Raw genomic sequence first — 144,179 nt, forward strand, 5'->3', positions numbered from 1 at the left:
GGACCTTTCTGCTTTCTTCTATTAGGGACTCTATCATGTTCCTGAGCTGCTGTCTGTGATCCTGGTATATGCCGCAATCTGCCAAAAGGGAAATCTCCAATTTATAGCTGGTTGGTCAGGACAGGTTGTGAGGACTTGTGACTGACATCTGAAGTGGGTGGGTGGGAGATGGAGGGGCTGTCTTATGGGACTGAATCCTTATTAACCTTTGGAGTCTGTGCTAACTCCAGGTAGTTATTAGGGTCAGAATTGCCTGGTATGGAAAACCCAGACGTTTGGTATCACAAGTGTTATGAGGAAAAAGGATTTTGTTTGTTTTTTAAATTAATTTATTTATTTTTGGCTGCGTTGGGTCTTCATTGTGCATGGGCTTTCTCTAGTTGCAGTGAGTGGGGGCTACTCTCTGTTGCGGTGTGCGGGCTTCTCATTGTGGTGGCTTCTCTTGTTGCAGAGCACGGGCGCTAGGCACACACGTTTCAGTAGTTGTGGCACACAGGCTCAGTAGTTGTGGCTCACGGGCTCTAGAGCACAGGCTCAGTAGTTGTGGCGCATGGGCTCAGCTGCTCCTCAGCATGTGGGATCTTCCCGGACCAGGCTCGAACCGGTGTCCCCTGCACTGGCAGGCAGATTCTTAACCACTGCGCCACCAGGGAAGTCCCATGTTTATTTTTTACAAATACCACACTAACATGCACACACATGTATACATACAAAGCCATACTTTTAGCACACCTTATACCTCCTGAAAGATACTCTTAGACACTCCCCAAATTACATATCGATTTTCTTGGCTAATACTACATAAATGGGAAACTTAGTTATGAGCCTGCCTGCAAGGACTTCCTATATCTCTACTTACGTTTTTCTTTTTCATTCTCAAAATGGTTTTTGGGCTTCCCTGGTGGCGCAGTGGTTGAGAGTCTGCCTGCCAATGCAGGGGACACGGGTTCGAGCCCTGGTCTGGGAAGATTCCACATGCCGCGGAGCAACTAGGCCCGTGAGCCACAACTACTGAGCCTGCGCATCTAGAGCCTGTGCTCCGCAACAAGAGAGGCCGCGATAGTGAGATGCCTGCGCAGAGCGATGAAGAGTGGCTCCCGCTTACCGCAACTGGAGAAAGCCCTCGCACAGAAACGAAGACCCAACACAGCCATAAATAAATAAATAAATAAATAAAATTAAAAAAAAAATTCTTCCAACAAACAAAAGTCCAGGACCACATGGCTTCACAGGTGAATTCCATCAAACATTTAGAGAAGAGCTAACACCCATCCTTCTCAAACTCTTCCAAAAAATTGCAGAGGAAGGACCACTCCCAAACTCATTCTATGAGGCCACCATCACCCTGATACCAAAACCAGACAAAGACACCACAATAAAAGAAAATTACAGACCAATATCACTGATGAACATAGATGCAAAAATCCTCAACAAAATACTAGCAAACAGAATCCGACAATACAGTAAAAGCATCATACACCATGATCAAGTGGGATTTATCCCAGGGATGCAAAGATTCTTCAACATATGCAAAACAATCAATGTGATACACCATGTTAACAAATTGAAGAATAAAAACTGTGTGATCATCTCAACAGATGCAGAAAAAGCTTCTGACAAAATTCAACACCCATTTATGATAAAAACTCTCCAGAAAGTGGGTATAGAGGGAATCTACCTCAATAAAATCCATATACAACAAACCCACAGCAAACATTATTCTCAACAGTGAAAAAGTGAAAGCGTTTCCCTCTAAGATCAGGAACAAGACAAGGATGTTCCACTCTTACCACTATTATTCAGTATAATTTTGGAAGTCCTAGCCATGGCAATCAGAGAAGAAAAAGAAATAAAACGAATACAAATTGGAAAAAAAGAAGTAAAACGTCACTGTCTGCAGATAACATGATACTATACATAGAGAATCCTAAAGATGCCACCAGAAAACTACTAGAGCTAATCAGTGAATTGGTAAAGTTGCAGGAATACAAAATTAATGCACAGACACTCTTGCATTCCTATACATAATGATGAAAAATCTGAAAGAGAAATTAAGGGTACACTCCCATTTACCACTGCAACAAAAAGAATAAAATACCTAGGAATAAACCTACCTAGGGAGACAAAAGACCTGTATGCAGAAAACTGTAAGACACTGATGAAGGAAATTAAAGATTATACAAACAGATGCAGAGATATACCATGTTCTTAGATTGGAAAAATCAATACTGTAAAAATGACTATACTACCCAAAGCAATCTACAGATTAAATGCAATCCCTGGGACTTCCCTGGCAGCGCAGTGGTTAAGAATCCGCCTGCCAATGCAGGGGACACAGGTTCAAGCCCTGGTCTGGGAAGATCCCACATGCCGCGGAGCAACTAGGCCCATGAGCCACAACTACTGAGCCTGTGCTCTACAGTCCACAAGCCACAGCTACTAAAGCCCACGTGCCTAGAGCCTGTGCTCTGCAACAAGAGAAGCCACCGCAGTCAGAAGCCTGTGCACAGCAATGAAGAGCAGCCTCCGCTCATCACAACTAGAGAAAACCCGTGCGCAGCAACGAAGAAGACCTGACGCAGTCATAAATAAATAAATTAATTTAAAAAAAAATTGCAATCCCTATCAAATTACCAATGGCATTTTTTACAGAACTAGAACAAAAAAATCTTAAAATTTGTACGGAGACACAAAAGACCCTGAATAGCCAAAGCAGTCTTGAGGGAAAAAAAACGGAGCTGGAGGAATCAGACTCCAGACTATACTGCACTTCAGACTATACTACAAAGCTACAGGAATCAAGACAATATGGTACTGGCACAAAAACAGAATAGATCAATGGAACAGGATAGAAAGCCCAGATATATACCCACCTATGGTCAACTAACCTATGACAAAGGAGGCAAGTATATACAATGGAGAAAAGACAGAGTCTTCAATAAATGGTGCTGGGAAAACTGGACAGCTACATGTAAAAGAATGAAATTAGAACACTCCCTAACACCACACACAAAAATAAACTCAAAATGGATTAGAGACCTAAATGTAAGACAGGACACTATAAAACTCTTAGAGGAAAACATACCGAAGAACACTCTTGACATAAATCACAGCAAGATCTTTTTTGATCCACCTTCTAGAGTAATGGAAATAAAAACAAAAATAAACAACTGGGACCTAACGAAACTTAAAAGCTTTTGCAAAGCAAAGGCAACTACAAACAAGACGAAAAGACAACCCTCAGAATGGGAAAAAATACTTGCAAACAAATCAATGGACAAAGGATTATCTCCAAAAATATATAAACGGTTCATGCAGTTCAATATTAAAAAACAAACAACACAATCAAAAAATGGGCAAAAGACCTAAACAGAACATTTCTCCAAAAGAAGACATACAGATGGCCAAGTAGCACATGAAAAGCTACTCAACTTCACTAATTATTACAGAAATGCAAATCAAAACTACAAGGAGGTATCACCTCACACCAGTTAGAATGCTCATCGTAAGAAAATCTTCAAAGGACAAGTGCTGGAGAGGGTGTGGAGAAAAGGGAACCCTCTTGCACTGTTTGGTGGGAATGTAAATTGATACAGCCACTATGGAGAAGAGTATGGAGGTTCCTTAAAAACTAAAAACAGAATTACTCTATGACCCAGCAATCCCACTACTGGGCATATACCCAGAGAAAACCATAATTCAGAAAGACACATGCACCCCAATGTTCACTGCAGCACTATTTACAATAGCCAGGTCATGGAAGCAACCTAAATGCCCATCAACAGACTAATGGGTAAAGAAAATGTGGTACATATTACAATGGAATATTACTCAGCCATAAAAAGGAACGAAATTGGATCATTTGTAGAGACATGGATGGATCTAGAGGACTGTCATACCGAATAAAGTAAGTCAGAAAGAGAAAAACAAATATCGTATATTACGCATATATGTGGAACCTAGAAAAATGGTACAGATGAACCGGTTTGCAGGGCAGAAATTGAGACACAGATGTAGAGAGCAAACGTATGGACACCAAGGGGGGAAAGCGGCGGGGTGGTGGTGGTGGTGGTGTGATGAATTGGGAGATTGGGATTGACATATACACACTAATATGTATAAAATGAATAACTAATAAGAACCTGCAGTATAAATAAATATATAGAATTAAATTTAAAAATTCAGAAAAAAAAGAAAGGAAAAAAAGAAAAACCAAAATGCCCAAGCACACCCACCAGGCACAGAGAACAGCAACTGCAGAGGCCCAAAGCAAGTATGTTAAGTATGTGCACAGGAAATAGCAAGATGCTGGCATGACCACAGCAGACTGAGTTCAGGGAAAGCGTGGGGACGTGAGTGAAGGGTCAGCAGGGCCAGATAGTGGACCTTTTTATTTTTTAAATTTTGTTATAAAATATCTAAATATGTCAAACGTTTCCTAATTTTGTGTAACACAGAACACAATCCCAATTCTCTAAAAACAGGCATGTCTTACCCTAAGCCCTGGATTTACAGCTCTCCTTTCCTTCAAACTGTGAGGTCGAAGGTGATTATCCTCAGGCTGCTGTTTCTCCACCTTGGCTCTCTTGCCCTTGTGGGCGGGATCATCCTGTGTTGAATGGGGCTGTCTTGTCCAGCCTCAGGCACTAAGCAGCATCTCTGGACTCTAGCCTGCTAGATGCCGGGACCACCCACACCCCAGGTGTGACAGTCACATGTGGCTGCAGACTTCCAAGTGTCTCCTGGGGACAAAACCGCCAAGTACTGAGAAGCACTACTCTCTCAGCTTCTCTCTCTTGGACTAGCAGAGGATCTTGGCCAGGACTCAGGGAACGAGAGACGATCATGAAGGCACAGGAGAACAGAAAAGCCCTATAACCGAGATCCTGTGGTTTACAACAATACCTGTTGGCACTGAAGGCAAAGACCTCCCGAGGCCCCACCTGCCTCACCCTCTTCCTGGAGACCCTCCCATCACTCACAGCCCTGTGGACTGGCTTGCAGGGGACACTTGAGCCAACCAGTCCCACCCAGTCAGCTCCCGGTCTGGAATGTGAAATAAGAACCTCAGACAGAGGCCAGTCTGTGCTGGGCACTGGGGTAGAGGCTCAGGCGGCCACTCCTGCCTCAGGGACAACCCCCTAGAGCCCAGCAGTAGAGAAAGAAAAAGAAACAATGTTAAGTATGCAAAGAAGTAAAAACAAGGCATCTGGGGGCTACAGAGAGCAAGGACTGGGGTGGCCACTCCTGCCACAAACTTGCTGAAACACAAAAGCCATTCTGAAAAGACAGACATGAACAAAGCCAGAGAGAGAAGTCAGGACAAGAGACCCAGAAGCCGGCATAATCCTGGTGGTTCCCATGTGGCCCAACTGGAAATTCTGCCTTTGGGTTCTGCAGAACATCCCCATTTCCTTCCACCACCTTCTGGGAGCAAAAGGGGAACTGTTTCTTGCTCCAAGAAACACAGACATAGCAGGCAGGAAAAGATGAATCTCAAAAATGACTTAAACTGTAGGGAAGAGAGAGGGTAAGCTTCTCGATCAGCCGGGCATGGAGCCAGAGCATGTCTGACGAGGAGATGGCAGGTCCTCTGCATGGCAGAGTGGCAAGGCCTTACCCAGAGACACCAAGAGCCTGCAGTTTTCCAGCATCACCTCCTGGTACAGGGTCCTCTGAGCCGGGTCCAGCTGCCTCCACTCCTCCCGGGTAAAAGTCACGGCCACATCATCGAAAGTCACAGACACCTGTCAAATAGAGATAGTAGTGTTGACCCTGGGGCTGGTGGATGGGATCGGAGCTTGTTTCTGGAAGGCTGTTAAAGGTGCAGAGAGATCAAGACCCTAACCACTTAGCACCTCCTGAGGGCGAAGCTCTAGGCTGGGCTGAAGTGGACAACGTTTTGGACATAATACAGTAGTGTAAGGAAGAAGTCTCCTGTGAGGAAGCCACTGGAAAGTCACACAAGACAATGGAAGTGATGTGTGGGCTGTCAGATGCAGACAGGAGGGGCTGTAGGACCTCAGAGGAATGAGTAAATAATGATAATAACAGTATCAATAACGGTCACAACAACAGTACCTGAGCCTCCCTGGTCCTGCGAGCTGCCTGCCCCATGCTGAGGGCTTCACATCCTGGTTAAAGTGACTAAAAGTCCCCAGGTCTTTCGTCACTCTCTTGTTTACATCCAAACTCTTGAAACCCAACACTTACCAGCTGTGTTACCTTGGAGACATCACTTCATCTCTCTGAGCCTTGGTTTCTGGATCAATACAACAATAGTTCCCACTTCACCAATAACGGTTGTGAGATTCAGACAGAAATTATTCAATGTTCGGTGTGCTTGGGGATTTTCATTAATTGTCCCACAGCCCCTGAGGTAAACATCTCCATGCCAGCCGATGACCCGAGACTAAGGGAGCTCCACCAATCCACCAAGAGTCTTGTGTCTCACAAACGAGGGGCAAGACTTTAACACAGCTTACCCTAATACAGGGTCTAATAAGGTAACCCGACATGCTTCCATCATCAAAGTGAATACCTAATGACGAGGCTGTGAAGCGTTTACACCAATTTCTGCTGTTAAGTCCCTTTCATCACACCTGAAAATATTCCTGTGAACATGCACAGAGAAGCAGAGCCTTCATCACTGACTCCCCTGGAGACACCCCTGAAGGGGTGGAACTACCTGGGTAATGGCAGGACCTGGACCAGCTCCCCACACCCTCCTGGGTCTCCCAGACTCCGGGGAGGTTCCACAATGAACCATTAGCCGCTTCCTTCCTGAACCCTGACAGCACTTAGCCCTACGCCAGGAATACTTCAGGACCAGAGAGCACAAATGGCTAAAGATAACACAGGCTTTGGCCATGAGGCTGGTCACAACGTCTGACCTGGCTGAAGGTGAGTGGAACATTCGGCAACAGACTACAGGACCTCGCCCTCCCAAGACACGTCTTAGCATCTAGGAGGCACCGTGGCAACCTCACAGGCCCTCATGGGCCTTGTGAAACAACCAATATACCTTGGCTTTGTCCATGCGCTTATCTCTCCCTCCATTTCCCAAGGCCACCGGTTGGAGAAAGGCGGGAGTGTGGGGGGGGGGCGGTGAGGGCAGGGTACATCCCTGCAGCACATGGCGGAGTTCGGGATTTACTATGACGGAAGCCCCTGAAGGATGCATCATTCATTTTTCCGCAACTTACTGAGCATGTGTCAGGGACCCAACAGCTTTTAGGACCGAGAATAAATTAAGCAGCAAAGCAGTTCCACACGCCAGAGAACACGACCACGAAGACAAACCCAGGGGATGCCTTCCTTCCGGAACCGTCTCCGCCCTCGGAGAGAAGCAGCTCCGCCACCAGCATCCACTCACCTGCGTCTGGTGGGTCGGCGCCGCCGCCATGATGGGGTCCTGCGTTCCAGCCACGCTGGGAGAGGCGAGCGCCGGGGGGCCTGCTGCTCCTCGCCTCCGCCCCGCCTTGGCCGGGCGACCTCGGCTGACCGCCGCTCTCCGAGAAAAAGGCACACCAGACCGGGCGCCGCCCTCGGGAACTGCGGGGACGAAGGGCGGGTGCTGAAGGCCCGGAGAGGCCATGGCCCGGCGGGCGACCAGTGCACACGCCCGTTTAGGGAGTCACGGCCCGTTCCAAGGCACGAAAGGGAGTCCCATCCCCCTTCCCCGCTCAGTCCCCACGAAAGGCCTAAGTAGCCGCGCAGCCGAGCTCTCGGCACCTAAAAGCCAGCCAGGAACGAAACGCTGAGGCAAATGGCGTCCGCTGAGAGAAACCGGAAGTCCCGCCCACGTACGTGCGCCGCAGGAAACGCCCCTACGACTGGCCGTCATTGGCCAGCGCCCTCCTCGGCCGCACAATGCACACCTCTGGGTAATGTAGTCTCCCCTAGATACGCAGACGTGAGGAGCGCCTTAACTGAGGGGAGGGGAGGGAGTGGGGCGGAGGGGGGAGGGGGAGGGTCTTCCTCCACCTAAGAGCCACAGGAGGAACTGAGCGCCGGTCCAGATCTGTTTCTTAACAGTGGGTTCAAGTGGGGAGGACCAGGCAGTGGGGGCGAGAGCGTCCATGCTGTGCCCCAGGGAAATTGAGGCTTGGAATGCTGGGACAGTCGCCCAGGGCGGTGCAAAGGGTGTAGGGCTGTGACGTAGGCTTGCAGCCCGCAGAGTGATTTCCCCCTTTCCCCCCCTTATGCCTTCCCAGATCCTCTTCTTTTTTTTAGGTCCCCAAACAGGGACCCAACCAGGATCCACAGAAGTGAAAGCACGGAGTCCTAACCACTGGACTGCCAGGGAATCCCCAAGAGCCTCTTCCTGAAACCTAGCAGGACCCTGTGGAGCCTCTTCCCACCCACCCCCAAGCCTCTCTGCGTCCCCCACTTCTTGTCTGTGGAAAAACCTTTAGCGGACTAGGCCTCCCTCAGTTCCAAAGAGTGGGCTCAAACAGTTAATCATTTAAGGGGCAGCAATGGGAACAAAGAAGAGGCATTCAAGGAGAAAAGGGTATAATAACTAAAGCAATAAGTCAACCTGTGGGATGGGGTCACAAGACCATAGTTCTCCTTAAGGAAAACAGTTAACAATGTCTGATGCATGTTCTTAAGTTGTTTTTACAGAACCCAGACTCCCACCAGGTGGAAACTGCTGACCTCAAACACATCAGAAGCCAGGCTGGTTGGAATCAGAAGACTGATGGTGAGAGTCCTGAATCACCACCCTGCTACCTCACCACCAACCGATCAGAAAATTGTCCATGAGCTGATCTTGCATCCTAAGACCCTCTCCCCTAACAGTCTTTAAAAACCCTTTCCTGAAGCCATTAGGGTGTTCAGGTCTTTTGAGCATGAACTGCCTGTTCTCCTTGCTTGGCACCCTGCAATAAATGCTATACTTTCCTTCACCACAACCCAGTGACAGTAGAATGGCTTTGCTGTTCATGGAGTGAATAAACCCGAGTTTGATTTGGTAGCATTCTAGGGGAACAGATTTTTAAAAAGTAGCTTAGGGACTTCCCTGGTGGTCCAGTGGGTAAGACTCCATGCTCCCAATGCAGGGGGCCGGGGTTCAGTCCCTGGTCAGGGAACTAGATCTTGCATGCATGCTGCAACTAAGAGTCTACATGCTGCAACTAAGACCTGGCGCAGCCAAAATAAAATAAAATAAATAAATAAATAAATATTTTTAAAAGTCTTAAAAAAAAAAAAGGTAGCTTAAAAATTCTCCTGGGCTTCCCTGGTGGCGCAGTGGTTGAGAATCTGCCTGCCAATGCAGGGGACACGGGTTCGAGCCCTGCTCTGGGAAGATCCCACATGCTGCGGAGCAACTGGGCCCTTGAGCCACAACTACTGAGCCTGCGTGTCTGGAGCCCTTGCTCCACAACAAGAGAGACCGCGACAGTGAGAGGCCCGTGCACCGCGATGAAGAGTGGCCCCCGCTCGCCGCAACTAGAGAAAGCCCTCGCACAGAAACGAAGACCCAACACAGCCCCCCCCCCAAAAAAATATAGAATCTGTAATTAAAAAAAAAAAATTCTCCTGAGGAGGAAACCAGAAGTCCCATCTTGATACACAGCACACTTGTCTACTGCACCCTCCTGAGTCTTCTTTGGCCCAGAGCCTCCTGCATATGTAGTTGGCCTAGATCACCTGAAGAATGGATTTTCCATCCCCTGGGATGGGGAAGCCACATGTGGAGGAGACTTGGAGGGAAACTCAAGACTCCAGTTTTAAGTATGGTCAATTTGAAATGTTTATGAGACCACAAAACAAAGTATGTGTCACTTAATCATTTCAACCTATGACTGAACATTAGGAGAGAGTTCAAGCCTGGATATATAAATTTGAGAGTTGTTAGTTTACACTGTTATTTCAAGTCATGACTAGATGAGACTGTCAAGGGAATGAGTGTAGACTGGAGAAGAAAATGATCAGAGCATGAACACTGGACCAGCCTGACTTCATTAAGTGGTTGATGACAGGAAACCAACAAACTCATGTTAGAGCTTCTAATGTCCACCCAGAGGTATATTAGGGAATCTTAGAAGTCACCATTGATGATTTTTTTTCATAACTGTGGAGCTGAAAGAGTAAAATGCACTTTTCATGATTTGAGTGTGCATACACATTTAGAAATGCAATCAGAGAGTGCAGGAAATGCCCTTAAGGGATTTAATTTTTTTTAAGATGAGAGAGAAGAATAGTGACAAGATGTTAATTAGGTCAAAGGAATGAAGAGTGATGTGAGTCAGTTCTGCAGAGAGCTAGTAGAATATACATATTTATAAATATTTATGTGTGTATATATATGTACATGCAATATATAAATAAAATACATTATGTATATATGAGATTTATTTCAAGGAATTGATTTATGCAATTGTGGGGACTGGCAAGTCCAAAATCCATAGGGTAGAGGACAGGCTGGAAACTCTGTAGCCAGAACTAATGCTGCTGTCTTGAGGCTGAACTTCTTCCTCAGGGAAACCTTACTTTTCCTCTTAAGGCCTTTCAACTGATTGGATAAGGCCCAACCACTTAATCAAAATAGAATCCTTTGCTTAAAGTCAACTGATTGTAGATGTTGAGCACATCTACAAAATACCTTCACAGCAACACCCTAGATTAATGTTTGATCCAATAACTGAATAGTATAGCCTAGTCCAGTTTACACATAAAACAAGCCATCACATTCCACTCCTTGTCAACTTGGCACCCATACATACTACCTAAAACCAGACTTAATCTCCAGATGAAGACATGCTTCTGCCTGATCAAATCAAATCCAGTATTGATCCATTGTTATGATGGATCCTATTACATATGGTGGATTACATATGATGAATGTAATGTGAATCATATGTATCTATTGATTTAATGCTAAATTCTCTGATATTGGAAATTTCTTCTGGTTGTGTAAGATAATGTCTTTCTTCTCAGAAAATACAAACAAATATTTAGGAAGAAAGAGACATTAAGTGTAAAGCTCTCAAAAGGTTCAGAAAAATATAAATTGATGGATAATGGGAGGGAGAAAGAGAATGAGAACGATAAAGCAAATGTGACAAGATGTTAGTTGATAAGTCTATTTTAAGGGCATACAGAGTTTCTTTGTGCTATTCTTAAAATTTTCCTGTAATTTTGAAATCATTTACAAACAAAAAGTATGGTGGGGTGTGGCAGAGCGAGATGAGGTGGGAGTTTTCTCCACCTTCTCACTCCACTACGGTCTGTTCTTGCAGTAACCTGAGTGAGCCTCTTAAAAATGTGTGGAAGATAGACTCTAGGATGACCAGTGTGGGCCTCATAATTTCTGCCTATTGGTGTTCTAGCCTTTGTATGACCTCTCTCCTTGATTGTGGGCCAGACCTGTAACTTGCTTCTAGACATATAGAATATACCAAAGGTGATAGGTTATGTGTGATTATGTGTACAGAGTAAGGCCCATCTTGCTGGACTCTCTCTATCCCTTGCAGTCTTGATGAAGCAAGCAACCATGTTGGCAGGCTCACATAATAAGGAACTGCAGGCAGTTTTTAGAAGCTGAGGGTGACCTTCATCGACAGACAACAAGAAACTAAAGCCTTCGGTCCTACAACCACAAGAAAATAAATTCTAGCAATAACCTGAATGAGTTTTGAAGCATCTTGTTCCTCAGTCGAGTCTCTGTTGAGACTTCAGTCCTGACTGACAACTGGAGCACAACTTTGTAAGATCTTGAGGCAGGCAACTCAGTTAAGCCATGACCAAACTCCTAATCCACTAAAAATGTGAAATACTTGGTGTGTGTTGTTTTAAGCCATACATTTATGATAGCGTCTACATAGCAATAGAAAAGTAATATGCAACATAAGTTTGGAGTATGTCTTCTTCTATACAAAATCCAACTGCAATGGCCTCATCGTCCCAGAGTCAAAGTCAAAGTCCTCACAGTCTTTTACACCTTTCTGCTTTACTCCACATTAGTTTCCTGCTCCATGCACTGGCTGGATACACGCTTGCTTTAAATCCTATGCCAGGACATTCCCTGCCCCCTCCCATCTCCGCAGGGCTCACACTTTCACCTTCTTATTGACTTTGGTCATGTATCACCTTCTCCATAAGCTCTTCCCTGATTATCCTAATAAAAATTGCAAACCGATACCCCCAACTCTGGCACCCACGTCCACCTTACTGTTCTCTTCCTTATCATTTTCTTTGTCATAGCACCAATTAACTTCTGATATATACTTTGCTTGTTTATTATAATTATTGTTTATTTTCTGTCTCCCTCTCTTGATGTTCATGAGGTCAATGCTCTTTGTTTTGTTCACTACTGTATACCAAAAATTTAAAACAATGTCTAGTACAAAGCAGACACACTATAGACGTTTCAATAAGGTATAGTGGAACCCTGGTTCACAATCTTGAAAAATTATATGTATAATTTTAAGCACTGCAATTGAGTTTTTGAACTGAAAAAAAATTTTTTGTGCTTATGGCACAAAACCAAAATGATGGGACTTCCGTGGTGGCGCAGTGGTTGAGAATCCACCTGCCAATGCAGGGGACATGGGTTCAAGCCCTGGTCCGGGAAGATCCCACATGCCGCGGAGCAACTAGGCTCGTGCGCCACAACTACTGAGCCTGCACTCTAGAGCCCGTGAGCCACAACTACTGAGCCCACGTGCCACAACTACTGAAGCCCACGCGCCTAGAGCCCGTGCTCCCAACAAGAGAAGCCACCTCAATGAGAAGCACACGCACCAAAATGAAGAGTAGCCCCTGCTCGCTGCAACTAGAGAAAGCCCGCGCACAGCAACGAAGACCCAACGCAGCCAAAAATAAATTTAAAAAACCACAAAAACCAAAATGATATGACTCATTTATTTTGTAACTGGAAGTTTATACCTCCTAACCTCCCTCACCTATTTCACTCATTTCCCCCACCCCATCCCTCTATGTTCTGGCAACCAAGTGTTTGTTCTCTGAATCTATGACTTTGTTTCTGTTTAGTTATGTTTGTTCACTTGGTTGGCTTTTTTAAAAAATAAATAAATTTATTTATTTATTTTTGGCTGCGTTGGGTCTTTGTTGCTGCGTGTGGGCTTTCTCTAGTTGCAGAGAGCAAGGACTACTCTCCGTTGCGGTGCGCGGGCTTCTCATTGCGGTGGCTTCTCTTGTTGCGGAGCACGGGCTGTAGGCGTGCGGGCTTCAGTAGTTGTGGCTCGCGGGCTCTAGAGCACAGGTTCAGTAGTTGTGGCTCACGGGCTTCCTTGCTCTGCGGCATGTGGGATCTTCCCGGACCAGGGCTCGAACCCGTGTCCCCTGCATTGGCAGGCAGATTCCCAACCACTGTGCCACCAGGGAAGTCCCTTGTTTTGTTTTTTAGATTCCACATATAGGGGATACGTACATTTGTTCAAGCAATGAAACCATATCTGGTACAGCAGGTGCAGTTAGAGTCACCACCTGGTGAAGCTTATGCTAATCCACTGACATTTTCCAAGATCCATCTGTCTTCTTCACAGGCTAAATAGGAGAGCTGAATAGGGATGTGGTGGGAATCAACACCCCTGTATCTTTCAAGTCCTTGATGGTGGCACTCTCTGAAATCTCTCCAGGAAAGTAGTACATCTTTTAATTATTTTCCTAGGTAGAGGTAGTCCTAATGGCTTCCACTTGGCCTTTCCCACCATAAAAGCCCTTACTCCACGGGTCAGGAATGTAGGAATTCTACCATCTGCTAAGTACGTCTGTTCTAATTATGCATTCTGGAACTGTGGGAATAACCACAGGATGTGTTTGAGGATCCGCTGGACCCCACTATAAGATGGATCTGAGATAATACTCCCTGGATCACCTGAACTCCATAACTAGTAGATTAGGGACATTTTGGGTCTCCTGGAATTAGTGTCAGTTCAGAGCCAGAGTCCAGTAGTCCCTAAAAGGTCTGGTTCTATCCTTTTCCATAATGGACATGTACCCTAGTAAAAGGTCGCTTTGGAGAAGACCAGGAGAAAGAGTAACAATATAAATTTTCTGTAGTGTACTGTGGTGCTTCCTCAAGGGGACCCTCCCTCCCCTTCATCCAAGATGTTCTGAGCTTACAAACTGGCTCAAGTCTTGGAATTGATTGAGGGGCACTTCTTGATTGGACTATTCCATAACCTCTAGGAAAATATATCTTCTCATAGCATAATTTCTTTCCTCAATGTGGTACAAGACATGTCTAATAAATTCAAACATCTTTAGTTTCCCTCATGTAAGGAGACAAAAATAGGTAAATTTACACCTGTTTAGCAATTAATGTTCCAGTATTTTATCTTATTTGAAATGACCTGGATATTCATTGAAATCCCATCATTTAACTTAACGTATCAAAACTCAAGCTACCAAAAATCTGGAGAAACTATTTTAGATAGACATACCCAAAGCATAATTATTCCTAAAAAGTTCACCTGAAAACTCTTATCTCACTTACCTTTATTTTATAACTTGTGAAAGTATCACCGTACCAAGTTAACTTTTTCTTGCTGACAAACTGCAACAGAAATAACATGAACTTATTGACCTTTAGTTAACCTAGGTACAGTAAAAGTAAGACATCTATATTGATTAAACCAACAAGCTTAAGTTAGATTTAATACCAGGTATTAATTTAATATTGAATATTTCCTAGATCACACGAACCTGAAATTTATTCTGGCCAGTTTCTTTTACATTTAGAAATATTGAATTTGTAAGCATTTACCATTAAGTCAATTAAATAGAGATTTTTAAAAATTTTAATTTTGGTAACATTATCCAGAGGTAGAGACATATCAAATGTATGATGTGTACACAGACATACAAACAGGCAAAATTAGAGTTCTCATAGCTTCACTTTAACACTTAGCTATGAATCAGGTATTACAATGTAAACTTACTAGTTTATAAATAACAGTTGGAATAAGTTAAATTTGCTTGCTCAGATGACTAAGGACTTATTATTTGTGGAAAAGACTTTTAAGATTTGTATTTTTCCTTGATAAACCCTTAAAGAGATGATGAATTAGATTTTAGGTTAGGGAGACTTTCCAGCAAATTCTTCCCAGCCTTTCAACTTAAGATAACCTACTCAGTGTCTAAACTGAACAAAATCATCCCAGCCTTTCAACTTAGGATAACCCACTCAATGTCTACACTGAGCAAAAATCTTCCCAGTCTTGCAACTTAGGATAACCCAGGTACCTCCTTTTGAAACTAAGCTTCAAGGATAATCTATGCCTCCAGAGAGGAGTTTAACACAACCCAACAAAACTTAGCTTCATCAGTCAAGAAGGGGAGACCTGAGAACCAGGAAAGATGTCTGCTCTGGGTCACTTCATTGGTAGTCAAAACTGTCGACTGAAAAAAAAAGTACAACTTAAAAGTTGGGAATTGCAAAAAGACACATGCACCCCAATGTTCATTGCAGCACTATTTACAATAGCCAGGTCATGAAAGCAACCTAAATGCTCATCGACAGATGAATGGATAAAGAAGATGTGGTATATATATACAATGGAATATTACTCAGCCATAAAAAGGAACGAAATTGGGTCATTTGTAGAGACGTGGATGGATCTAGAGACTGTCATACCAAATGAAGTAAGTCAGAAAGAGAAAAACAAATATCGTATATTAACGCATATATGTGGAACCTAGAAAAATGGTACAGATGAACCGGTTTGCAGGGCAGAAATTGAGACACAGATGTAGAGAACAAACGTATGGACACCAAAGGGGGAAAGTGGCAGGGGGTGGGGTGGTGGTGTGATGAATTGGGCGATTGGGATTGACATGTATACACTGATGTGTATAAAATGGATGACTAATAAGAACCTGCTGTATAAAAAAATAAATAAAATAAAATTCAAAAATTAAAAAAAAATGTTGGGAATTGTATTTTATTCTGAGAATTTACTGAGGACTTATGTCAGGGATACAGCCTCTCAGCGCTGAGGTACTGTTCTGAGAGGTAACAGAGGAGACAGGATATGTAGAATTTTTTGCGAAAAACAAAACAAAACAAAAATCCAGGTAGTTGAAGCTCAAAAGATTACTGCTAATTAAAGAATACCAGCGGGGGGCTTCCCTGGTGGCGCAGTGGTTAAGAATCCGCCTGCCAGTGCAGGGGACACAGGTTCGAGCCCTGGTTCGGGAAGATCCCACATGCCGCAGAGCACCGAAGCCTGCACGCTCTGGAGCCCTCACCACAACTAGAGAAGAGCCTGAGCGCTGCAACTAACACCCGATGCAGCCAAATAAATAAATAAGTAAATAATTAAAAAAAAATACCAGACATCTCAAGTTAATGAACTTAGTGCATTTCTACGTATGGGAAGACACAGGAGTCTGGGCTTATTGAAATTATTCCTTTGATATACACCTTAACTATCTAGGGCCAGTATCCTGTTCTCTTCTATCCTGAATCCCCTCAGAGATAGTTTGTGTATCTCTATAAACAACCCACACCATGTATTTACTATCTGTGCTCTCTTTACTACTAGAAAGAGAGCCATCATCATCTTTAAATCTAATGTGATTAGAGAGCCAATTCTAGAAACCCAAGAACCAATTCAGAAAACTCATCCTTAAATTCTCTTCCTGTAGAACCACTCTTGGTTCCCAAATCTGTGTTAATCAGGGGTCTTCAGAGAAACAGAACAAACAGGAAAGATATATAGATAGAAAGAGATTTATTATGAGGGATTGGCTTACATTCTTATGGAGGCATCTCGAGGAGGGGTTTGTGCCTGAGTGGGTTCTCAATGTTGCACACTTGTAAACGACAGTTAGTTAAGAGGAAATTTATGAGAAAAATTTCATGGCAGAGGCTCATGCCTAGAAGCAGTTATTAGCTTACACCTCTCAAGGAGATTGCTTTAGCTCTCTAAGTGGTTTTCTCTACTTACTAGATGTCTTAGGTGGCTCTATAAGGGACTCAGTTTTTGGTTTTTTTTCCCTTGGCCACACCGCTGAGCTTGCTGAGGATCTTAATTCCCTGACCAGGAATCAAACCCAGGTCCTGGCAGTGAAAGCGCAGAGTCCTAACCACTGGACCGCCAGGGAATTCTCATCAGCTTCTTTACATTAGTTTCCATGGTCATGTTTTCATCTCTTAAGTGCATCATCGCCCTTGTGGAACAAAGGTGCTGCTTAAAGTATTGGGCCTCCTTGGTAGTGTCACCTGACACTTTGACGTCTCCTGAATCACACAAACTTATATGGCAATAAATTAAAATTTCTCTTTTATCCTGCAGTGCTGTGGAAGACAGCTATAAACAATTGAACAATCTTGTCAACTTCCCTCAGGACTGATCAATGACCTTGAGAAGATTGCAAAGGAAAGCAATTGCACGTATGCCCTCACATGCATAATTCCTGCCAGTGCAGGATGGGATCCTGTTTTTATTTATAATTTTTATATTTTGTAAACATGGGCTTTTTGCAATTAATTTTTTTAAGTATTGCATTCAAATATTATTTATCTTTTTTTGCTTTTTCCTTTTCCTGTTTTTCTTTTCATACAATTGATTTTATTTTTTTGTACTTAGTTTTTTTAATTGAAGTAGAGTTGACTTACAAGGTTGTGCCAATCTCTGCTGAACAACAAAGTGACTCAGTTTTACACATAAATCCATTCTTTTCTTTATATTCTTTTCCATGATGGTTTAACACAGGCTATTCAATATAGTTCCCTGTGCTACACATTAGGACCTTGTTGTTTACCCATTCTAAATGTAACAGTTTGCATCTACCAACCCCAAACTCTCAGTCCATCCCTCCCCCACCCCCCTCCCCCTTGGCAACCACAAGTCTGTTCTCTATGCCTGTGAGTCTGTTTCTGTTTTGTAGATAGGTTCATTAGTGCCACAAGTATTATCTACCTTGATCACAGAATTTTTAGCACCTCCCTTAAACATTGCTCCCTGGAAATGAGAGCCTCACTTGCCTCATCCTAATCCTGGTACCAGTTATTAATTTAATAAGAAAAGGCTACCACTTCAAAAGATAGGTGAAGACCATGAAAAAGCAATTTCAAAAAGAATATGTATGTATATAATAAACATTGGAAAAAAAGACGTGTAAATGCAATAGTACTCAAAAGTGTGCTTGTTCAGGTGTAGAGGTTGGTATAAATGATTAAATCTCTATCAAGGGAAGAAAAGAAAATCCTATCTAGTACTTCCTAGATTAAGTGGGTGTATGCTTAAGTAAGTGGGAGGGGCCAGCCCAGCTGATCATATAAAGCCAGCCTCGCCAGGGCTGTTTATCTCTGTTTTGGTGGAACCAGGCTTCGGAGCTCCCTTCCAAGATGGCCGAAAACAATTCTCCATACAGTAAGTTCCTCACACATCAGACTGCAGTTGTGGTTTCCTTGGTTTGGGGGGGGTGGGTGGGTTGGGCTGAAAACATAATGGGCTTGTTAGAAGTTGTGGGAGTCCCATTTTTCAAACTTTTAAATAACTGTGCTAGGGTAAGGGAAAATCAGTTTCTCTCATGTAATAAGAAAATATGCTGTTTTCTGTGCATCTAAGCATTGGGAATTTCAGAAAGATGCAGGCATGTAAGAACTAAACAATACAAATTATTGTTTAGGGGAGGGAGATGGGAGGAAAAAATAGATGGGAAGAAGAAAAAGGAGAGAGACGCACTAAAAGAAACTAAGGGAGGCATCAAAAAGTCCTGAGACCAGAATGTCTTTGGAATCCAAGTAGCTTCCTGATTTCTCTCTCCAGACTGAACTTTTCTCCTGAACTTCCAGCTTTGTCTACCTAACTGCTTACTCGTCTGTAACAGGCATCTCAAACTCAACATGTCCCAAACTGAACTCCCGATGTTCAGATCCAAACTCTTCCTCCTATTGTTTTCTTTGCACAAGAAACGTCAATTGTTCATGCCAAAAACCTAGGAAACATCCTTGACCTTGTCTTTCTCTCATAACCTATATCTAATCAGGCTGAAAATTCTATTGGCTTTAACGAAATATTTTAGGGATCTTCTGACCATTTCTTGGACTGTTTCCACCATCGTCACTGGATTTTTTTTTTATAAATCTATTTATTTTATTTACCTTTTTATTTTCTTTTTTTAATTTTCGGCTGCGTTGGGTCTTTGTTGCTGCACGCGGGCTTTCTCTAGTTGCGGTGAGTGGGGGCTACTCTTAGGTGCGGTGCACAGGCTTCTCATTGCGGTGGCTTCTCTTGTTGCAGAGCACAGGCTCTAGGCGCGTGGGCTTCAGTAGTTGTGGCACGTGGGCTCAGTAGTTGTGGCTTGTGGGCTCTAGAGCTCAGGCTCAGTAGTTGTGGTGCAGGGGCTTAGTTGCTCCGCGGCATGTGGGATCTTCCCAGACCAGGGCTCGAACCCGTGTCCCCTGCATTGGCAGGCGGATTCTTAACCACTGCGCCACCAGGGAAGCCCTCGTCACTGGATTATTGCAAGAATTGATCTCTCTGCTTCCATTCTGACCCTGATTTAATCTGTTCTCAACCCTGTAGCCCGTGTGATCTTATCAGACTGTCAGATCAAGTCTTTTATCTACTCCAAACCCCTCGGTGACTTCCCACCATACTAAGAGTCAAAGGCACATGGTCGGAAGAGGTCCTATATAATCTGCCCTGCCTGGGAGGTCTAGGACCTCATCTGTTTCTGCTTTGTTTCCTCTTCTCCAGACTTATAGCCTTCTTGCTCTTCCTATCTATCTTATTTCTCTGTCATTTTTTCCTCATTACTTTGGTCTTATGCATAAAATTCTATCACGGGAATATACCATATTTTACTTATCCATTCTCCTAGCAATGGGCATTCAGTTGCTTCAGCTGTTACTACAAACAGCGTTCTGAAAAATGTCATGTAGATGTAGGCAAGAAATGGATTGCAGGGTTACAATTACTTACTATACATAATTTAAACAATCATACCCTGATTGCCCTACAGATAATCTTAAATAAATTACATTCCACCCAGCTCTCAAGAAGGGTTCTGATCTCCCCACCTTACCCCCATCATTGCAAGCTGCTGACTTTTATCTGGTTTTCTACCTTTTTGAACTGAAGGTTTCAATTACGATATCTTTAGTTCCAGCAATTTTTCCCATTATGCATTTTGGTATCTTATTTAGTACATAACTTTTTCTATCTCAATATAACATAGGTTTTCTTGTACATTATCTTTCTATTTTTAGCTTTCATATGTATTTAATTTTTTGGCATTTATTTTTATATACTGTATATTGTGTGACCCAACTTAATTTTTCTTCATATAGTAAGTCATTTTCTGTATCCAACACTACCCTTTCACATTGATTTTGGAGGCTATAGCTATCCCAATTCTAAGTGTGGACTTTAGTTACTAATAATGTATCAATATTGATTCATTAGTTGTGACAAATGTACAGTACTGATATAAGATGTTAATAATAGGGGAAACTGGGTGTGCAATATATGGGAACTCCCCATACTATGTTTTATTTTTTAAATGATATTTATTTATTTATTTATTTATTTAAATTAATTAATTCATGTATTATTTTATTTTTGGCTGCGTTGGGTCTTCGTTGCTGTGCGCGGGCTTTCTCTAGTTGCGGCGAGCGGGGGCTACTCTTCGTTGCGGTGTGCAGGCTTCTCATTGCAGTGGCTTCTCTTGTTGTGGAGCACGGGCTCTAGGCATGCAGGCTTCAGTAGTTGTGGCACGCGGGCTTCAGTAGTTGTGGCTCGTGGGCTCTAGAGCACAGGCTCAGTAGTTGTGGCACACGGGCTTAGTTGCTCCGTGGCATGTGGGATCTTCCCGGACCAGGGCTCAAACCTGTGTCCCCTGCATTGGCAGGTGGGTTCCTAACCACAGAGCCACCAGGGAAGCCCTTCGTCTGCATTTTCTTGACTCATATTGTTCTTGATCCATATGAACAGAACACATCAATTTTTCATGTTGTTTGAAAACAGAAGACCTTGACTCCCTAGTCATGGCATTCAGATCAGCTGAAGAAGTTCAAGAATCACCCTTGTGTGCTTAAGGGCTTTATAATTGAGAGTTCTTTCCTCCTGGGTTCTCGTGGATTCAAAATGAAAAGAGGAAATGAGAGACAAGCTCGAACCTGAAGTTTGAATACATAAAATGGCCTATTTAATGCCTCTCTCCTAATCTTTCCACAGAGGCCGTGGCCACAAAGTGTAGACGCAGCCGCACCAAATTCACAGAAGAGCAATTGAAAATCCTCATCGATGCATTCAACAAAAAACCTTACCCGGGTTATGCCGCCAAACAAAGACTTGCTTTGGAAGTCAACACTGAAGAGTCTAGGATCCAGGTAAGTTACAAGTTCTGTATCTCCAAGATGAGAAATAGAATGGGAGGGGGGAACCATTCAGTGAGCACATATCATGTGCCAGTGTGACAAGGGCTTTTTTAAAAAAAAAAAATTATTATTTATTAATTTGGTTGCACCGGGTCTTAGTTGTGGCACATGGGCTCCTTAGTTGCAGCAGGCGGGTTCCTTAATTGTGGCTCGCGGGCTCCTTAGTTGTGGCGTGTGAACACTTAGTTGCAGCATGCGTGTGGGATCTAGTTCCCTGACCAGGGATTGAACCTGGGCCCCTTGCATTGGGAGTGCAGAGTCCTAACCACTGTGCCACCAGGGAAGTCCCGTGAAAAGGGCTTTGAGTGGCATGTCCTACTTGACACTCAGAATGAACTCCCAAGGATGTTGCTCTTAATCTCACTTCACGAATGTGGATACTGAGGGTGAAGGAGCTCCCAGGAGTGGGCAAGAAATATGTAGGTACACCTCCAGAAAAGAGGAGGTATGTGGTGTGGTGGCACACTTATTCCAGGGTGTAAATCCAAGTAAGTCATTATAAGCAATGTGGTCACAGATAGGCAAGTGTCTGACGACATGGTAAGATTCCAGAGGAATTGTGGGTGATGTGAGGGTTAACCTTCCCCTTTCAATGAAATACAATAGACCAGGGAGTAGTGGACTGGTGTGCCATTGCAGATTTAGGCTGGAGGGGGTTCTTAAATACATAATAATTGCAGCATCTATTTATTAACTTAAAAAGATTATTATAGCAAGTCATGTTGGGACCAGGTCATGAAGATGCTAAATGCCAAGCCTTGATCTAAGACTTAGTCAAATGTGACAGGGATCTGTAATAATAATCTTGAGCTTAGAGCTCATAAGAATCACTCACACCCCCCCCCCCTTTTTTTTTTTGGCCACGTCGAGGCATATGGGATCTTAGTTCCCCAACCAGGGATTGAACCCATGCCCCCTGCAGTGGAAGCACAGAGTTCTAACCACTGGACTGCCAGGGAATTCCCAGAATCACTCCCTTTGGAGAAAGGCAGCAATGGGGCTGAGATGACATAAACATGCTTAATTCTCTCATTTTCTTTTCCTCTTGTAGATCTGGTTTCAGAATCGAAGAGCTAGGCACAGGTTCCTGAAAAGACCTGAGAAGAACTTAGACTTAAGACAAGACCGAGTTTACCCTGAAGAGAATATTCAAGGTAAATAGCCTGCTCCAGTCCTGCTACCCAGCAGAGCCTCTTGGGTACCCAAGTGCCTTTTTATAGTGAAGCCAACTACTGCTCTGAGTGGGAAAAGAATGTTTTCTCCTACAGGGCCTCCTGTTCAGGGTCTTTGGTAGCAAAGGGCTCAACATGGCCCCTGGAAATTCTTCCCCACAAGTTCCAGGGACCTTCTGAGGCTTACCTGATTTGCACTGGAGTCCAGCAACTCAGCCAAATATTGCCTCTCCTCTAGAACCTTCCTTCTTGAATAGGCTGGGACAAGGCCCTCCCAAGGAGAGGCAACATGTTCCAAGTTAGATGGTGGGATGTGTTTGGGTTCCTTGTTTTAATATGTAAACTGATCTCAAATGTTCCTCTGCCTTCAATCTTTCACCTCCTCCAGGTATGAGAGACAGACGATGTCGTACCAGCTACACTTCTTCCCAATTACAAACTCTCATGAATGCGTTCATGGAAAACCCTTATCCTGGGATTGATTCCAGAGAGCAACTTGCTGAAGATATTGGGGTTCCAGAGTCTAGAGTCCAGGCAAGTGATAAGGAATTTGATATTGGTAGGAACATATATAATGAGACATCTCGGAATGACTTCTCCAACAGGGATTAATTCTCATAGATATCATAAGCAGGACAGATGGGAAAATGGGATTTCTGGTTTGGATACAGGGCTACATAGGTGCAGCTCTTCCAAAACAATCAATCATTCATCTGTAGAGTGGTATCAATATATGCCTTCAGGAAGGAAGTCAAAGTTCAGTGCCATTAGGTGACTTTTCTAAAGTCTGGTTTTGGGGCTCCTACAATAGACCTGTGTTTATTCTACTTGGAACCTCTGAAAACCAAAAGTAGTAGCTGTGAAACTACTACAGCAATTAATTACGTCTTATGGAAAGAAAAATGTCTTCCTTGGGACATCCCTGGCGGTTCAGTGGTTAAGTGTCTGTGCTTCCACTGCAGGGGGCACAGGTTCGATCCCTGGTCGGGGAACTAAGATCCTGCATGCCACGTGGTGCAGACAAAAAAAAAAAAGAGAAAAAAGAAAAATGTCTTCCTAGAAGATATTACTCTATCCTGCATCATGGAATAAAAATAGGTGTTTTAGAGAGGAAGAAAAGAAGTGGAAAGAGAATTCCAGGCAGAGGAAAGAGTTGCAATATAGGCATGGCACTTTAGGGAAAGACTAATACTTGTAATGAGGGGATCGTGGGGACTTTCAGGATATGAAACCCATCACTAGATCATAAAGGGACAAGATTCAGAATCTTGAGCTTTATCTTGAGACATGATAGACTTTCCCAGACATCGTATGGAATGTCAATGATTTGGGAATTAGGCCTAAAGGAAGCCACCTCTTCCTCCCCTTTGCCTTATGAGAAGAGCAATGGTGAGGCTTGCATGACATCAATTGTTTTCATTAAATCTCTTTGTTTTACCCACTTAGATTTGGTTTCAAAACCGAAGATCTAGACTCCATATCCAGAAAAAAAGAGAACCTGAAGAAGCTTCAGCCCAAAGACAAAACCAGGGACAAGATCTCTGAGATGGGAGCATTCAAGGTAGCAGCCTGTTGTTCCCAATTTGGCTCACAAGTGGAGTCTCCTGAGTGCTCAGTCCTTCCACATGGTGTAGTCAACTCCAGCTTCCACTGTAGCAAATTAATCAGACCCAAGGAGAGGGGTTCGTGGGAAACTCTGATTTATAGCCTGGTGGTCAGAAGTACAGCTAACAACCTGAACTTGAGATTGGCCTCTGAAGTCGGAGGAGTTGTAACGGAGCAGGACCTTATGGTGATTTCCCAGGACAGATTCCCCCCACCCCCATATCCTCTGCCTGCTTTTTATCTGTAGAAAAACTTTAGCTGAATAATAAATTTAAATCAGAGAAATGAGAAAAATGCAGAAATGAAGGAAAACAGTCAAACAAGATGAAATAATACTTCAGCTATTAAACGAAGTCAAGGATCTTTAGTTCCTTCTCAAGGCTATAGATCATATTCTGAGCCATATCCTTTAAGCTGTTTTGTAGATACTGAAACCCCACCAGAAGGAAGAAGTTAACTACATGATGACCAGACTGTAGCCACAACATAAGCTTCTCCATCTTACACAATTCTGAGAACTCACCTCAAGGAAGTGGAAACAAACTGACCCTGGAATTGAAGATTAACTGTACTTAAAACAATCAAGATGATGTTGATCAGACCACCACGTGAACAATTTCAAGATGATTGTCAGAGATGACTGTGCTACTCTTCACGCAGCCACCCCCGCAGACCTGTGCATTCCTGAAATTCCCCTTTAAAATCTCTTGCCCTTGATCAGCAGTGGGGATTTGTTTTTTTGGAACATGAGTCTAGCTTCTCCCCAGGATGGTCGGCTTCCTCAATAAAGCTATCTTTGTTTTTACTCAACGCTAGTCTCTCTGTATTGGATTCCTGAGTGACAAGCAGCAGAACCTGAGTTCAGTAACAGAGTCTTAGGACTGAGCCCCTAACCTGTGGAATATGATACTATCTCCAAGTAGATAAGAGTCAGAATTGGGTTGAATTGTAGGATACCCAGCTGGTGTCCCCAGCATTGCTTGGTAGTGTCAGGGGAACACCCCCCCCCACCTCCACACATTGGAATTGGGTCCAGAAGCCAAATAGGATGCCCAATATAGTAGCCACACAAAAAAATCAAAAACAATATAGTAGCCACAAGCCACAATGGACTTCTGGGCACTAGAAATGTGCTAATGTGACAGGAACTGAATTTTTAATTCAATTAATTTTTAATTAAAATTTATATAGCTACATGTGGCTAGTGGCTATCCTATTGATCAGTGCAGATCTGGAAAGCGTTTTAGTAACCATTTCATTCAAGAATACATGAACAGAGGGCTTCCCTGGTGGCACAGTGGTTAAGAATCCGCCTGCCAATGCAGGGGACATGGGTTCGAGCCCTGCTCTGGGAAGATCCCACATGCCGCGGAGCAACTAAGCCCGTGCACCACAGCTACTGAAGCACACATGCCTAGAGCCCATGCTCCACAACAAGAGAAGCCACCCCAATGAGAAGCCCATGCACCACAACGAAGAATAGCCCCTGCGCGCAGCAACGAAGACCCAGCGCAGCCAAAAATAAGTAAATTAAAAAAAAAAAAAACATGAACAGAGTCTTTCTGATTTAATAAATGTGCTCCTCAAAACACTGGTATCTATTTATTTGATGGCATTAATAAGTTAGAACGTATAATGTAAACCTATATCTTTATCACAACAGAACCAAACTATAAGGATAAATTTCAAGAGAATATACATGGCCCAAATGAAGAAACTTAAAATATTACACTAAGGCACCTAAAAGAAAACATGGATATTGGTAAGAGTCCTCAGGTAGGAAAGAAAGAAAATATCCAAGGACCAGAAGAAAGACTGTCTGATATGACGCTGGTGAGGAGGTTAAAGCTAAGCAAGGTGGGGGTGGGTGGGGTGGCAGGAGAGGTAGCCCTTTGTGGGAATTTGAGATTTAACAGAAAGGGAAAACGATGGGCCATTGAACGGTTTATAATCTGCTTAAGCTTAAAAGGGCATCCATTTGGAGAATAAGCAGGGCAAGTAAGAGAGGAGGCTCACGGAAGAGAAGTTGGGGTTGCGAGTTAGAGGAAAACATCAGTTTTAGATACTTCAGGGTTAAGATGCATGTGAAATGTCCCCTCCACCTCATCTGCTGGGAAACCCCTGAATCTGCCTGTGGGATGGCAACTCTCAAGGTAAAGATAATAATGAACATATCCAATCACTTTGTGCTGGGCACCCTTCTTTTTTTTTTTTTAATTAATTAATTAATTTATTTATTTTTGGCTGTGTTGGGTCTTCATTTCTGTGCGAGGGCTTTCTCTAGTTGCGGCAAGCGGGGGCCACTCTTCATCGCGGTGCGCGGGCCTCTCACTATCGTGGCCTCTCTTGTTGCAGAGCACAGGCTCCAGACGCGCAGGCTCAGTAGCTGTGGCTCACGGGCCTAGTTGCTCCGCGGCATGTGGGATCTTCCCAGACCAGGGCTCGAACCCGTGTCCCCTGCATTAGCAGGCAGATTCTCAACCACTGCACCACCAGGGAAGCCCCTGCAGCTTTTATTGGCGTTCATGAGATCTTATGGAAATTGTAGTTGAAGAGGTCTGATAAGATTAGAATAGGTGGGGCTTGCTGCTTCTGATGGGATATGAGTGCTGTCTTTGTTTTCTGACTGGATTAAGATGTTGGCATGAGGTAGGTGGGGCTGATTAAATTTATTATGATGGTTCATTTACACCATCAAAAGTACTCAAGTCTTTTCATTTCCAGTACACCCAAGGAGAAGAAGAGGTCACAGGCACTGGGAATCAGCCTAGGCAGTTTATATCAGATTCCACTGGAGGTAGGCTGTTCTTTTTGCTGCCTTAGAAGTCAAACGTTTTATATTTGTATGTTGGAGTTTTGAATTTTCATGTTAGAAAGTGCTGCACCCAGGACGCCCCCAATACTTTCAATGGCCTCGAATCCTCGGCATCATGGGACCATGGTTACATTCTGACCTTATCATTTTCCGTTCTCAGCTTTCTTCTCTGTGCTCTAGCTGAGCCCATCTTTGCCTCATGGTCTTGGTACAGACTCATTTCAAAGGTGCAGTCGAACTTCTGCTTCTTTTTTTCTCAGTTTATCTCTATGGTATATACCAACATCTTATCTGTACCCATGTATTAGGTTCCTCTTACCCTCTTCAATATTTATTCTATCAACTTTGTGTGCCTTCCTGGAGACATTCCCCCTGGAGGCCTCCATGACCCGGTGGACCCCTTGCTATCACGGCTTGCTCACAGCCTCACGCTGGGGTGTCGTCTCCCCTTGTTGAGTATCCTTGTTTCTGGTATCCTCTCTCTTGGTTTACTGCCTCATTTTGTGTGTTCGCTCCTCCAGTAGTTTCCAGACAAACAGTACGTAAAAAGCTTTAAAAAATACTATGTGCACTTTGCTTTACAATTATTTGTCATTTAAGTCATTGATTGTCTTTTTGACCCAAGATTGTTTTTGATAATTCTGTTTTTAAATTTCTGGGGCGTAGGAGGGTCTTCTGTTTTTTTAAGATAATTTCTTTTTCTTTTCTTTTTAGCAGAGAGGGCTGTGGGATCTTAGTTCCCCCACCAGAGATTGAACTCTGGCTCCCTGCAATGGAAGCACAGAGTCCTAACCACTGGACCACCAGGGAATTCCCAAAGGTTTTATTTTTTTAGAGCAGTTTTAGTTTTACAATAAAACTGAGAGGAAAGTACTGAAATTTCCCACATGCTCCCTGTCCCACCCATGTATAGCCCCCCGCCCCCATCAACATACATTAACCAATCATTATCAACCAAAGTCCATAGTTTTCCTAAGGTTTCACTCTTGGTGTTGTACATTCTTTGGGTTTGGACGAATGTATAATGACATATATCCATCAATAGAGTATCATAGAGTATTTTCACTGCCCTAAAGATCCCTTGTGCTCTGCCTATTTATCTCTCCCTCCCCCAACCCCCTGGCAACTAATCTTTTTATTGTCCCCATAATTTTGCTTTTTTTCCAGAGTGTCATATAGTTGGAATCATGCAGTAGGTAGCCTTTTCAGATTGGCTTCTTTCACTTAGTCATATGCCTTTAATTTTCCTCCATGCCTTTTTATGACTTGATAGCTCATTTCTTTTTAGTGCTGAATAATATGCCAGTGTCTGGATATATCACAGTTTATTTATCCACTTACCTGCTGAAGGACATCTTGGTTGCTTCCAAGTTTTCCAGTTATGAATAAAACTGCTATAAACATCTGATCCAAATGCCGATAGTGCTGAGGTTGAGAAATCCTTTTTTATATGAATAGATAACATGTACTCTCTGTATCCTAAAATTATGAATTTGTCTTCTCTTTTGTTCTGTTTAAAAAAAATGCATAAGAATGTAGAGTTTTAGTTCTTTATACATTTTGAAATAACATTCACAGCTACTTTAGCAAAAAAGTCAGTCTTTTAGCAAAAAAAATTTTTAAATATCTTGCAAGACTTTTGCCCACTATGAAAGAATTTTTAAAAACACATGCATTAGGGAATTCCCTGGTGGTCCAGTGGTTAGGTCTCCGTGCTTTCACTGCCGAGGGGATTCCTGGAGGGATCTGTAGGTAGTTGACCTTGTGATCCTCCTTGTACACATTGTGAGCTTGCACCATAATTTCCTTAAGAAACCTTTCATTATTGTACCTGTAAGTTGCTTCCAGTCGTTTGATGAGAAAATAAGCCAATAGTGAGATGTCTTGTACTTCTTGAATCTTTTTGTTTGCACTTTCATAATTATTTACTTGAAGGCAAATGATTACAAGTAGAATTGCAGGATCCAAGGGATGCATAAATAGTGAGGAGTCAAGGGAATTCAATATGTATATGCCACCCAGTGGGGTCAACACCTGTTCAGACAGGGACCACCCAGGGGCAGGCGAGGGCTTTTCTGAAGGGTCCTAGTAGGGCTCTCTGTATTGGATGACCAGGCAGCTCCAAAGACATTCTGCTTTGTCATGACTCCTTTCTGTTTTCCTTCAGATCTTCCTTCCCAAGACTGTCATGGCTCGAAAAGAACAGGACATGAACAATTTTCAGGTGAGTTTTTAAAAAAATCCAAATCATCACCCCAAACAAACAAAACATGTCACCTATATTCCCATTGCTCAGAATGAACCTCTGCTAACATTTTGGCATATTTTCCTTCTCCCTTTCTTCCTTCCTCCTTCCCTTCCTTCCTTCCTTCTTTCCATACCTTTATTAAAAGGTAACACACTCTGATTTTTCCTTTCCTATCAAAACTAAAACATTTCAAGTAAAGTGAAAGCATCTTTTGACAACTACCCTCACACACCTGATCCACTGCTAAGCCCTAGATACAACAGTGTTATGTATGTACCACCCCAATCTATTTAAAAGAATTTTTATTCGTGTTTTAAAAATTTGTTCCCCTGGGTATTCCCTGGTGGTCCAGTGGTTAAGACTCCAAGCTTCCACCGCTGGGATCCTGGGTTCAATCCCTGGTCGGAGAACTAAGATCCTGTAAGCCGGCCGGCGTGGCCCCCCAAAATTTCTTTTTCTTTGTTCCTCACTTTGTTCTGTGTGCATTGGAAAGAGGTTTCATGAATCTGCACAATAAGCTGAAGAATTATGATCTGATAATAATCAGAATCAAGGCAAATTACAGATACAGGTTGTATGCAGCTATGCAGATAGTAGTTTATTCACAATTTTGAAAGTTAAGCTTGATGTTGGAATCTGATCAGAACAGCAGGCTGGAACACAAATGCCACTACACATTTTTTCTGTCCAAGAGGACACATGCCAGCTCTTAGAGGCAAAGAGATTTTCAGTTGCCAGCAAAAAAAAAAAAAAGCTGGTTCTACAAGTGTGATTTCCAGCACTTTGACAGGGATAAAATGATGATTTAAGCCCAATGTGGCTGGAGCAAAGAGATTGAGGGGAGCATGGAGTGACTCAGGCTTTGAGTGGAAATCTGTCAGATGATGCCGGACACCACGATCCATGTGTCCACTAAAAAAATATTCACAACCTAAAAGTTGAGAGCTGTGTTTTTTGTTTTAATAAATTTATTTATTATTTATTTATTTTTGGCTGCGTTGGGTCTCTGTTGCTGTGGCCGGGCTTTCTCTAGTTGCAGCGAGTAGGGCTACTCTTCGTTGCTGTGCGCGGGCTTCTCATTGCGGTGGCTTCTCTTGTTGCGGAGCATGGGCTCTAGGCATGCGGGCTCAGTAGTTGTGGCTCGCGGGCTATAGAGCGCAGGCTCAGTACTTCTGGCACATGGGCTTAGTTGCTCCACGGCATGTGGGATCTTCCTGGACCAGGGCTCGAACCCGTGTCCTCTGCATTGGCAGGTGGATTCTCAACCTCTGTGCCACCAGGGAAGCCCCCCTAGATCATATTTCTAACATGTTAGGTTATAATTACTTTTCAAATTATTTTTTATTTAAGAAAGATGCTCTTGTCACTGGATTCCATTTCTGAGTTTTGAGACAGTACCTACAATTTGAAACCTCATGGTCATTTTTTTTTTTTTTTTATCTTGGCCATGCCGTGGCTTGTGGGATCTCAGTTTCCCAACCAGGGGTTCTAACCACTAGCCCACCAGGGAACTCCCTAGGGAGTAGATTGGAGTTAGCAAAAGATTCAAGTGAATTTCCACACAGTAAACCAGCATGTGATGATTCTACAGTGCTGGGGGCAAACCCAATGCTATCACCTTTTTTACCATTTACACGACTCTGAAATTCTTGTTCTTACTATGTGGAGATAAGAGTGATGATATCAGGTTAGATCATGAAACAGTAAACTCCAGATTGTAATATCCCTACAGGCTCTACCACCATTTATTTTTCAAACTGAGAAGCTGGGAACTGGGACCCGGGACCCTGTACTGGAGTGCTTGCACCTGGACGAATGCCTCCTGGGGCAAAGGATACAAAGAAACTAACACGCACGCAGCAGGGGCAATTATGAACAGTAAGATACAAAAAGACCACAAACTGACTGCCAATTCTGAGGCCCCAGGAGCAAAAGCAGGGAGCTGTGCATGATTCCTGCACATGGCACCACCAAGGGGTGGGCAGAGCACCTAAGCCTCCCCTCTGTCAGACCTACAGACCCGCCCCTACCCTCACCCCACTTAAGGAACGAGCCCACCCCACCTCGGGGACGGAACCAGGGCACCTGTTACTTGCTTTTGCTTATAAAGCCTTACCCGAATTTCTCATCTGGCCTCTTATCAGTTTCTATTGATTAACAAATCCAAGGATCTGGGTCGGTAACAAAACAATCTTAAGAAACCCTCTCCACCAACACTAAATCTGCACCCTAACACTTTTGAAGGATAATAAAGCAACTTTCTCATAGATATTTTGGCCTTTGCCACCGTTGGGGGAAAAGAAAGAATGATGTAAAACGTTTCTTTCTAACCCGCCCCCGCCCCCGCCCCAGGGGCTGACTGGTAGCATCGGGTCATTTTTTTCAAAAAGACTTTTTTTTTTTTTTTTTAGTGAAAGGTTGTAGGTTCACAGCAAAATTGAGAGGAAGGTTCCGGATCCCCATATGCCCCCTGCCCCCACACATGCACACCCTTCCCCCATTATTAACATTCCTCCAGTAGAGAAGTACATTTGTTACAATTGCACGAAAAATCCTTTGTGTTTTGCCTCTTCATCCCTCCCCTTTCCAGTCAAGTCATTTAAAAACTATCCATCTTCAGATATGTTTGGGGAGACCAAGTCTCTTGCAGGCTACCTCATGAAGTCTGGCGTAATCTTTCAGAACTCATGCGGACACTCCATTTCGGAAAGTCGCTATGTCTAGGCAGGAGGTATGTAACAAGTATTTAAATTCAAGACCCTGACAATGGTGGGACCTACCTGGCATGTTGGTCTCATTTTGAGTATCAGGACCGCTGAAAAGCCATTGCTATTGGAGCACACACACCCCTAAGGGCAGAGGGCACGTCTTCCTCTCTGAGCCAGATTTCATAGCAGTGTTGTAAACTGATTAAAGCAATTCAAGTAAGCCATTTTCAGTTTGCTAGTTGTTTGCAACCAGAAGCATTTTATGAAGGTAAAAAGGCATTTTTAATTTTTATTTTTACATCAAAGATTTTGATAGTTTAATCCAAAAATATTTCAACTTTCTGACTTTTTTTTAAACATTGGAAACCAGTGTGGGGACTTCCCTGGCGGTCCAGTGGTTAAGACTCCATGCTTCCACTGCAGGGGGCATGGGTTTGATCTCTGGTTGGGGAACTAAGGTCCCACATGCAGTGCAGCCAAAACAAAACAAAACAAAACAAAACAAACGAACAAACAAAAACAAAAAAAAAAAACAATATTGAGGAGGTCAAAGAATAAATTTCTTATAAGTAAAATTTTCTTGTTTTAATTTATTTCACTGGGCTTTCAGTCATTTGGATAAAGATTGCCTTTTTTAAAAAATAAATTTATTTATTTTATTTATTTTTATTTTTGGCTGCATTGGGTCTTCGTTGCTGCGCGCGGGCTGTCTCTAGTTGTGGCGAGCGGGGGCTACTCTTGGTTAACTGGCGAGGGCTTCTTATTGCAGTGGCTGCTCTTGTTGAGGAGCACAGGCTCTAAGCGTGTGGGCTTCAGTAGTTGTGGCACGCAGGCTCTTGAGCACAGTCTCAGTAGTTGTGGCCCACGGGCTTAGTTGCTCCACGGCATGTGGGATCTTCCCAGACCAGGGCTTGAACCCGTGTCCCCTGCATTGGCAGGTGGATTCTTTTTTTTTTGTTTTTAACATCTTTATTGGAGAATAATTGCTTTACAATGGTGTGTTAGTTTCTGCTTTATAACAAAGTGAATGAGCTATACGTATACATATATCCCCATATCCCCTCCCTCTTGTGTCTCCCTCCCACCCCCCCATCCCACCCCTCTAGCTGGTCACAAAGCACCGAGCTGATCTCCCTGTGCTATGCGGCTGCTTCCCACTAGCTATCTATTTTACAGTTAGTAGTGTATATATGTCCATGCCACTCTCTCACATTGTCCCAGCTTACCCTACCCCTCCCTGTGTCCTCAAGTCCATTCTCTATGTCTGCGTCTCTATTCTTGTCCTACCCCTAGGTTCTTCAGAACCTTTTTTTTTTTTTTTTAGATTCCATATATATGTGCTAGCATGCGGTACTTGTTTTTCTCTTTCTGACCCACTGCACTCTGCATGACAGACCCCAGGTCCATCCACCTCACCACAAATAACTCAATTTCATTTCTTTTTATGGCTGAGCAACATTCCATTGTATATATGTGCCACATCTTCTCCATCCATTCATCTGTCGATGGACACCTAGGTTGCTTCCAAGTCCTGGCCATTGCAAACAGTGCTGCAGTGAACATTGTGGCACATGACTCCTTCTGAACTATGGTTTTCTCAGGGTACATGCCCAGCAGTGGGACCGCTGGGCCACATGGCAGTTCCATTTTTAGTCTTCTAAGGAACCTCCATACTCTTCTCCACAGTGGCCGCATCAATCTACATTCCCACCAACAGTGCAAGAGGCTCCCCCCTCTCCACACCGTCTCCAGTATTCATTGTGTGTAGACTTTTTTTTTTTTAATTTACATTTATTTATTTATATTTATTTTTGGCTGTGTTGGGTCTTTGTTTCTGTGCGAGGGCTTTCTCTAGTTGCGGCGAGCGGGGGCCACTCTTCATTGCGGTGCGCGGGCTTTTCACTGTCACGGCCTCTCTTGTTACGGAGCACAGATTCCAGACACGCAGGCTCAGTAGTTGTGGCTCACAGGCCTAGTTGCTCCGCGACATGTGGGATCTTCCCAGACCAGGGCTCGAGCCCGTGTCCCCTACATTGGCAGGCAGATTCTCAACCACTGCGCCACCAGGGAAGCCCCCATTGTTTGTAGACTTTTTGATGATGGCCATTCTGACCGGTGTGAGGTGATACCTCATTGTGGTTGGATTTGCACTTCTCTAATAATAAATGATGTTGAGCATCTTTTCATGCATTTGTTGGCCATCTGTATGTTTTCTTTGGAGGAATGTCTATTGAGGTCTTCCACCCATTTTTGGATTGGGTTGTTTGTTTTTGTGATATTGAGCTGCATGAACTTCTTGTATATTTTGGAGATTAATCCTTTGTCAGTTGCTTCGTTTGCAAATATTTTCTCCCATTCTGAGGGTTGTCTTTTCGTTTTGTTTATGGTATCCCTTGCTGTGCAAAAGCTTTTAAGTTTCATTATGTCCCATTTGTTTATTTTTGTTTTTATTTCCCTTACTCTAGGAGGTGGCTCCAAAAGGATCTTGCTGTGATTTATGTCATAGAGTGTTCTGCCTATGTTTTCCTCTAAGAGTTTTATAGTGTCTGGCCTTACATTTAGGTCTTTAATCCATTTTGAGTTTATTTTTGTGTACGGTGTTAGGGTATGTTCTAATTTCATTCTTTTACATGTAGCTGTCCAGTTTTCCCAGCACCACTTATTGAAGAGGCTGTCTTTTCTCCATTGTATATTGTTGCGTCCTTTATCAAAGATAAGGTGACCATATGTGCGTGGGTTTATCTCTGGCCTTTCTATCTTGTTCCATTGATCTATATTTCTGTTTTTGTGCCAGTACCATACTGTCTTGATTACTGTAGCTTTGTAGTATAGTCTGAAGTCAGGGAGCCTGATTCCTCCAGCTCCATTTTTCTTTCTCAAGATTGCTTTGGCTATTCGGGGTCTTTTGTGTTTCCATACAAATTGTAAAATTTCTTGTTCTAGTTCTGTGAAAAATGCCATTGGTAATTTGATAGGGATTGCATTGAACCTGTAGATTGCTTTGGGTAGTATAGTCATTTTCACAATATTGATTCTTCCAATGCAGGAACATGGTATATCTCTCCATCTGTTTATGTTATCTTTGATTTCTTTCATCAGTGTTTTATAGTTTTCTGAGTACAGGTCTTTTGCCTCCTTAGATCGGTTTATTCCTAGGTATTTTATTCTTTTTGTTGTGATGGTAAATGGGATTGTCTCCTTAATTTCTCTTTCTGATCTTTCGTTGTTAGTATATAGGAATGCAAGGCATTTCTGTGCACTAATTTTGTATCCTGCAACCTTACCAAATTCATTGATTAGTTCTAGTAGTTTTCTGGTGGCATCTTTAGGATTTTCTGTGTATAGTATCATGTCATCGGCAAACAGTGACAGTTTTACTTCTTTTCCAATTTGTATTCCTTTTATTTATTTTTCTTCTCTGATGGCTGTGGCTAGGACTTCCAATACTATGTTGAATAATAGTGATGACAGTGGACATCCTTGTCTTGTTCCTGATCTTAGAGGAAATCCTTTCAGTTTTTCACCATTGAGAATGATGTTTGCTGTGGGTTTGTCATAGATGGCTTTTATTATGTCGAGGTAGGTTCCCTCTATGCCCATTTTTTGGAGAGTTTTTATCATAACTCGGTGTTGAATTTTGTCAAAAGCTTTTTCTGCATCTATTGAGATGATCATATGGTTTTTATTCTTCAATTTGTTAATATGGTGTATCATTTTGAATGATTTGCGTATACTGAAGAATCCTTGCATCCCTGAGATAAATCCCACTTGATCATGGTGTATGATCCTTTTAATGTGTTGTTGGATTCTGTTTGCTAGTATTTTGTTGAGGATTTTTGCGTCTATGTTCATCAGTGATATTGGTCTATAATTTTCTTTTTTTGTGATATCTTTGTCTGGTTTTGGTATCAGGGTGATGGTGGGCTCGTAGAATGAGTTTGGGAGTGTTCCTCCTTCCACAATTTTTTGGAAGAGTTTGAGAAGGATAGGTGTTAACTCTTCTCTAAATGTTTGATAGAATTCGCCTGTGAAGACATCTGGTCCTGGACTTTTGTTTGTTGGAAGATTTTTAATTACAGTTTCAATTTCATTACCTGTGATTGGTCTGTTTATATTTTCTAATTCTTCCTGGTTCAATCTTGGAAGGTTGTACTTTTCCAAGAATATGTCCATTTCTTCCAGGTTGTCCATTTTATTGGCATATAGTTGCTTGTAGTAGTCTCTTATGATCTTTTGTATTTCTGCGGTGTCAGCTGTAATCTCTCCTTTTTCATTTCTAATTTTATTGATTTGCGTCCTCTCCCTTTTTTTCTTGATGAGTGCGGCTAAAGGTTTATCAATTTTGTTTATCTTCTCAAAGAACCAGCGTTTAGTTTTATTGATCTTTGCTATTGTTTTCTTTGTTTCTATTTCTTTTATTGCTGCTCTGATCTTTATGATTTCTTTCCTTCTATTAATTTTGGGTTTTCTTTGTTATTCTGTTTCTAGTTGCTTTAGGTGTAAAGTTAGATTGTTTATTTGAGATTTTTCTTGTTTCTTGAGGTGAACTTGAATTGCTATGAACTTCCCTCTTAGAACTGCTTTTGCTGCATCCCATAGGTTTTGGATTGTCATGTTTTCATTATCATTTGTTTCTAGGTATTTTTTGATTTCCTCTTTGATTTCTTCAGTGATCTCTTGGTTATTTAGCAGTGCACTGTTTAGCCTCCATGTATTTGTGTTTTTTACTGTTTTTTTCCTGTAATTGATTTCTAATCTCATAGCATTGTGGTTGGAAAAGATGCTTGATACGATTTCAATGTTCTTAAATTTTCCAAGGTTTGATTTGTGACCCAAAATGTGATCTATTCTGGAGAACGTTTCATGTGCACTTGAGAAGAAAGTGTATTTTCCCGCTTTCAGGTGGAATGTCCTAAAAATATCAATTAAGTCTATCTGGTCTATTGTGTCATTTAAAGCTTGTGTTTCCTTATTTATTTTCTGTCTGGATGATCTGTCTATTGGTGCAAGTGGGTTGTTAAAGTCTCCCACTATTATTGTGTTACTGTCGATTTCTCCTTTTATGGGTGTTAGCATTTGCCTTATGTATCGAGCTGTTCCTATGTTGGGTGGATACATATTTATAATTGTTATGTTTTCTTCTTGGATCGATCCCTTGATCATTATGTAGTGTCCTTCCTTATCTCTTGTAACAGTCTTTATTTTAAAGTCTATTTTATCTGATATGAGTATTGCTACTCCAGCTGTCTTTTGATTTCCATTTGCACAGAATATCTTTTTCCATCCCCTCACTTTCGGTCTTTATGTGTCGCTAGGTCTGAAGTGGGTCTCTTGTAGACAGCATATATAAGGGTCTTGTTTTGTATCCATTCAGCCAGTCTGTATCTTTTGGTTGGAGCATTTAATCCATTTACATTCAAGGTGATTATCAATATGTATGTTCCTATTAGTATTTTCTTAATTGATTTAGGTTTGTTTTTGTGGGTCTTTTTCTTCTCTTGTGTTTCCCGCTTAGAGAAGTTCCTTTAGCATTTGTTGTAAAGGTGGTTTGGTGGTGCTGAATTCTCTTAACTTTTGCTTGTCTGTAAAGCTTTTGATTTCTCTATCGAATCTGAATGAGATCCTTGCTTGGTAGAGTAATCTTGGTTGTAGGTTCTTCCCTTTCATCACTTTAAATATGTCCTGCCACTCCTTTCTGGCTTGCAGTTTCTGCTGAAAGATCAGCTGTTAACCTTATGGGGATTCCCTTGCATGTTATTTGTTGCTTTTCCCTTGATGCTTTTAGTATTTTTTTCTTTGTATTTAATTTTTGATAGTTTAATATGTGTCTTGGCTTGTTTCTCTTTGGGTTTATCCTGTATGGGACTCTCTGTGGTTCCTAGACTTGATTGACTATTTCCTTTCCCATGTTAGGGAAGTTTTCGGCTATAATCTCTTCAAATATTTTCTCAGACCCTTTCTTTTTCTCTTCTTCTTCTGGGACCCCTATAATTCGAATGTTGGTGCTTTTAATGTTGTCCCAGAGGTCTCTGAGACTGTCCTCAATTCTTTTCATTCTTTTTCTTTATTCTGCTCCCTGGCAGTTATTGCCACCATTTTATCTTCCAGCTCACTTATCCATTCTTCTGCCTCAGTTATTGTGCTATTGATTCCTTCTAGAGTATTTTTAATTTCAGTTATTGTGTTGTTCATCACTGTTTGTTTGCTCTTTAGTTCTTCTAGATCCTTGTTGAATGTTTCTTGTTTTTTCTCCATTCTGTTTCCAAGATTTTGGATCATCTTTACTATCATTACTCTGAATTCTTTTTCAGGTAGGTTGCCTATTTCGTCTTCTTCATTTATTTGGTCTTGTAGGTTTTTACCTTGCTCCTTCGTCTGTAACATATTTTTTTGTCGTTTCTTTTTTTTGGGTGGGGCTGTATTCCTGTCTTATTGGTTGTTTGGCCTGAGGCGTCCAGCACTGGAATTTGCAGGCAGTTGGATAGAGCTGGTCAGGTCTTGGTGCTGAGATGAGGACCTCTGGGAGGCCTCACTCCAATTAATATTCCCTGGGCTCTGAGATTCTCTGTTAGTCCAGTGGTTTGGACTCAGAGCTCCCACCACAGGAGCTCAGGCCTGACCTTCAGCCTGGGAACCAAGATCCCACAAGCCGTGTGGCATGGCAAAAAAAAAAAAAAAAAAGTGCAATACAATAACAAAGAATAAAAAACAAAGTAAAATTAGAAAGATAAAAAATATATTAGGAAAAATAAAAATATAATTGAAACAACTGCAACAAGGTAAAATAAAACCACACACACACACACACACACACACACACACACACACACACACACACACACACAAAAGGCCTTGGCTATGGGGGTGGAACTTAGGTGGGGGGGTTTGGGTGGGGCGGGACCTAGGCAAGTGGGGGGTGACGTTTGCGCATGTAGCGGGGCCTCTGCTTAGGACCTGCATGGAAGGGGAGCATCGCACATGGAAAGGAGGGCCTCTGGAGTATGGAGTTCTGGAGTTTGGGGGTAGGACCCTGAGTGAGGGTGTGTGGGTGGGGTTTAGGCCCAGCGTGTTGGAGGGGGACTCAGAGGGGGTCTCCGAGTGTAGAGGTGGGGCCCTGGGTGGGGGTGTGGGGACGGGGCCTGGGCTCTGCACGGCAGGAGGGAGGCTCCGAGGGCAGAGGATTAGGCCCAGGAGCCCAACAGGCTCCCCGGTGCCTAAGTGGACAGGGAAAGCACTGGCCGTGTTCCCTTCCGTTCCTTTGCACCCCTCCCCCACTGTCTCTCCCAGGGTCTCCCCCGTCCCTGCTGGACCCCGAACCATGGGTGGGTCCCGCTGGGTGTAGGAACTTCTCCCCTCCCCTAGCTGCCCCTCAGGGGTGCCCATCCTGGAGGTCTGGCCTTTACCTTTGTTCCCCCTTCCCTCCCTTCCACTCCCTCAGGACCCGTGCAGCTGGAGGGGGCCTCGGTGGGCAGAGGATCAGGCCCGGGATCTCAGCAGGCTCCTGGGGGCCCAAGAGGGCAGGGGAAACCTGGCCATGCTCCCTTTTGATCCTCTGCCCTCCCAATGGTCCCCCAATTTCCCCCTTCAGGCGTGGGATCCCTTCCCCTCCCCCAGCCGCCTCTCAGGGGTGCCAGTCTCGCCCCACCTCTACTTCTCCTCCCCTCTCACTCCCCCCACGGTCCCACCGGGTCACTGGGGGTTCCTCTTGTCCCCTTAGGTGTCCATGGTCACCTACCAGGCACTGGTGGGGGCTCTAGTTGTGACAGTCTTTGTTTTGAAGTCTACTTGAGACAATTGAGTTCTTGAGTATGGGGTTAAAGGACCACGTTTGTGCCAGAGGTATAAATGTTGAGAGTCAGCAAAAGGGAAGTATTTATGTGATGGACTGATGACACCTAGGGGGTGAATATAGAAGAATTCAGAGATGTCTGAGGCATGGGAATAGGGGGAATCCCACATGAAATAAGTTCGTTAATTAAATCAGTGGTTCTCAAATGTTTTGTTCTCAATACTCCTTTACAATCTTAACAATTGTTGAGAACTACTAAAGGCTATTATTTATGTGGATTATTCTATCTATATTTACCATATTAAACTTCTGATACAGTTTAAAAATATATATTGATTCTTTGAAAAATGACAATCACAAACCCATTATATGCTAACATAAGTAACATGATTTTTTGAAAATAATTATCTTTTTGTAAAACCAAAAACTATTTTAAGTGAGAAGCACTACATTGTTTTACATTTTTGCAAATCTATTTAATGTCTGAGTTAATAGAAGACAGCTGAAATCTTGTATCTGATTCTGCATTCAATCTGTTGTGATACCACTTATCACATAGCTGCTAGAAAATGCCATTGTACAATTATGAGAGAATGAAATAAAAGAGGCATAAAACATCTTTGTTATTAATCAAATAATTTTGGCCTTACAGATGTGAATTCTGCCAGAGAAGATAGTGGATAGCACTCTGGTTTAAATGCTTATTCTGACAAGAGATTTTAAAATTACATATGATAAATGTTATTTATAAAAATTAAACTAAGATGAATAGACATGTATATAAATACATTGCCTATAATCCCATCAACTTTAAAGTTTTAAAGTATAGTTGTACGTTCTCCAAGTAAGTTTTCTATGAACTCTGGCTCTCATGCAACCCATCTTAGCAAGAAACTTTCATTCATCCATTTGAAAAACAGCTATTGGGTACTCACCATGTACCAGGCACTGTTCCAGGTATAGGGGACACCGTGGTGAATAAGGCAGCAAATTCCTTTCCCTCAGGGGGTTCACATTTTGTGGAAGAGGCACATCATAGTCTAGTAATCAAGGAACTAAGTATCTCACACAATTTCGTGTGCAGTGATAAGAACTATAGAGGGGATAAAAGTGACCAGGCAGGGACAAGGTTCTATACAATGAAATAGCCAACGAAGTCCTCACTGAGCAAAATCCTTGATGTGGTGAGCAGGTGAGTTAGGTAAAGATCCTGGGGAAGAGTGTTAGAGACAGAAAGAATAACAGGGGAAAGACCTTCAGATGAGAAGAGCAGGGAGGCCTGAGGGGCTAGAATGGAGTTGAGGAAAAAGTGACCCAGGATAAGGGTGAAGAGGTAAACAGGGCTAAACCTTGGAAGGCAGTGGTTCTCAGCTGGGGGTGGTTTTGCTCCCAGGGGATGTTTGGCAATGTCTGGAGACATCTGTGGTTCTCACAAGTGGGAGTAGGTTCTACTGGTGTTTAGTAAGTAGAGGCAAGCATGTTGCTAGATATTCTACAATGCACAGGATAGCTCCCCACATCAAAATATTTTCTGGCCCCAAATGTTCACAGTGCTAAGGACTTCCGCTATAAAGACGTCCCTGTATTCTCTCCTACCTTTATTAAAACCCTCAGTCTCTTACAGCATATTTCTGCAATGTTCAAAGATGGTCAAAGATTCTTTTTCTTTTTTACTTTAATATGTGTAGATCTGCCTTATTTCAATGCATTTTTAAAAAATTCTTCTCCTAGATACCTCCTTTTCCCCTCCTTCCTTTCGTCATAAAATTTTGCAAATTCAATAACATTTCATGCCTTAGTTCCTTTTCCCTCCATTGACTTCAGTCTCATATCCCCCTGCATCTACCAAAATATTCATTTGAAAGTCACCATGTTCGGGACTTCCCTGGTGGTCCAGTGGTAAAGAATCCACCTTGCAATGCAGGGGACACTGGTTTGATCCCTAGTTGGGGAACTAAGAGCCCACACGCCGCGGGGCAACTAAGCCTGCGTGCTACAACTACTGAGCGGCGTGAAGCAAACTACAGAGCCCATGTGCCCTGGAGCCCCGTGCGTCACAACTAGAGAGAAGCCCACATGCCGCAACTAAGAGCCAGCACAGTCAAAAAATTAATTAATTAATTAATTAATTATTTAAAAAGACGCCATTTCCTTTCTCCTGGCTAAGTTGTTCTTGACTTTATCAAACCCAGGGGTCACTTTTTATAATGGATGTTTTATACCTCTCCATGTACCATACTGAGAGAAACTCCTATTTAATATTGCCTTTCTAGGGAATTCCCTGGCGGTCCAGTGGTTAGGACTCCATGCTTTCACTGGTGGGACCCCAGGGACAATCCCTGGCTGGGGAACTAAGATCCCACAAGCAAAGAAAACAAAACAAAACAAAAACAAACAAACAAAAAGAACTGCCTTTCTAGATGCATAATATTAAAACATCAACATAATGTTCTGACTATTGATGGAAAAATAAAAACAAAGTCATTTATAATAAAAAAGAATGTGTACTTCACTGTGTAAGTGTTCTGGCATGATTCTGCTTGAAGTCAAACACAAGTAGCCAAATTACCTGCTCACCTGTAGATTCACCTTGACACAACAACAGATGCAGCGTATGTATTGGCAACTCAGATGACCTGAGTGGCATTGCTTGGAGTTGTTATGATTTTTGAAATGATGTCCCCCACTTGGCTACATCTCAACTAAAGCAATGTTCCCTCATATCTTGATCATCATATCTCTTAGGAGTTTCAGCATAAATTAAAACATGGAAAAATGCTCAGTGTTTATATGTAAAATAAGGTTCAGTTTCAGTTACTTATCAACAGGATTTCCACCCATCCTGTTTACCTGCATGAATGTCCAACAGAACATTCAAAGGTTATGTGTTTGTTCCTTCATTTTCTCTTCACCTTCATCTTTATCCCATCACCTTCTCTGCCTCCACAACTTTTTTGGGGGGGAGGGGGGGCCGTGCCGAGCGGCTTGCAGGATCTTAGTTCCCCGATCAGGGATTGAACCCGTGCCCCCTGCAGTGCAAGTGCAGAGTCTTAACCACTGGACCACCAGGGAAGTCCCAACACGACTTTTCTCCATTGATTAGTTCCTCTTCCTTTTGACTGTTTTCCTCCCTCCCCTCTTCCCTCAGCCTTAAGTCTCAGCTCCTCGAGCAACAACAGAAAATTCTCTCTACTTCTCCACTTTCTGAGACCTGGCTGTTCCCACCCCATTCTGCTGTCTTGCGTTTCTCCTTCCCAGGCAAGCACTGCCTCTGTTCTTTCTGTACCCCCTCACCTCCCACGATCCACTGCCATCAGACCTCTACCACCACCTCCCCACTGAAACTGTTCCCAAAACGTCACCAGTGTTCCTCCCTTCGACCAAATCTAAGGGAAGTTTTCAGCCCTTAGTTTACTGGATTTCTGCTATGTTTTATAGGGCTGACTACTGCTTCTTTCTTAAACTGCTCCTGTCCTTCTCATTCATCTGGTCCTCAGAATTTTCTGGCTGATACTCCTTTTTTTTTTTTTAATTGGGGTACAGTTGTTTTACAATGTTGTGTTAGTTTCTACTGTACAACGAAGTGGAGTTCCCTGTGCTATACAGCAGGTTCTTATTAGTTATCTATTTTATACATAGTAGTGTGTATATGTCAATCCCAATCTCCCAATTCATCCCACCTGCCATCTGGCTGTTCCATCTTGATTATTTCAAGCATGCGTCTTCCTCTCTGAAAGCACTGTGAGTCCCTGGGGCTTCATCTTTGCAGTAGTCTGATTTCCTCTCTGCAGGCTCTCCCAGAGGGAGTTTATCCATTCCCTTCTTTTCCTAACTACTGCTTTTTGTAGATAGATAGATAGACAGATAGTTACAGATAGATCTCTCTCTCTCTCTGTCTTTTTATTAGAATGATTTCGAGCAACACAGGATTTGCTCCCTCTTAATATATTGGGGAAACTTTCTATAGCAACAAATACTTCTATCCCTTATCCTTAGTTGTGGATACACATCATTCCCTTGTACTTTGTACAAAAAGAATTTATTGAGTCAGTTTCTTAAAGATGGATAAACTGTTTCTGATGTTTTTAACCATGAGAAACAGTGCTGTGATATGTATTTGTGTTAATGTATTTTGCATACTCTCTAACATATAAATTGCTAAAAGTGTAACTTGACCGGTAAGAGTATGCTTTACTGGAAGATTCTCAATAGATATTGCCAAGTTGCCCTCAAAAAAAGATGATAACACATTACAGCCCACCACCTCTGTTTTCACAAGGACAGTTTCAGGAAGCCCTGAAAAGGTCATCCAGCATCTTTACTCTTCCTGTTTATGATGATAAAGTGTGTATGGTGTGAATACTTTCTTTCATTTTTTTTACTCCTAGTGAATGCAAACTTTCTTTAATGTTTATCTACCCCTCCCCTCCCTTTTTTGGGGGGAGGGCGTACTGCATGGCTTGTGGGATCTTAGTTCCCCAACCAGGGATTGAACCTGGGCCCATGTCAGTGACAGCGACGAGTCTTAACCACTTAACAAGCCAGGGAATTCCTTCCCCTCCCTTTTTTCGTTCTTTTGTGAACTGTGTTTATATCCATTGTCAACTCTCCCACTGGAGTACTTAGGGTTTTTTTTTTTTTTTTTTTTAATGAGCACTCTTTCAGTGTGACTGTATTTGGAGATGAGGCCTTTATGGAGGGAAATAAGGTTAAATGAGATTATAAGGGTGGGGCTCTGATAGGATTAGTTTCCCTATAAGAGACACCTGAGGCCCTCTCACTCTCCCCCTCCCTTTTTCTCTGTCCATTTCTCTCTCGCTCTCTTTTGCTATTATCTTGTATTTACTGCACGTGCTGCAGTTTTCTGTTGAAAGTGACGTACCTTTTAAAATGTGTTTTTGATACAAGTAGATATTATCATACTAAGTGAAGTAAGTCAGAAAGAGAAAGATAAATACCATATGATATCACTCATATGTGGACTCTAAAATATGACACAAATGAACCTATCTATGAAACAGAATCACGGACATAGAAAACAGACTGGTGGTTGCCAAGGGGGAGGGGTTGGGGGAGGGATGGGCTGGGAGTTTGGGATGAGCAGATGTAAGCTATTATATACATAGGATGGATAAACAACAAGGTCCTACTGTGTAGCACAGGGAATTATATTCAATATCCAGTGATAAACAATAATGGAAAAGAATATAAAAAAAGAATGTATATCTATGTATAGCTGAATCACTTCACTGTACAGCAGAAATTAACACATTGTAAATCAACTATACATCAGTAAGAAAATAAAAATAAAAAAATAAAATGCGTTTGTAAAGTGCACCTATTTAAAGAAAAACTGTTAGGCAGAATCGGATGATATGGAAAACTGTGATGATGGTGCTGAAGTGTCTAACTTGTGGGGCTTCATGATTTAACGAGGGGGGCGAACAGACCCCCCCCCCCAAACAAGAGTGTAAATTTCTTGCTGGAGACAAAACTAAAAGATCACTTTATTACTGGTCTTCTATCACCACCTAGTGGTAACACATAGCAACTGCCACAGAAATTCACGGACCCAGGCTCACACATGTAGACAAATAAAATAAAATAAAATAAAAGGAAATAAAATGAAAGGAAATAAAGTAAATCGAAGGAGGCATTTGTGTGCTCAGGAATGCAGAGTTATTGCTCCCTCACAAACTGCATGCACATTAAAGGCTTAGCAAAATGCAAACGTCCCACTGGGCTCTTAACTAGCCCCATATGTTGATGATTTAAATACTTCCCTGCACAATGAAACTTTTATTTTAAAAAAAGAAGAAAAAAAAAAAAAGAAAAAGAAGAAAAGGAAAGAAATCCTGATTGTTTAGAGTAGGGACTTCTCAAGGTAAGGTTCCCAGACTTCCTGAACCAGAATCTCTAGTTTTGGGGCTCAGCCCTGTGTTTAGTCTCCCCACCCTGTGGGGTCCACTGATTTAGAGCAGTGGTCCTCAACCAGGGGCGATTCTGCCTCCTAGTGGACATTCAGGGATGTCTGGCGACATTTCGGTTGTCACAAGAGGCATGAGTTGGGGGCTGGAGGCCAGGACACAGGACGTCCTCCTGGGACAAAGAATCATCTGACTCCAAATGTCGATAGTGCCAGGTTGAGAAAGCCCACCGATAGTACGGAATTTCCTCCACGCCCCACCCACTGCTCCACCCTACTTTCTTACCTCTGCCAACTTCACTCAGCCACCTGATGCTCATCTTTGTGCTCGACCCTGATAGGCAAGGAAGATATTCAAAATGTATAACCACTGTGTGAGCATTAACCCACCCTCGTGGGGCCCTGACTAACTGTACGAGCCCCTGCTGCTCTGTTCATCAGTCCTGCCTGCGGGCCTTTGCCTTTTTAACCTTTGCTTAATCGTAAGCATGTTTCAGATTTATAATTTAGAAGAACCAGGGGGCTTCCCTGGTGGCGCAGTGGTTGAGAATCCTCCTGCCAAGGCAGGGGACACGGGTTTGAGCCCTGGTCTGGGAAGATCCCACATGCTGCGGAGCAACTAAGTCCATGGGCCACAACTACTGAGCCTGCGCTCTAGAGCCCACGAGCCACAACTACTGAAGCCCGCGTGCCTAGAGCCCATGCTCCGCAACAAGAGAAGCCACTGCAAAGAGAAGCCTGCGCACCACAACGAAGACCCAACGCAGCCATAAATAAATACATAAATAAGTTAAAAAAAAATAAGATAAAAGAACCAGGGGCACAGCATAACCACAGTTGAGGGGAACACATGTACATGATGGGGAGGAAGCCGAGACGGTGAGAAATTTTCTCATATTGAGGTATGGGGAAGTCATTCTGGCTTACACATGATTTAATTTACCACCACCTGTTCTCAAAACAATATCTGCTAATAGCTGCCAGCTGCAACCTTATCGTCTCAAGGTCTCCCCTTGTAACTATGCAACCATTTCAGACCCCAGCCAATCCTTGTTTCACAAGCACACGTTTTTCTTGCCAGACCCAGTGATAATTCTGGACAAACAACTTGTAACATTGTGGTTTTTGCCTTTATAAGGCTCTCCCATTTTGCAGTCCAGTGGAATACAATTCAAGTGCTTCCTGAATCTGTATCTCCTGGGCTATAGTCTTCAGTTTGGGTCAAATAAAACTCTTTTCTATTCCTACTATAGTTTTTTTTTTTTTTTTTTTTTGGTGGCCTGAGGGCATGCGGGATCTTAATTTCCCGAACAGGGATGGAACGGTGGCCCCTGCAGTGGAAGCCTGGAGTCTTAACCACTGGACCGCCAGGAAAGTCCCTTCAGTTCTTTTTTGTTTGTTTGTTCCCTCGACAATGGTAACATCCACACCTGTGCACACTCAGCATCGCCCCTTAATGAGACTGGAGAAGATGCCTCTGTTTTCCTTACCTGTTAAATGCCAGTAATGATGGTATCTGCCTGCTAGAAAACAAAAGTGAGCAAGATGACTTACAATTGTGATAAATGCTCTGAAGGCTAGACAATGATTGGGTGAGAGAGATAGTGCGCACCTGGCAAGGTTACTCTGCTTGGGGTGTCCACGGAAGGCTTCTCGGAGGAGGTGACATTTGACATGAGGCTTGAGTGATGTAAGGGAATCAGGTCTGTGAGAACCTGGGGTAAGATCCTGTGTCACGAAAGAGTGACCCCAGCCCTAGTTAAGGAATAAATTCTGATGGGTCTAATCCAGTCATGGAGGCCCCCATCTCCTTGCTAAGGATTGGATTGGGGTGATTACCATGACCCAGATCTGGCCAACGGGACAGGAGATTGTGTCTGCTGAGAGGTGTTGGGAGAAAGTTTTCCTTACTCCTGAAATGGCTTCCTTTAGACTTGGGATGTTTCTGTGGCTGGAGAGGGTCCTTGAAACCACAGCTGCCATCGTGTGGCTTCCTCTGAGGTCCGTGAGTTACCTGCGGTTCATGGAAAAGACCACGTTTTCCTCAGACCTCTGCATTCTGCTGCTTCTGGGGTTTCTGCTAGAAAGAATGAGGCAGAGAGGGAGAGAGAGAGGGCGGAGACAGAGAGAGCAAGATACACGCAGAGAGGAGAGAGGCAGACATGGAGAAAAACATAAATGGGAAGAAAAAGAAAGTTCATTTTTTTGTTTTCGTTTTGGTCTAATTTTCCCTTAAGGGGGAGTGGAGGGAAACAAATAGAGGCCAGAGGAAAATAATTTGAAGAAAGGGAAAGGGCAGAGCAGGGCAGGTGAGATTGAAATGCTAAGCTGAGCCCTCCCCCCACTACACACACACACACACACACACACACACACACACACACACACACACGCATTGAGGCATCCCATGCCATGTCTGTGTATTATATGGACATAAAAAATGAACAAGAGTGTATCACAGAGTACCAAATTTTACTTATGCAGATGTGGGACCACCACTAGCAATTACATTGGAAAAACAAAAGGACCTTTCCACAGCCCAGCCCCCGCCTCGGGAAGGCAGTGCCTTTGTTTGTTTGCATTTACTTATCCATTTATCTCATAAATATTTATTTTATTTTTAAAATTGGTGTCCAGGGACTTCCTTGGCAGTCCAGTGGTTAAGACTCCGTGCTTCCAATGCAGGGGGCACCGGTTCCATCCCTGACTGGGGAACTAAGATCCCACAAGCAGTAAGGTGTGGGGGAAAAAAAAAAAAGTTGGTGTCCAGTTTGGTTTTATCTGAGTAATTGTGTGTGTGTGTGTGTGTGTGTGAACTCTCTTAGCAAATCTCAAGTATATGACACAGTATTAACTACAGTCACCATGCTGTACATTACTGTACGTTAGAGCCCCAGAACTTATTCACCTTGTAACTGAAGGCTTCTACACCTCGGCCAGCATCTCCCATTCCCCCCACCCCCACCCCAGCCCCTGGCAACCACCCTTCTACTCTTTCCATGAGTTCGATTCCTTTTTTTTTTTTTTTTAATAAGATTCCACATATGTATAAGTGAGATCATACAGCATTTGTCTTTTCTGTCTGGTTAATTTCACTTAGCATAACGCCCTGACGTTTCATCCATGTTGTCACAAATTGCAGGGCTTTCTTCTCAGGGCTGAATAATATCCCATTGTATGCTTTATGTTTAATTATTTAAATAAGTATACTTTAAGCCACTGGCACTTTCAGCCTCTGCCGACTAGAACCTGGGATTTCTTTAGCATCTGCAAAAGACTACAAAGCCACTTTATTTTATTTTTGGCTGTGCCAGGCAGCTTGCGGGATCTTAGTTCCCCGACCAGGGACTGAACCCAGGCCCCAGCAGTGAAAGCGTGGAGTCCTAACCACTGGACTGCTAGGAAATTCCCAAAGCCATTTTATTTTCTATCCTTTTGTAAAGACTGTAAGTTTTCATTTTAATAGGGGCAAAAGCATACATGATATACTTCTTAGGGCAACTGGAGGTTTGCGCCTTTGCTCAGCCCTTCCTTTTCCAGCCATGCTGGTCTGGCGTCCACCTCTGCTATGGACTCAGTGTTTGTGTCCCCCAAATTCATATGCTGAATCCTAACCGCCAGTGTCGTGGTGTCAGGAGGTGGAGCCTTTGGTGAGTGATTAGGTCACGAGGGTGGAGCCCTCATGATGGGATTAGTGCCCCTGAGAGCTCCCTCTGGAGGACACAGCAAGAAGATGGCCATTTATGAACTAGGAAGTCCGTTCCTCACCAGACGTGGAATCTGCTGGCGCCTTGATCTTGGACTTCCAGCCTCCGGAACTGTGAGAAATAAACGTCTGTCGTTCATGAACCACCTAATCTATGGGTATTCTGTTATAACGGCCCGAAGGGACTAAGACAGCCCCTCTACCCTCTTCACGTCACAGAAGCTCCCTCCCACCTGGAGTGAGGCGAGAGGCTGTTGCCATAGAAACCAAGGCTGGCGGCCCAGGAGGAGGGGTCGGGGAAGGGACAGAAGGAGCCCTAGAGACTGAGATTTCCCGGGCTTTGCAGACTGTGTGGGATCCCAATCACAGCCTATCCACGCAGGAGGTGCACAAGCTATGAATACAAAATAAAGAAACTCCGCAAGCGGCTTTGCCTCTCCAAGCCCCAGCTTCCTCTTCTAGAGCACAAACTACAAGCGTTCCTTGATCATGAGGTTGGTGTGAGCATAAAACAAATCATCTTATACAGTGCTCAGCACCAGATCTGACTCCTTTTAGCCTGCGTTCCTCCAAGTGGAGCCCAGAGACCACGTGACTCAAGGCACTTGGCTGGAGGGGGGCTGTTGTTAAAAATGGAGAATCCTGGGGTCCCTAAAACTAAGGAGGCAAAAGCTTTCCCTCTTCATATTCACTTGTTTAAATGTTTTTAAAAGTTAATTTATTTTATTTATTCATTTTTTTTGGCTGCGTTGGGTCTTCGTTGCTGTGCGCAGTCTTTCTCTAGTTGCCGGGAGTGGGGGCTACTCATTGCGGTGGCTTCTAGGCGCACGGGCTCAGTAGTTGTGGCACGCGGGCTCAGTAGTTGCGGCTCATGGGCTCTAGAGCGCAAGCTCAGTAGTTGTGGTGAATGGGCTTAGTTGTTCTGCAGCATGTGGGATCTTCCCGGACCAGGGCTGGAACCCATGTTCCCTGAATTGGCAGGTGGATTCTTAACCACTGCGCCACCAGGGAAGCCCTGTATTCATTTTTAAAATATCACCCTGCTTCATTTTCTTCAGAGCATGTGCCCATATCCAGAATGAGTTTTGAAAATTGGTTCATCTGCTAATGATCTGTCTTCCTGCACTATGGTGTGAGCTCCAATACAACATAGAGCCTGTCCTGTTCCCCAGGGTACCCCCCCACCCCCGATCCTCCCACCTAGAGTGGGTCTTACAGCTTAGCTAATCTTCAGTGTATTCTTTTTTTTTTTTCAGTGTCCATAATTAAAGTTTTATTGGAACACAGCCACACCAATTAATTTCCATATTGTCTGTGCCTGCTTTCCCCTTACAACAGTGAGAGAACTATGGGCCACAAAGCCTAAAAAATGTACTACCTGGCCCTTTTCAGAAAGTGTTTGCTGATCCCTAAAAACAGAGAATAACAGAGTCAGACATGCTTTACAGGGGGTAATCTGGGAGGACTTCTCAGTGGAGGTGTGGTTGAAGTGGCAAAGAGTCAGGAGGCATTTGGGACAGTCTGAATGTGGGTGCACTGATCAAACCAATGTTAAATATCCTGAGTGTAAATTTAACTACTCTAGGTACCCCATATAGGTGGACTCCTACAGTATTTGTCCTTTTGTGACTGGTTTATTCCATTTAGCATAACGACCTCAAGGTTCAGTCATGTTGTACATATGTCAAAATCTCCTTCCTTTTTAAGACCGAATAATATCTTATTATATGGATACATTACATTTTGTTTACCCATTTATTAGTCGATGGACACTTGGATCACTTCCATGGGTCAGCTTTTGTGAATAATGATGCTATGAGTATGGGTGTACAAATCTTCAATGTATTCTTGTTGAAAGGGTGGAAATACCAGAAACTTATTTTGAAAGAGGGCAGATCTATGGGATCCTAAAGTCATAGAGAAGAGTCCCTGCCCAGGGTGGTAAGGGAGAGGGGCAGAGGGGGCTGGCGAACTGCAGAGGAGCCAGGAGTGAGGTGGTCACGGCTGGGATGGAGACATCAGGTGAGAGAACGCCTCCATCCAAACCTGGACCAGCCAGAAGAACGACAGGTGGGTAGAGGGGCAGTCGGAGGTGCCCCTCCCCCGGTGGAATCAGCTCACATATTCTCAGCTACTTCTGACCTGAGAGACAGGGCAGGGACTACATCTCAAACGAGCCAGGACCAGGCCAGAAACGCAAGAACAAAACTCCCCCCATTCCCGCCCCTTGGTTCAGTCACTTCCGGTTAAGGCATTGCGCTTTGGCGCAAAACATCCACCAGTGATTGAGGTCAACTGTCAAAAGAGGGCGCAGATTTATTTCCACATTTATTTCAATCCTTTTTTTTTTTTTTTTTCCGCAAAGAGGGAAATCAGTCCCCAGAGGGGAAACACATGAACTTAGAGAAGAAGGCAGGGTAGCGAATTCCACCCACTGCCTACGTGTCACGGCGCCAACACAGCAGCAGGGCCCAGGCGCAAGAGCTCCCAAGGTTGCGTTTACAACCTGGCTCCGCTATTTAAGGACTGTGGGCCGTTGCCCAAATGCACTGCTGCCTCTGGACTTCAATTTCCTCACGGATATTTCTTTCAAAAATTCGTGGAGCCCTTGCTCTGCCTCAAGGAGCTTATGTTCTAATGAGGAGACAGACAGTAAATATGGTAAAATGAAATGTACAGGCTGTTAGTGTTGGATGTTAAGGAGTGTCAGTGCCCCAAGCCAAAGACCACCAGGAAGACACCCATAGTTGAATACGTTGGTTATTGTTAAAATGAGGGGAAAAGCACACAATAGGAAACTATGAGTAAGATGGTGTTAAAAAACCTATTATAGGATTTGGATTTGAGTTGGGGATTTTGAGGAGAGCTTACGGAAGCTGGGCTTTGTTCTAGATTGTATGCCATCAGGAAGCGAGGTTATTTCTATGACTGAGTTTCTTAATAAATCTTCTGGAGAAGGGGGGTCAACCAGAGCAAGGCTAAAGTTGTAATTGGTTAAGAAGCAGCATCAGCCAGGAGAGGACTGTTTGGTCATTTTCGTGGCTTGGATGATGTTCACGTCTTGTCTGTGTTCACACATGATTACAGAGTGGCTGTGTTCTGTCTTGATCTATAACGATTACTGAGTGGCCTTTTCTGAGGTTGATGTTCCGTGAGAACACTTTTTTTTAAAAATTAATTTATTTTTTAAAAATTTTTGGCTGCACTGGGTCTCTGTTGCTGCACCCGGGCTTTTCTCTAGTTGTGGTGAGCGGGGGCTACTCTTTGCTGCGGTGCACTGGCTTCTCATTGCGGTGGCCTCCCTTGTTGCAGAGCGCCGGCTCTAGAGCGCAGGCTCAGTAGTTGTGGCGCACGGACTTAGTTGTTCTGCCGCATGTGGGATCTTCCCGGACCAGGGGTCGAACCCATGTCCCCTGCATTGGCAGGCGGATTCCTAACCACTGCGCCACCAGGGAAGCCCCACTTTTTTTTTTTTTAAATTGAAGTATAGTTTTGTTTGTTTTTGTTTTTGCTGTGTTGAGAATAGACTCAGGAGGACAGGATAGAGGTTGGGAAAACAGGTTGGGGGTGGAGGGTTCTTGAAATCATTCAGCCAAGAGCTGTTGGTGTCGTGGACCAGGGCAGTGACACTGGTCATGGTGAGGAGTTGTTGAATTTTTAGATATATTTTTGGATGAGGATTGGACCTGATTTTTCTGATGGACTGGCTATGGGATGTGAGAGAAGGAATTGAAGATGGATCCGAGGTTCTAGGGCCTGGGCAACTGGAGAAATGAGATACCATTATAGGAACAATGCAGGAGTTGCTGGTTGAGTGGGTGAGGGTGGACATCAGTGGTTTAGATTTGAATTTATTATTTATTTATTTATAAATTTATTTATTTTATTTATTTATTCTCAACCACTGCACCACCAGGGAAGCCCAGGATTTGTTATTTATTTATTTTTCTTTTTTTGGCTGCACCCTGTGGCTTGTGGGATCTCAGTTCCCCGACTAGGGATTGAACCCGGGCCCTCAGCAGTGAGAGCACCGAGTCCTAACCACTGGACCACTGGGGAATTCCCTGGATTTGTTATTTTGAGATGCCTGTTAGATGCTCAAGTGAAGATGTAAAAAATGCAGATAGAGGGCTCCCCTGGTGTTGCAGTGGTTAAGAATCTGCCTGCCAATGCAGGGGACACAGGTTTGAGCCCTGGTCCGGGAAGATCCCACATGCTGCAGAGCAACTAAGCCCATGCGCCACAACTACTGAGCCTGTGCTCTAGAGCCCGTGAGCCACAACTACTGAGCCCGCATGCCACAACTACTGAGCCCGCTTGCCTAGAGCCCACGCTCAGCAACAAGAGAAGCCACCGCAATGAGAAGGACACGCACTGCAATGAAGAGTAGCCCCCGCTCGCCGCAACTAGAGAAAGCCCGCGCGCAGCAACGAAGACCCAATGCAGCCAAAAATAAATAAGTTTTAAGTATAAGTATGTGTCAATATTGCATGAGACATACACTGAAAAAAATTACTTTTTGTGGGGAGAACAAATTTCTTGTACATAAAAATTCCAAGTAATTTATGTAGATACTCCACCCGCAAGGAGGTGGAGCATGGCTCTTTACTTTTTAAGAGCAGGTGACTTCCTTTGAAAGAGTATAATAGGCAAAGGGAGAGAAAAAGAATAACTTTACAGTAGAGAAACCTGACACACCTCATCCTGGTAGTAACCAAGGTTACCAAGAGTAAACTTGATCACAGTATGTACTCGTGATACGGTGTGATAAAAGTGGTACTTTTCCTCTGGTCTTCTTCCACAAAACCCATAACCCTAGTCTAATCATGAGAAAAATATCAGACAGTCCTAAATGAAGAACATTCTACAAAATACCTGACCTGTCCTGAAAACTGTCGAGGTCATCAAATACAAGGAGAGTTTGAGAAACTGTCACAGCCGAGAAGAGCCCAAGGAAACATGATGACAAAAGGCACGGACTTCCCTGGCAGTCCACTGGTTAAGACTCCACGCTCCCAACGTAGGGGGCAAGGGTTCGATCCCTGGTCGGGGAACTAAGATCCTACATGCCGCGTGGCGTGGCCAAAAAAAAAAAAAAAAAAAAAAAAAAAAATGTACTGTAGGGTCCTGGATGGGACCCTAGAACAGAAAAAGGACATTAGGTAAAAACAAAGGAAATCTGCATAAAGCATGGACTTTTGTTGATAATATTAGTTCATTAATTGTGATAAGCCATATTAGTGTAAGATGCTAATCAGGGGGGAAACCAGGTGCAGCCTCTACGGGAGCTCTGTCTACTGTCTTTGCAGCTTTCCTCCAAAGTGAAATCTATCTTAAAATTAAAAGTTTATTCAAAATTAGTAGTTGTTTATCTGAAATTCATATTTAACTGGGCACCCTGTATTTTCACAACTCTATTCTGAGTTACCTAACTCAGTTATGCATTTTGGAGCCATCAGTGTGTTTGTGATCAAAGCCAGGAGCCTGCATGTGGGTCACCAAGGGAGTGAGTGTGATTAAAGGATACAATGTCAGATGTTGGTGGGAATGTAAACGGGTGCAGCCACTGTGGAAAACAGTATGGAGGGTCCTCAGAAAACTAAAGATAGGGCTTCCCTGGTGGCGCAGTGGTTGAGAATCTGCCTGCCAATGCAGGGGACATGGGTTCGAGCCCTGGTCTGGGAAGATCCCACATGCCGCAGAGCAACTGGGCCCGTGAGCCACAATTACTGAGCCTGCGCGTCTGGAGCCTGTGCTCCGCAACAAGAGAGGCCGCGATAGTGAGAGGCCCGCGCACCGCGATGAAGAGTGGCCCCCGCTTGCCACAACTGGAGAAAGCCCTCGCACAGAAATGGAGACCCAACACAGCCAAAAAAAAAAAAAAAACAAACAAAAAAAACAACTAAAGATAGAGCTGCCATAGGACCCAGCAATCCCAGTCTGGGGCATATATCCAGACAAAAGTATAGTTCAAAATATACATGCATACACCCCTATGTTCATTGCAGCACTAGTCAAAATAGCCAAGACATGGAAACAACCTAAATGTCCATCAACAGATGAATGGATAAAGAAGATGTGGTACATATATACAATGGAATATTACTCAGCCATAGAAAAAGAATGAAATAATGCCATTTGCAGCAACATGGATGGAACTAGAGATGATCATACTAAGTCTAGTAAGTCAGAAAGAGAAAGACAAATACCATATGATGTCACTTATATGTGGAATCTGAAAAAAATAGTACAAATGAACTTATCTGTGAAACAGACTCGCAGATATAGAGATCAGACTTGTGGTTGCCAAGGGGGAGGAGAGTGGGCGAGGGAAGGAGTGGGAGTTTGGGATTAGCAGTTGCAAACTATTATATATAGGATGGATAAACAACAAGGTTCTACTGTATAGCATAGGGAACTATAGTCAACATCCTGGGATAAACCATAATGGAAGAAAATATGAAAAATAATATATATATATGTATAACTGAATCACTTTGCTGTACAGCAGAAATTAACCCAACATTATAAATCAACTATACTTCAATAAAATAAATTTTTTAAAAATTGAAAAAAAAAATAGTGCCAGCAGGTGGAAACACAGCTAGAGGAGGTGTCAGGTGTTTGAGCAAAGTGTTTAAGGGCGTCCATTCACTGCTGTGTGACTCAGTCTCTCTAAGCCTCAGTTTCCTCACCTGTAACATGCAGTATAGAATCGTGCCTGCCTCTTGGGCTCTTCTGGAGGAGAAAAGGAGATGACCTTGATAAAACATTTAGCATCCCATCCGGTGCACAAAACCCAAACAATGAAAGTTAATGTTTACCCTCATTTATCAACCCAATCTTCTTTACAGATATGCCTCTACATATGCACATACACACATGTACTTAGGTAATATGAAATAGATGTTTATTTATTTTAAACATTTTACTAGTCCTATTTAATTAATTAATTAATTTATTTTTGGCTGCACTTTTGGTCTTTGTTGCTGTACGCGGGCTTTCTCTAGTTGCGGCGAGGAGGGGCTACTCTTCGTTGTGGAGCATAGGCTCTAGGCGCCCGGGGTTCAGTAGTTGTGGCACGCGGGCTCTAGAGCGCAGGCTCAGTAGTTGTGGAGCACGGGCTTAGTTGCTCCGCAACATGTGGGAATCTTCCCAGACCAGGGATCGAACCTGTGTCCCTTGCATTGGCAGGCAGATTCTTAACCACTGCACCACCAGGGAAGTACTGAAATAGATGTTTATATTTTCAAAAACAGGGTACACATTAGGAAACGTGAAATGTTTCACTCCTTTTGACTACATTAGGGAAATTGATTCCAGAAGCATTCCATTGTGCATTTATTGTGTGCCAGACACCATGATTAACACTTCCAAATAAATAAAGCCTGCAGGTTATAAAATTCAATGTTGTCAGTTCCCAAAATTTGGATGAAAACTGGTGGAGGATTGAATCCAGGGATAATTTGCTAAACAGGTGGGCATTCAGACAAATGAATGATTTTAAACAGATGTCTGCAGAATACTGTCTGCATTGTTTTGTGTCTTAGAGAAACCTTCCCTATTCTTAATTACACCGGTATGTATATCATTCTTGGAATCCGGCCTGGCCTTTAGCTCAGTGGAAAATTCCGCTGGTGATTTATGAGCTGTTTCATCTGGCCATTGGAGAGTCAGTAAACATCCTCGCTGCTTTTCCTCACTGAGTACATGCTCTCTGTGCTTTTATTCTTTTCACGTTGTCTCTCAGTAATATCCCTCCAATTCTTTCTCCATTTCCACCGCCCCTGGCCTAACCACACCGCCTACATATATTTCCTGGGTAATTCTCGTAGCCACCTCCACCTCTCCCTCTTGTGTCCCAGGCTGGCCCATGTCAGTAAATGTTGTCGTGATCTACCAGGTTGCTCGAAATGAAAACCCAGAAGTGATGCCTTATTTATCCTCTGCTTTGGAACCCCTGCATCCAATCCATCTGCAGGTCCCACTGAATCAACTTCATCTTCTCCCACTGTCTACGTACGTCTCAAAGATATTGTGTACAGAAAAAAAATTAACCAAAAAAAAAAAAAAAAAGGAAAAGACTATTGTGTACATATTTCTCTCCTCTAGACCAGAGCACCATCAACTTGGGCCTGTGTATTAGTCTGGGTTCTCCAGAGAGACAGAACCAACAGGAATGATAAATAATTATAAAAATGTAAATGTATGGGAATTCCCTGGCGGTCCAGTGGTTAGGACTCGGCTGGGGCCCCGGGTTCGATCCCTGGTCGGGGAACTAAGATCCCACAAGCTGCAGGGTGTGGTTGAAAAAAAAAAGTAAATTTATATTATAATATAAATAATATAATATAGGTATATAGTTCTATGTAATATGTCATAGATAATATGTTTCTGTGTAATATATTATAAAATATAATGTATTTTATTTACAATATGTTGTAGGTATGATTAACTAATCAATTGACTTAAAGCCAGTTACCTTCCACCATGTGGGTGGATCTCATCTAATCGGTTGAAGGACTTTTATTCTGCATTATCATGTTTATAAACTTACATTGGTAATGAAGCAAAGGGGGCAAAATGTTAATAAGTAGCCAATTTGGGTAAAGGTGTGTAGCAATTTTTTGTTCTGCTTTTACGACTTTTCTGTAAGTTTGAAATTATGTTAAAATTTTAAAGTTATATAAATTGCATTGACAACTTGGAAAAAAAAAATAATGAGAGTGCAAGATTGGTCAGCCCCTCCCTCCTGGCTTCCAACTTAGGGAAAAGCAGGTTTATAAGATAATCTAGGGATAATAATTTTGCAAAAACAATTACCATTACTTGGGTGTGGAAATGGGCACCTGCACACTCTTATTCCATTTTTTTAGGATATTGATGGATATGCTGCCTGGAATCAGGCCTGGCATTTAGCTCAATGGACCTTGTGTGAAAATTCTAATGGCTTCTTCTTCCTGGCCGGTCACGCTCACTCAGAAGTGCATTTCTTTTTTATTTTTGATCTGTCAGAGGTTTTTTAGAGTGGAAAATGGCAGGCCCGTCTCACGGTAAATAGACATGTAAAAATTCTACACAGAACGTTGCCACATTTATAACCAATGGTATATAAAAGAGTAACACATCATAACCTAGTTGACTCATCAGGAATGCAAAAAAAAAAAAAAAAAAAAAAAGAGTTTGGGCTTCCCTGGTGGCGCAGTGGTTGAGAATCTGCCTGCTAATGCAGGGGACACGGGTTCGAGCCCTGGTCTGGGAAGATCCCACATGCCGCGGAGCAGCTGGGCCCGTGAGCCACAATTACTGAGCCTGCGCGTCTGGAGCCTGTGCTCCGCAACAAGAGAGGCCGCGATAGTGAGAGGCCCGCGCACCGTGATGAAGAGTGACCCCCGCTTGCCGAAATTAGGGAGGGACCTCGCACAGAAACGAAGACCCAACACAGCCATAAATAAATAAATAAACAAATACTTTAAAAAAATTAAAAAAAAAAAAAAGAGTTTGATAAATCTGTCATCCATTATTGACGAGGACATTTAGGAAACTAGCAATAAATTACAGCAAACACAGAAGCACAGTGAATATTGAAAATATTTCTTAGGAGGTTGGGAGTAAGATAATGATGCTTCCCTAACCGCTTCTGCTAAATGTTGAACTTGTCCCTCAATCTTGCCAACTTGTCTGATTATTGTATTGTATTGTATTGTATTTAGGTCGTGCCACACAGCTTGCGGGATCTCAGTTCCCCAACCAGGGACTGAACCTGGGCCACGGCAGTGAAAGCCCAGAATCCTAACCACTAGGCAACCAGGGAACTCCGTGATCAATTTTAATAATTTTTATGTAGATCTTTTGGGTTCAGAAGTGGATTTCTTTATTTTATTTATTTATTTATTTAATAAATACGCCGGGTCTTAGTTGCAGCTCACGGGCTCCTTAGTTGTGGCATGCAAACTCTTAGTTGCGGCATGCATGTGGGATCTAGTTCCCAGACCAGGGATCCAACGCGGGCCTCCAGGCCCCCTGCATTGGGAGCACAGAGTCTTAACCACTGTGCCACCAGGGAAGTCCCCAGAAGTGGATTTCTAATTGTTCTCCCTTTACCAACCTCGCTTCACCCCGTATTATCTCCCTCTGCTAAAAAAAAACCCCTACTCAGTCCATTCTCCAAGCCCTCTGCTTTCATCTTGGTCCAGCCCACCATTAAATCCCCCTGGTGACAATGACAAACTCCCAAGAGCCCACCTCCAGCTCCCCCATCTTGCCTATCTCTAATGGTCACCACCGGTCACCACCACCCATCATGTGACTCAAGGCCCACACCTCCTGACTCAGCCCCTTTCCCTAAATCCCCAATCCCAAGTCCTGCTGACTCTTAGCCACTCTCTGCAGCTCTCTCCCAAAGCTCCAGTTTTCTTTTCTCCCACACTCGACTGAAATACTGCTCAGGATTTGTAACTCATCTCCTCACCTCTTTTCAATCCCCTGACCGATGTTTGCCTGGCATGTGACATGCCCCCACTGATGTTCTCTAGAGATTAAATAAAATGCTAGAGAGTTCCTTGGCGGTCCAGTGGTTAGGACTCGGTGCTTTCTCTGCCAGGGCCCGGGTTCAATCCATGATCGGGGAACTAAGATCCTGCAAGCCATGTGGTGTGGCCAAACCCCCCCGCAAAAAAACCACCCCAAAACCCCAAAACAAAACAAAACAAAAACAAAGCTAGACACATGACATTAAATAATGTTTGAATCAGAAGAAGAAAAAAATTCCCTTTGCAGTATCTTTGGGGCCATCATATCACATAAAGGATAGTGTCTTAGTTTGGTTTGAATGTCTTTAACAATATTATTCACCAACATCTCCTTTGAACAAACAGGCAAACAAAAACAGGTCTTAGGCTCAAAACCCTGGCTGGCAATTGCATATACTAATGTTAAACAACATTCTTTGTGTGTGTGTTTCCTTGTATATCTATTTTTATTTTCCACAGTAAGAGAAAATGGTGTTTCCATTCACAGTCATGATTTAAAATTTCCTTTAAAGGGAATTTACAGTTCAAGTATAACAGAGAGCAATTTAAAAGGAAAAAAAGTATTAAGTGTCTAATAATACAGCAAAGACACCCATATGGCAAAATTCATGAAGGTGGTACATAAAGGGCTATATTTTTGTAAACACTGTACTCACCAATCCATTTTCCACACGCATAGCTGAAGTGGCCTCTCTGGAATGTAAATCTGACCATATCACTCCTCAGGATAAAACCTACTTTCCCCAGGGAATCCTCCTACACTGTTGGTGGGAATGTAAATTGGTGCCGCCACTATGGAAAACAGTATGAAGTTTCCTTAAAAAACTAAAAATAGAGCTACCATAGGATCTTGCAATCTCACTCCTGGGCATATATGTGGATGAAACTATAATTTGAAAAGATACACGCATCCCTGTGTCATTGCAGCGCTATTTACAATAGCCAGGTCATGGAAGCAACTTAAATGCCCAACGACAGACAAATGGATAAAGAAGATGTGGTACATATATACAATGCAATACTACTCAGCCATAAAAAAGAAGGAAATAATGCCATTTACAGCAACATGGATGGACCTAGAGATTATCATACTAAGTGAAGTAAATCAGAAAGAGAAAGACAAATACCACATGATATCACTTATATGCGGAATCTAAAATATGACACAAATGAACTTATCTACGAAACAGAAACAGACTCACAGACATAGAGATCAGACTTGTGGTTGCCAAGGGGGAGGGGGGTGTGGGAGGGATGGATTGAGAGTTTGGGATTGGCAGATGCAATCTATTATCTATAGGATGGATAAACAACAAGGTCCTACTGTACAGCACAGGGAACTATATTCAATACCCTGTGATAAACCACAATGGAAAAGAAAATTAAAAAGAACATTATATATATATATATATATACACACACACACATATAAAACTGAATCACTTTGCTGTACACCAGAAACTAACACAACATTGCAAATCAACTATACCTCAATAAAAAAAAAAAACCAAAAAACCTCCTTTCTCAAACATAACTTATGTTTGCCCTCACATCCTGGTTTCCAAATACCATTCTCCACTCAAGGGGAGCTAGGGCTCCTTGAAGAAATGGCTGATTCCAGAGCTGGGCAAGAAAAACACAAGATGAGCCTGGAATATCCTGTGTCTGAAAGTAAGGAAAGACTAAAAAAAAAAAGGCAAAATGACCCAGATGCCAGCTTGAAGGGATTCTCACTATCAAAACTGGAATAATTCCAGGAAAAAATAAATACAAATGATAACTCATAAGCCGAAGTTAGAATCCGTAAATCAACACTGAATCAGGGACTTCCCTGGTGGCGCAGTGGTTAAGACTCCGTGCTCCCAATGCAGGGGGCCCAGGTTTGATCCCTGGTCAGGGAACTAGATCCCACATGCATGCCACAACTAAGAATTCACATGCCACAACTAAGGAGCCTGCGAGCCACGATTAAGGAGCCCGCCTGCCACAACTATGACCCAATGCAACCAAATAAATAATAAAATAAATAAAATTAAAAAAAAAAAGATAATTGGAGAATATTAGAAACAATTTTAAAAGAAAACACTGAATCAATAAATATGGGAGAAAGGAAAGCACAGTGTTGGTGGCTGGTGAGGGTCCACTTCCTGGTTCATTGATGTCCATTTTCTTGCTATAACCTCACATGGCAGAAGGGGTGGGGGAGCTCTCTGGGGCTTCTTTTATAAGGACACTAAATCCATCATGAAGGCTCCACCCTCATGACCTAATCACCTCCCAAAGACCCCACCTCCTAATACCATCACATTGAGGACTGGGTCTTAACATATGAATTTTTGGGGAGACACAAACAGTCTGTAGCATGCACCTGAGACATCACCCCAGTCCACCAGTCACCCAACACCCTCCCCATGATGTGACAGAGGTAGCCTATGTATACACATATTATTTGTATATTTTGTATATTGTATATCTTATAATTATTGTATAATGTAATATATTGCATTAAATTATATATATATATATATATATATATATATATATATATATATATATATATATATATATATATATATAATATGTTCCTTCCCCCCTCTTTTACACAATGGTAGCAACCCTTCATATCATTATACACCTTGCTTTCACTTCACTGTATATTTTGCTTTTTCAGTTCCTAAAGGACGTCCCGAGAATTTTGCACAGCAGCCTCAAATTCCATCGAATGCCCTCAGCAGAATTTATTTAGCCAGCCCCCTCTTGAAGACTATTGAGTTTGCTTCGAGCTATGGTACAATAAGAACTAGAGTTGGTAAACATTTAAGTTTTCGTATGACCAGGCAGAGGGATGCCAGCAGGAATAATCCATGTGTTTCAATGTCCCTGGCTGATTACGACTCGCCAGCACTCTGGGTATTTCAAAATATTTACCTGCGTGGGTGTTTGTCATAATCCCTGAATCCTTTATTGTCTGTCCATGCTGTTTATGATTGTGGCATAAATTCTGTCTGAGGATAAGCACTTCAAGTTCATTCCCCACCAAAACCTCTACACAAACTCTCCTCTGTAAACTGCCATCAGGGCTTCCCTGGCAGTCCAGTGGTTAGGACTGTGCACTTTCACTGCTGAGGGCTCGGGTTCAATCCCTGGTCCGGGAACTAAGATCCTGCAAGGTGCAAGGCCAAAAAAACCCCCAAAAAACAAAAAACTGCTACCATCTATTTAGGACCATATTTTAGAGCCAGAATGGCCATGCTTTTGAAAAAAAACAAAAAACAAAAAACAACAAACCCCAATCTGTGAAAAGGCCCATAGTCATTAGAAGAAAACACTGACAGTTTATACAGTTTCATGAAAAAAAAAAAAAAAAACAGAACAACAACAACAACAAAAAAACAAGCAAACATTTGCTCAAGCAGATGTTCAACCCTTTGTCCCCCACACCATCTGCTTCCCTTCCTGAGGCACTGCGTTACAGTGAATTTCCCCAGTCATCAAAAGTTCCACCGGGAGGCACCTGTCCTGAGATTCTGAATTGTGATGAATAACTGCAGAGTCTCAAAATAAACAGCAATCACTTTCTGAAGGCACCGACAAAGACCATCTCCCTTTGACCCCCCCCAACCCCGATCCTGTAAATAATGAAATTTCGGTCATGAGATGTGGTTGAGTCTTGGTTTCATTCAAATTATTGTTAGCTTTGTGGGGGTACTTGGGTGATGATGGGGACCAGAAAACATGTGCCCAGCACCTTCTGGAAGAAGGCTGAATGGAACCCTCCCACTTGTGTTTGTTGGGGGGAAAGATGCTTGAAGCTTTTGAAGCCCAGCTTGCCTTCCTTATAGTCAGGGGTGTCTCACAATTACATTCAGGTGCCCACAATGTCCCAGGCACTCAATCATCTTGTGTCGGAGGAAGAATGGGATACGGTTGAATGGTCAGGATAGACGAGGGCTCTGTCACCAGCACCTACAGCAGCTGCTTAATGGTGAACCTGAGATTTCTTTAAGTCAGCAGCAGCTTGCACGGCCAATTTCATGTTTGTCCTTCTGTGAAAACCCCATTCGAGGAGACCTTTTAACGAGCACGAAGGCTGGAGTGACCGGTAACGTGGGTCTGGGTCAGGGAGGGATTGCAGGATAACCAACCCTCCCGCCCCCCCCCACTCCCCGCCCCATCACACCATCCCCAAGTCCAGCTATTCTGCTGTTGACTAGATTATCCCTCGGTCCCGTCAAGGGTACTTAACTGACATTAGCGACTGAAACTGTTGCCGTGGAAACTACAGCTGGAGCGGGAGACAGGGGTGAGGAAGGTGCAGCCGGAGGCCTGGAGACTGGAATTTTCCAGACCCTCGCGTCATACAAAGTGTGGGTGCAAAATCCCAGTCTAGACACAGAGCAGCTGGTCAATACATACCTGTATCTATTATTTGCGAATGAGTGAAAACACGGGGTCTTTGGTGCTCGGTGTCAGCTCTCTGAAACCTCACCTTACTTTTCTCAAATGGGTCTAATCATCACTCCTGGCTAATAGGGCTGCTGGGAGGATTAAATTACTCTGGGTCTACCCAGGCCTTACTACCCAGGTGTACGTTGGGGATCAACTGGGTAGTTGGAGGCTTGTTAAAAGGCACATTCCAAGGCTACTCTCTAGACTTTCTGAAGCAAAACACCTTGTCCGAGCATTCATGCACCTTCCCGATGGTCATTCGTTTCCTCTTACCCTGATAATTTTCTTCGCAGCAGTTTTTAGAGCTGTGCTTTCCAGTATGGTAGCTGCAAGCCATTTTGTGGCTATCTGAGTGCCTGGAATGCAGCTAGTGCCTGTTGAGATACGCTGTAATTGTGAACTACACACCAGCTTTCAAAAACCTAGGAACAAACACACAAAAAATTAAAATATTTCATTGATTTTTTTTTTAAACATTGGTATCATTGGTTTGAATGGCAATATTTTGCATATCTTGGATTCAATAAAACCTATTGTTAAGATGAATTCCACCTGTGTCTTTTTATCTTTTTAAACGTGGCACCTGGAAAATTTGACACATGTGGCATGCATTTGTGGCTTGCATTGTATTTCTACTGCTTGGTTTTATTTTATTTTTTAAACCAAATATTTCTCTCTCTCTCTTTTTGTTTTTTTGCTGTCTTGATTCTTCTATTGATTTTATTTATTTGGCCATGCCGTGAGGCACGCGGGATTTAATTCCCTGACCAGGGATGGAACTCGTGCCCCCTGTATTGGGAGCATCGAGCCCCAACCACTGAACCGCCAGGGAAGTCCCCATTGCTCGGTTTTAGAGTCTGAAATAATCGTGTTAATTTCTTATTTGCTTTCTGCGTCCCTGCATGCCGGTGAACATTCAATGAAAGTACAGACCTTCTCTGTCTTGTTTATCCTGTATTAAATACACACATCTGGCCCTTAGTATATATATTTTTAATGACTACTTGAAATATTAAGTAGATATTTGGGAAGAGGGCAGATCCTTGAAAGTCAGAAAGCCACAGAGCAAAATTCTGTTATTAACAATTGGGGAGTGTCATCCTCTATCGCAAGAAGCCTCTTTTCTTCCATCTTTCACTGGTCCTGTCCTCTTTTCAGCTAAACCTGGATCTCAACTGATTTCTTAACTTTGGGTACTGGAGAAACTAGAAATTTTTTTTTTTTCTTTTTGGCTACGTTGGGTCTTCGTTGCTGAGTGCCGGGGTTTCTCTAGTAGCTGCGAGCCGGGGCTACTCTTCGATGCGGTGCACGGGCTTCTCATTGCAGTGGCTTCTCTAGTTGCGGAGCACAGGCTCTAGGCGCGCGGGCGTCAGTAGTTGTGGCGCACAGGCTCAGTAGTTGTGGCTCACGGGCTCTAGAGCGCAGGCTCAGTAGTTGTGGCGCACGGGCTTAGTTGCTCTGCGGCATGTAGGATCTTCCCAGACCAGCATTGGAACCCGTGTCCCCTGCATTGACAGGTGGATTCTTAACCACTGTGCCACCAGGGAAGTCTCAGGAATTTTTAATATTAGGAGGGCGGGTGGGGGGGGGGAGTGGTCCAAAATTGTCCCAGAAGAATAGTTTGGATTTGGGGTTTGGAGGAAAATGCAGGTGCAGAATCTATCAACTTCTGCACGGAGATATCTGATCTACCTTTTCTTGTAAATTCCCCGATCCCACCCCCACCTAAAATAGTCCCTGACCTGTCACTCTCTGTGCCTTATCCCAATATTTTATTCTCCAGAGAATGTAATACTATCATAGATTTTAACATACATGTACACATATGTGTGCCATATATATGTATATATACTTATTATATATTATATTTACATATATTATTTATATATAAATATGTGCTTGTATTTACATATATATTTGTATTTACTATGTCTTCAAATAGGATGCCAACTCTCATGAGAACGAAGACTATATCTGTTTTATTTTTTTATTTTTTATTTTTTTAAACATCTTTATTGAAGTATAATTGCCTTACAATGGTGTGTTAGCTTCTGCTTTATAACAAAGTGAATCATATATCTGTTTTAGATGCCCACCACTTAGGACAGTGTTTGGCAAACAGTAATCACTCTATAAACATCTGTTGAATGAATGCATCAGTCAAATAACTGATTATTGGCGAGAACAAAGGCTGTTTACGTCATCGGTGCCGGAGGCTGTTGCGGAACAGACACCTCTGATTTCTGCTGGTGTCGGCAGGTTCCCCCACCCCTTTTGCAAAGACATCATTTAAAAGGCGCTCATTTAAAACTGTGATGTTACCAAAAGATGTGCCCAAATCCCACGTAGGGATTCAGAAGACCTGTGCCCTCCCCCAGACCTCGCCCTTCTCCAGCTCGACAGTTCTGGTATCCATTACTCTGCCCTGGTCCTTAAGAGCATTCACGGGGTGTCAGTGATGCAAGCAGGCCCTGTTGCCATGGAAACTGCAGCCGGCGAGGCGATGCGGAGGACGCTGAGAGCCCCTTAGAGGATGGAACTTTCCAGACTGTGTGTGTGTTACAATCTCAGCCTGCCATGAGAATTTGTTCTCAATAAATATTTGGGGGGGGGGTTTGAATAAAACTATGGGATCATGGGAAAGTGACGTCACCTTTCTGAGACAGTTTTCTCCTCTGAAGTGGGAAAATATATATATTTTTTCTGGATCCTTGGATTGTGGTGTGGATTAGAATAGATGCTGCTTGTAAATCGCTTGGCACCGTGCCTGTCATGGTGTAGCCAGGATTTTTAAAAACTCTGTTCCAGAATTCACCTGCATCAGAAAGGGGAGGTGGGGGGGTGGGTGGAGAGAAATAATTAAATATACAGAGTTCTGGGCTGCCCTCCAGACCAACGAAAGCAAAAGAACTCACCCCCTTCTCCTTACACTCACCTTCTAGTCACTATTCTGCTTTATTTCATGCAGGTCATCTCAGCACCCAAAATTACCTTCTTCATTTCTTCCCCCCCCACCAGCTTTATTGAGGTATAATTACATTACGTGATGTTTTGATATATGTATACGTTGGGAAATGATTACCACAATCAAGTTGTTGACACATCCATTACTTCACAGTTACAACTCTGTGTGTGTCTGTGGTGAGAACATTTAGGATCACTCTTAGCAAAAGTCAAGTATACAATTTGCACACTTATATGGTAGTATTAACTATAGTCTCCATGCTGTACATTAGATCTCCAGAACTTAACTCATCCTGCATAACTGAAACTTTCAACCCTTTGACCAACATCTCCCCATTCTCCCCCAACCCTTCTTTCTTTTTTTTATTATCTTTCCCCGCTCACTACAGAGTGAGTTCCATTCTGTGGGGATGGAGACTGTCTTTGTTGGTCTCCTCCTGCACCCCCAGCCCATCACAGTGCCTGAACGTAGAAGGTGCTTCATGTATCAATATTTGTGAATGTATGGAAGCATCAATGCATTGTGTGGAGGGAGGAAAGATTTCTGAAAGGCAGAAGGACCTAGGAAGTGGAGGGGAAGACAAAGGATGCTTTTGTGGAGGGGTAAACCGTTAAGGAAGGTGGGCTGGGGGACACTGGCAAGGCTGGCATTAGTGTTCAGGCAGGAGGAGACCTCACTGTCTGATCCTAGAACTGAAAGAAGGGAGAGGTGGAATGGCAGAGCAGCCTTTGGGGGCATCACTTATCAGGAAGAGGAGCCCACTCCCAAGCCCCCAGACACTTCTGAAATCCAAAGGTCCCCAACTTGAACTCTCACGAGGGGGACACAGGTCATGGAAGGGAAGAAGATGGGCTGGGCCTTGTGCATATTATGCAATTCAGACTGTTTTTCATTTCTGTAAAGATACATCCTCCCCTCTTCCACTCCTTTATTTTATTTTTTTATTTTTATTTTTAAAATATATTTTATTTATTTATTTTTGGCTGCCTTGGGTCTTGGTTGCGGCCCGTGGGCTTCTCTCTAGTTGTGGCACGCAGACTCCAGAGTGCGTGGGCTCTGTAGTTTGCGGCATACAGGCTCTCTAGTTGAGGTGAGCGGGCTCAGTTGCCCTGCGGCATGTGGGATCTTAGTTCCCCGACCAGGGATGGAACCTGCGTCCCCTGCACTGGAAGGCAGATTCTTAACCACTGAGCCACCAGGGAAGTCCCTCCTTTATTTTAAAATAAGTGATTATCCTATTGATACTATGCATAAAATAGGTAACTAATGAGAACATACTGTATAGCACAGGGAACTCTACTTAATGCACTGTGGTGACCTGAATGGGAAGGAAATCCAAAAGGTAGGGGATATATGTATATGTATGGCTGATTCATTTTGCTGTACAGTAGAAACTAATGCAACATTGTAAAGCAACTATATTAGAATAAAAATTAATTTAAAAAAATAAAATAAGTTATTATCTGAAATAATGCCATTTGCAGCAACATGGATGGTGAAGTAAGTCAGACAGAGAAAGACAAATATCATATGATATCACTTATATGTGGAATCTAAAAAATATATACAAATGAACTTACTTACAAAACAGAAACACTCACAGACTTAGAGAACGAACTTATGGTTACCAGGGGGTAAGGATGGTGGGGGAGGGATTTTTAGGGAGTTTCGGATCGACATGTGCATGCTGCTATATTTAAAATGGATAACCAACAAGGACCCACTGTATGGCATTTTCTTAAAATAAGTGAGTTTCTCAGTCTGGCCTCGGTGTTCGCAAGGGGGCAGAGTAATACCTCCTACGAAAAGCGAACTATCACCTCAAGCACAGTACAAACCGGACACTGACATAGAGTCTGGACATACAGGGGGTGGTGAGGAGTGTGGCAAAGGGGAGAAAGTGTGCTTGGTTGAGGTGGGCAGCTGCTACCAGACACCATCCAATGGCTTGTACGGGTGACATCGAGCCCAGTCTCGATGCTAGATCTTCTGAATCTTCAAGAGAAATTGGAAAACCATGTTTTTGTGTTGAATTCTCCCAGGATTTCAGTGCCGCTTCAATACTTATACATTGTTGGTGGGCTGGTAAACGGGCACGATCTTTATGGTGGGCGACTTGGCATTATCAGTGCAAAATCTGAAGGCTTGTATCCTTTGACCCAGCGATTCCGCTTCCAGAAGTATATTGCACAGATGCACTTGTACACGCATGTAATAGCACGGGTGTATGGGAATTCTCCGCAGCATTGTTAGTTATAATAGAGGAGTGGACACAACCTCAAAACCCATGGTTAGATGTTGTGGGACAGCCATACAGTGGGATACTTTGTATGAAAAATGAGTAATCTGCTGAAGTCCTGGTATAGAAAGGTCTCCCAGAGTTATCTATTTTATTTAATGTGTGCATGGATATTGCAGGCACCACTCCGGCTGCTTTTCTTTCAACCCTCACCGCAATCCCTGTTTTAGAACTGGGGAAACGGAGGCCCCAAGAGGTGAAGCCCAGAGTCCCACGGTAACAAGTGAAGAAGCTGGGAGTCAAACGTAGACAGCTGGGTTCAATCCATGCTTTTAGCCACCAAGCTTTGCTGTCTTCACATTAAGCAGGAAATAGCAAGTTGCAGAAAAATGGGTGCAAAAGTTACTATTCTGTTTTTAAAGGGGGGGGGGCTGCCAATGTGATGTGCTTACAATGACTCATTAAAGATGATGTTCCACATCCCACGAAGGGTACAGGGTGGCTTGGGACTGGCGGGAAGGTCGAATTTTCACTACATAATATTTCCCGTAAGATTATTAAGTCCACAGAGTTAACATGTCACCACCATTTAAAATGTACTACCATTGAAGCAACCTAAATGTCCATCGAAGATGAATGGATAAAGAAGATGTGGTCCATATATACAATGGAATACTACTTAGCCATAAAAAAGAATGACATAATGCCATTTGCAGCAACATGGATGCAACTAGAGATTATCATACTAAGTGAAGTAAGTCAGAGACAAATATCATATGCTATCACATATGCAGAACCTTAAAAAATGATACAAATGAACTTATTTACAAAACAGAAGATTCACAGACATACAAAACAAATTTATGGTTACCAAAGGGGAAAGTGGGGGAGGGATAAATTAGGAGTTTGGGACTAGCAGATACACACTACTCTATATATAAAATAGATAACCAATAAGGACCTACTGTATAGCACAGGGAACTATATTCAATTCTGTAATGGAAAAGAATCTGAAAAAGAATATATATATCTGAATCACTGTGCTGTACTCCGGAAACTAACACAACATTGTAAATCAACTATGCTTCAATTAAAAATTTAAGAAATAATAAAATGTGCTACCATTAAAAAGAAAAAAAAACTAACTTGAAAATAATACTGGTAGCTTTGTCGTCCTGGAACTTAATGCCTGCCGTCGTACGATACATTATTTCCACGTTCGTACCACCGCATCTAAGATGCAGCCCTAAACATCATTAAAGGAGGCACTGGGGCTTTTTCTTCGTCCTCCACCGTATCCCTAGAACAAAACCTGGAGCTTAAACTAGGTATAGAATTAATGTGTCAAAAGAATTATCTATGTTCATCATCTATTTAATCCAATCAATATTTGTGGAATAAATAAGAGGTTTAACGAATGAATGAACACGTTGGAGAGCAGCTGGGGTTGATGGTATCGCTGGCTTTCGGGCGGCTTGGGATTTCTAACAGCGGCAAAAACTCCCCCCACCTCTCTTCTGCAAAGACCCCCCTGTCTGAAGATGCACTTTAGTTGCATCAAAGTCGTGAGCAGACTACCAATGGGGAGCCCTTGCCCCATCCTCCCCATCCCCCCGCCCTCCACCAGGTGGCACGTTCATCAGCCTCAAGAGCTGTCGGCTGGCGACATCCGTTGTTATGGAAACCGCAGCCAGCCAGGGACTAGGAGGGGGCTGCGACGGGAGCAGGTGGGGCCACGGAGCCTGGAATTTTCCAGGCGCAGCAGTCAGACGGTGTGTACGTGCGTATTCAAACCCTCCCCTGGACTCCAAGAGGGGGGGGTCCATGGGGGGAGGGATACTGAGAAGGGGGTTCTGAGCAAGTGGCTTCTCCCCCACCCCCCACTCTGGACCCCTCTTCCACAGTGGAGACAAATGTCACAGTTCATGGGGTTCTAGCTTAGAAAAAAATGTTTCTAGAATCTTCCAGAATCACACCCCAATCATTTTCCTCCCGTCGTATTTTCTCCAGATGAGCTGGGTCTGCGGTCTTGTTTTGTCTGAGCTTGTGCAGTACTGTCCTCTCTCCTGTGCAGGGTCACAGGATCTCTGCGAGCAGAGCCGTGCTACCCTAGTGACCTGGGGACCCTCAGAGCCTTGGGCAGCGCCTGGCCCACGGTAGGTCCGCGGTGCAGATAACCAGACTTGGGCGGACAAGTGGATGGATGACGCTGTGCTTTCCTGTGACACCACAGTCTCATAGGAGGTGACTGGAATGGAGCATCGTTTCTGGATTCTTCTGGCCCCCAAGGGGGTAAAAGTTGTAATCCTGGCTCCTCCTCCTTCACACTCCTTCCCACCAAGAGGGCTCAGATCCCAGGACAGCGATGGGTGGGCTCGTTTACCCCCCCCCCGATGGAGATCCTGGGGTCTTTTTATTTGTTTGAGCTTTACTGCAGTTTAATTGACAAATTACAAATGTATACATTTAAGTTGTACAACATGATGATTTGATGCAAGTATATATTGGGAAATAACCATCACAATCAAGTTAATTAACATATCCACCACCTCACAGTTACTGTTTTTTTCTTTTCCCTTCCTTCATTTCTTGCTTTCTTTCTTCCTTGCTTTCTCTTTCTTTCTTTCTCCTTCCTTCCTTCGCCTTCTCTTCCCCCTCCCCCTTGCCCTCCTCTCCTTCTTCTCCTTCTCCTTCTTCTTCTTTTACTTCTTCTTCTTCTTCTTCTTCTTCTTCTTCTTCTTCTTCTTCTTCTTCTTCTTCTTCTTCTTCTTCTTCTTCTTCTTCTTCTTCTTCTTCTTCTTCTTCTTCTTCTTCTTCTTCTCCTTCTCCTTCTCCTTCTCCTTCTCCTTCTCCTTCTCCTTCTCCTTCTCCTTCTCCTTCTCCTTCTCCTTCGTGTGTGTGTGTGTGTGTGGTGAGAACGCTTACGATTTACCCTCTTAGGGTAAAATTTCAAGTGTACCATATAGTGTTCTAACTATAGTCACATTGCTGTACGATTCTTGGAGATCTTGGATTCTTAGAGGTCAGCCCATAGGTGTGGGGCACACTCTCACCAATGGTATGCCTGAATTTGAATCCAGGTCAGTTAGCTGTGCACCCCAGGGCCAGTCACTTAACCTCTCTGTGCCTCACTTTCCTCATCTGCAATATGTCAATAAGAATACTGCCCATCCTCTGGGGTCCTTGTGAGGATTGAAAGGGAAAATCACATAAGCACTGAACACAGAGCTTGCACGTAATGGGGGCTCAGGAAGTGTCATGTGTAGTTGCATTTCATATATATTTTTTCATTTCATAAATATATGTACATATTTCAATATATATAATAAATAATTAATAATCAAAATACAGTTGGCCCTTGAACAATGCAGGGGGCTAGAGGTGCTGCTGCTCTATGCAGTCAAAAATCTGCATATAACTTAGAGTCAGCCCTCCATATATGTGGTTCCTCGGCATCCACAGATCCAACTGACCACAGATCATGTAGTACTGTAGAAATTACCGCTGAAAAAAATCCAGGGAGAAATGGACCACGCAGTTCAAACCCGTGTTGTTCAAGGGTCAGCTGTGTTTTATGTATTATATGTATATAAACTCAATATATAGTATAGATAGGTTTAGATATAAAAATATATATTTATAAATTAAAAATACATAAATCAATGGTTCTTAACTGAGGGTGATTTTGCTCCTCGGGGGACAACTTGTCAATGTCTGGAGGCATTTTTGGTTGTCACAACTGAAGGGGTGAGGCTGCTGGCATCTAAGGACACTGCTCAACATCCTACAGCACACGTGGACAGCCCCCACGGCAAAGAACGATTTGGCCCCGAATGCCAGAAGTACCAAGGCTGAGAGACCCTGGTAGATACACATACATTTATAATAGTCCAGACCAATGAGAAATAAAGAAATATAACGTGAGCCACATACATAACTTAAAGTTTCCTAGCATCCTCATGAAAAGAAATAGAAAAGGAACAGGTGAAATCAATTTTAAGGCCAGATCTTATTTAACCCAGTACAGCTGACGTGCACACAGATTTTTTTTCAAGAGTAAATAGGACAGTACTACACCTCTGCAGATGCAGAACCACAGATGTGGAGGAACTCCGGCTTCGGAGGGCTGACTATTCGCTATACTCAAATTTTCCACTGCTCGGAGGGTCAGCACTCCTAACCCCTGTGTTGTTCAAGGGTCAACTACGTATTCAAAATATTACATGTAATCAGTATAAAGCGTTGTTGGGAATTCCCTGGCGGTCCAGTGGTTAGCACTCAGAGCTTTCACAGCCGAGGCCCGGGTTCAATCCCTGGTCCGGGAACTAAGATCCCGCAAGTTGCGTGGTGTGGCAAAAAAAAAAAAAAAAAAAATGTTAATACAATATAGTCCATGTTTCTGAATATATAGAAAATTATGGATGCTTAAAAAAACCCACCATTGTTAACAAGCTATCTCACATTCTTTTTCTCGTGCAGTGTTGGAAATCCAGTGTGTGTTATACGTTATGGCACAGGTCAATTCGCACCAGCCACATTTCAAGGGCTTAAGAGACCCAGGAGGCTGGTGCCGGCCCCCCGGGGCCTGGATGGCTGGGGAGAAACCATTATCACACGATGAACAGAATGGCCAGCAGAGGGCGTCGTGAGAATAGCAGGGATTTACTGAAATAAGACAAAACACTGTATGATATCACTCATATGTGGGATCTGAAATATAAAACAAATTGAAGCTGAATATAACAAAATTGAGCTGAATATAACAAAAAAAGAAACAGGCTCACAGATAGAGAGAACAAACTAGCGGAGTGGGGAGAAGGAAGTGGAGAGGGGCAAGATGGGGTAGGGGATTAACAGGTACGAACTACCAATACTATGTACAAAACAAAAAACTAGGAGGACATATCGTACAACACGGGGAATATAGCCAATATTTTATAATAACTGGAAATGGAGTAAAACCTTTAAAAATTGTGAATCACTACATTGTACACCTGAAACTTATATAATATGGTAAATCAATTGTATCTGAATTTTAAAAAAGCAGGGGGCTTCCCTGGCGGCGCAGTGGTTGGGAGTCTGCCTGCCAATGCAGGGGACACGGGTTCGAGCCCTGGTCTGGGAAGATCCCACATGCCGCAGAGCAACTGGGCCCGTGAGCCACAATTACTGAGCCTGCGCGTCTGGAGCCTGTGCTCCGCAACAACAGAGGCCGCGACAGTGAGAGGCCCGCGCACCGCGATGAGGAGTGGCCCCCGCTTGCCGCAACTAGAGAAAGCCCTCGCACAGAAACGAAGACCCAACACAGCCATAAATAAAAATAAATAAAAAAGCAGGGAGAGGTGGTTGGGAAGGAGCAAAAACAAACAAAAACAAAACAGAAAAATAAGGACTGGAAACAGATTCTGTGCCTGCTGGGGATTATAGGTAGTTTTTATTTCTTTATTTTCATCTGCATTTTCTAAAGTTTCTACGAGAAACACGATTTTTTAAAGTACAAAAAAAAAAAAAAGAACCTCACGGAGTTGCTTGAAAACCTATCCAACTGGAGAGAAACACATCCAATGGGCAGGGCCTGAGAAAGGAAAAGGCTTTTGGCCGCAGATGGTCAAGAGCAGGGCTGCAGTCTTACGTGCTGTGTTTCATCTCGCTAGGGGGACAGATGCGTTGACAGCATGTACTTCCAAGCCTGGTAACTTGGGTCCAAATCTCAGTCCTCTCTGCACAGGCCCGCCCACCCTGCTGACCCCAGCCATGTCCAGTTTCCGTGCCTGGATTCCCCCGTGGTCACCTGTGGCCTCCAGTCTAGCCCCGGTGCCCCACCGGCAGCTGGAGCCATGGTGCTTAGACACAAGTCTGACCATGGCCCTCCCTTGCCTGATGTCCTGGGGGGCTCCCTACCGCACTCAGGGTGAAATCCAAGACACTGGCCGTGGCCTAAAATATCTCTCCAGGTGTGGCCTTACCAAGCCCTCCAGCCTCATCTTACAACTACCCGCCCACCTTGGTTCTGGGCTGTTGTAGCTCCAGTTTAGGGGAGCTCCATCTCCCCTAAATTCAGATGCTGAAGCCCTAACCCCAGGACCTCAGAATGTGACTGCATTTGGAGATGGGGTCTTTACAGAGGGAATTAAAGTAAAATGAGGTCACGGGGCCCTAATCCAATATGACTAGTGTCCTTATAAGAAGAGGAGATTTGGACACAGACACACACAGAGGGATGACCATGTGAGGACACAGGGAGAAGATAATTGTCTACAATCTAAAGAGAGAGGTCTCAGGAGACCAACCATGTTGAAACCTTGATCTCAGTCTTCTGGCATCCAGAACTGCGAGGGAATACATTTCTATTGTTGAAGCCACCGTTTGGTGCTTTGTTATGGCAGCCCTTGCAAACTGACTATTACACAGCCACTCCTTAAAAAAAAAAGTTGTGCTTAAAAAGCAAAAAACGTTCTGGAATCATGCGCATATAATTGATACTAAAACAAATAATTATGCAATATATTAGAAATTATAAAAAAAACCCGGGTATCTCAAGTGAAATCTAGACTATGGAGACCAACAGGTGAATCCTGACAGAAATGTAAACCTATAAAATACATGCGTCATTCTTCGTATTTAGTGAAAATCGCACACAACACCTGCGACATCCAGTTGTCCCGATAGCGTGAGCAAAGGGTCAGGAGGATGAAAATATCGGGTGGGTCAGCGAAACCCAGCCACTGTGGGACTGTCTGTCAGGATGGTATTTCTGGCTGGCGATTTGACAATATGTCTTCACCTCAGTCCTAAGACACCGGCTCACTGAACCTCCTACTCTGTGCTCTGAATCCCCGAAGCTGTGTTTCTCCTTCCATTTCACGCTTGTATGTACCTGCTTCGTCCTTACCCTGTCTTCAAAGTCTAGCTCATTAACAACAACAACAAAAATAATAATAGCTAACGTGTGTTGTGTGCTTTAGATGTCTTACTGAACTTGGATCTTTTTGTTTTTTTGAATTTTATGATGAATTTTACTCCAAAATGGCTCTAGTAGTACCAGAGACATTGATGTAGAGTTTAAATATTGTTTCAGGCAATGTGAAAATGGATAAAAGCAATATTTCTAGTTCATATATTTTTAGATAATGTTATTTTAAACGTGTGAGTTAAAATGTAATAAATATTAATGAACTTATTTACAAAACAGAAACAGACTCACAGACCTAGAAAACAAACCTATGGTACCAAAGGGGAAAGGAGGTGGGGGATAAATTAGATAAACAATAAGGTCTTACTGTATAATGCAGGGAACTATATTCAATATCTTGTAATAAACTACAATGGAAAAGAAAACACTGTAATAAATATTAAAAATAGATGTTTCACTATTTTATCTAGTTTGAAAGGTTTATATATTCAGAATTACAAGGGAGTTTCTTTTTTTTTTTAAGGAGAACCACTTTATTTTGAGTAGTAAACAAAACTCCATTTACAACATAATAAACAAACCTTCCATCAGTTTCTTCACAGTTAGTCCAAAGAATGAAACCTCTAGGGACTTCCCTGGCGGTCCAGTGGTTAAGACTCCGCACTTCCGGGACTCCCCTGGTGGTGCAGTGGTTAAGAATCCGCCTGCCAATGCAGGGGACACGGCTTTGATCCCTGGTCCGGGAAGATCCCACATGCCGTGGAGCAGCTAGGCCCGTGCGCCATAGCTACTGAGCCTGCGCTCTAGAGCCTGCGTGCCACAACTACTGAAGCCCGTGAGCCACAACTACTGAGCCCGTGTGCTGCAACTACTGAAGCCCGAGTGCCTAGATCCCATGCTCTGCAACAAGAGAAGCCACCTCAATAAGAAGCCTGTGCACGGCAACCAAGAGTAGCCCCCGCTCACCGCAACTAGAGAAAGTCCCCATGCAGCAACGAAGACCCAACACAGCCAATAAATAAATTAAAAAAAAAGACCCCTCAGTTCCAATGCAGGGGATGCGGGTTCCATCCCTGGTCGGGGAACTAAGATCTCACAGGCTGCGTGGCCAGAAAATAAATTAAATTAAATTTTAAAAACCCCTCTGACTTAAAGTTTACATTTACCTTAAATATTCATGTCAACTTTGGAATTTTATTCCTGCCTGATACCATGAAATATGAAACTTTAATTGATGGCAAGTTCCTAATTTTTGCTGTTCAGCCACTTGTCTTGATCTTGCTCTCTGATTCCATACATTCCAGAGTGTTCAGTGGATTTGTAATAAACTTCCAAGATGAAGGGGAATTTCTTGCTCATGTTTTGCCTGAAATCTTACCTGGTGTTCATCTTTTTTAAAAAAATATGCTCCAAAAAACGTCCACAAGTTCAGCTACTAAAACTCCTTTAGGGGCTTCCCTGGTGGCACAGTGGTTGAGAATCCGCCTGCCAGTGCAGGGAACACGGGTTCGAGCCCTGGTCTGGGAGGATCCCACATGCCGCGGAGCAACTAGGCCCGTGAGCCACAGTTGCTGAGCCTGCGCGTCTGGAGCCTGTGCTCCGCAACAAGAGAGGCCGCGATAGTGAGAGGCCCGCGCACCGCGATGAAGAGTGGCCCCCACTTGCCGCAACTAGAGAAAGCCCGCGCACAGAAGCGAAGACAACACAGCCATAAATAAATAAATAAAATTAAAAAAAAAAAACAACTCCTTTAAAGATCTTCTTTGCCAGTGGGTCCACCCTGAGGCCCAAGGGCTGGCAGACCCCACCCCTCCCACTCACTTTGATTTTTTAAAAAAATATTTATTTATTTATTTGGCTGCGCTGGGTTTTCATTGTGGCATGCAGGACCTAGTTCCCTAACCAGGGATCGAACCCAGGCCCCCTGCACTGGGACCTCAGAGTCTTAACCACTAGACCACCAGGGAAGTCCCTCACTTTGATCTTTACAGCAGCTCTAGCGGGTTGATACTAGGATAGGCCTTCATTCCCCATGGGGAAACTGAGGCACGGAGGAGTTAGCTTGTTATTGGAGGTCCAAACGCCAGGGTGGAGCAGAACCAGGATTTAAGATAGAAGCGCTAATTCCTGAGCCGCAGCTGTTGACTGCCGTGCCCTCCCTAGACTACATGTCATATGACCCATCTTCCCAGTAGGGTCAGGATCCCCCCACCCCCATGGTGGTCTGGCCGCAAGTCCTCCCCCTAGTGGGACGCATGGCTGCCCCTGTCCTACCAAGTAGGACACTACAAGATCCCCAGCATCCTTAGAGCCAGGCTAGTAACACCGATCTCCTGACTAGATCAATACTGAGAAAAGTGATGGTAATTAATGGTTGCCACTTGTTGAATACCCTCTCTGGGCCAGGCCTTGTTTACAAGCACTTTCCATATTAAGTACACTTCCCAACAACCATGTGAGGCAGGTAATCTGATGATCCCTGATTTAAAAATGCGGCGACCCAGGCCCAGAGAGGTTAAGTAACTGGCCTGAGGGCACACAGCCAGTTGGTGGAGCTGGGATGCAGACATGCCATGTAAGGTATATATGGACAATGTCATTACACACACACACACAGAGGCACACATGCACACACACGAACCTCAAATAAGGGGCAAGAAGACCCTCGGCCTGGGCACTATTGCCATTTCGAAAGGAATCGTCCTCTGCTGTGGCAGCCCGTCCCATGCACTGTAGGATGCTGAGCAGCATTCCCGATTTCTACCCACCAGACGCCAGCAGAAATCCTCCCCCCGCCCCCATCGTGACAACCAAAAGTCCCTCCAGATATTGCCAAATGTTTCCTGGGGGCACAGCCACCCTGGTTGAGGACCATGGTGCAGCCTCATGGAAACCTGTTTCTTCTGAGGGCTGAGCTGACGCTTTAGTTCAAACCTGTACCTTCTTCCGAGACCAAGGGAAGTTACATGTGAGAAGGAGGCTGGTGAGGTGGGAGGCGGGGGAGGGGCGGCGCGGTGACCCCACAAGTCTTCTGGCTTCTGCTCTGCAGCTTCACCTCCATGACATAGCCAGAGGGCTCCTGCGTAAATGCAAAACTGATGTTATTCCCCTGCTAGAAACCCACCCAAATTTCTTATTTCACAAAGGGCAGTGGCCCCTCTCCTCGTCATGGCCCATGTCCACGCCCTCCCCATCTCCCACCACTCTCTTCACCTCCTTGACTCCACCTGCACCGGCCTTCCTGCTGCTCCCTGGACAGACCACATGTGTTCCTACCCCAGGGCCTTTGCACGTGCTGCTCCCTCAATCTAGAGGGAGCATCGAATCCCGTCAGAACACTCTCTCACTGATCATTTCCAAGGGTGAATATAAAATTACCTTTATTTTTTAAAAATTTATTTTATTGGACTATAGTTGATTTACAACGTTGTGTTAGTTTCAGGTGTACAGCTAACTGATTCTGTTATACTTATATATACATTCTTTTTCATATTCTTTTCCGTGATGGTTTATCCCAGGATATTGAATATAGTTCTCTGTGCTGTACAGTAGGACCTTGTTATTTATCCATCCTATACATAATAATTTGCATTTGCTAATCCCAAACTCCAAATCCTTCCCTCCTCCACCTCCTTTCCCCCTTGGTAACCACAAGTCTGTTCTCTATGTCTGTGAATCTCTTTCTGTTTCATAGATAAATTCATTTGTATCATTTTGTAAGATCCCACATATAAGTGATATCATATGATATTTATCTTTGTCTGTCTTACTTCACTTAATGTGATAATCTCTAGGTCCATCCATGTTGTTGCAGATGGCATTATTTCATTCTTTTTTATGGCTGAATAGTAAAATTATCTTTATTTATTATTATTATTTTAAATAATTTTTTTCAGGTGTATTGAGAAATAATGGACATACATCACTGTATAAAAACTATTGGGGGGGAGGGATAAACACCTCCTAGAGTAATGGAAATAAAAACAAAAATAAACAAATGGGACTTAATGAAACTTAAAAGCTTTTGCAAAGCAAAGGAAACTATAAACAAGATGAAAAGACAACCCTCAGAATGGGAGAAAATATCTGCCAATGAATCAATGGACAAAGGATTAATCTCCAAATATATAAACAGCTCATGCAGCTCAATATTAAAGAAACAAGCAACCCAATCAAAAAATGGGCAGAAGATCTAAATAGACATTTCTCCAAAGAAGACATATTGATGGCCAAGAGGCACATGAAAAGCTGCTCAACGTCACTAATTATAAGAGAAATGCAAATCAAAACTACAATGAGGTATCACCTCACACCGGTTAGAATGGGCATCATCAGAAAATCTACAAACAATAAATGCTGGAGAGAGTGTGGAGAAAAGGGAACCCTCCTGCACTGTTGGTGGGAATGTAAATTGATACAGCCACTATGGAGAACAGTATGGAGGTTCCTTAAAAAACTAAAAATAGAATTACCATATGACCCAGCAATCCCACTACTGGGCATATACCGTGAGAAAACCATAATTCAAAAAGATACATGCACCCCAATGTTCATTGCAGCACTATTTACAATAGCCAGGACATGGAAGCAACCTTAATGCCCATCAACAGACAAATGGATAAAGAAGTTGTGGTACATATATACAATGGAATATTCCTCAGCCATTAAAAGGAATGAGTCATTTGTAGAGACGCCGATGGACCTAGAGACTGTCATACAGAGTGAAGTAAGTCAGAAAGAGAAAAACAAATACGTATATTAATGCATATATGCGGAATCTAGAAAAATGGTACAGATGAACCGGTTTGCAAGGCAGAAATAGAGACACAGATGTAGAAGAAAAAAGTATGGACACCAAAGGGGGAAAGTGGGAGGGGGGTGGTGGTGAGATGAATTGGGAGATTGGGATTGACATATATACACTAATATGTATAAAATAGATAACTAATAAGAGCCTGCTGTATTAAAAAATAAAATAACATTAAAAAGGAACTATTGGGGGAGAGGGATAAATTAGGAGTTTGGGATTAACATATACACAGTACGTATATAAAACAGATAAACAACAAGGATTTACTGAATAGCACAGGGAACTATATCCAATATCTTGTAATAAACTATAATGGAAAGAAATAAAAAAGAGTATAGATATATACATATACATGTATAACCAAATCACTTTGCTGCACACCTGAAACTAGCACAATATTGTAAATCAACTATACTTCAATTTAAAAAGTCATCTTCAATAAGACTATTTCAATTTAAAGAAGCAGGGAGTCCATTAAAATTTTTTAAAAAAGTTAAGGAGGGAATCACATAGGCAATAAGGTTAATATGGGGGGAAATATAGAAGTGGTATGGGAAGGACAGAAATCTGGGGACTATCACCTCAGCCAATCCATTGGGGCAGCCCAAATAATCTTCCTAAAAGGCAGGTCTGAGATGGAGCTTTCCTGTTTAGAATCCTACTCTCCTCGGAGGAGGAATAGATTGTTCACAGTGCTTATATACGATGCACAGTCTGACCCCAGGTCCCCTCTGAAGCCTTCTTCAGTTTTTTTTTTTTTTTTTTTTGGCTGTGCCATTAGGCATGTGGGATCCTAGTGCCCCGACCAGGGATCGAACCCGGGCCCCCTGCTTTGGGAGCGCGGAGTCTTAACCACTGGACCAGCAGGGAAGTCCCTCTGAAGACTTCTTGCCCATTCTCCTCCCCTTCTCGTTCTGTAAATGCACCAGACATGGATGCCCACCCTTCACCTGTCCCCACTGGTCCTCTCCACGACCTGTACAGGATGTGGGAGGCCTTGGAGGTGATGCATAGGACAGTTGTCTCACCGGGAACTCGCCCCTGGATTCTCTTGGTCCCAGGCTGACGGTCTCTTCCTTGAAGCTGATAACACACCTGGGAGGGGGAAGAAAGGGCACTCGTTAAACGAGGGTAGTTCTCGTTCTGCTGACCGTGTCAAAGTTGGGCCAAATGGAGGGTCAGAAAGTGCCACTGGGCTCCCATGGTGAACCATCAACATGATGAAGATGGTAGGGGCTGCTGGGGAAAAAGGGCCGGCGTCTCCGTTTTAACTTTTTTTTATTTTTTTATTTTTTTTAACTTATTTTTAATATTACTTATTTTAATTTAAAATCGAATTTCATTCATGTTTTTGAATAGATAACACATTCAAAGATTCAAAAAGATAGGTCGTGAAAAGACTTTCCTCTGGAGGGTGTGGAGAAAAATGAACCCTCCTACACTGTTGGTGGGAATGTAAATTGGTCCAGACATTGTGGAAAACAGTATGGAAGTTCCTTAAAAAACTAAAAATAGAGCTACCATATGATCATGTAATCCCACTCCTGGGCATATATCTGGAAAAGATGAAAACTGTAATTCGAAAAGATACATGCACCCCAATGTTCATTGCAGCACTGTTTACAATAACCAAGACATGGAAACAACCTAAATGTCCATTGACAGATGAATGGATAAAGAAGATGTGGTACATATATACAATGGAATACTACTCAGCCATAAGAAAGAATGAAATAATGCCATTTGCAACAACATGAATGGACCTAGAGATGATCATACTAAGTGAAGTAAGTCAAAGACAAATATCATATGATATCACTTATATGTGGAATCTAAAATGTGACACAAATGAATTTATTTACAAAACAGAAACAGACTCACAGACATAGAAAACAAACTCATGGTTACCAAAGGGGAAAGGGGAGGGGAGGGATAAATTAGGAGTTTGAGATTAACAGATACACACTACTATATATAAAATAGATAACCAACAAGGACCTACTGTATAGCACAGGGAACTACACTCAATATCTTTTAATAACCTATAAGGGAAAAGAATAGTGTAGTATTCCATTTTATGGACTAAACCAGAAATAATTAAAACATAATGTTATTATGAATTATTATTATCCCCCATGGATGCATGCCTGGGTTGTTTCTAGTCTTTTTTTTTTTTTTAAATATTTATTTATTTATTTATGGCTGTGTTGGGTCTTCGTTTCTGTGCGAGGGCTTTCTCCAGTTGCGGCGAGCGGGGGCCACTCTTCATCGCGGTGCGCGGGCCTCTCACTATCATGGCCTCTCTTGTTGTGGAGCACAGGCTCCAGACGCGCAGGCTCAGTAATTGTGGCTCACGGGCTTAGTTGCTCCGCGGCATGTGGGATCTTCCCAGACCAGGGCTCGAACCCGTGTCCCCTGCATTGGCAGGCAGATTCTCAACCACTGCGCCACCAGGGAAGCCCCTGTTTCTAGTCTTTGACAAGTAAAAATCTTGATGAAATAAATAAGCTTTTTGGCGAATGACCCTGAAGACAGCTGTGTGTAGGATGGTCTTGGGAGAGGGGAGAAGCAGTCATTCTAGAAACAAGGGTCGATTGGCAGCCTCAGGAGACCCCCGCTTGTCTCCCATAGAACTTTCTGCGAATGAAATAGCCCAGCTGGTTCCCAAGGAATCTTTGTAATTTTTGCATTGCTCTCTATCTAAGGAAAGGAACGGTTAGTTATTCTTGGGTTCAGACCAGCGCGGTCAAGATTCTAGAATCGCCCTATCCAAACCATGAAAACACCTGAAAGCTAGCCATTGTTCTCCAAAGTGCACCCCTAGATCCCATTTCTCACCTACTTTTCTCTAATTTTCCTGCTTTGTTTTTGCTCTGCATTCTGGGTGCTTGAGGTCGTGAGGTCTCAATGAAACCCAGCTGTTCCCGCTGCCGCCGCTGATTCTTATTTTATTATTGTTCAGCCGTGCAGAGCATGGGATGCATAACACGTTTGCCCCACATCCCATGTGTTGCATTCAGTGTTTATCAATCAGATTGTGAGCATCTCAAGGGCAGGGAGTATGTCCTATATTTTCCCCTGAATGCTCAGCACAGCTCCTGGCACACAGGGAATGATCACGCTTGTAGAACCAGGCTGTACTATATCTAGTGTGTAATTCCCAAGCAATGCAGAATTTTGCTTGTGTGTAATATAGCTTTGATCTAAATAATGCTCACATACGCCATTCTTTCCCCCTTGTTCTTTGCAACAGACAATATCAGGTGACTTCGAGGGGTAGGCTCTGTGTGGGTTCAAAAGTCAGCTCACTATGAAAAATAAAATAAAATAAATCAGCTCTATACAAGAGGCTTTCTCTTTAGGAAACAGATACTGAACTCTGTATGGATGAAATGGTATCATGTCTGGAATTTGCTTTGAAAATAACTCTGGTGGTTACAGCATGCTGGGGGTATGAGTTGGTCATTGTTGAAACGATGAGCGTAACAGAAAAAATTTTGCTATTTTGTCTACTTTTGTCTATTTTCAAACCTTTCGATGACATTGCCCCCCACCCATCACTTCTCGCACTCAAAGCCAAAGCAATCTTTTTTCTTTATAAGTTTTTTTTTTTTCAAATAAATTGATTTGTTTCTGGCCGCATTGGGTCTTCGTTGCTGTGCGCGGGCTTTTCTCTAGTTGCGGCGAGTGGGGGCTACTCTTTGCTGCGGTGCGCGGGCTTCTCATTGCGGTGGCTTCTCTTGTTGTGCAGCATGGGCTCTAGGCGCGCGGGCTTCGGTAGTTGTGGCTCGCGGGCTTCAGTAGTTGTGGCATGCGGGCTTCAGTAGTTGTGGCTCGCGGGCTCAGTAGATGTGGCTCGCGGGCTCTAGAGCGCAGGCTCAGTAGTTGTGGCACACAGGCTTAGTTGCTCCGCAGCACGTGGGATCTTCCCCGACCAGGGCTGGAACCGGTGTCCCCTGCATTGGCAGGCGGATTCTCAACCATTGCACCACCAGGGAAGTCCCGCCAAAGCAATCTTTCTGCGTTGTGTATCTGACCACATCCTCCTCCTATTTCAAACCCCACTGACCCCCTCTCTCTGGAAAAAAGTCAGAAAGAGGTGATCTTTTTTTTTTTTTTTAACTTGTCATTTTATATTGGGGTATAGTTGATTAACAGTGTTGTGTTAGTTTCAAGTGTACAGCAAAGTGATTCAGTTATACATATACATGTATCTATTCTTTTTCAAATTCTTTTCCCATTTAGGTTGTTACATAATACTGAGCAGAGTTCCTTGTGCTCTACAGTAGGTCCTTGTTGGTTCTCTGTTTTATATATAGTAGTGTGTGTATGTCAGTCCCATATTCCTAATTTATCCCTCCCCCAGAAAGAGGTGATCTTTAATTTTAAAGGTAATAATCTTTAATCTTAATCTTGTTCAATTCCCACTACATCCAGGGCTGCAGATGCCTATCAGTTTCAAGGGGAGAAAATGAAATATTGATTGAGCCTGTGGTTACCTCTCTGGCCCCTCTGGCTACAGGGTTTCCTCGCTGGGGAGCACATTCACAGACACCCCCCTATCCCCCCAACCCCCCCCACCCCGCCCCGCAGTCGTTCCACTGCAAAGCACCCCTCCTTGGGATTGTGAGTGAGAAATACATCTCAGAAACCATGGGAACACACTCTGAGCAAAGCGCCCAAGGGAACCTTGGCGCCCGAATTCCACAACCAACAGTTTTCTACCCTGTAGGCAGCCTACATGGAATCTGCATTTTGCGTCCTGTTTCTCTGGATACGTTCAACGTTGTCCTCTGAGCAATTCCTCCAAGGACTCAGAAAAGAAACAAGTTCTCCATTTTTGCAAGCCAACAAGTTTTCTATAATGCAGCCCTTCAAGCTCACGCTTCCCAGGGACGGACATACCTGACCCATTTGTTACAGGATTGGCTTTCCTCACAGCTAATCCCCCCACCCCTTGCCCCCACCAGCGGCTCGGCCCCTGTGGCCTCTCAGGCTGGTTCCGACCAGCGCGTGGAGGCGGCAGAGGCCGGTGTCTCTGCCTTGATCACCTGCAGCTGCTGCCAGGCCGTTGATAAGGGGCCTGCTGTTTATAACCATGAGCTACGAGAAATTGGTCACAGATGGAAGCAGCATCCAGATACCCCCGTCGTGTGATTCTGGAAGGCACTCCAGTGGAAAGGCAGGACGGTTTGTGACACCCCTGGTCGTCCTCCAGCTTGCCCTGTTGCAAACTATTCCACCCACCATGATGGTTTTGCAACACACACTCAGGTTTTCCTAAAACCAGGGCCGTGTTCAGCTGGCTTTTTCTGAATGGAGAAACCTAGGAGTCTGGAGGAAGCCCCTAGGTGTCCCTTTTCTGGGACGGAAAGGGCAGAGCACAAGGACAGAATGGGTTTTAACAAAACGCAACAAAACCCCAAATCCAAAGTCCACAAGACTCCGGCAATTGAGAAAGGCTCAGGGGGCTTTAAGAACAGACTTCTGCCTTCTGCGTGTTCTTCCGGACCCTCCCCAATCCTTTGCCACTGGTCACCTTAACGACCCGCCCAGGTCCAGATCGCTCTGTGCCATGTCAGAAACATGCGTGAAGAATTCACCTGCACAGACTCATACTTGCTGGCCTGCGGGATTTCCATTTCCTCACTTCAGACAGCATGAGAATGGTCCCCACCTCCCAGGGGTCAAGGAGGAACCGGGGGTGTGGTGCTTAGCATACAGCTAAGAGCTGCAGGTCTGCAAGTGTGGGACTGTGTGTGTGTGTGTGTGTGTGTGTGTGTGTGTGTGTGTGTGTGTGTGGTTGCCAAAGGCTGGGGCGGAGGGAGGAACAGGTAGAGCACAGAGGAATTTTAGGGCCGTGAAAATACCGTGTGTGATGCTATAATGGTGGGTATATATCAATATACGTTTGTCCAAACCCACACAATGTACAATGATACAATGAATGGTGATACAAACTATAGACTCTGGGTGATAACAATGTGTCAGTGCAAGTTCTTCTCTTGTAACCAATGGCCCATTTTGGTGGGGAATGTCGACAATGGGGGGAGTAGGCATGTATGGGTCAGGGGGTGTATGGGAACTCTTTGCAATTTTGCTCAATTTTGCTGTGACCCTAAGACTGCTCTAAAAAATTAAAATTTTTTTTAAAGGAAATACACTGAAAACAAAACAGTGTGAATAAGTGTGGCTAAACCAGTGGTTCTCAATCAGGGGTTGAGACACTGGGGGACACCTGGCAATGCCTGGAGACGTATTTGGTTGTCACAACATGAGGGGGGACACACTGCTGGCATCCGGTGGGTAGAGACCAGGGATGCGGCTCAACATCCTACAATGCACGAAGACGGCTCCCACCACAGATAATCATCCAGCCCCAAATGCCTGCAGTGCCAGGCTGAGGAGCCCCCTGCCAGATGCTGATGCTTGCCAAGGATCTGAGTGAAGCTGTCCTTTTTTTTTTTTTTTTTTAACATCTTTATTGGAGTATAATTGCTCTACAATGGTGTGTTAGTTTCTGCTGTATAACAAAGTGAATCAGCTATACATATACATATATTCCCATATCTCCTCCCTCTTGCGTCTCCCTCCCTCCCACCCTCCCTATCCCACCCCTCTAGGTGGTCACACAGCACTGAGCTGATCTCCCTGTGCTATGCGGCTGCTTCCCACTAGCTATCTATTTTACGTTTGGTCATGTATATATGTCCATGCCACTCTCTCACTTCGTCCCAGCTTACCCTTCCTCCTCCCCGTGTCCTCAAGTCCATTCTCTATGTCTGCGTCTTTATTCCTGTCCTGCCCCTAGGTTCTTCATGACCACTTTTTTTTTTTTTTTTTTTAGATTCTCGCATTCCGTACCCCTCCCTCTCCCCGGCCTGAGTGTCCTTTGTTTTATTTTTATTTTTAAAATTTTATTGACATATAGTTGATTTACAATGTTGTGCTAATTTCTGCTGTACAGCAAAGTGACTCAGTTATACACATATAGACATTCTTTTTCATATTCTTTCCCACTATGGTTTATCCCAGGATGTTGAATATAGTTCCTTGTGCTATACAGTAGGACCTTGTTGTTTATCCATCCTATATATACTAGAGTGCATCTGCTAATCCCAAACTCCCAATCCAGCCCTCCCCCGCTCTCCTCCCCCTTGGCAACCACAAGTCTGTTCTCTATGTCTGTGAGTCTGTTTCTGCTCTGTAGATAGGTTCATTTGTGTCATATTTTAGATTCCACATATAAGTGATATCATATGATATTTGTCTTTCCCTTTCTGGTTTACTTCACTCAGTATGATAATCTCTAGGTCCATTCATGTTGCTGCAAATGGTATTATTTCATTCTTTTTTATGGCTGAGTAATATTCCATTGTGTATATGTACCACATCATCTTTATCCATTCATCTGTTGATGGACATTTAGGTTGTTTCCATGTTTTGGCTATTCTGAACAGTGCTGCTATCAACATAGGGATGCATGTATCCTTTCAAATTACAGTTTTTGTCCTTTTTAAGAAAGTAATTAGCAAGTGCTCTGGAGAGGCTGAAGGCCCACCAGCACCTAAGAAAACTTCCTCTGCAATGGAATGGAAAGGGTTGACAAGGGTATATAGCATTTTCTGATGGAATTTAATTGTTTTTAAAGCTGAACCATCTGAAATGACATCACACCAGTGCAATTGGTCCCCTATTCTTGGAAACACAGGACTCGTGGATGGGTGGGATGCAGGCTTTGGGGAAAAGGGATGGAAGAGGAATTAATCCTGAATTGTAGCTTGGGCAGCTTGGTAAGTGGCATCGACATTTCAAGAGATGGACAAGACTGGGACACAGAGGGGGTGGTTAGGAGTTTGTTGTACTTGTGCAAACCACATATGATGAGAGAAAGAACTAGGGTGTTTGCGGTGTGGACGGAGAAAAGATCTGAGATGTTGAAAGAGTGATTACGGTGAGGCAAGTGAGGCATTCACCTCAGGTGTAAAATTTAAGAGAAAGCAGAAAACCTCAATATTCAAGGTTATATTTTATATATATATATATATTTTAATTTTATTGAAGTATAGTTGATTTACAATGTTGTGTTAATTTCTGCTGTGCAGCAAAGCGATTTAGTTATACATATATATATTCTTTTTCATATTTTTTCCCATTATGGTTTATCACAGAATATTGAATATAGTTCCCTGTGCCATACGGTAGGATCAGGGTAATATTTTGATGCAATATTTTTAAAAATAAAAAATAATGCCAGAAATCCATGATGCATACAAAATATTTACCAAAATATTTACTCCAGACAGGATAGGACCCTGAGCTTTGCAGGACTCACCTCACCCTAGTCTCGACCCTGTGAGATCCTGTCTTGAGTGAAAATGTTGATATTTTGTTCATCATTGATTTTTTTCCGATTAATTTTGAAATTTTATTTTATTTATTTTATTTTATTTTTTAAAATAAGTTTTAGGGGATATTTTAATTAATTAATTAATTAATTTACTTTTGGTTGTGTTGGGTCTTTGTTTCTGTGCGAGGGCTTTCTCTAGTTGCGGCAAGCGGGGGCCACTCTTCATCGCGGTGCGCGGGCCTCTCACTATCGCGGCCTCTCTTGTTGCGGAGCACAGGCTCCAGACGCGCAGGGTCAGTAGTTGTGGCTCATGGGCCTAGTTGCTGCGCAGCATGTGGGATCTTCCTGGACCAGGGCTCGAACCTGTGTCCCCTGCATTGTCAGGCAGATTCTTAACCACTGTGCCACCAGGGAAGTCCAATTTTGAAATTTTAAGGACACGTTGCATTAAAGTATTATCTCTCTTGATCACTGAGATGTTTGCACCCTTGTTACCCCCACACTTAAATTTTATACCCAAGCTGAGAGCCTCAGTCGCTTCTCTCAGGAACTGGCCCCCATGAATGCAGACAGATGGGAAGGAGCTGTTAGCATTTGCACATGCAGCCAAGCGGCCAGGGTGGACCCTCAGCTCTCCAGAATCCCATGGACTTTCCACTGAGCTCAAGGCCAGGCTGAGTTCCAAGCAGGATATACATCCGTGGAACTAAGGACGGGAACGGCTCTCTTGGACCCAGTCCGGTACAGACGGCATGGTGGAGACAGCCCTTTCCAAAACACGAAAGAAAGCTTTAATACTAACCATCTGTTTGGCAAATCATTCTCACCACATTCTGTTTCTAAGCAGTTTTTCCTCTATGATTTTAGAATTGGTCATTTCGCGACTTTATTTTGCAAAGGAAGTCGTTTTTCTGCCCTATGGACCCTTCATGGTGTCTTGAAGCCAGTGGGTGTCCGTTAAATGCTTACTGAACAAATTCCACTGATACATGAATTAGAACGAGGAGCGTTTCCGTTTGTTTGGGAGTCTTGCTGTGCATGTGTGTGTGTGTGTGTGTGTGTGTGTGTGTGACATTTAACAATACGTTGCATGTGCCCTTATATACACGTTTATAGACACATGAATGCAGGGTTTGGATACGGTGAATTCAGGTGATATGCTTGTGGCATGTGCACAAGTGCTTTGGAAGTGGATCTAGTCATTTAATTCCAAGAATCCACAGGGAAAGCACCGAATTTACCCCCACTTTACGAAGGAATAGCTTGAGGTCAGAGAGGTTCTCACACCAGCCAGAAGGAGCACAGCTTGGCTGTGGACCAGGTGTGTGTGATCCCAGGCTGGTCCCCACACTAACCGCTTTGCTCAATGGCCCCAGAATGTTCGTTCTAACTCACAAACTAGAGCCTCCATCATGAGGGTCTAGGGGTGAGGGGACTATGGTCCCAGACCCACTGGACCACCCATCTCCATCCTGGTGCATGGTCCTTGGGCCCAGCATGTGCCAGCAGCCAAGAAGCATTTGCGGAATGGCCAGTAGAAGGTAGTTTTCTGTTGCTGTGTCACAAATCACCACAAACTCAGCAGCTTAAAATCCCCTGGCCAGGGATTCAGGTAAAGGTTAGCTGGGTCTTCTGCTTAGGGTCTCACCAGGCTGAAGTCAAGGTATTATCCAGGGCTGTGGTCTTGTCTGGGGCTCAGGGCCCTCTTCCAAGCATGCACACACACACAGACACACACACACAGACACACACACAGACACAAAGACACACACACAGGTGCATACAGACACACACAGACACATACAGACATACACACACACAGACACACAGATACACACAGACACACAGACACACACACACAGACACATACAGACATACACACAGACACACAGACACAAAGACACACACACAGCGAGACTGCCTGTTGGCAGAACTCGCTCCCTGCAGTCGTGCGGCTGAGACCCCAGCTTTCTCTCTGGCTGTCAGTGGAGGACAGCCCTGAGCTCCCAGGGGCTACACCCAGCTCCCTCCCACGTGCCTCCTGTAGGGAATAACACCATGGCAGCTGCTTCTTTCTCTTCTAGGCCACCAGGAGTGTGTCTCTCTGATTTCCTCTGCGACCAGGTGACCAGCCCGAGGAAACACTCTGCTCGGAAAGGGCTCACCCGATTAGGTCAGGCCCCCCAGGGTCATCTCCCTTCTGCTGTAGAACATAACATGATCAGGAGTGAGGTGTCACTGTATTCACAAGTCCCACCTCCACCCAGGGGGGATTTCAGGGAAAGACAGGAGTGGTCGCAGTATTGCCAGTTTTACTCCACAGGGCCATGGACCGCCGCTGGCCAGGGTTACAGGGCCCCGCCCTGGGGGCTGGTCCCTGCCCCCTGTCTCGTTGCTGGGGTCTGGAGGGACCCTTCTCAATAACGTGATGTCAAACGGGGGATTTCTCCTGAAACCAGAGAAGGAGCAGAGCTCGAGCAAAAACAGCATGTGTTTTCTCTGGAGAAGACAGTTTCCGTGATGCTAATCTGTTGGTTACCAATTTGTTAAAAACAGTTCATTCCCAGATTTCACATTTGCTATTTTCGTTACTTCATTCAACAAGTACGTGTCACTTGTCCCTTCTGCTAGGTAGAATCTCGAGCCAATGCGGTACGTTTGAAGAAGTGAAAAATGTTCCGGGGCACAGAAAGGATTGCTGAGAAATGAGGCAGAAGCCTGACTCAGCACAGAGAAGCCACCTGGCCTCATGGAACTTAAACCCTCCTAGAAGGAGGAGACAGTAAGAAAATGAACAAACCAACGCCACAGTTTCAGAGAGCAACTCTGGAAACGGCCCTCTGAGGCAATGATGTGGGAGCTGAGACCTGAAGGACGAGAAAGAGAATGTCTGCGGAAGGACTTCCCTGGTTGAGGGCACAGCAGGTGCAAAGGCCCTGAGGTGGGTACAAGCCAGGTCACTTGGAGATCCTCGAACAATCCTATTCCAGGATATTGCCTGGAGCTGTTTCTCAGAACACAGAATGACCGTATGTTTGAAAATATCAGTCCAGAGGCGTGAGGGCCTCTCTGCTGTCCTTTCCACCAATCAGGTGGCCTGGGTTCCTGTTTCCTGGCTCTTTCAGTGATCAGCTGTGCATTCTTGGGCAAGTCACTTAACCTCTCTGTGCTTCCATTTCATTACTCATAAAATTGATGAGGGGATAGGAACTAAAACATCTCTGGATAAAGACAAATGATCCAGTCAGAAAACAGGTAAAAGACCTGAACAGCCTACGTATCTATTGAAAGATGAATGGATAAAGAAATCGTGGGATATAGATATGATGCAATATGACTCACCCTTAAAAAAGGAAAGAGATCCTTCCATTTGAAACAACATGGGTGAACCCAGAGGACATTATGCTAGGTGACATAAGCCAGACACAGAAAGAAAAAAATGCACCATCTCACATATGCGGAATCTGAAAAACTCAAATCCATAGAAGCAGAGAGTAGAATGGTGGTTACCAAGGTGGGGAGGTGGGGAAATGGGGAGATGATGGTCAAAGGGGACAAATTGCAGTTATGAGGGATGAGGGAGCTTGGAGATCTAGTGTCCAGCACGGTGACTGTGGTTATAATACTGTATTGAGACATGGAAGCAACCTAAGTGTCCATCGACAGAGGAATTGATAAACAAGATGTGGTACATATATACAATGGAATACGATTCAGCCATGAAAAAGAATGAAATAATGCCATTTGCAGCAACATGGATGGACCTAGAGATTGTCATACTGAGTGAAGTAAGCCAGGCAGAGAAAGACAAATATCATATGATATCACTTACACGAGGAATCTAAAAAAAATGATACAAATGAACTTATTTACAAAACAGAAAGACTCACAGACATAGAGAACCAACTTATGGTTACCAAAGGGGAAAGATGGGGCAAGGGATAAATTAGGAATTTGGGAGTAACATACACACACTACTATATATAAAATAAACAACAAGGACACATGGTATAGCACAGGGAACTATATTCAACATTTTTTTAATAACCTATATGGGAAAAGAATCTGAAAAAGAATATATATATGTGTGTGTGTGTGTATGTGTATATATATATATATATATATATATATATATATATATATATATATATATATATATATATATATATATATATATATATATATATATAACTGAATCACTCTGCTGGATACCTGAAACTAACACAACATTGCAAATCAACTATATTTCAATAAAAAAAAATAAAACATAAGTACTGTACTGAATACTGGACGTTTTCTGAGAGAGTAGATTTCAGGAGCTCTCATCACACAAACAATGGTAACTATGTGAGAAGGTATGTTATCTAGTTTGACTGCAGTAATCATTTCACTATGAATGTGTGCATCAAATCACGTTGTACAAATATACAATTTTTTTGGTGGCCATGCCAAGTGGCTTGTGGAATCTTAGTTCCCCGACCAGGGATCGAACCTGGGCCCCCTGCAGTGGAAGCACCAAGTCTTAACCACTGGACCGCCAGGGAAGTCCCTAAATATATACAATTTTTCTTAAAAAAATAAAAATTTAAAAAGGAGACGTGTCAGACCCCAGAACGTCTGTTCCTTTTTGTAGTAAAAGGAATCTTCGCAAGGTTTTCTAAACCACTTTTCACGAACCAGTGAATATTCAAAGGAGACCTAAATTTGAAGCCTGTACCAAAGCCTATCTCTACAACACCTGCCACACTATACAAACTTTTATGTACTTCTGTCAGTCCTCAACATCTACCTCTCTGAATTTTCATGAACTTCTGTTTCACAAGGGTAATTATTTTATATACACTGGCAGTAGCATACAATAAAATAACTAGTATTTAAAAAAAAAGGAGACTTGAACAGATAGTTCACCGAGGAGGATCTAGGGAAGCACTCTTGAAACGGGTTTGAATCACTGCTCTGGGGAGGATTGAAATTCAATGCACTGAGACACCCCACAGCCACTGGAAGCTACAGGAGGACCCCTGACCATACCAAGGGCCGCAGGGATGTGGGGCAGCTGCGACTCTCACCACTGCTGGGGGGGACACAGAACGGCACACCCACTAGGAGAACGGTTTGTCCGTCTCTTTTAGAATTAAACGCACACTTACCTTTCCACCCAGCTTTCCCACTCTGAGCTATTTGATCTACAGAAAAGGACTTACATTGAGAAAAACGTGAATGCAAAGGTTTAGAGCAGCCCTACACCCAGAATCACCAAAAGCTGGATGGGACTCCAGTGTCCTTCACGTACAACCGGTGGCCCAACCCCAGCGTGACATGGCCCATCCCCACCATGAGATGCAGCTCGGCAACACACAGGACGGGAGTTTTGCATTCGGTTCATTTTAACGAGCGTAACTTCAATTCTGAAACCGGAGAAGGTTTCAAGGTGCGTGTGGACAATGCGGCTGCTCGAAACCTCTCTCGCAACCGTAGATCGTATGGAATCTTGATACACGTCAAGTGTATCTGGTCAGATTTAACTTTCAAACGGAGCAGTGCCATAACTGTGAAACACACACGAGACAAACGCAGAAGAAGTCAGAGGATATAACATGTTATCTATCACTGTAATGTGGATTACGTTTTGAAGTGGTAATATTTGGATTCCTTGGGTTAGGTGAACATGTAGGAAGATTTTTACAAAGAAAATAGCTTAGGGGTGGCATGGGAGCAGAGTGACCAACCAGGAGCTGCTCTGCTCGTCAGACGGAGAGGTGGTGGCCCTGCCACACAGAGAGATGGACTTGAGGTGATCGGGAGCAGTGCCCACAGGGTGTGGTGATGGAGAGGATGAAGACAGGGAAGGACAGAAAGAAGTCAGGGGTGATGAGGCCTTTGTAGTCTGGTGACCTCTTTTTTTTTTTAAAATAAATTTATTTATTTATTTTTGGCTGTGTTGGGTCTTCGTTGCTATGCACGGGCTTTCTCTAGTTGCGGCGAGCGGGGGCTGCTCTTCATCGTGGTGCGCGGGCCTCTCATTGCGGTGGCTTCTCTTGCTGTGGAGCACGGGCTCTAAGCATGCGGGCTTCAGTAGTTGCAGCACGCAGGCTCAGTAGTTGTGGCTCGTGGGCTCTAGAGCACAGGCTCAGTAGTTGTGGTGCACGGGCTCAGTAGTTGTGGTGCACGGGCTCAGTAGTTGTGGCACCCGGGCTCAGTAGTTGTGGCTTGTGGGCTCTAGAGCGCAGGCTCAGTAGTTGTGGCTCATGGGCTTCGTTGCTCCGTGGCATGTGGGATCTTCCCGGACCAGGGCTCAAACCCGTGTCCCCTGCATTGGCAGGTGGATTCTCAACCACTGCGCCACCAGGAAAGCCCCCAGTGGCCTCTTTATAACTCTGGGATGGTGTTGAACAGATGGAGTGAGCCTGTGTTTGTCCAGCCCCAGCTGCACATTGGTGGAAGGACTGAGGAGGGGAGGGTCAGTGGAGCTGGGGGATCAGGAGACACTCAAGACACCTGAGGATATAAATAGACCTTGTCTGTCGACATAAATGGGTTTTAAAGTGAGACCTGAGCTGTGCATCCAGGAGAAGCTTACTCAACCTCTCTGTGCTTCGGTTCCCTCCGAAATGCATCAAAGAGGGAAGAAACACAGTGCCTCCCTCCCTCCCAGGGACAACACCTGAAACATTGACCAGCTTCAGCTGGTTTTTCTCCCTTAAAACAGGCTGTCGACTGATCAAACCTGGAGTTACTTTACAGACAGCCCTGCACATGTGCAAGACGGGAACCCGCGTCCTCAGGTTTACCCCAGAACCAAGAATCTTCAGTCTACAGAACTCGAAGAAGAGAACCATTGCAACCAGAGCCCTTTCCAAAGTGAGAGGTCCTTCAGTAAGGAAAACCTGACTTCCAGCTGCTTGAGTAGCTTGTATGGACTGATTTGAGACGAAGCCAATCATCTTCCAAGTTTGAAATTCCCCGAACCCCTTAAATTTCACTCCAACCCTGGACTGGGGAGACAGAAGGGGAGACTCGCCTCCTGTCTCCTGGCTGGTGGACCTCGCAATAAAGCTCTTTCTCGGGCTTCCCTGGTGGCGCGGTGGTTGAGAATCTGCCTGCTAATGCAGGGGACACGGGTTCGAGCCCTGGTCTGGGAAGATCCCACATGCCACGGAGCGGCTGGGCCCGTGAGCCACAACTACTGAGCCTGCGCGTCTGGAGCCTGTGCCCCGCAACGGGAGGGGCCGCGATAGTGAAAGGCCCGCGCACCGCGATGAAGAGCGGCCCCCACTTGCCGCAACTAGAGAAAGCCCTCGCACGAACCGAAGACCCAGCACAGCCAAAAATAAATAAATAAATAAAAATAAAAGTAGCTATAAAATTTAAAAAAAAAAAAAAAAAAAAGCTCTTTCTCTTCTCCAAAGCTGGTGCCATAGTGCTGGCTTCCATGGGCCTCGGGCAGCCAGCCCCGCTGGGTAGCAACACGTGGCTGCAACAGGTTGTGGAGTAACGGCGTGGGTGTGCGTTTTGGCTCTTCCACTTCCCAGCTGGGCTCTTGTGCAATTTTCTTAATAGTGGTTTCCAACGCTGTGTACTGAGGATAAAAACAGTTCCTCTCCCGTGGGCGTTGTTGGAGGATTCGACGAATTGCATGGAAGGAAACAGGGCTGATGAGTCTCTCTTTCTGTCCTGATGCTCGTGCCCCAGTTTTCATGCTCTCGACCAGGGATCAGAAAACCACCCTACAGAACCGCCCTACGCTGTTGGTGGGGATGTAAATTGGTGCAGCCACTATGGAGAACAGTAGGGAGGTTCCTCAAAAAACTAAACATAGAGTTGCCATATGATCCAGCAATCCCACTCCCAGGCATATATTCGGAGAAAACTCTAATTCGAAAAGATGCACCCAAATGTTCACTGCAGCACTATTTAGAATAGGCAAGACATGGAAGCAACCTACCTGTCCACTGACAGAGGAATGGATAAAGAAGATGTGGTACCTACATACAATGGAATGTTACTCAGCTATAAAAAAGAAGGAAATAATGCCATTTGCAGCAACATGGATGGACCTAGAGATGATCATAGTAAGTGAAGTAAGTCAGAGAAAGACAAATATCATATGATATCACTTATGTGTGGAATCTAAAAAAATGGATACAAATGAACTTATATACAAAGCAGAAACAGACTCACAGACATAGAGAGTAGGCTTGTGGTTGCCAAGGCGGTGGGGGGTAGGGGGAAGGATGGAGCGGGAAGCTGGGATTAGCAGATGCAAACTATTATATACAGGATGGATAAACAACAAGATCCTACTGTATAGCACAGGGAACTCTACTCAATATCCTGTTATTACCATAATGGAATAGAATATGAAAAATAATGTATGTATATATATATATATATGTGTGTGTGTGTGGGTGTATATATATATATATAACTGAGTCACTTTGCTGTACACCAGAAACTAACACAACATTGTAAATCAGCTATACTTCAATACCATAAATTAAAAAAAAAGAAGAAAACAACCTTCCATCTTCTCACATCTGTCTCTGCCTATGTTTGTAAATAAAGTATTATTGGAACACAGCTGTGCCCATTCCTTACAACTGTCTGTGGCTGCTTTCCCCCTGTCAATGGCAGAGTTGAGTAGTCGCCCTTTAGGGGAAAAGTTTGCCATCCCTTACTCTCAAGACAAATCCTATTGCAAGTTCCTAGGTCTCCCTGCAGAGTGTTCTGTACATACATCAGCGTCAACATGTATGCTTATGTTCACACCCTTCTCTTTTCACAGACACAGAGTGTGGCTGGCATTGCATTGTTTGCCATGTTGCTTTTATCACTTAACACCGTGTCTTGGTGACGACCCTGCATTGATGCACAAAGACGTTCTGCATTCTGGTTTTTTTTTAAATTAATCAATCAATTTATTTATTTTTGGCTGTGTTGGGTCTTCATTGCTGCATGCAGGCTTCCTCTAGTTGCAGCGAGCGGGGGCTACTCTTCGTTGCGGTGCGCGGGCTTCTCATTGCGGTGGCTTCTCCTGTTGCGGAGCACGGGCTCTAGGCACGCAGGCCTCAGTAGTTGTGGCACGCGGGCTTCAGTAGTTGTGGCTCACGGGCTCTAGAGCGCAGGCTCAGTAGTTGTGGCGCACGGGCTTAGTTGCTCCGTGGCATGTGGGATCTTCCAGGACCAGGGCTCAAACCCGTGTCCCCTGCATTGGCAGGCGGATTCTTAACCACTGCACCCCCAGGGAAGCCCCGTTCTGCATTCTTAATGGCCCTACAACGTTCCATTTGTGGATTCTCCATAATTTCATGAGCCAATTTCCTGACACACTTCTGTTGCGTGTCTGCTACAGAAGTAATAAGGATAACGCCCTGGTGCAGGGAACAATCTAATCACACAGATGTTATTTCACCCGAATTTTGCTCTGACTCTTGGATGAACTCAGGGAGTCGTTGCAGATTCAAGGTTGTGTGCGTTTGTGGTTTAGATTAAGTACTGATCAATGGCCTCTGGGCTGGAGGGAAAATATGCATGTGAATTTTGTAGATGTTTGCAAATTCCTTCTCCAGGGTGTTGTCAGGGTGAGGACTTGGGATTTCGTTCTCAGCCCATTGTAGGCCACGGGAAAGATGTAAGTCCGGGTAGCTGGTTTGATTGAGGACTCAGAACTCTCCCTCTGGCTCCTCTGGGGAGCGTGGAGTGCCCAGGGGCTGCAGGGGAAGAGGGGGGCCCAGTGAGGAGGAGGATGGTGCCACAGATTTCCTCCTGACCTGCTGCCCACACTATCAGGGGACAACTGGATGGGATTCTCACTAAATACCAAGAGCGACAGATGCATTTTATAGGTTTGCATTTCTGTCGAAATTCACCTGTTGGTCTCCAAAGTCCAGATTTCATTTTGAGGTCTCTGATTTTTTTGTTTAAAGAGTTTCTAATATATATATTTTCATCTTTTATTTATTTTTTATTGAAGTATAGTTGGTTTATAATGTTTTAGGTGCACAGCAAAGTGATTCAGTGATACATATATACACCTATATATACCTAATCTTTTTCAGATTCTTTTCCATTAGAGGTTATTACAAGATATTGAGTAGAGTTCCCTGTGCTATACAGTAGGTCCTTATTGTTTATTTGTTTTATATATAGTAGTGGGTATCTGTTAATCCCAAATTCCTAATTTATCACTCCCTGCCACCTTTCCCCTTCCCCAGACATATGTTTGTTCTCTAAGTCTGTGAGCCTGTTTCTTCTTTGTAAATAAGTTCATTTGAATCATGTTTTTTTAGATTCCACATATAAGCAATATCATATGATATTTGTCTTTTTCGGTCTGCCTTACTTCACTTAGTATGATCATCTAGGTCCATCCATGTTGCTGCAAATGGCATTATTTAATTCTTTTTTAGGCTGAGTAATATTCCATTGTATATACATGCACGACATCTTCTTTATCCATTCATTTGTCCATGGATATTTAGGTTGTTTCCATGTCTTGGCCATCATAAATAGTGCTGCTATGAACACAGGGGTGCGTGTATCTTTTCAAATTAGAGTTTTGTCTGGGTATATGCCCAGGAGTGGGATTGCTGGATCATATGGTAGCTCTATTTTTAGTTTTTTAAGGAACCTCCATACTGTTTTCCATAGTGGCTGTACCAATTTACATTCCTACCAACAGTGTAGGAGGGTTCCCTTTTCTCCACATCCTCTCCAGCATTTATTATTTGTAGAATTTTTGATGGTTCTAATATGTTAAGCAATTGTTTTCCAATCGATTATATGCACTTTTTTTTCAGATTGTTTCTTGCTTTTAAAACACAACTTAAAAAAAAAAAGGGTGATTGTGTTAGGTTGCTGGGGCTGCCATAACAAAGGACCACAGACTGGGGGTCTTAACGAACAGAAATTTATTTTATCATAATTCTGGCAGCTCAAGATCAAGGTGTCAGCGTGACTCCCCTGGTGGTCCAGTGGCTAAGACCCCTCACTCCTGATGCAGGCGGGCCGGGTTCAATCCCTTGTCAGGGATCCCACATTATGCAACTAAGAGTTTGAATGCCGCCACTAAAGATCCCACACGCAGCAATGAAGATCCGGAGTGCTGCAACTAAGACCCAGCGCTGCCAAATAAATAAATAAATATTAAAAAAAAAAAGATCAAGGTGTCAGTAGCCTTGGTTTCTTCTGAAGCCTCTCTGCTTGTAGATGGCCATGGTCGTCCCTCTGTGTGTCTGTGTCCTAATCTCTTTTTATAAGGACACGAGTCGGACTGGACTAAGACCCATCCTAATGACCCCATTTTAACTTAATCACCTCTTTGAAAACCCTGTCTCCAAACACAGTCACATTCTGAGGTACTTGGGGTTAGGACTTCAATATATGAATCTTGGGGAGACCCCATTCAATCCATAACAATGGTTTTCCATGAATTAAAGGAAGGAAGAAGATGGAAAGACTTCTGCTTTCATGGGACACATTGGGGTGGGTAGACAATGACAGTCAACAGGAGAATAATTTAAAAAGATAATTCAGCTAGTAATAAACAGTGAAACAAATCATATGTATTCATATAGATAGATGGATGGATAGATAACCGACAGAAGGCTAAGAGAGAGTCCTGTTATATTGTGAGAGGATGTGCAGTTTCCTAACCAAGAGATTTTCTTCGTTGGACTGAGGTGAGCCTCAGGAATCTGCATTTTTACCAAGTCCACTCCCCACACAGGTGATTCTCTTGCTGTGTGTCTGCCTGTCACCATGGAAACCCCAGAAATGCGCACAGGCTTTATAAACATTGTCAGATATTTGCAACAAGCCAATGAGCTAGAAAAGATTATTCCCCCAATTTGAGCTGCTGCAGTAAAGGATGCCGCTAACCACTGACCCTGCATTGCATTAGTCACTCTGCAAACACATCTGGGGTACCCGGTTCCCGCTGTGAACCCCATTCCCTGTCTGACCACAGAGCCCAGAACATCCTGCTCCCTGGGGCCCTCTCTGCCCCTTCCTCAGCCCCTCCTTTCCCCTTCTAGTTGTGGTTTCCATGGCAACTGCTGAGCCTGCCTACTCCACCCCCACCCCCACCAGTTAATGAGGTTTAAAAAAAAGATAATTACTAGACCTCCATATATAACCTACTTATTTCAATAGCAGTTTTCATAATTATACTGCATATAATGGTCTGTTACCTACAGGTTTCCATGTTAGCAAATATACATCTAAAACATTTAAACATTTAAAACTAAATTTAAAATTGAATTTATTTATTTTGTGTATAGCAGTGTGTATCTGTTAATCCCCAACGCCTAATTTATCCCTCCCCCCTCCCCCCCTTCCCCTTTGGTAACCATAAGTTTGTTTTCTAAGTCTGTGGGTCTATTTCTGTTTTGTAAATAAGTTCATTCATATCATTTTTTTAGATTCCACATATAAATGATATCATATGATATTTGTGTTTCTCTGTCTGACTTACTTCACTTAGTACAATAATAATCTCTAGGCCCATCCATGGTGCTGCAAATGGCATTATTTCATTCTTTTTTATGGCTGAGTAATATTCCATTCTTCTTTTTGCATTTCCCTTATGTTCACTTGTTAATTGTTGTAGTTTATTTTTCACTTGAGATAGTTACCTTTTTCTTCATTGATTTTTTAAAAAAATATTTATTTATTTATTTATTTGGCTGTGCTGGGTCCTAGTATGCGGGACCTTCGTTGCGTGCGGGATCTTTAGTTGTGGCAAGCGGGATCTAGTTCCCTGACCAGGAATCGAACCTGGGCCCCCTCCCCTGCATTGGGAATTCGGAGTCTTAACTGCTGGACCACCAAGGAAGTCCCACCTTTTTCTTTTATTGCTTCTTTCGGGTTCTTTATATATTAAGGCAATTCGTCGTTTGTTTCCAGTATGGCTTACAATGGATATTTCGATTATGTTCATTACTTTAAGTCACTCCTTGGTTTATTTTTTCCAAGGAGTAACACTTTGTTGTTGTTTTTGTTTGTTTCTTTGTTTACTTTAGTAATCATAGCATCTGCCTTTATTTCAAATTATTTTGGTGTACACTGAAACTCTGGCCTCTAACTGAACTTTATATCAGTGGCTAAAATTTTCTGGATGCTCTTGCTTAGGTTATTTTTAACTTTTTTTTTTTTTAATATTTATTTATTTATTTATGGCTGTGTTGGGTCTTCGTTTCTGTGCGAGGGCCTTCTCCAGTTGTGGCAAGTGGGGACCACTCTTCATCGCAGTGCGCGGGCCTCTCACTATCGCGGCCTCTCTTGTTGCGGAGCACAGGCTCCAGACGCGCAGGCCCAGTAATTGTGGCTCACTGGCCCAGCTGCTCCGTGGCATGTGGGATCTTCCCAGACCAGGGCTCGAACCCGTGTCCCCTGCATTGGCAGGCAGATTCTCAACCACTGCGCCACCAGGGAAGCCTGTTATTTTTAACTTTTAAGAAAGGTGCCCATTTGCATGCTAATAGGAGAGAAAGATTAGAGACAAATATACCTCCCACACCTGCTCACTTTTTCTTCCTCTCTCTCTCTCTTCCCACCCCCTCCCATTAACAATATTCTTGTGTGTCCTTCCAGAGCTATTCTTTGAGTATGTGTGTTTATTGCTAACATCAATTCTTTTTTCTTGTTGCAGCAAATAATAGCACTTTCACGGGTAATAGTTCAGGCCTGGATTTTACACTTAATTTCGGTGATCATTCATCAGGTCAGGAGAGTGCTGGTTTCCGTGGCAACGACCTGAGCCTGCCTTTACCAGCTGCAGCTGTGAGAGCTCTAGGAGGGACTATGGACGCTGGGATAAGGGACCCCAAAGTTGGCCCGACTAGGGGTCCAAAGGGGAGGAACGGACTTGAGACTTCAATCAGTGTCTCAGGACTGTGTTATTCTCATGCAGGTTAAACCGTGCCTTTGGAGAACAGCTTTACAGGAGGATAAAACCAGAGTGTGTTTGGCCTCTCCTAGCAGCTGTACCAGCATCTGGGGCATGACAACCAACCCTTCTCACCGGTCACTAATCTGCTCCTTCATTCTCTCACTCATTATACAAATCTTGATTAACATCTTCTTTTTTTAAAAAATAAATTTATTTTATTTATTTATTTTTTGGGGCATTGGGTCTTTGTTGCTGCACGCGGGCTTTCTCTAGTTGTGGCGAGTGGGGACTACTCTTCGTTGCAATGCGTGGGCTTCTCGCTGCAGTGGCTTCTCTTGTTGTGGAGCACGGGCTCTAGGCACACGGGCTTCAGTAGTTGTGGCTCACGGGCTCTAGAGCACAGGCTCAGTAGTTGTGGCACACAGGCTTAGTTGCTCCACGGCATGTGGGATCTTCCCGGACCAGGGCTCAAACCCGTGTCCCCTGCATTGGCAGGTGGATTCTTAACCACTGCGCCACCAGAGAAGCCCCTGATTAATATTTTCTTAATATTAATTAATTATGGGCTATTCACTCTTCTGTGTCCCAGGAACAAAACTGTGAGTGACCCCTTATTCGCAGTAGCCAAAAGGTAGAAGGAACACCAGTGTCCATCAAGGGACGAACAGATAAACAAAATACGTATATACACATCGTGGAACGTTATTGGGCCTTAACAAGGAAGGAAATTCTGACACATGCAACAGCGTGGATGAACCTTGAGGACATTACGCTCAGTGAAATAAGCCAGTCACAAAAGGACAGATATTGTATGATTCTACTTTTATGAGGTCCCTAGAAGAGTCAAATTCATAGAGACAGAAAATAGCATGATGATTGCCAGGGGCTGGTGGAGGGGGAACAGGGAGTTAGTGTTTAATGGGGACAGAATATCAGTTTGGGAAGATGAAAAGAGTTATGGAGACGGATGGTGCTGATGTTTGCACAACAACGTGAATGTACTTACTGCCACTGAACCGTAGACTTAAAACGGTTGAGGGCAAATTTTACTTCATGTGTATTTCACCACAGTTAAGTTTTTTTAGGAAGAGAGAGGCAGAGCAAGAAACTTGAATCCCTACAATGATGGAGAAAAACAACCCCAACAGTTTCATTCGCCATAAATGGGAGGGAAGAGGGAGGTGTGGAGGAGTGGGGGAAAAAAGAAAGAAAACAAAACAAGGATTACCAAAATTTTAACAAATAAAAGGATTGTTGTTTTACAAACCAAAGTCAACAATGGCTTACTCAGGCAGTGAAACTAAGAAGAACAGCAAAGAAACTATTATTATAAAAGCCGGGATGGTGTTTGTCTCTGGAGGGGGGGTTGGGGGGGGGTGGATCCTGGGGAGCCAGGGCTCCTTTATTACCTGGGAAATAGTTACGATCCTGTGTTAACCTGTGCAAATGAGCTCCAGGCACCTTTTTTCTGTATTTTATACCTCGCAGTGAAAAGCATTATGGAAACTTTTAAAAATGTGTGAGCAATCGCTTGCTGTAAGAAAATATAATCCCATGACACACGAAAGAAAAAGAAAAAGGTGAATATTTGTCTTGTTTAAAAGCTGGAGAGAGCTTGCTTCGTGGCACCTTTCGAGGCTGTGCCCTGCAGAGAATCACGACTCAGAAATGATGACTCATTTTCCAAATTATATGAATAATGCAAAAACGCAGAGATGGGCTGAGGTTGGAAATTTGCAAGTGAAAAGGGCTCTTAGCAGTTCTGTAGAAATGTCTTTTTGTGCTGGGTTTTGAGACGTGACATTTATCGCTTAAATGTCAACCTCTTAGCCCAGAATGGAGCAGTTAAAACAGCCATTAGCGGGATGGAAAATTCGTGCCACCTCCGCAACCCGGGAGAAAGGCTGACGGGAACAGCACACGAGGTTTTCAACATCTGCTTTATCAAATATTATATTTTCTTCTCAGTATACTGACTAAGCTCTCCTTTTTTTAAATTTAATTTTTATTTTATATTGGATTAGAGTTGACTTACAATGCTGTGTTTGTTTCAGGTGTCCAGCAAAGTCATTCAGTTATACATATATATGTATCTATTCTTTTACACATTCTTTTTCCATATAGGTTATTACAAAATATTGAGTATAGTTCCTTGTGCGATACAGTAGGTCCTTGTTGGTTATCTATTTTATATATACTAGTGTGTATATGTTAATCCCAACCTCCTAATTTATCCCTCCTCACCCTTTCCTCTTTGGTAACCATAAGTTTGTTTTCGAAGTCTGTGAGTCTGTTTCTGTTTTCTAAATAAGTTCATTCGTACCGTTTTTCTTTAGATTCCACATATAAGTGATATCATATAATATTTGTCTTTGTCTGACTTACTTCACTTAGTATGATAATCTCTAGGTCCATCCATGTTGCTGCAAATGGCATTATTTCGCTCCTTTTTATGGCTGGGTAATATTCCATTGCACATATGTACCACATCTTCTTTAACCGTTCCTCTGTTGATGGACACTCAGGTTGCTTCCATCTCATTTATTTATTTATTTATTTTCATTTACTTTTTAAAAACAGATCAGAATCAGGGTGACATAGGCCATATTATTATTATTATTATTATTATTATTATTATTATTATTATTATTATTATTATTATTATTATTAACAGTTTGGAGATGGGCTATAAGCAGGAAGCAGTGATCCAGACACATTTGGGAATTCCTGAGACGACTCAGGCTGATGTTGTCAAATGCACAGAGCGTGGGGGTTCTGCACTGTCCATACTCTGAGGCACTGAGACCTGGATGCCTCAGGCAAGCATCTCCCTGCACAGCCAAGCCCAGCCCTAGATGGTCACCGACAAGTGTATTCACATCAGTAGAATTTGTAACAAGAGAATGGACACACTCTAAATGCCCACCCACTTAAATTAATTGTTGTGCATTAATCTGTGGAATACTATACAACCACGAAAAAGGATGAAGCATCTCTCTGTGCACTGCTGTAGACCAATCATTAAGATGTATCATTGTGTGGAAAAAAAAGTATAACACAAAACTTGACAGAGCATCACGTTTTGTGTTAATATGGGAAAAACAGAAAACATACTTGTTCTGCATACATAAAATCTTTGTGACGATACACCAAAAATCTGGTAACCTTGGTTGCCTCAAAAGAAGGGGATTCGGTAGTTGGGGAATGGAGGATGGAAGGGAACTTTGCAATAATTATCCTTTTACATCATTTGAGTTTCCTATTTTGTGAATGTATTAATGAAGTTTTGAAATCGGATAATTTAAATCCCCTGCCTTTGTTCCTTTTTGTTCTTCTTAAGGATTTTTTTTTGCCAATTCTAGATCCTTTGTTATTCCATATAAAATTTATTTATTTTTAAATGAAGTGTAGTTGATTTACAATGTTGTGTTCGTTTCAGGTGTACAGCAAAGTGATTCAGTTATATATATATGTGTATACATATATATATACTTATATATATGTGTATATATATATGTGTGTGTGTATATATATATATATATATATATATATACTTATATATATATGTACATTCTTTTTCAGATCCTTTTCCATTATAGGTTATTACAATACATTGAATATAGTTCCCTGTGCTATACAGTAGGTCCTTGTTGTTTATCTATTTTCTATATAGTCGTGTATATCTATTAATCCCAAACTACTAATTTATCCCTCTCCCTGACACCATAATCTCATATAAACTTTAGAATCAATGTGTCAGTTCTTACAAAAAATGGCACTGGGATTGTTAGACCAACTCTGGGGAAACAGCCAACCTAACATTACCAAGAGTTTTGATCTCTGAGCATCATACATTTCTTCATTTATTTGAGTCTTATTTAATCTCTCTCTTAGCAATGTTATCTTCTGTTACATTTACCCTAGGTAGTGCATATTTTTGGATCTTAATGAAATCATTATTTAAAATTTTTAATTTTCCAATTGTTTCTTGACCACCTTCTAAATTTTGTTTACATTTTTCCATGACTTAAAACTTTAAATAATTTTATCATATTTGTTAATCTTTTTCTTTCCTTCCTGACTCTGTTATAATAGTTTGGAAAGCCTTAGTGCACACATCAAATACATGTTAACCTCTAGCCCACCTCATAAAATAGACCTCTTATTTAATATCATGCAAATCGTTGTCTCTAGTTACGCTTGCTTCTTGAATGATTCATTTCGAAGAGAACACAAAAGCACTCATCAGACAGAACAAAAAGAAATCTCTCTTCCGCCTCTCACTGTTTTTCCTTTCACCTCTCCCTTCTCCGGTGGCAATTTCCATAACACCAACTTCTTCTGTATCATCCAGTGCCAAGTTTTACATACACTTTTTTTTACAGAATTATTATGCATCTGTTACTACGCATCATTATATCCTCATGTGTTGTTATGCATACATTTATCTGCACATCGCACAAAATGACAGTGTATACTCTGAGGCATGTGTCCCTCGTGTGACAATACACCTTGGGCATGGTTCCCTGTCCGTAGGCTCAGAGCTTCTTTATTTTCTTTTGATTGTAGCAGGATCGTTCACAGTGTGAAGACACCAAGGTTGATTTAAGCTGCTCTCCTCTCACGGACAGTGAGTTGTTTCTGTTCTTTTCCCTGGCTCCCGAAAAGCCACAGAAAAGAAACTTGTCTGTCTGTATTGTATTTGGCATATGTTCAGGTTTGCCTCTAGGATATATTCTAGAAGTAATCTCGTTGGTTCAAAGGACATGTGCACATTTGAGATAACCTTTGACACATCTTATATTCACTCGAAACACGTATGCTGAGCATCAGCAATGATCCGGCATCGTTAGGGTCCTGGGAAGGCAGAGGTGAACCAGAGAGGCAAGAATCTCAGGACTCAGGGGCTGATGCTGTCACCCAGACACCGATGATAAACCAGTGAGCAAACGAATAAACCGGATGAGCTCAGTCACGGATGACCGTGACAAAAACAACAAACTGTGGTAAAGAGAAGGAGAGCAGAGAGGGGAGGGGTAGGAGGTCACCTGAGCCACAGACCTTCTGTTTCCCTGGGTCTCCTGCATTTTGAACCAGCCCGCAAGCTGATTCTGATGGGGATGGTCTCCAGGAAAACTACTGAAAATAGTCTTTTAAAAATTATTTTTTTATTGGAGTATAGTTGATTTACAATGTTGTGTTAATTTCTGCTGTACAACAAAGTGATTCAGTTACACATATACATATATCCACTCTTTATTAGATTCTTTTCTCATATAGGTCATTACGGAGTATTGAGTAGAGTTCCCTGTGTTATACAGTAGGTCCTTGTTAGTTATCTATTTTATGTAGAGTAGTGTGTATATGTCAATCCCAATCTCTCAATTTATCCCTCCCCTCCTTCCCCCCACACCCCGTGACCATAAGTTTGTTTTCTACATCTGTGACTCTATTTCTGTTTTGTAGATGAGTTGAGTTCATTTGTACCATTTTTTAGATTCCACCTATAGGTGATATCATCTGATATTTGTCTTTCTCTGTCTGACTAACTTTACTCAGCATGACAATCTCTAGGTCCATCCGTGTCTGAAAATAGTCTTTAAAATACCGGTTGCACTCTGCCACAATGAAAGATTCCCCCCTTTTCCCTTGTTTACTTCACATACGCACAGATCAATGTTATTTGATTCAGAAAATGAATGATGTGTTTGAATTCATTTGCGATGAAAATTAAGGGGAAAAATTCAAGGGATGAACTGGCTATCTTCAAGGATGTGGCGTTATGGTGAAGGGGGAAGGAAAGCTCCAATTTCAGGACGCAGAAGGACTCAAGAGAGGAGATAGAATAACCAAGAAGGGGACTTCCCAGTGGCGCAGTGGGTAAGACTCTGCGCTCCCAATGCAGGGGACCCGGGTTCGATCCCTGGTCAAGGAACTAGATCCCGCATGCATGCTGCCACTAAGGAGCCCGTGAGCCACAACTAAAACCTGGCACAACCAAATAAATAATAAAATAAATAAATATTTAAAAAAAGAACAACCAAGAAGTAAGATCAATTCAGCAAACCACAGAAGAAAACCAATAGCTTTCTGAACCCAGAAGGAACAGAAATCTGGCAGGTTGCACATTGACTGACTTAGAGCCCAATCTCACACAAATACCGTGGAAAGTTCAAGGCAGTGGGTCAGAGTGGGGGCAGGTTATTTAACCAGAAAAACCTCGTGCTTAGGTTATGAGGTAACTGAAGCAAGATTCCTACTCGAGAGATGTCCTTCAAAGGTGTTTATCTCCTAAGAGCAGCGATTCCATCAGAGGCAAATTTCTGGCAGAGAAAACTCTCCACTTGTGAGTAATCTAGTGAAACCACGGATGTTAGGTAAATGTGCCGGCTGAGGGCAGAGTTTCGAGGATGGCGACAGAGTGGGGACAGCATAAAGGCTGCTCTGTGCATGGAGAGGGTGGGACGCGTCTGGATTTCAAGCCGGGAGATGCTATGGAGATAGGGAAGTCTAGGGAGAGAGGATGCACCTGGGACTAAAGGGGGTTGCCATGGAGACAGAGAGCCTCCGCTGATGGATGTCAATGAACTATACATGATCTGGGATGGCAAAGGTTCCAAATAAGGCCAGACTTTTGGGGCTGAAATTCCTTCCTTGAGTACAAGCCACACCAAGTGTGTACCCAGGGGACCTTGGCCCATGCTGTGACGTAAAACTCCCCAAATTCACAATCAATGCCTATTGGGGGCCCAGTCCGTACATGTATATAACTTGCCATTTAATGAACAGGAAAAGGAGATGGGTTTCTCAGAAACGGCACAATATGCTCATTATTCAGGAGATGCCCTTTTCCAAACGGTGGGGGGGAAAAAAAAAAAAAGGTGTTTGAGTCCATTAAGATTGTTTTGCTGATTGTTTCCATGGATACTGGTGGCTACAATTATTCCTGGATTTTTCAAAAGCTGAAAATCTGTTCTTTCATTTTCTAATGTAACGGTTTTGAGTATCTGATGTGAATGACAATACCTGGCACATAATTAGTCGTCCATAAACCCCCTTCACTCTGATTTCCTGAAAAATAGCCCCTAGCTAAATGAAAAGTATAAAACAACGGGGGGGGGGGGAGCGGGGAGTCTCGTTTTTCTTATTTTGTAACTTCATGTAGAAATATATATAAACACACGGTAATAATAATATCATCTGGGTTTTTTTTTTGGCCGCACTGCACGGCTTGCGGGATCTTAGTTCCCCAACCAGGGACAGAACCCGGCCCCCCGGAGTGAAGGTGCTGAGTCCTAACCACTGGACCGCCGGGGAAGTCCCTCTGTTTTCTTTTCTTGCAACAGCGTGGCATGAAAGTCAAGAAGGTAAAGCAAATGAAGCCTCAAGATATATTCCTTTTTTCAAAAATTTTTAATTAATTTTTTTATTGGAGTATAGTGGATGTACAATGTTGTGATAGTTTCAGGTGTACAGCAAAGTGAATTTATTATATGTATACATATATCCACTCTTTTTTAGATTCTTTTCCCATATAGGTTATTATAGAGTATTGAGTAGAGTTCCCTGTGCTATACAGTAGGTCCTTATTAGTTATCTATTTTATGTATAGTACTGTGTGTATGTCAACCCAATCTCCCAATTTATCCCTCCGCCCCCCTTTCCCCCTTGGTAACCATAAGTTTGTTTTCTACATCTGTGACTCTGTTTCTGTTTCATAAATAGGTTCATTTGTACCATTTTATTTTTAGATTTCACATATAAGCAATATCACATATTTGTCTTTCTCTGTCTGACTTCACTCAGTATGACAATCTCTAGGTTCAACCATGTCACTGCAAAATCAAGATATATTCTTAACCTCCTACTTCTTGCAAAATGTTGCCTCCCGCAAGTTCCCCTAAAGAGGAAATTCTGTGGCCCACACTGCCCATAGGACCCCACCTTCCCCTTTGTCACATGAACTTTGGGATCTGTGGGGGCTGTGGCCTGGATACTGTCATGATCAGGTGGCCCTTGAGAAAGACTCATCACCAACCTTGTTTATGGTGGGTCCCTCCCTGCCCTTACCGCACCTGGCACTTACATTTTCAAATCGTATGTGGCATATTCATTAATCTACTTTTTATGCCGATGGTTTTGGGTCATGTTTGACATGACCTCTTGCACCCTTTGATTATAAAGACATTCATCATCTTTTCCTGGGGTGAATGCATTAGTTTTCAATTATTGGGTCACAATAACCTCAAACTTAGTGGCTGAAAACAACCACCATTTCTGTGGGTCAGGGATGCAGGCATGGATAAACTGGGTCCTCTGCTCAGAGTTTCAAGAGGCTGTGATTGGGACTTCCCTGGTGGTCCAGTGGGAAAAAATCCGCCTTCCAATGCAGGGGACACGGGTTTGATCCATGGTCGGGGAACTAAGATCCCACATGCTGGGCTTCCCTGGTGGTACAGTGGTTAAGAATCCGCCTGCCAATGCAGGGGACAAGGGTTCGAGCCCTGGTTTGGGAAGATCTCATCACATGCCACAGAGCAACTAAGCCCCTGCGCCACAACTACTGAGCCTGCGCTCTAGAGCCCTTGAGCCACAACTACTGAAGCCCGTGTGCCACAACTACTGAAGCCCGCGCGCCTAGAGCCCGTGCTCGCAACAAGAGGAGCCACCACAATGAGAAGCCTGCGCACCTCAATGAAGAGTAGCCTCCGCTCGCTGCAACTAGAGAAAGCCCACGCGCAGCAATGAAGACCCAACACAACCAAAAATAAATAAATAAAATAAATAAATTTATTAAAAAAAAAAAAGATCCCACATGCCGGGGGGCGACTAAGCCTGCATGCTACAACTACTGAGCTCTCGTGCCTCAACGAGAGAGCCTGAGTGATGCAAACTACAGAGCCCTCGCGCCACAACTAGAGAAGAGAAAACCCGCACGCCACAACTAGAGAGAAGCCCACACGCTGCAATGGAGAGCCTGTGCACTGCAACGAAAGATCCCTCATGCCTCAGCTAAAACCCAATGCAGCCATAAAAATCAAGTAAATAAATAAATAAAATAAATATTAAAAAAATTAAAAATTAAGCTATAATACAATAAAATTAAAAATAAAAAAAAGAGGCTGTGCTCAAGGTGGCAGCTGCGTAGTGTTCATCAGAACCGGGGGCTCTGATGGGGAAGGATTTGATTCTAAACTCACTCAGGTTGTTGGTGGAGTCTGTTTCCCTGGGACTGTAGGGCTGAGGGCCCAGCTTCTTGCCGGCTGTCAACTGGAGACCACCTGTGGATCCGTTTGAGTTTCTCCCAACGTGGCCAGTTTGTGAGCAGTAAAGAGAATCTAGAGCCAGTGTGCTGGCCAGATAGAGTCTTACCTAATGTGACATAATCATGGGAGTGACATCTTGTCATCTTTGCCATGTCCCACCGGTTAGAAGCAGATCACAAGTCCCATCTGCACTCATCGGGAAGGGACGTGAACACCAGGAGGTGGAGACCTTGGGGGTCCTTAGAATCTATTCAGTAAAAGAAGCCAGGGCCCTCTCTCCCACCCTAAACACTGTTCTTCCACACACCTCACAAGAGTGGGGAATAGGGGGTTTCATCCAGTCCTGAATGGGAAAGAAGATTTAGATGGAAGAAACATTCTGACATCAGTCCGTGGTGCCCAAGGAGATGCAGTCAGAATGTCCTGTTGCCAAACAGCTCATGCAGCTTAATATAAAAAAAACCCGAACAACCCAATCGAAAAATGAGCAGAAGACCTAAATAGACATTTCTGCAAAGAAGACATACAGATGGCCAATAGGCACATGAAAAGCTGCTCAACATCACTAATTATTAGAGAAACACAAATCAAAACTACAATGAGGTATCATCTCACACCAGTCAGAATGGCCACCATCAAAAAGTCTACAAATAGTAAATGCTGGAGAGGGTGTGGAGAAAAGGGAACCCGCCTACACGGTTGGTGGGAATGTAAATTGGTGCAGCCATTATGGAAAACAGTATGGGGGTTCCTCACAAAAGTAAAACTAGAACTACCATATGATCCAGCAATCCCATTCCTGGGCATATATCTGGAAAAGATGAAAGCTCTAACTTGAAAAGATACTTGCACCCCAATGTTCATAGCAGCATATTTACAGTCGCCAAGACATGGAAGCAACCTAAGTGTCCATCGACGGATGAATGGATAAAATAGATGTGGTACATATATACAATGGAATATTACTCAGCCATAAAAAAGAATGAAAAAATGCCATTTGCAGCAACATGGATGCAACTAGAGATTATCATACGAAGTGAAGTAAGTCAGACAGAGACAAATATCATATGATATCACTTATATGTGAAATCTAAAAGAATGATACTTATTCACAAAATGAACTTAGTTACAGAACTTATGAACTTATTTACAAAACAGAAATAGACTCACAGACATAGAAAACAAACTTATGGTTACCAAAGGGGAAAGGTGGGGGGGGATAAATTAGGAGTTTGGGATTAGCAGTTACACACTACTATATGTAAAATAGATAAACAAGGACCGACTGTATAGCACAGGGAACTATATTCAATATTTTGTAATAAACTATAATGGAAAAGAATCTGAAAAGGAAAAAAATATATACATATGTATATCTGAATCACTTTGCTGTACACCTGAAACTAACACAACATTGTAAATCGACTATACTTTCATTGAAAAAAAAAAAAAAGAACATCCTGTCACCAGGCAAAAGCTGAGCTTGACGACCCACCATGGAATTTCCCCAGAGTGATGAGCAGGGACCCAGGAAGAGGGTGGCTTCTTGGGAACCACCCAATGTGGCCAGTGATGCAGGACTGTTTGTTTTCAGGCCGTCCAGACACTTAAGTTGCCGCTGTCTGCTTTGCAGATTACGTCCCTAGATGCCGTCGATAGCCGGTGTTTCCTAATTTCTCGACGCTGGCTGTCTTTTCTCCTCACAGTCTGACATAATAGATGCCTGGCCTGTGTGACTTCGAGGGGGTCCAGGTCTTGGGTGAGCACATTTCACATTTCGATGCTGTGATACGAACTTGTTTTCAGACATACTTGTGGAAGGAAATTCCACACCAGAGCATGGGTTTTCTCGAAGTTGGCACCTCTGACGTCTCGAGCTGTCCGGGGTGCTGCAGGATGTGTGGCAGCAGCACCCCTGGTCTCCCCTGCAACTGGATGCCAACAGCACACCCTCCTCCCTGTGGGACAAGTGAGAACATCTCCATACACTGCAAGGGTCCCCTGGGGGAAAAAAGTCACCCCAGGCTGGGAACTGCGGGGATCATACATGAAACAAGCAGTGACGCAAATTTCACTTTTATTACTTTCTAATCTCACCCGATAACACAGGAGGGACCCCAGGCCCAGGACGTGGGGCACAGGCAGCTGAGCTCTTCAGGAGCCGGGGAAACAGTCAGAGAGGACCTGGGCGAGGCTGTTCCAGGCAGAGGGAACAGCCAGTGCAAAGCAGAGCCAGCTTCCGCTTTGTAAGATCACAGAGAGGCCAGACTGAGGGAGGGAGGGAGGGGAGGGGGCTGAAGGCCCTGCAGCCAGGCCCACCTCAGGGGTCCCTGTGCTGGGGGTTCAATGCCCTGAGGTCACCATCATGAAATTCCTTTTTGTTTGTTTGTTTTGTTTTAGTTTGTGTGTTTTAGGCCACATGGCTTGTGGGGTCTTAGTTCCCCCCGACCAGGGATTGAACCCAGGCCCACAGCAGTGAGAGCACAGAGTCCTAACCACTGGACCACCAGGGAATTCCTTTTCTTTTTCTTTTGATGAAATTGTTGATTTTATCTTTGAAGCTGAGTTTTGGAAGTGAAGTCCCACAGGACAGGGAGCTGTGTCCGGTGCTGGGCGTCCTGCCCTCCACTTAGTCCTGCATCCCTGGGGCAGGTTCTGGGCAGTTCAGAAACCCTCCCCTCCAGGAACCCTTGCTGCTCTCTGCCCCCCCAGGAGGGGGGCTCAGGGCACAAGCCTGGGGAGGGTTAGGGTCAGGCGGGCCCCAGCCCCCGTGAGGGTCTGCGCTCGCCCCCCAGCAACCCCATGTGGCCGAGGGAGCATGACACTGAATGGCAAACAAAAAACACCCTTGACAGGTTGAGGGTAAGACTGCGGAAGAAAGGAAAGCGCCTTTTCCTGCTTATTTGAAGCAGAGGCCTGCATTTTCCTTTTGCACTGGACCCTGCAAGTTATGCAGCCGGTCCTGGCTGGAGGGGTCAGCCCAGGCCAGGTGGCCGAGACCCCGTGTGGGCCGTGCGAGGGGAGAGCATTTAATTGTGGGAATTATCACGGACACGGGGGAAGATGCTATTTAACGTGTTGTATTCGCTTTCAAGGGGAGAGGAGCCGTTGAGGGAAGGGAAGGAGTAGACCATCAGGAGGAGGTGGCGGCTGGGCTGGGGGGTGGCAGAGGACAGGGCCAGCGGTGGCCCCAGAGAGACGGAAGGCAGGGGTGGAAGTGGTCAAGAAGAGACAGAGGGAGGGGCCTCCCCGCTGCATCTGCTGCTGCCTGAGGGGAAGCAGATGTGGAGTCTGACCTCGGCCCCAGGCCCTCTGAGCCCCCTCCCCAAGGCAGCAGTCCCCCCTGGAGCGAGCCCCGGTCCCGCACCCAAGGCCCAGCTGGGGGCCCCACCAGAGACACAGCCTCCAGCCAGGGAAGAGGGTGGTTCTCGTTGCAACCACAAGCCTCGTTCAGAGATCCGGAGGTGCCCATCTCCTAACCGTGGTTGTGGTATAAGTACCAGTGTCTGTGCGGCTGGCATGTACTCTTGGGTCCAGCCATCATGGTGGATACCGCTGGCCGGGTACTTCTGAGCTGCTGACTAAGGCAGGCAGACACAGAGTGAGCAGCAGACCATCTCTAACATGCACGCGGTGTGTACACTGAGTGCCCCACGCGCCCATGGGCAGAGAGCCCCTGTAATCGCGTGGCATCTCTGCTCTGTGTACACACAAAGGCATACCTCCTGCCACACCAAGGATGCCAGACCTGGGAGCCCGAGGGCCCGGACGTGGGCAGCTGTCACTTGGGGGCTCCAAGAGAGGCTCACCCCAGAGGAAACATCCCATAATGTAGCTCCATCCCAGAACCAGCAAGTCTTGGAATCTGGGCCATGGGGGACCTGCCTCCTGTCCCTTGCACCCCATATTCAGGTGCGAGTGGGGATAGCCACAGGGCACCTGCTCCTGCTCTGGGCCACCCTGCTGGTGTGGGCCTTGAGGAGAGACGGTTGCAGGCGGATGGAACAGGAAGGGCAAAGGCCCTGGGGCAGGAACAAAGCTGAGGATTCACGGATCAGAGGAAGGGGTCCAGAGCAGGTTGGGGTAGGGGAGCTGCGGAAGCCTGGGCTGGGCAGATTATTCACAGCCTTGCCTCCGTGGGGACACTTCGTTCACTGCGGTAGCAGAAGGGAACTCCTGGATATCACATGCGTTGCTTATTTTATTGTCAGCTGGTGTCCAGAGGGAGGTCTGTACCGACTGCTGGCAATAAGCATCAGAATTGCATTGCAGGCCCCCAGGCTCCCCGGCTAGCTCTGAGGCCCTCAGTGTCTTATTTTACTTTTAAAATTAATTCTCAGTAAAATGGATCCTTTTTTCTCTCCTACACTGTTGGTTGGACTGTAAATTGGTGCAGCCACTATGCAGAACAGTATGGAGGTTCCTTAAAAAACTAAAAATAGAGTTGCCATATGATCCAGCAATCCCACTCCTGGGCATATATCCTGACAAAGCCATCATTCGAAAAGATACATGCACCCCTGTGTCCACTGCAGCACTATTTACAATAGCCAGGACATGGAAGAAACCTAAACATCCATTAACAGAGGAATGGATAAAGAAGAGGTGGTATCCAAATACAATGGAATACTGCTCAGCCATAAAAAAGAATGAAATAATGCCATTTGTAGCAACACAGTTGGATGTAGAGATGATCATACTAAGTGAGGTAAGTCAGAGAAAGACAAATATCATATGATATCACTCATATATGGAACCTAATTTTTAAAAAATGATATAAATGAACTTATTTACAAAACAGAAACAGACTCACAGACACACAAAACAAACTTACGGTTACCAAAGTGAAAGTGGGGGAGGGATAAATTATGAGATTGGGCTTAACATACACACACTACTATATATAAAATAGATAATCAACAAGGACCTACTGTATAGAACAAGGAACTATATTCAATATTTTGTAATAACCTAGAAGGGAAAAGAATCTAAAAAAGAATACATATATATACATATAAATATATACACACACGTATATATGTATAACTGAATCACTTTGCTGTACACCTGAAACTAACACAACATTGTAAATCAACTCTACTTCAATTAAAAAAAGGAAAAAAATTGACTTTTTTTGGTGTACAGTTCTATGAGTTTTTTATTTTTAATTAATTTATTTATTTTTGGCTGTGTTGGGTCTTCGTTTCTCTAATTGCGGTGAGCGGGGGCCACTCTTCATTGTGGTGCACGGGCCTCTCACTGTCGCGGCCTCTCTTGTTGCGGAGCACAAGCTCCAGACGCGCAGGCTCAGTAGTTGTGGCTCACGGGCCCAGTTGCTCCGCGGCATGTGGGATCTTCCCAGACCAGGGCTCGAACCCGTGTCCCCTGCATTGGCAGGCAGATTCTCAACCACTGCGCCATCAGGGAAGCCCCAGTTCTATGAGTTTTAACCCAGCCATAGATTCATGTAACCACCGGCACAGCCAAGGTATAGGACAGTCCCATCTCTCCTCCAAGTCCCCTCGTGGCACCCCTTTTAGTTACACCTCTCCCACACCCCACTGATCTGTTCTCCATCCCTAGAGTTTTGTCTTTTCAAGATCGTCGTGGAAATGGAAGCAGACAGTGTGTAGCCCTCTGAGTCTGGCTCCTTTTCACTCAGCATAACCCCCTGGAAATTATTCCAATAGTTGGATGATTCCAACAGTCTGCTCCTTTTTATTACCAAGTTGTATTCCATTGTATTGATGCACTAAAGTTTATTGATTTATTTGACTGTTGGAGGGCATTTGGATAGTTTCCGATTTTGGGCTATTATAAATAGAACTGCTGCAAACATTCATGTATAGGTTTAAAAATTTTTTAGAAGAGTATTCTTTACTTAACTCAATATATGCAAAATATTATCTTTTCAGTATCTAAAACTATGAATGAGATAGTCTATGCTATTTTTTACACTAATTTTTTTTCTATTGTGGTAAAATATACGTACAATTGACAATTTGAACCATTTTTCAGTGCACAAGCCTGCAGCTTAAGGACATTCACGATGTTGTGTAACCATCACTGCCACCTATTTTCAAATTTTTCTTCATCCCAAACAGAAGCAATAACTCCTATTCCCCCACCCCCACTCCTGGTAACCACCATTCTATGTTTTGTCCCTATGAATCTGCCAATGCAGGAGACCACGTGAGGGTAGAATAACACAATATTTGTCCTTCTGTGCCTGGCTTATCTCACATTAGGTCTTCAGGGTTCATCCATGTTGTACCAGGTACCAGAACTTCACTCCTTTTTATGGGTGAAGAATATTCCGTTGTGTGGATAGGCCACATTTTGTTTATCTCCCCGTCTGTTGATGGCCCCTTGGGTTCTTTCCACCTTTGGCTACTGTGAAAAGTGCTGCTCTGAACATGGAAGCACACTTATCTCTTTAAGTCCCTGCTTTCAAGTATTTTTGGGTGTGTACCCAGGAGTGGAACTGCTGGGTCCACACGGTAAATCTATGTTTAACATTTTGAGGAACCGCCAAACTGTTTTCCACAGAGAGATTGCACCATTTTACATTCCCGCCAGCAACATGTGAGGGTTTCGATTCTTCCACATTCTTGTCAACCTTGTTATTTTCCTTTTTTTAAAAAAAAAAAAAATCGTGGCCACCCAGCGAGCGTGAAGTGGTATCTCATTGTGGTTTTGATTTTCATGCCCATGTTTTGGGATGACCATCGGTTTCCAAGTTTTTAGGGTCAATACCTAGGAGTGGGATGGCTGAATCATGTGGCTTTTTTTTTTTTTTTTTGGCTGCACCACGCGGCTTGCAGGATCTTAGTTCCCTGACTAGGGGTTGAACCCAGGCCCCTGGCAATGGAAGCACAGAGTCCTAACACTGGACTGCCAGGGAATTCCCAGGGACACGTTTTGCTTTGTTTAATTTAATTATTTAATTTATTTATTTTTGGCTGTGTTGGGTTTTCATTGCTGTGCACGGGCTTTCTCTAGTTGCGGCAACCGGGGGCTACTCTTCATTGTGGTGCGCGGGCTTCTCGTTGCGGTGGCTTCTCTTGTTGCAGAGCATGGGCTCTAGGCACCCATGCTTAGTAGTTGAGGCACGCAGGCTCAGTAGTTGTGGCTCGCGGGCTCTAGAGCGCAGGCTCAGTAGTTGTGGCGCACAGGCTTAGTTGCTCTGAGGCATGTGGGATCTTCCCGGACCAGGGCTCAAACCCACGTCCCCTGCATTGGCAGGCAGATTCTTAACCACTGCGCCACCAGGGAATCCCGACATGTTTATCTTCATAAGAAACTCACTCTTTTCCAGAGTGGTTCCGCCAACTTGCATTCCTAGCAGCAATGGATGGGGAGTTCCTGTTGCAAAATCTGGGCTGCGTTTAAAGTGTTTACACTCTGGCTGTTTTCAAGGTAGAACGGCTTTTGTGATCACCTCCATGAGAAATAACGGTGGTTGAGGGAGGAATGGAAATAAGGAAGCAGCCACAGTGACATTTCCAACAGGGATCACCTGGTTCCTGAGTAGAAGGCATTGGAGAGTCAACACAAGGCTTGGGGTCCAGAGGAAACCTCAGGTCAACAGCCCACCTTGGAATGTCCTCGGGATTCATGAACTTGATGCCAAGCCATCTGTTACACACATTTCCATCTAATTAAAGTGAGGTGGATGGACCTAGAGTCTGTCATACAGAGTGAAGTCAGAAAGAGAAAAACAAATACCATATGCTAACACATATATATGGAATATAAAAAATAAGGTCAAGAAAAACCTAGGGGCAGGACAGGAATAAAGACACAGCCACAGAGAATGGACTTGAGGACACAGGGAGGGGGAAGGGTAAGCTGGTACAAAGTGGGAGAGTGGCATGGACATATATGCACTACCAAATGTAAAATAGATAGCTAGTGGGAAGCAGCCACATGGCACAGGAAGATCAGCTCGGTGCTTTGTGACCACATAGAGGGGTGGGATAGGGAGGGTGGGAGAGAGATGCAAGAGGGAGGAGATATGGGGATATATGTTTATGTATAGCTGATTCACTTTGTTATAAAGCAGAAACTAACACACGATTGTAAAGCAATTATACTCCAATAAAGATGTTAAAAAAAAAAAAAAGAAGAAGCAGGGACTTCCCTGGTGGACCAGTGGTTAAGAATCCACCTTCCATCCACCCACCACCAGTCTCTCCCATCAGGAAACTTACACAAGTCTCTTAGATAGCCTCATCCACCAGAGGGCAGACAGCAGAAGCAAGAAGAACTACAATCCTGCAGCCTGTGGAACAGAAACCACATTCACAGAAAGATAGACAGGATGAAAAGGCAGAGGGCTATGTACCAGATGAAGGAACAAGATAAAACCCCAGAAAAACAACTAAATGAAGTGGAGATAGGCAACCTTCCAGAAAAAGAATTCAGAATAATGACAGTGAAGATGATCCAGGACCTCAGAAAAAGAATGGAGGCAAAGATCGAGAAGATGCAAGAAATGTTTAACAAAGACCTAGAAGAATTAAAGAACAAACAAACAGAGATGAACAATACAATAACTGAAATGAAAACTACACTAGAAGGAATCAATAGCAGAATAACTGAGGCAGAAGAACGGATAAGTGACCTGGAAGACAGAATGGTGGAATTCACTGTTGCAGAACAGAATAAAGAAAAAAGAATGAAAAGAAATGAAGACAGCCTAAGAGACCTCTGGGACAACATTAAACGCAACAGCATTTGCATTATAGGGGTCCCAGAAGGAGAAGAGAGAGAGAAAGGACCAGAGAAAATATTTGAAGAGATTATAGTCGAAAACTTCCCTAACATGAGAAAGGAAATAGCCACCCAAGTCCAGGAAGTGCAGTGAGTCCCAGGCAGGATAAACCCAAGGAGAAACATGCCGAGACACATAGTAATCAAATTGACAAAAATTAAAGACAAAGAGAAATTATTGAAAGCAGCAAGGGAAAAACAACAAATAACATACAAGGGAACTCCCATAAGCTTAGCAGCTGATTTCTCAGCAGAAACTCTACAAGCCAGAAGGGAGTGGCATGATATACTTAAAGTGATGAAAGGGAAGAACCTACAACTAAGATTACTCTACCTGGCAAGGATCTCATTTAGATTCGATGGAGAAATCAAAAGCTTTACAGACAGGCAAAAGCTAAGAGAATTCAGCACCACCAAACCAGCTCTACAACAAATGCTAAAGGAACTTCTCTAAGTGGGAAACACAAGAGAAGAAAAGGACCTACAAAAACAAACCCAAAACAATTAAGAAAATGGTCATAGGAACATACATATCGATAATTACCTTAAACGTGAATGGATTAAATGCTCCAACCAAAAGACACAAGCTTGCTGAATGGATACAAAAACACGACCCATATATATGCGGTCTACAAGAGACCCACTTCAGACCTAGGGACACATACAGACTGAAAGTGAGGGGATGAAAAAAGATATTCCATGCAAATGGAAATCAAAAGAAAGCTGGAGTAGCAATACTCATATCAGATATAATAGACTTTAAAATAAAGAATATTGGGCTTCCCTGGTGGCGCAGTGGTTGAGAATCTGCCTGCCAATGCAGGGGACACGGGTTCGAGCCCTGGTCTGGGAAGATCCCACATGCCGCGGAGCAACTAAACCCGTGAGCCACAACTACTGAGCCTGCACATCTGGAGCCTGTGCTCCGCAACAAGAGAGGCCGCGATAGTGAGAGGCCCGCGCATCGCGATGAAGAGTGGCCCCCGCTTGCCGCAACTAGAGAAAGCCCTTGCACAGAAACGAAGACCCAACACAGCCGTAAATAAATAAATAAATAAATAAATAAATAAATAAATAAATGAATAAATAAAATAAAAAAATAAAAAAATAAAAAAAATAAAGAATGTTACAAGAGACAAGGAAGGACACTGCATAATGATCAAAGGATCAATCCAAGAAGAAGATATAACAATTATAAATATATATGCACCCAACATAGGAGCACCTCAATACGTAAGGCAACTGCTAACAGCTGTAAAAGAGGAAATCGACAGTAACACAATAATAGGGGGGACTTTAACACCTCACTTACACCAATGGACAGATCATCCAAACAGAAAATTAATAAGGAAACAGAAGCTTTAAATGACACAATAGACCAGATAGATTTAACTGATATTTATAGGACATTCCATCCAAAAACAGCAGATTACACTTTCCTCTCAAGTGCACATGGAACATTCTCCAGGATAGATCACATCTTGGGTCACAAATCAAGCCTCAGTAAATTTAAGAAAATTGAAATCATATCAAGCATCTTTTCTGACCACAATGCTATGAGATTAGAAATCAGTTACAGAGAAAAAAACGTATAAAACACAAACACATGGAGGCTAAACAATACGTTACTAAATAACCAAGAGATCACTGAAGAAATCAAAGAGGAAATCAAAAAATACCTAGAGACAAATGACAATGAAAACACGACAATCCAAAACGTATGGGATGCAGCAAAAGCAGTTCTAAGAGGGAAGTTTATAGCTATACAAGCCTACCTCAAGAAACAAGAAAAATCTCAAATAAACAATCTAACCTTACACCTAAAGGAACTAGAGAAAGAAGAACAAACAAAACCCAAAGTTAGCAGAAGGAAAGAAATCATAAAGATCGGAGCAGAAAAAAATGAAATAGAAACAAAGAAAACAATAGCAAAGATCAATGAAACTAAAAGCTGGTTCTTTGAGAAGATAAACAAAATTGATAAACCATTAACCAGACTCATCAAGAAAAAGAGGGAGAGGACTCAAATCAATAAAATTAGAAATGAAGAAGGAGAAGTTACAACAGACACCGCAGAAATACAAAGCATCCTAAGAGACTACTACAAGTAACTCTATGCCAAAAAACTGGACAACCTGGAAGAAATGGACAAATTCTTAGAACGGTATAACCTTCCAAGACTGAACCAAGAAGAAATAGAAAATATGAACAGACCAATCACAAGTAATGAAATTGAAACTGTGATTAAAAATCTTCCAACAAACAAAAGTCCAGGACCAGATGGCTTCACAGATGAATTCTATCAAACATTTAGAGAAGAGCTAACACCCATCCTTCTCAAACTCTTCCAAAAAATTGCAGAGGAAGGAACACTCCCAAACTTATTCTATGAGGCCACCATCACCCTGATACCAAAACCAGACAAAGATACTACAAAAAAAGGAAATTACAGACCAATATCACTGATGAATATAGATGTAAAAATCCTCAACAAAATACTAGCAAACAGAATCCAACAACACATTAAAAGGATCATACACCATGATCAAGTGGGATTTATCCCAGGGATGCAAGGATTCTTCAATATACGCAAATCAATCAATGTGATACACCATATTAACAAATTGAAGAATAAAAACCATATGATCAACTCAATAGATGCAGAAAAAGCTTTTGACAAAATTCAACACCCATTTATGATAAAAACTCTCCAGAAAGTGGGCATAGAGGAACCTACCTCAACATAATAAAGGCCATATATGACAAACCCACAGCAAACATCATTCTCAATGGTGAAAAACTGAAAGCATTTCCTCTAAGATCAGGAACAAGACAAGGATGTCCACTCTCACCACTATTATTCAACATAGTTTTGGAAGTCCTAGCCACGGCAATCAGAGAAGAAAAAGAAATAAAAGGAATACAAATTGGAAAAGAAGAAGTAAAACTGTCAGTGTTTGCAGATGACATGATACTATACATAGAGAATCCTAAAAATGCCGCCAGAAAACTACTAGAGCTAATCAATGAATTTGGTAAAGTTTCAGGATACAAAATTAGTGCACAGAAATCTCTTGCATTCCTATACACTAATGATGAAAAATCTGAAAGAGAAATTAAGGAAACACTCCCATTTACCATTGCAACAAAAAGAATAAAATGCCTAGGAATAAACCTACCTAGGGAGACAAAAGACCTGTATGCAGAAAACTATAAGACACTGATGAAAGAAACTAAAGATGACACCAACAGATGGAGAGATATACCATGTTCTTGGATTGGAAGAATCAATATTGTGAAAATGACTATACTACCCAAAGCAATCTACAGATTCAATGCAATCCCTATCAAATTACCAGTGGCAGTTTTTACAGAACTAGAACAAAAAAATCTTAAAATTTGTATGGAGACACAAAAGACCCCTAATAGCCAAAGCAGTCTTGAGGGAAAGAAACAGAGCTGGAGGAATCAGACTCCCTGACTTCAGACTATACCACAAAGCTGCAGTAATCAAGACAATATGGTACTGGCACAAAAACAGAAACATAGATCAATAGAACAAGATAGAAAGCCCAGAGATAAACCCACGCACCTATGGTCAACTAATCTATGACAAAGGAGGCAAGGATATACAATGGAGAAAAGACGGTCTCTTCAATAAGTGGCGCTGGGAAAACTGGACAGCTACATGTAAAAGAATGAAATTAGAATACTCCCTAACACCATACACAAAAATAAACTCAAAATGGATTAGAGACCTAAATGTAAGACTGGACACTATAAAACTCTTAGAGGAAAACATAGGAAGAACACTCTTTGACATAAATCACAGCAAGATCTTTTTTGATCCACCTCCTAGAGTAATGGAAATAAAAACAAAAATAAACAAATGGGACCTAATGAAACTTCAAAGCTTTTGCACAGCAAAGGAAACCATAAACAAGACGAAAAGACAACCCTCAGAATGGGAGAAAATATTTGCAAACGAATCAATGGACAAAGGATTAATCTCCAAAATAAATAAACAGCTCATGCAGCTCAATATTAAAGAAACAAACAACTCAATCCAAAAATGGTCAGAAGACCTAAATAGACATTTCTCCAAAGAAGACATACAGATGGCCAAGAAAAGCTGCTCAAGCACATGAAAACCTGCTCAACATCACTAATTATTAGAGAAATGCAAATCAAAACTACAATGAGGTATCACCTCACACCAGTTAGAATGGGCATCATCAGAAAATCTACAAACAACAAATGCTGGAGAGGGTGTGGAGAAATGGGAACCCTCTTGCACTGTTGGTGGGAATGTAAATTGATACAGCCACTATGGAGAACAGTATGGATGTTCCTTTAAAAACTAAAAATAGAATTACCATATGATCCAGCAATTCCACTACTGGGCATATACCCAGAGAAAACCATAATTCAAAAAGACACATGCACCCCAATGTTCATTGCAGCACTATTTACAATAGCCAGGTCATGGAAGCAACCTAAATGCCCATCAACAGACGAATGGATAAAGAAGATGTGGTACATATATACAATGGAATATTACTCAGCCATAAAAAGGAATGAAATTGAGTCACTTGCTGAGACGTGGATGGATCTAGAGACTGTCATACAGAGTGAAGTAAGTCAGAAAGAGAAAAACAAATATCGCATATTAACGCATGTATGTGGAACCTAGAAAAATGGTACAGAGGAACTGGTTTGCAGGGCAGAAGTTGGGACACAGATGTAGAGAACAAACGTATGGATACCAAAGGGGGAAAGCCGCAGGGGGGTGGGGATGGTGGTGTGATGAATTGGGCGATTGGGATTGACATGTATACACTGATGTGTATAAAATTGATTACTAATAAGAACCTGCTGTATAAAAAAATAAATAAAGTTCAAAAATTAAAAAAAAAAAAGGAATCTGCCTTCCAGTGCAGGTGACGTGGGTTTGATCCCTGGTCAGGGAACTAAGATCCCACATGCCACAGGGCAACTAAGCCCATGCGCCACAACTGGAGAGAAGCCCGCGCACCACAACGAAAGATCTTGCATGCCTCAACTAAGACCCGACACAGCCAAATAAATAAATATATTAAAAAAGAAGCAGACACTTTTCTCATAATCCATACAAAGCATCCAGTGGTCAGGAGACACCCACTTCTAAGTCATGCACATGTCTTAAGTACACGTCAACTACTTGGAAGTTCATATCTCTGGACCTTATTTTTCTCACTTTTTCTTATTTTCTAGCCTGAAGGTCCCTCATGTATATCTTCCTATGTGTGGGTGTCTTGTCCTGGGTTCCTGCCAGGGGCATGAAGCAGAGGCAGTGTTAAAAAGCTATATGTTCAACTGAATTTTATTTTATTATTATTATTTTTTTATTTTTTATTTTTTATTTTTTTGCTGTACTTATGATTACCATTTTATTATAGAGGATAACAATGGACAGCCAGATGAACAGGTATATAGGGCAAGTTTGTAAGGACAAGAACTTCTATCCTTGTGGAATCAGGGATTCCACCACCCTCTCAGTACGTCAATATTTTCACCAACCAGGAAGCTCCCTGAGCCTTGTTGTTCAGAGTTTTTAATATCAAGATTTCTTTACAAAGACATGTGTGACGAAATCATTGGACATGTAATTGAGCTCACATTTCCAGCCCCACTATCCCTGGAGGTTGGAGATTGGGAGGTTGGGCTGAAAGTTCAAACCCTCTAGTCACATGTTTGGTCTTTCTGGTGACTAGCCCCCATCTGAATTGATCTAGGAATCCCGCCAGGAGTCACTTCATCAGCATAACAGACATTCCCGTCCCTCAGGAAATGCCAAGCTCTGTCAGGAGCTGGAGATAAAGATTTATAGACCAAATATAAAGACTCAATATATTTTTTATTATACCATAGTAGTCGTTCAACTGAATTTTACAATACACCCCATTCAGTCTGGTTCAGGGTCCCTCAGCCTCAGTATAACGGGCAGTTGGGGCTGGATAACTCTTGTAGGGGCCGTCCTGTGCATTGCAGGATGTTGAACAGCATCCTTAGCCTCTACTCATTAATCCCCTTTCCCCGACTTGTGATTAAAAAAATGCTGCCAGACTCCTTCTGAGGACAACATTCATTCCCAGCTGAGAATCACGGTCTAGAGCAATGTGAAGAATGTGTTTTCTTACAGTGTGATCTTATACTGCATATCTTTGAACATTTACACACACACACACACACACACACACACACACCATATCTGTAGGGCTGTGAACCTAGTGATTAAGAATGTCGTGCGGGGACTTCCCTGGTGACACAGCGGTTAAGAATCTGCCTGCCAAGGCAGGGGACACAGGTTCGAGCCCTGGTTTGGGAAGATCTCATCACATGCCGTGGAGCAACCAAACCCGTGCGCCACAACTACTGAGCCTGCACTCTAGAGCCCGTGAGCCACAGCTACTGAGCCCATGTGCTGCAACTATGGAAGCCCATGCTCCTAGAGCCCGTGCTCTGCAACAAGAGAAGCCACTGCAATGAGAAGCCTGTGCACTGCAACGAAGAGTAGCCCCCGCTCACCACAACTAGAGAAAGCCCATGCACAGCAACGAAGCCCCGGTGCAGCCAAAAATAAATAAATAAAATAAATTAAAAAAAAAAAAAGAATGTTGTGCGGCTGAAAGACCATCAGCCTAACCTCTGGGGAGGAGAGAGAGGAGCAGGATACTGAATTCAATCATAGGGCAAATGATTAAATCAACTATGCCTGCACAATGAAATCCTAATAAAAACTCTGGACCCCGAGGCTTGGATGAGCCTCCCTGGTGACACACATGGATGGGCAGGAAGGTGAGACACCCTGAGGACCAAGAAGCTTCATGTCACGCCCTGTGCATCCCTTCATTTGGAGGCTGCTGGTCTGTATCCTTTATAATAATATCACGTTGTGAGCACAGCGCTTTCCTGAGTTCTGTGAGCCTTTCTAGTGAAGTATAGAACTTGAGGGGGTGACTGCAGGAATTGAGGATCCCCGAATTGGTAGCCAGAAGTGTGGGGGTGGCCTGGGAACCCCCCAAAACATTTGGCTGATGCCTAAAGAGAGGGCAGTCTTGTGCCCCCCACCTGTGAAGTGAGTGCAAACTCTTGGTAATTAGCACAGGAGTGCATGGCAGCCCCCCCATCCTCACAAGACAGTGGGAGAAGGGGCCCAGAGGCCACCCCATCCCCTCCCCAGGTCTCAGAGAGGCAGACACCTGCAGAGCCTGGCTCAGCCACGACCAAAACGAACCCCCTCATCTCAGAAAATGGCACCACCGTCTAAAATAAGTCTTCATTGTGCCATCTGCAGAGACGTGGATGGACCTAGAGACTGTCATACAGAGTGAAGTAAGTCAGAAAGAGAAAAACAAACATTGTATATTCACGCATATATGCGGAATCTAGAAAAACGGTGCAGATGAATCTATCTGCAAAGCAGAGGTAGAGACACAGACGTAGAGATAAAAACGTGTGGACACCAAGGGGGGGAAGGGGGGCGATGAATTGGGAGATTGGGACTGACATATACACACTACTGACACTATGTATAAAATAGATAACTAATGAGAACCTACTGTAGAGCACAGGGAACTCTACTCAGTGCTCTGTGGTGACCTAAATGAGAAGGAAATCCAAAAAAGAGGAGATATATGTATTCGTATAGCTGATTCACTTGGCGGTACAGTAGAAACTGACACAATATTGTAAAGCAACTACACCCCAATAAAAAAATAAATAAAATAAAATAGGTCCCCAGACCTCCCCGCCTCTGTCCTTCTCTACGTTCACTGCCGCCCAATCTGCGCGGCCGCCGTCTCACCCGCGTCGACATCACTTTGGTAACCTCTGTCTGTGGCGGGCACGTTCCTTGGCAGGTAGCGGGTGTGGAAAAAATACATTTTTGTTCTGGAAGCGCACACTTGTGCGAGCTCCTGAGGAACGTCTGTCTCTCCCAACAGTCCAGAAGCCGGGAAGTAGAGACCCTGTTCCCTGGCGTAACTTGGGCGCCAAGCACTGAGCCTGGCACCCAGCAGGTGCTCAATCAAATGCCTGTTCAAGGGCACCAGGATATGCCACCCAAAAGACGGCACTTTGGCACACGAATTATTCCGAGCTGAAGGCATTTGAGTTCCTGAAATCCCTTATCTGCCTAAAAGCAGAGTCTCAAGTGTCATTAATCCCCTCCCGGGAGCAACTCCCTCTTCTGGGAGACGTAGAGCAGAAACCACATCCAGACAGACGTCCAGACAATTCACCCATATTCTTCCTCCCATCTATTCCCCAAAGGGGGTCCATGTATCTTCCCAAAGATACATCAGAAAGCTAACGTCCTTTCTCCCACGCCCCTCCCCCACTAAGTTAGGTATATAGACCCCAAATTCTGACCCACGCTTTGAGTCACTCATCTCTGGGTGCTCCCGTGTGTCACACACACAACTCACGTGTTAATACGTTTCTGTTGGCTTTGCTCTTGTCCACCTGCTTTGGTAATTGCCTTTCACTCACAGGGCCCCTGCCAGAGTAACTGAGACTCACTGAAAAGAGATTTTTTCCCTCCCCTATGATTTCAACGTTATCAACACTAGCAATTTATTTTTATTTTTTTTTGCATTTTATCATACAGTTAAACAGCTATAAAAAATAAGCATAATCAACTACTCAATAATAATAGTATGGAAAACTTATTCAGAACATCGTTTTTTGTTTTTGTTTCTGTGTTTTTCTTTGTGTGTTTTGAATTTGCTTGGATTTTATATTTTCCACTCTCACATTAAGATGCAAGGTTCAGGGTTCCCCTGGTGGCGCAGTGGTTGAGAGCCTGCCTGCCGGTGCAGGGGACACGGGTTCGAGCCCTGGTCTGGGAAGATCCCACGTGCCGCGGAGAGGCTGGGCCCGTGAGCCACAATTACTGAGCCTGCGCGTCTGGAGCCTGTGCTCCGCAACAAGAGAGGCTGCGATAGTGAAGAGGCCCGCGCACCGCGATGAAGAGTGGCCCCCGCTTGCCACAACTAGAGAAAGCCCTCGCACAGAAACGAAGACCCAACACAGCCATAAATAAATAAATAAAAATTAAAAAAAAAAAAAAGATGCAAGTTTCAAATATCTGAATATTTGGGACCAAAACTTTCCTCAGCCTTGGCTATTCAGTACTTTGCATTGGCCCATGTGTTCCATGACAGGCTAATCCATAATAGGTTAACATATTTTCATCAGCTTTGGTACTACAGCCAAGGTGCAGTGTGTTTAACACTAGCAATTTATTAATGAGGAATTAACAAAACCCGAGGCTCTTACCAGAGCCAGCGGGCTCTGCACAGTCTGGCGGTGGTAATTCTCAGGCTTCATCTCCCTCCCCTGCTCCCTCTCCCCACAGCGGTCTGGCCTCTCTTCCTTGTTGTCCCCTGCCCACACAGCTGAAGCGCTAAGTGCTCACCTCTCGCCTGTTCCTGCGGTTTGCCGAGCCCTTCATTCACGTCCACGTCCAAATACCACCACCTCCAACCCCACCCCTGACCTAGCCTTTTTACTCTCCACAGCCCTTAGCATCCTCCAAAACAGAAATGTATTTTATTATATGTCTCCCATGACCATAAGGTCCATAAAGAAAGGGGCTGTAAAAAAATTATTTTATTTTATATTTTTAAAATTATTTTTATTGCAGTATAGTTGATTTACAATGTTGTGTTAGTTTCGGGTGAATCAGGTGAATCAGCAAAGTGAATCAGTTATACACGTACATATATCCACTCTTTTTTAGATTTTTTTTCCCATATAGGTCATTACAGAGTATTGAGTAGAGTTCCCTGTGCTACACGGTACGTTCTTATTATTTATCTGTTTTATGTAAAAAAAATTATTATGCCACTTGTTAAAACACAGTAAGGCAGGCTTTATTCAGGACCATCGAGATAGGTGCAGGGAACACTACAGTGGTGGCGGTGGGAGGGGAGATGGGGTTCAACTCCGAATACAAGGAAAAGTGGGGATTTATAGCCAAGGAGCAGAGTGGGGTGGGTATCAGTGGATGGAAAGTTACTAAACCTCAGGGGGAAGGGGAGATTCTGGCTAAACTGACCTTGTGGGATTTCTCCCCTCCCCAGCTTTATTGAGATGTAATTGACACATAGTTTAAGGTGTACAAGTGTTGATTGGATACATTGATATATTGCAATGTGATTCCCACCTTAGCATTAGCTAGCACCTCCATGGCATCACATAATGCTCGTTTCTTTTGTTTTTTCCTACTTTTTAAAAACTTTTAATTTTATGTTGGAGTATAGTTGATTGATGTTGTGACAGTTTCAGGTGTACAGCAAAGTGATTGAGTTATACGTATACATGTGTGTATTCATTTTCAAATTATTTTCCCATTTAGATTGTTACATGATATTGATCAGGAACTCTGCTCATTTCTTTTTGGTGGTGAGAGCGTTTAAGATCTAGTCTCTTTCAAGTATATAATAGGATACTGTTAACTCTAGCCACCATGTTGTACGTTAGACCCCCCAGAACTTCTTCATCTTCTAACTGGAAGTTTGCGCCCTTTGACGGGCATCTCCCAGTTCTTGCTGAAGCCAGGGCAGGGTGATCAGGCGTCACCCAGGGGATGACGGGGTGGGAGTGGTGAGAAACCTGATCAGATATCGAGGGCCACCAGACACGCAGGGTGGGAGATTCTAGCTAAACGAATTGAAGCAAGATTCTTGCTCAAATTGAACAATGCAGAAATAGACGCAGAAGTCTGGAAGTTGAGACCTGGTTGAAAAGTCAGAGGGTCAGAAGAGCCTGGCCAGAGTTTGGCCAAAGAGAGAGCCTTTGTCAGGGATCTGTCTGTTGGTTTCCCTCTCTACCCCAGGCAGTACTCACCACAACGTAGCCACTCGGCAAACTTGTGGAGGATCAGTCAATGACTAAAGCCCGTGAAGAATGAATGCCTCATCCATCACACCCTGTCTCCAGACAGGCAGGACCTCATCTCTGTTTATTGTACACTCTTGTTTTCCCCACCCGGGAACAGGGCCGGGTGCACAGCAGAGGCTCAGGCAACATTTGTTGGATTGGTGAGTAAACGAATGAATGAATTCATGCTGGGAAGAGATCTGCTTATGTTACCAATCCTTGTGGGAGATGTGTGATTTCTAGAACCACCTTTTTGCCCCTCTGCAAAGATTTCATCCCCAAATGCATTTCACTGTGCGCAAAAATCACGTGGGTGGGGTGGGGGATGCCACCTGAGCCCCCGCAGGCCTTGGCCTCTGCAGCCGGGCTGTTATGACGTCCATGCCTCTGCCTTGTCCCCCCCCCCCACCCTACAGGGACTCCCCCCTGCTGGTGGGAACGAGGTGGGCTCAGACTGTTGCCGTGGAAATGACTGCTGGAGTCGGGGTGGGAGGGGAGAGGGGTCGAGGAAGGTTGCTAAGAGAGTCCTGTGTAGTTAACACATTTGGAGCTCTCCATACATTTCCTTCCCATCTGTCGGACAGAAAAAGACTCCCAGGGCCACTGTGGCCTCCAGTCTGTTTTCCACAAAGTAGCCAAAGAGGTGTTTCACACCTATAACTCAGAGGTAATCAATTGTTCCTAAAACCACTGTGTTAACTCCTGAGGGCCCTGCTGACCACCCCGCCCCACCCCGTCCTGATTCCCGAACCCACTTCCTTCCTTTATTACTGACCTTTGTCCTGCTCTCTGAAGAGAACAGAGTTCATCTGCCCTGGGCCTTTGCACTTGCTGTCCCTGGTTCCTGAAATGGTCTCCCCGAACATATTCCTGCGGTTGGCTCTGTCCAGTCCCAATATGTCCTAAACTCTCTGGGCCACAGTTTACTCATTCAAACAAGAATAATAATAACACCTGTAAGGATGCTCTCAGGATTCCTACAGATACGCCTACAAAACCTGCGAGAGAGATTCCTAGCTCAAGATCCTGCTACAAACAAACAAACAAACAAACAAATGTATGTGTGTTTAGCTGCCATCCGACTTGTACCTACAGAAATCTTCTGATAAATAGAAATAAGGATGCTTCTGGGATGAGCATATAAGACCTTACAAATTTCTGTCCCCAAACAGAGGCAAATTCTCTCAGTTTGGATAACGTTGTCTGGTAGAGATTCCTCAGGGTCATTTTTGGAGGCGCACTCGTTAAGTCTGCATATGAAGGGCCTACTATGTGCTGGGCCCTGATTTTAAGCCCCCCACCCGGGCTGACTCCAATGCCCCTGGGATCTCCCTGCCCCACCCCCCTCCAGCCTTTCCCATCCCCCACTCCAGCTGCAGTTTCCATGGCAACACCATGGTCTCCCAGGGAGGATGGAGCGGAGGGACAGACTTTAGACCAGCCTGGCTGGGGAGAGCGAGGTCCCCCACCCACCCACTGCGCAGTCTGGGCATCGGGGGTTCATGTGGTATTTTGTGCACACGTAATGCGACACAGGCCGAGTCTCTCTGCAGCAGGGAACACGGGGCCTCTGCAGATGTGGACAGAATCGCCAGTCTCCTCTGAGCACCAGCATTCCTCCTTGAATTCCGTCAGAAACATTGACGGGGCCCCTCCTGTGTGCCAGAATAAAATAGGGTGCAGGAAGGGCCTGGTCTGTGCCCCGACTAGAGTCCAGGGACTATCAGGGGGGACACCTTCACCCCCAAATCCATTTACGTCCAGAGTATGGAATATTATTCAGCACTAAAAAAAAAAAAAGAACCGTCAAACCACGAAATGACATGGAGGAAGCTTAAACTCACGTGACTCCGTGAGAGAAGTCAACCTGAAAGAGCCCCATGCTGTATGATTCCAACTACGTGACATGGAAAAGGCAAAACTACGGAGACAGAAAAACGATCAGTGGTCGCCAGGGGTGGGGAGGAGGGGAGGATGAATGGAGCAGGGCACAGAGGACTTTCAGGGCAGCGAAAATACTCTGCAGGATGCCACATGATGGATACATGTCATTATACACTTGTTCCCAACCCACAGAGTGTACAACAGCAAGAGTGAGCCCACAGCCGCACAGACACTGGTGCTTAAACCACAACCACGGTTAGGAGATGGGCACCTCCGGATCTCTGAACGAGGCTTGTGGTTGCAACGAGAACCACCCTCTTCCCTGGCTGGAGGCTGTGTCTCTGGTGGGGCCCCCAGATGGGCCTTGGGTGCGGGACCGGGGCTCGCTCCAGGGGGACTGCTGCCTTGGGGAGGGGGCTCAGAGGGCCTGGGGCCGAGGTCAGACTCCACATCTGCTTCCCCTCAGGCAGCAGCAGATGCAGCGGGGAGGCCCCTCCCTCTGTCTCTTCTTGACCACTTCCACCCCTGCCTTCCGTCTCTCTGGGGCCACCGCTGGCCCTGTCCTCTGCCACCCCCCAGCCCAGCCGCCACCTCCTCCTGATGGTCTACTCCTTCCCTTCCCTCAACGGCTCCTCTCCCCTTGAAAGCGAATACAACACGTTAAATAGCATCTTCCCCCGTGTACGTGATAATTCCCACAATTAAATGCTCTCCCCTCGCACGGCCCACACGGGGTCTCGGCCACCTGGCCTGGGCTGACCCCTCCAGCCAGGACCGGCTGCATAACTTGCAGGGTCCAGTGCAAAAGGAAAATGCAGGCCTCTGGTTCAAATAAGCAGGAAAAGGCGCTTTCCCTTCTTCCGCAGTCTTACCCTCAACCTGTCAAGGGTGTTTGTTGTTTGCCATTCAGTGTCATGCTCCCTCGGCCACATGGGGTTGCTGGGGGGCGAGCGCAGACCCTCACGGGGGCTGGGGCCCGCCTGACCCTAACCCTCCCCAGGCTTGTGCCCTGAACCCCCCTCCTGGGGGGGCAGAAAGCAGCAAGGGTTCCTGGAGGGGAGGGTTTCTGAACTGCCCAGAACCTGCCCCAGGGATGCAGGACTAAGTGGAGGGCAGGACGCCCAGCACCGGACACAGCTCCCTGTCCTGTGGGACTTCACTTCCAAAACTCAGCTTCAAAGATAAAATCAACAATTTCATCAAAAGAAAAAGAAAAGGAATTCCCTGGTGGTCCAGTGGTTAGGACTCTGTGCTCTCACTGCTGTGGGCCTGGGTTCAATCCCTGGTCGGGGAACTAAGACCCCACAAGCCATGTGGCCTAAAACACACAAACTAAGACAAAACAAACAAACAAAAAGGAATTTCATGATGGTGACCTCAGGGCATTGAACCCCCAGCACAGGGACCCCTGAGGTGGGCCTGGCTGCAGGGCCTTCAGCCCCCTCCCCTCCCCTCCCTCCCTCAGTCTGGCCTCTCTGTGATCTTACAAAGCGGAAGCTGGCTCTGCTTCGCACTGGCTGTTCCCTCTGCCTGGAACAGCCTCGCCCAGGTCCTCTCTGACTGTTTCCCCGGCTCCTGAAGAGCTCAGCTGCCTGTGCCCCACGCCCTGGGCCAGGGGTCCCTCCTCAGTCAGCCGGAGGGTTGGGCGGGGGGAAGAGCTCTTTGTCACCGCGGCGCTGTGGTGGGGCCGCTCCGGCGCGGTCCGCGCTGCTTCCCGGGGGCTAGTGCTGGACCCTATTTCAGTTGCTTGTACAGAATTCGTGAGGGAAGGGACTAAACGCATGCCACCATTCCTAGATCCGAAGACTTGGGATATAAATTCTTGCCAGAAATGGAGCCAAAAAAGAATAGATTCCAGGATGATGGATGGAATCCCTGGGGTTTCTGGGGGCACAGACATTGGCCTTGCCGACCTGCCTTGAGGGCCTACTGTGTACCAGGCTGGGATTTGGATTCTGCGCACGCACACTCCCTGCAGAGGCAGAGACATTCAGGGCCCCTTCTACAGTCCCGCATCCTCCCTCCACACTGTGGCTACGGTTTCCATGGCAACTGCCTGAGCCCACCTGCGTCACCGCAGACGTGGGGGCTCCTGCGCTGGGAGTGGAGAAGAGGGGCGCGCATCAGACTCGCACCACCTGGGAGGGCCAGGCCCCCTGCGCAGTCTCCACGTCAGCAGCACGTCTGCACATTTTGCGCGCGTTGAAATGCGTCAGTGGTACCATATTTGCAGAAAGAGAAAAAAAGAAGGAAAAAAAAAAAGCGTCTGCCGGAGCCTCCACCGACTCCGAGTGAAGTTTTGAATCTGTTCTGAGCAGCCGTGACACAGCAGTTTATGTTTTCACCATTCATTTATTTAGTACATATTCGTATTGCATGTGAACTGAGATAATTAGATATACACACCTATGTGTATTCATGGAGCTACTGCTTTATTCTAGATCTGGAAAATGAAACGGAGAGACATAAGGCCCAGTTTCTGACTGCTGGTAGACCATTCATTCTTTCCTTCACCCCCCAAATTATGTGTTTACTATGCAAGTATTTATTGAGGTCCCACTATGGGTCAGCACTGAGTTAAACCTGATGCATGAAGTAGAAACCAAGACAGATTCCCCCCCCCCTTAAGAATCTTTCATGTATGTGAAAATATCAGTCAATAAATGTAACTTAAATACCAGATGATGGTAAGTTCTATAAAGGGTAAACAGGGTGAGGAGATGGAGAGTGAAGGAAGGGGATCTTTTAGCTGATCAAGGAGGACTTCCTGGAGGTGGAGGTATTTGAGCAGACCTGAATGAAGGGAGGGCACAAACCTTTGGATCGTTAGAGAAACAACCATTCTGGGCAGAGAGAACGGCACCTGGAAACATTGGAAGATGGGGCATGTTTCTCATGCTTGAAGAACAGCGGGGAAGCCAGGGTGTATGATGGGAGTGAGTGAGGAAGAAAGCGGATGGGGGTGGATTCAGATGGGGAGCTGGGAAGAGTCATGCAGTGCCTTCTGGCTTACATTTAGTGAATAAACACGTAGCTAAATTTATCATTAATGTGTTCACATTTTTGTTTCTTAGAGATATATTTCCTCTGTTGGATGGATGGATGATTGATGGTTGGATGGATGGATGAATGATGGTTAGATGGATGGATGGATGATGGTTGGATGGATGGATGATGGATGGATGGATGGATGGATGGATGGGTGGGTGATGGTTGGATGGATGGATGATGGTTAGATGGATGGATGGATGGATGGATGATGGATTGATGGATGGATGGGTGATGGATGGATGGATGATGGTTAGATGGATGGATGAATGGGTGATGGTTGGATGGACGGATGGATATTTAAATGAACAAATGGTTGGAGAGATCGATGGATGGATTAATGGTTGGATGGATGGATGATGGCTAGAATAATGCATAAATGAATGGTTGGATAGACTGAAGGATGGATTAATGGGTGGGTGAGTGTAAGGACTGATGAGTGGATGGATGGATGGATGATGGATGGATAATGGATGGATGGATGGATGGATGGGTAGGCGGATGGATGGATATTTAGATGAATGAATGTTTGGTTGGGTGGATGCTACAAGTAAAATAGACAATTTTTTCCTTCTCCAAGGGTCAATTCTGAATTCTAGAAGTCTCCCTTGCTGTCTACACCACTCATCAGTGAAGATCATGACTTTGGGGTATATATTCATAAAAATATATATTTGGAAGTAAAGCAGTGGTGAATGAATAAGTGTAATTGAAAGATGGCCTCCGCTTTGTGTGCAAACACCTGTGGGGGTGGGTAATATTTTCATCATCATGTCCCATCTTTCTGATCAGTCGGTAGAGGTTTGAAAGCCCCTCTCTTGCCCCACTCTCCTTGGGTGATGTGGATGAAATTCCCACTCATAGTGTTATCTACATAGATGGCACCCCCTGGAGTTGTGCAGTGTACAACCCTATGATCTCCAGTGACTCTGTGCATTTGGCAGGATCTCCAAATCTGCATCCCCAGCCCAGACCTCCCTCAGGAGCTTCAGAAACAGATATCCACCCAGCAACTGGATGTTCCCCTTGGATGACATTCAGTACGAACGGTGCAAGTTCAGTTCTGATCTAAACATCAACAAATCCAGCCCACCAGCAACAGGTCAAGAACTCCCAAGATATAGCTCCACCCAGGCCACTTCTCCACTGCGTATCTTTCGAGTCCTCCCAGATTTCCCAACTTCCAGAGCCACCACCCTATTCTAAGCTACCTCCTCTCTTGCCAATGGACCAATGGTGTCCAAAATGGAGCACCGTGAAAAAAGGTTTAAGATGTTTTATTTCTTTTTTTTTTTACTTTCACCTTTTGAAATGATCTATTTCTTTTGAGTGCTTTATTATCTATACACCGCCTTGCTGCAGTAGCATATAATCTGTCAACAGCTAGCTAAGGCTCCTTGGTGGCTCTGTGTGGAAAATCCTACTACTGAAACAGGTGAGGGAAATTGAGTCAGAGGGTGGTCAGCCCACTTTGAAAATCCTAGGTTGGTGCCTTAGTTGCCTCAGCTCTAAAATGGGCATCAGAGCATAGGCAACCCTTAGAAATCTACCAAGCAAAGACATAACCCCTGGGGCGAAGAGCCCAGATGGCATACTCTGGCTGCCTGGGTTCGAATCCTGGCTTTGCCACTTGCTAGTTGTGTGAACCTCCAGAACGTATTGCCTGCCCCGAGCCACCTGCCATATCCTTGTATGTAATAGTAGGATAATATTAGAACATATCTCAGACGAGCCTTTCTGAAGCAAGAATTCAGAGGACTGAATGGCATAGCATAAGTGCTATTGTATTGGTTATTAAGCTGAGCATAATGCATAATTTCTGTGATTATTGAGAGGTTTCAACATTGGGAACTGTGGGAACACTGCCAGGCCTGCAATAAAGTTTCCCTCAAAAGTCACCAAAAGGGACTTCCCTGGTGGTCCTGTGGTTAAAAATCCATCTTCCACTGCAGGGGACGAGGGTGCGATCCCTGGTCGGGGAACTAAGATCCCACAGGCCACGGAGCAACTAAGCCCGTGCCCCATAGCTACTGAGCCCGCGTGCCGCAACGAAGACCCAACTCGGCCATAAATAAATAAATAAATAAATAAATAAATAAATAAGTCACCCAAAGTACTGCTATGACAAATGGCAGAGCTGGAAACTCATCCCAGTCAAGTTGGTTATTGTGGTTAAAATCGGGGACCTGAGGAGGACAGCCATTGGGGAAAACAGTACGGTCATACCTCAAAAAATTAAAAATAGAATTACCATTTGATCCAGCAATTCCATTTCTGGGTATCTACCCAAGAGAATTAAAAGGAGGGTCCCAAAATGATACCTGTACACCCATGTTCATAGCAGCCTTGATCACAATAGCTAAAAGGTGGAAGCAACCCAAGTTGTCTACTGATGAATGAGTGGGTAAACAAAGTGTGGTGTATGCATACAATGGAATATGACTCAGCCTTAAAAGGGAAGGAAATTGTGACACGTGCTACCACATGGGTGAACCTTGAGGACGTTATGCTAAGTAAGTCCGCCGCAAAAGACTAATGACTACTCTATGATGCCACTTCCATGAGGTACCTACGGCATCAAATTCATACAGACAGAAAGTAAGACGGTGATTGCTGGGGCTGGGACAGGGGGGAATGGGGAGTTATTGTTTAAGGGGTGCAGAATTTCAGTTTTACAAGATGAAAAGAGTTCTGGACATGGATAACGGTGATGGTTGCACAACAATGTGAATGTATTTATCACTACTTTACTTTACACTTAAAAATGTACTTAGGAGGGTGAGGGACTTCCCTGGTGGTCCATTGGTTAAGACTCTGTGCTTCCACTGCAGGGGGTACAGGTTCGATCCCTAGCCAGGGAACTAAGATCCCACATGTCCCGCTGTGCCAAAAAAAAAAAAAAAAAAAAGACAAACAAAAAGGACTAAAAATGTCCCTAGGAGGGCGAAGTGTGTGTTATGTGTATTTTACACATTGGGGGAAAACTGAGGGGGCTGGCGGATTGGGAGGTGGAATCGTCCAGGGTTGATGTTTTGCCTAAAGAGTAGGAAAGAGAAGGGGTAGAGTATTTCCAAGGGAGACCATAACTCTAGAAGGCTAAAGAGAAAGGAAAAGGGGTGGTGGACCCTGCGAGAGACTTGGGTTCAGCAGAAATGTAGATGAGGTCGTTGGACTGAACCGACAATCTTACTGCAGAGCCTGGAAAATTCCACTCTGCGGCTCTCTCCTCACCTTCCCCAGCCCCTCGCCTCCCTGACTCTGGCTGCAGTTTCCACAGCAACAGCCCGAACTCCCGCATCCTTCAGGGGAAAGTGGGCGCCCTTGTGAGGGGAACCAAGTGAGGAGAGGGATGAGGCCGGCAGCGGAGGGCCTGGTCTGTCCGACAGGGTCTTTGCATCCGGGGTGTATGTGCGCTTTTTGCGCACGATGAAATGCGTCACCATCCGCAGCAGCTCTGCAGAGGGGAAGACTGGCGTCGGGAGGTTCTATGGACGTGGCTAGAAATCCTGAGTATCTTCTCTGCAGTGCACCAGCACTTCATGTTTTCAGAATATTGATTGGTCAGAAATACTGATTGAGTTCCCATTGTGTACTGTGCGCTAGGGGCATGGAGAATAAAATGGTGACTGAAAAAGAGTCTCGTCTCTGCCTACCAGGAGTGGAGAGACCGTTAGCAGAGAGAGCTTTCCACACCCTCGTTTATTTCATCACCCATCCTTTCCTTCAGACAATATTTACTGAGAGCAGAGCTTGAACTAAGCCTGGTGGAGACAGCAAAGAACCAACAGACAGATCTCTGCTCCTGTGATCTGGCAAGAGCTGGCTCCAGCGTACCTCTGACATACCACAGAATACTGTTCTGCGTCTCGTCTAAACTCTGCTGATAAGCCCAGTATGGGAAGGAGTTAGACCCAGTCCGCAGCACACTGAATCTCAGGTCTTAGAGAGAACTCTTTGGTCACAAAGAACCTCAGTCTGCACAGAGCAGAATTCACCGCCCCTCTGATCTGGGCCTCCTGAGAGGCTCTGGCCCCCTGATCTGGGCCAGGTGGCGGCAGCTGGCTGGGAGGAAGAGGGGTCTTTGTGCCTTGGAATGTCTGGCCTGAATCCCTCTCTCTGCAGAAGGGGCTGGGCAGGTGGGGGAGGGGTCAGGGATGGGACAGAGGGGAGGGAAGGATGGTCTCCAGATTTGGGCAGCTCTTCTTCTTTATTTTTTTTTTTAACTTTTTATTTTATCTTGGAGCATAGTTGATTAACAGTGTTGTGATAGTTTCAGGGGAAAAGCAAAGTGATTCAGTTATATATATACATGTATCTATTCTTTTTCAAATTCTTTTCCCATTTAGGTTGTTACAGAGTATTGAGGAGAGTTCCCTATGCTATGCAGTAGGTCCTTGTTGGTTATCCATTTTAGGTATAGCAGCATGTACATGTCAATCCCAAACTCCCTAACTAGGAAGCTCTTCTGAAAGCACGTGTGAATGCTGGTGCAAACGGGACTTTCTAAGAACTTTCTGACATGACACAGTAATACATATGTGTCGTCACAATTTTAAGCATTTTCCTGCACATAAATTCATTGCCTGTTTCTGACAACCGGGTAACATGGGACACTCGGCATCCTTGTCTGCATCTGAGGTGGAAACAAGCGCAGAGAGGTGAGGTCGTGTGGGAGGAGGTGGCAGGTGAGGGGCGCTGCAGGAGACCTGCCTGCTTTTGTCACTTGTGTGCTTTTTTTTCCTTTTTTTGACATGTAAAGAGCAACACTTATTTAGTGTACACAACTCAGTGAGTTTGGGGTTAAGTATATGGCCATGAAAGCAGCACCACCATCAGGGTCGTAAACACATCCATCACCTCCCCAGTGTTCCTCCTGCCCCTTTAGGATCTTTATTATTTGTGTGCGTGTGTGTGAAGAGCACCTCGCTGGAGAGCTGCCCTCTGGGTAGGTGTTAAGTACAACGCGCGGTGCTGTGGCCACAGGCGCGATGCCCGATGGCAGATGTCCTGGGTTCTTAACTCATCCGTCCACCACTCCCTGCTTACAGTTTCCAGAAGCTTCCCCTGCAGCTACACAGGACACACCCATGGCTGTTGTGGGAACGGATGGAACACATGCACGCAGCCTTAAACAGCTGCCTGGCACCTAATCAATGCTGAAACTGCTTAGTCCTGAGATTTTCAAGTCCTGGTTTCGCCAAGAAATTCCCACGGACAGAGAGGACGTGAGAAGACGGTTCTCCCTGCATCTGCGCTCAGCTAATCCCCGAGTCCTCTGCTTCACTGGCTCCCTCGGGATGGGAAATGCCTGGAGAGACGCGCATTTCTTCTCTCCACAAGCGTTTCTCAAGTACCCCGTGTGTGCTGGGCGGGCTGACGGTTGGAACCCTCAGATTCTGGAAAATTCCAGTCTCGGTCTCCCTCTGTTCCCTCCTCATCCTGCTGCGGTTTCCATGGCGACAGCCTGAGCTGCCTCCGTGGTCCTCGAGAAGTGGGAGCTCGCGTGGGGATGGAAGGGGAGGACTAGGGGGCCGACTCAAGCCCGCTGGCCCTCCAAGGGGTGCGGGGGGGGGACACGCGCCCCTCAGGGAACATTGAAACACGTCCTTGAACCAAGACCTGCAGAAGGGCGTCACTGAGCCTGGGCAGGTGTCTGCAAATGGTTAGAAATCACACTTCGGTCCAGCGCCAGTGATACCAGCACTGTCTGTTCTCACCACTCACCCACTCACTCCACATGCCCCTTGAGGCCCTACTTGTTGTGCCAGGAACAGTTGGAGGTACCAACAACACCCTGATTATGGAAGGCAAGTCGGCTCCCCTTCCCCCCATCTGTATGTCGAAATCCTAACCCCCAGTACATCCAAATGGGGCTGTACTAGAAGCCAGGTTTTTAAAGAGGTGATTCACTTAGAACAAGGTCCTATGGGTGGGCCCTAATCCAATGGGTGTGTGCCCTTATAAGAATAAGAGGAGATTAGGACACAGACACGCACGGAGGGAAGACCAGATGAACAAGCCAAGCAGAGAGGCCTCAGGAGAAACCAAGACCTTGATCTCAGACATCCAGCCTCCAGAGCCATGAGAGAATAGATTTCTGTTGTTTAAGCCACGCCATCTCTGGTGACTTGTTATGGAAGCCCTAGAAAATTAGTACAGTGCTTGCATCTGTGTTACGGGAGAGATCTTTATTAAAAAAACATTTTTTTTAAACTAATGCATCCAATAAATATCCAGAGTGCCTCTGTTCCAGCCAACCTCTCGTGGTAAGACTCCTCTGTTACACTCGGCTGTCCATGTGCAGCGTCCGTCTTCTTGTCCTTCAGACGTGCAAAGCCCCTTCCTACCTCTGGGCCTTTGCTCTCCCCATTTCTTCCTATACTTGTTCTCTCCGGTGCTTCCCATGGCTGGATTCTTCCTGACATTAGAGTCTAACCAACACCACATCAGCTTGGGACTTCCCTGGCAGTCTAGTGGTTAAGACTCCACCGCTTCCACTGCAGGGGGGGGGTGGGTTCCATCCCTGGTTGGGGAGCTAAGATCCCACATGCTGCGTGGTGCGGCCAAAAAACAAAAACAAACACCACATCAGCTTGCTTTTTGTTCTCTGTGGCATGGGCTCCTCCTAGAAACTCCTCTTTTTTGTATTTGCTCCTATGCGGATGGGCTTCTGGTCTGCTGGAGTATAAACCCCATGAAAGCAGGGCATCTTTCCTGTCTTGGTCACCACTGTCCTCCCAGTGGCTGGCTCCATAAATATCAGTTGCATGAGTGAATGAATGAACGGAGGAGTGA

General features: G+C 44.0%; 2 protein-coding genes and 1 non-coding gene across 5 annotated transcripts in view; 1 reads left to right on the forward strand and 2 right to left on the reverse strand.

The window, feature by feature from the left end:
* LOC118884566 (zinc finger protein 264-like) overlaps positions 1-7,783 on the reverse strand; it is a 23,513-nt gene extending 15,730 nt beyond the window's left edge. For all 3 annotated transcript variants that reach the window (XM_036832239.1, XM_036832240.1, XM_036832237.1), the window contains exons 1-2: positions 7,376-7,783; positions 5,621-5,747 (exon numbers count right to left, since the gene is read on the reverse strand). In XM_036832239.1, the coding sequence (XP_036688134.1) occupies positions 5,621-5,747; positions 7,376-7,597 (349 nt within the window). In that variant the 5' untranslated portion in view covers positions 7,598-7,783. The remainder of the gene's footprint in view (positions 1-5,620; positions 5,748-7,375) is intronic.
* Positions 7,784-18,328: 10,545 nt separating this feature from the next.
* On the forward strand, positions 18,329-86,401 carry LOC118885356 (double homeobox protein A-like). The gene is given in 7 exon segments (XM_036833977.1): positions 18,329-18,353; positions 21,165-21,319; positions 22,419-22,521; positions 22,928-23,073; positions 23,986-24,100; positions 71,149-71,248; positions 86,215-86,401. Coding segments are annotated over 7 exon segments (831 nt in total).
* TRNAA-UGC lies at positions 42,704-42,776 on the reverse strand. The gene has a single exon. It is a non-coding gene; the product is annotated as a tRNA-Ala (tRNA).
* Positions 86,402-144,179: the final 57,778 nt, after the last annotated feature.

This window comes from Balaenoptera musculus, chromosome 19, assembly GCF_009873245.2.
Source record: "Balaenoptera musculus isolate JJ_BM4_2016_0621 chromosome 19, mBalMus1.pri.v3, whole genome shotgun sequence".
Lineage (NCBI taxonomy): Eukaryota > Metazoa > Chordata > Mammalia > Artiodactyla > Balaenopteridae > Balaenoptera > Balaenoptera musculus.